The following is a 144,179-nucleotide window of genomic DNA, read 5'->3' as shown; positions in this document are numbered from 1 at the left end:
AACAAGGGATTTTTGGTTTTGTTTTCTTGGTGCACCAAGTAACGGTTGGAAACCTTTCTTTATGTAAATTATATCATTTGAATGTGACGTTATATGCATGCTTGTCCTTAACCCGTCACTTTCACAGTTGGATCAAAAATCCAGAGTTCCCGTTGTAACAAAGTGAAGCGGATCGGTGTATATTTTATTCTCTATTGAGTGTCAATCTTACTGAAATATAATTGTTTTACTGTAAAATTGGTGTGAAAAACTGCCTTTTACAGCATAAAAACTGTTAAATAAATACTTCTTGCCTAATAATAAATACTCCTTACCTATTGCCTGTATCTAATGCTTACCATCCGGACGAGTTCATCACTATCCAAGGCGATCCAGAAATAGTGTTACTAGGTAAGGGAACAACCCAACACAAACACTTAGAAAAGTACACCCTTAGTGGGGTGTCACACTGGCTGCCGGCCTCTGATGCGGTGGGTAATGTCAGCTTTTGCTGGCGTTACCCTATAGAAGCCTATGGGCTTCTACCGCATCGCGCTGCTATGAGGGATCCCTCCCGTAGCCGCCGCATCACTCTGCACATGCGCAGATGGACTCCTGGGTCATAAACCCAGAAGTCCAGGGTGCAGCGCAGATCGCAAAGGACAGCTCTTATCGTAAGAGCTGTCCTTTGCTGTACTGATCGCATATGTTAGTTGACTGCCGGTAAGTTTTGCAATGTGTTAGTGCATCCTGCTCCTGGACTGAGTTCTGAGCTCCAATCTACCAGTACTATATTGTTCTGAGTCCTGGAGGTTACCTTTGTCCCTGGAGTGTATCCCTGGTCTTGCTGGCCTTCACAGGTCACTAGGTGGGTGGTCACCCAGTGGGCCTGGTCTGTTCGCTCCGTCTCTACATCAGTATCCATGCATGTCACCAGCCTGTGGTTCCTACATTGTCACTAGTGTACCTACATTCCTGTTTATACACATTGGCCAAAGTATCATAAAGCCACCTCGTTTTCTATGTCCATCCATCATGCCTAAGGGTCACGGGTCAGATCTACAGAATAACAAAACCGTGTCAATTACTTATTTTTCAAGGTGGGGTTATTTTTTATCCATTTGCATACTATCTGGGGCTTAGCTGTACAACAAATGTGTTCTTATCAATATGAGCTATGTGCAAAGTAGCAAGTTAGAGAATGAGCTTGAGAGTTAGTCCTGTAACATTTCACATTACTGTTACATTATCATTACAATAGGATGTGATTAATGGGCAAGACCACCAAATATGTACACTATGTAGAGCTCTTGTGAACCAACGTTTCTAAAACCTTTTTGTGAGGGTGCATACAAAGTTATACTTACCAAACTGTGGACCTGATTCAGACCCGCTCGCGAGCGCTATGCGCCCGCAAACGGGTCGATGGTGGCCCAGTGCGCATGCGCACGATGGAGCCGGCTCCGTTGTGCGCATGTGCGAGACCCGGATAGTGACGGGCAAACCGTCGCTCCGGGTCTCGTACCAAAGGGGGCGTGCTGTTGATGTTGAGTGACAGCACGCCCCCTTTGGTGGGCGGGCCGGGGCATGGCTGCCCAGACGGAGGCGTTCCCATGGGAGAGCCGAAAGCACTCTAGGGCTTGCGGCAACGAGACCCTACCACAAGGGTCTCGACGCAAGCCCGATGGTCGCAATGGTCTTGACCATCGCGACCATCTTCCTGGCCGCTCGCTATAGCTGTGGGTGGTCACCCACAGCAATGCGAGCGGCCAGGAGGCCGCTCTGAAAAACAAGAGGGACGGCCCTGATTCAGAGCAAGCGCTCTGTCAGAGCGTCCGGCTCTGAATCAGGCCCTAAATCCCAACACTTCGCCGTGGGATCCAGCATGTCGTGATTGTTTTATGAAGCATCCACACCACAAGTGAGCTGTAAACAAAGATTGTGATTGGGATCCTGCAACGAAGCGGCACCATGGACAGTCTGGTGTGCTAATTTAGCTTGGTAAGTATTGTTTGTCCTCATAACACTGCAGGCTACTTCCTAATTTCATGCTCTATATATATATTTGTAATATATACAAACATTTATAATGTAAATACACATATATACTCATACATATGCACATATATAAATATATATTATTTATATGTTTCTTATATAGCGCTTTACAATTGGAAACAACATTATTAGAACAAAACTGGGTAGTAACTGCCAGACATAAAGGTAAGAGGGCCCTGCTCACAAGCTTACAATCTATAGGGAAATAGGCATTGATATACAAGGATAGGTGCTACATATTGCATATTGGTCCAGCCAGATTGCAGAGGTTCTGGGTGAGCTGTATGATCCAGTCACACAGGAATGTTGGCCTAGGGTTAGGAGGATGTGAAAGTGAAGAAAGAGAAAATATGTGAGGTTACTGTATGTGTGGACTGTGAGAGGGGATGTAATTAGATATGGAAGCTATGAAGGTTATGTGGGTGGTTCTGGAAACTGATAAGCTTGTCTGAAGAGGTGAGTTTTCAGGGAATGCTAGAATGTTTGGAATCTAGAAGTGTCATTGTGCATGAGAGGGCGTTCCACAGAATGGGTGCAGTCTGAAAAAAGTCCTGTAACCCTGCATAGGAACAAGTAATGTGTGTGGATGAGAGATGCAGAGATGTCAGGTTGGGAAATATTTGAGATACGTGAAAAGATGTAGGTTGGTGTGGTTTGGTTAATAGCTTTATGTTTAAGTAAAAGTATTTTATATTAAATACGGTAGAAAATCGGTACCCAATGGAGGGACTGACAGAGCGGATCAGCATATGATGTACGTGCGTCCAGGAAGATCAGCCTCGCAGCTGCATTCAACATGGATTGTACTGGCAAGAGTCTGTTTTGGGGAAGACCAGTAAGGATACTATTGCAATAGTCAATGAAGGAAATAATGAGTGAATGAATTAGAGTTTTTGCAGTGTCTTGTGTAAGATATGGTTGTATTCTGGATTTGTTTTAGATGTATGTAACATGATTTTGAGACAAATTGAATGTGAGGAACAAAGGACAGTTCAGAGTCAAGGATGACACCTATGCACGGGCTTATGGGGTGGGTTTGATTGTTGAGTTACCAACAGTGATAGAGATATCAGGTTGGGAACGACTATTGGCCAGTGGAAATATAATTAATTCTGTTTTGGATATTAAGTTTTGAAGTGGTGAGATGACATCCAAGATGAAATGACAGGAAGACATTCAGTGACACGGACCAGCACAGATGGTGACAAATCTGGGGCGGATAGGTAGAGTTGAGTATCGTCTTTGTGCAGATGATACTGAAAACTGAAAGAGCTGATTAATTTGCCAAGAGAAGTGGTATAGTTTGAGAAAAGCAGAGGACCTAAGACTGAGCCTTGCGGTACTCCAACTGATAGAGGTACTGAAGAGGAGGCATAATCGGAGAAACGAACAGTGAAAAAGCAATTGGATAGGTAGGATGAGAACCAAAAAAGGTATGTGTCCTGAAGACCTAAGGATTGTAGTGTGTGTATGAGAAGAGAGTGGTCGATGGTGTCAAAAGCAGCAGATAAATCTAGAAGAATAAGAAGTGAGTAATGGCCTTTAGACTTAGCAGTGACCAGATCATTCACTTCTTTAGTCAGTGCTGTCTCTGTGGAGTGTTGGGAACGGAAGCCTGACTGAAGTGGATCTAATAAGTTAATAAGTTGTGCGAGTTAAGAAAGTGTGAGTGTAGGCAAGTCTCTCAACTAGCTTGGAGGAGCATAGGCTCTGGGACGGTAATTTGAGAAAGGTGTGTGTATGTGTATATATATATATATATATATATATATATATATATATATATATATATATATAATGAGGGTTGTTCAAAAAGTAATGCCTAAATGCTCACAACTAAAATGTTTTATTATAGGTACAGATTTGAAAATTTGCAGTAAAATACTTTGAAGTCTTAGTAACAGAATGACTCTACTCAAAAAATTCACCATCTGCCCTCAAACATTTTCTCCACCTCTCAACCCAAGCTGTGAATCCACTTTAGAAAAATTCCAGTGGTTGGTGTTTGACCCAGGAACGTATGGCATTTTTAACAACCTTTATGTCTTCAAAATGTTGACCCCGGAGACAGTATTTGAGAGGGCCAAACAGATGAAAGTCAGAAGGGGCCAAATCAGGACTGTATGGTGGATGTGGCATTATTGCCCACCCCATTTTGGCAATGGCCGCAGATGTTGCCATCCAAGTGTGAGATCTGGCATTGTCGTAGTGTAAGATGACATTTGACAGTCGAATTGTTGAGCTTTTTTTGCGGATGGCATCTTTCAGCTTCTTAAGTGTAATAATGTATTGATCACTGTTGTTTGATTGGTTTTGTTCCAAGTAATCGATGAGAATAACACCTCGGCAATCCCAGAAGAATGTGGCCATGACTTTGTTTACGGATCGCTGTGATTTAAACTTTTTTGGCTTAGGCGAACTTGTGTGTTTCCATTGCTTTGATTGGGCCTTTGTTTACTGCTACGCAGAGCTCTGTCCTTAGGATGATAACAATTGTTATCATCCTGAGGACAGGGCTCTGCATTGCCCAGAAACGTCGATTGCTACCATGACATAAATATTCTTGTAAAAATCCTGGAGTGCCAAGTGGGTTTTGTACTTGTGGGTACTGCCTAAATGAACTGTGTGTGTATATGTATATAGATACATATATACATTATATATATATATATATATATATATATATATATAAAAAATATGATTACACTGCACAACAATGAAAATGTTTCCGATGTGAAAATAGTTACTTCTAATTGATTTCAGCATGCAAAGACTGACTGTGACATTTAAAACTCTCAGTTAGCTCTGAGTTCCGAGATATAGCCCATTTATGACGATGTAGGGATATTCCTAGTGAAGTGGGCAGAATGGAGAGAATCTTACCAGCAATCTGCGTTCTGCGCAGAGGGGGCGGGGCCTAATGACCCAATTAAATGAATCAGTTATTTGTCCCCTCCCCTATTCAAATATATGTGATTCACGGGATTACCCACACAAGATAACTGTGGTGCACTGAGTGACAAGCATAGTGAGCGATTCCACCAAGACATTTCAGCAATGGAACAAAGATATCAGGGTAGGTGATCACTACTGTTGGACAGTGACAAGAGATGCCCCAAAGAGGAGTACATGCGACAAGCAAAGAGAAAGCACCCCCATGAATAGGCCACTATATTAGTACTTTTGTATGCTGTATGTTTGTTTCGTTTTGTGTTCTTATTTGTGATTGGTTGAATTAAAACTGTTATTTATTTTCTATCAAGAAAATATCATATTATTTGAAAATAGGTTTTCACTATGACTATATTACTAATGTACATACAGTATAGTGCAAGCAGTGTAGCTCAAAAAATAGAGCTAGTAAAAACATTCTGAAATCATTTTAGTTTTTCTTGACCTCAAATTAGTAATGTAGTAATGTATGACTAATTTTAGAAAGGAAACAAATTAAAAGTATTAATTTGTTGTACAGTGTTATTAAAATCATATCAGTCCTTCAGCTTACCCTGCATATCCATTATTATTATCACTCAGCAGCAGCAGCAGCAGCCAGGCATCCAGGCAGCCAACCAGCAGGACTGAAACCTCAGTCAGGAGGATCAGACAACCTGCCGGGCTGCCTTCACAGAGCTGGCTGTGACTGGTCTGTTTGGAATGGCTGCTTTAGAGCGCTGTGGATTTTGGAGCGAGTCACTGTTTAACCACTTGCCTGGCACGGTCGTATCAGATACGACTGCACCAGGCTGGGCTTTCAGAAAATGGCCACTAGGCGGCTGTGGGAAGCTAATCTTCCCGCAGCCGCCTACATCAGAGGGACCTTCTGGTCCCTCTGCAAGAATGGCTGCCTCTCCAGCGTGTCCGATCACTGCTGGCCACAGTGATCGGGCACCGTAGGCAGCCCCCCTCCCATAGAAGCAGCAGTGCTGCCTTTTGTGACCCGATCACTGTGGCCAGCAGTGATTGGGCAGCCATCCACCCCCTTCAGCAACCAGCAGTAGCGGCGGCTCTGGTAGCCGCCGCTACTGCTATCTATCCGGGCTGCCAGCGGGACACCCTCCCGCTGCGGCTCCGGAACTACTTTGTTGTGCTTTGTTGCTGGCGAGGGCATTAGGCCCTGCCAGGTTCTGGTAGTGAGGGAACTACCTGTGAAGTTAGTGCCCCGACAGGGCTAGGATTTACGTTTATGTTTTCTTTGTGTTATTTCTGACATTGTACAATAAAGACTGGCGCCGATCAGAGCCTCTGATTAGGGATGGCAACTGGCCATCGATGGTTTGCAAACCATCGATGGTCTGACTGAAGACAAGTGGTTTGCCATTGCTTGTGGCCATCAATGTTGCACCATCGATGGCAACCCTCAATCGATGTTTAGGAAACATCGGCAGTTGTGGTGTACACAGATCTCCTCGACCAATCGCAAAACAATTGATGGCTTCTAACGATGGTTGAACCATCGATGGTACAGCCGTCAATGGCCATCACTACAGTATAATATAAAAATTGCTATTTTTATGGTATACTGTGTTTTTAAAAAAATATTTTTTTCAAATAAAATAGAGATGGATAAGTTTAAAATTATGTTCGTGACCTAATTCAATCATAAAAGAAACCGACAATTTTGGAGCGGGTTTTGGAAAAAGAATTTGTCAGTTAAGTGGTTAATCAGGCAGGGTGGGCTAGTGAAGTCTTCCACTGCGCCGCCATAACATGTAGCCACTACATGCAAGGGGTGGCTTTTGAACCACAATGACCAAGGAAGGGGGGTTCATGGCCTGCAGCCAGGGGGGGGGGGGGGGGGGGGGATCTTGCATGGCCACTGACAGGCTGCTGTAGCAGTAAAAGAAAATGTTTTCTGTTTAAAGCAGCACAGCAGATGCTCTGGGCCTATTTTGATGGGTGGGCCTAGAACTGCAGCTCCATCCGTCCCATTGTTATTCCGGCCCTGCCTCAACAGCAGTTCAGGTTATGCATTGAGATTAATAGGGAACAGCAGTTCAAACCTTTGCAGTAAGATGATCAAGTAACGGCAGATCAGGACTTACAGTAAGATGAACCAGGGAGCAGATATCCTTCCTCCACTCTAGCCATATGCATGCTGAAACTCGGGCTTTAAATATCCAGAAGCCACAACCAAAAAGGGGAGTCACCACCTGATTATATGTCCTTCCTCACATGTGGCAGTCATTCACTCTGCCACATACCTCCCCTATTAAAGGTTGGCTCTTCAGCACCCGAGGAGGAAGCTCGGCACTCCAGCCAAGTCCTGGAGAAAAAGTCTGCATTTATATGTAAGCTTCCTTGGCTGTGCTATAATTCACAAGAAAAAAGTGTGAAAACCCTAATTGGTTAAGACCTTCCTCACATGTTGCAGTCTATCACTATGCCACAGTCCCACAGGGTATAGTCTAGTGTGGATAAGCAGAGATTCCTTTGAAGCAGTCCTAAGCGCGTGCTTAATGGTCGTTCCTTTGCGGAGATAGTCTGAGCAGACTTTATAAGTCAGGGGATGAATTCTATCACATTCTAGTTTACCAAGTCATTTTATATGATGTTGGGTACGCCATTACAAGACGTGTTGCATTTTGGGATCTTTGAAATAGGTAGCCCCAATTTTCCATGGCACTTGCCCTGGCAATGATTGCTTTGTTAAATGTGGGTTTTTGTTATTCCATGTAAACAGTTTGGAGATTATTGATAATGTGGTTTATGGCTCTAACTGTGAAAGCCTTGGAAGGTCTCTAAACTATAGGGAGAACAATTCATTGTTACCATGTTGATTCTTTTAATCCAGGGTATGAAATACTTTTGTCCAAATGTAAAGGAGTTTCTAATACCTGCAGAATCTGAAGCACCTTCCCTTGAGAACTCTTTTCAGACAGCTTCCACAAGCGAGGGACCGGTAAGGCAACGCAGACCCTATGGACACCAAGGCGTATCCTAGACATAACGGAGCTCATTCCCGTCCCTCTCTGCTCCGGCCAGGCACCTGTGCTTTATCGTAAAACTACCTTTCCAGAGGTAGAGTGGGAGATTATCCATGGCACTCTTAGCCTCAGATCTTGAGTGTCACCTACAGTATATATGTGTTTGCACACTAGATGAAACTACAGTCTTACACTGAAGTGTAGAAACCACTGGCGCCCAGGAGGAAAAGTGATAGGAAGAAAACGCACAACATGGAGTACACTCACCGTCTCGACTCTTGCCACTAGGAATGGTGTCAGCGATAGCAGCCTAAAGAAAAAGAACACACCTCCTGTGCAGCTGTCTTCGTATTGCTGGCCCTAACGGAGTGCCCACCCAATGGCTATCTATATCTACATACACACACAGCCTCTAACTCTACCAGGCCTAGTGAGGGGACAATAAAGTAAACTAACTTTAGGTGTGGTGGACTAACTGGCCTTTCTCTAATACCCACACTAACCTTACTAACAATCAATGGAACACTACAGGACTAAAATCGCAGTGTGCAGCATTTACAGATCTTTCTTACAACAGACAATACACAGAGATGACAATACTGGTTAGGCTAGCTAGCAGGGTGTACTTTTGTTGAAGTTTCTTCCTATCTAAGCTGGCCGGTCTCCAAATCCAAAGGTCTCAGGGTAGAACACATGGGGGCCAGATAGACCTACACGCAAGGGAAAGGGGCCATGATTAGGGAAAGTGTAGGAGTTTGACAACTCCTCCACACTCTGCAAAAGTTGAGACTTGTGACATTTGTATGCCTACACCCAGACTGCTGGGGCCAAAAAGGTCATGGACCTAGTGCCTGGACTAATTCAGGATATCTACTGGAGGTAACTACATAGGGGATAGTCTGAGCCAGGAGCCCCGGATTACTAGGGTGAGGCACAGAGCAGAGTGACCTGGGACTCAAGCATTGGGATCACTTATTTACGTGGAGCACCAAGAAGTGTAAGTGGATGAAAGGGAGGGATGTAAATTTCCTAACCCTAATGCCCCAGGCTCACTAGAGGGGGAGTGTTCAGTTGAGAGGGCCTAATGCTTAGGTCAACACTTGTGGGCCTAATGACTTGGACCTTATGCTTAAGCCCACAGGAGTGCTATTAAACCAACTTAGCCTTATTGTACAGGCTCACTAATGGGAGGGGCACAGATATAGTGACCTGAGCCTAATGCCCATTGTCACTACAGGTATTTTAAAAACCTGGGCGAGGAGCCCATGTTATTACCGGGTGCATGGACCTGGTGCTGCCTAACTTGCACTAAAGTATCCTGGACCTAATGCCTAGAGTCATTTTTATACAGCACAAGTCTTCTGCCCGCCTACTCATGGCACAGGCCTAAAGCCTGGCTGGGTCCCAGGCCTAGTGCCCGACAACCTGGGGTCTAGGGAGGGGAGAGCTGTTATTAGCCTGGGCCTAAAGCCCAGGCTTACTTATAGTGAGCATGGGCCTACATCCCGCCTATCATGTGGCCCAAGTCTAAGGCCTGACTGTGTCTATGAGCCTAATGCCCAACAACCCTGGGATCTTGGAGGATTATAAATACAGTATGTAAAGGTGACCCACAGCTGCCTACCAATCCCATTGAAAGACGCTGCAGTGGGGAGCTTTGTATAGCTCTTTTGATTTACACCACTGCAGTCCTCTCAGCTACTCCACCCAGACTTCGCACTCCACCATCCTAAAGGCACTACCGATGAGTCTCTCTCTTCTGGCATCTTCACGTGCCAATGGAGCTCTCCTACATCATACTGACTGCTGCCACTCTGTGGCATCTAATATAAGGTGCTGCGAGGAGGCAGAGATATGATGTTGCAAGCTTCATTTGGCTCGCTGTGGCCACTCCTAATTGGCTGCTGGTCCATGAGCCCTGATTAGCTCACAGTCAGCACCAATTTTAAACTGCTGCAGCCCCATTGGATGAGCCTGAATCTGTGCAGATCTGTACCAGTGCTATCTTGTTACCTCAGCGCTTCTCAGAGGAAGACCTTCTGATGACAGAAACAGGTGAGGGACACCTATCTCCATCCACACTACTGAACACCCCCTTACACACTGTCCTAGACAATTGTTTTGAGTAATGTTAGACCACAGGTTCTAAAACTCAGTCCTCGGGACCCCAAACAGTGCATGGTTTCCAGGTCTCCTCACAGAATAACAAATGAAATAATTAGTTCTACCTGTGATTCTTTTAAAATGTGTCAGTGAGTAATGAATATATCTGTGCACCTGCTAGGAGGCGTGGAAAACGTGAACTGTGTGGGGTCCTAAGGACTGAGTTTGAGTAAAACCTGAATTATTAGGGATATAGCATATACAGAGTAAACAAGCCAGTCCCTCTGTCGTTTGATCTCATATGTGTATCAACATAAAATCCTACTTGAAATTAATCAATTATATATTTTTTATATTATCGATAATTAGTGCATGCAGCACCATTTGCTTATCGATATTCAATACGAGACCTATGAGATTGTATGGGATGTTTGATACACTGACAGAGATTGAAATACATATGGTACTATGATACTGAAATATTAATCCCAAATAAAATATAATAACCTTAAGCTGGGCATACACGTCCATATAAAATGCCTGTCAGACCGACAGACATTTAGTCTGGCAGCCTGCCGGCCGCAGATGTCTGCGGCATACACTGTGAGATTTCTCACAGTGTATTAACCCCGACATATGTGCTCTGCCTCCGGGGGAGGAGACATTTCCCTGTTCCTTCCATGGGAAGGAACACAGGAAATGTCGGTCTGTCGGCCGCGGCTGGGCATACACTGCCCGATGGGTCCGACAGTTTACCCCCTAAATATCGCATCGGACGGGCATGCTGGATGATCCGGCATGCCCGACCGAGCAATATTTAACACTCAGTCGTCCGCACACACGCTACAATTATCGGGGCGATCCGCGGATATCGGGCGAATCGCCCCAATAATTCTGTCAGTTATCTGTCCAATCTGGCTGGTTGGAATGAAAACCTGGTAATGTATGGGAGCAAATGACAATCGGCCATATGGTTTTAAACACAGAAAAAAGGACAAAAAAATTTGTTCAAGTTGGTTACATTTGTGTTTTAACCAATTTGAACAACCAGTTTTGCCTATTTTCCAGTGTTTGTGAGCAAATGGACGATTGTCATTTGCTCCCATACAGTACACCGTTTTCATTCCAATCAGCCAGATTGGACAGATATCTAATGGAGCATACACACGGATAGATGTGTCAGATGAACGATTGAACGATTTTGCAAACGATTTGAACTATGAACGATTTTTGACTGCATTAAAATGACTGAAATCGTCCAAAACTGACTGCAAACACATCACATGTCAAATATCGTTATCTGACCATCGGGAATGCGCATCGTTCATCGTTGTCAGATATGTCAGATTTTCCTTCAGATATGAACAATTGAATGATTTTTTAAATCGTTATCGTTCACATCTGAAGAAAAATCTGACCGTGTGTAACTATGCACCATAACAGAAAATTGTATAGTGGATGGCCAGCTTAACATTGGTAGTGCATGACCCAATATATACCACTCGGGAGCACTAACTGTGGTGATTTATACAGTCTAATTTATGTACAGTGTATTTCAGAATTCATAAATACATTAGACACCATGGGCTCTATTTACTACAATCCGCATTTGTAATGCAGATTGTAGTGTGATATTACCGACTGAATTCGCATTGCGAATTCAGGCAATATCACAGGGATTTACTACAAATCCCTTGCAGGGACAGAGCTTGTCACTGCGAATCCCCTCCGGAGCCTTATCACTGTATTTTCGCAAAAAATACCATGACAAGTGCCCCGCACATGCGCCGACCAGCCGCCGCTACCCCTCTTGTCGCCAAGCCCCGTCCCCGTCGCTAAGCCCCAGTGAATCAGTGTGTGGTCTGTTTAGACCACACAGCTGATCACTGGGGCTGGCTCTGGGCTCTGCTCTGCCCGTTATAGCGGAGCAGGAGTCCGGTAACTGGGGGAGTCCCTGGATAACGCCACCTCCAGGTGGCGTTATTATCACAGGGCTTTCCCCGGTATTTTTTCACATTTTATTTTTAGTAACTTTGGCCAGATCACATTTCCCATTACAATGTGATGGGAAATGTGATCTGCTTACTAAAAATAAGTGATAATCAGGGGTTGGAGTAGAATTTTACGAATTCTACTCCAATTGCCCTTTAGTAACTATAGGTGATACTAAAATAATGTGAAAAGGGTGTGAAAACACCCTTTTTCACATTATTTTAGTAAAAATAATGTTAATAATTAGAGCCCCATAAAACCAGATAGTTTTTTCATTTATTTTTATTTATTATTTTTTGTTTTAGCACCAACACACATTTTTTTCACATAATAAGAAATTCCCTTTTTAGCTATATATTTCACTTATCTCCAACCTGGTCCTAGTGATATGGTTCTGGTTTATTAATGGAATAAATTAATAAAAGTTATATTTTAGTTGTTTATTAGTGCACCTGTCAGATACAACTGCTTTTCCTCTCTTTCTTTGCATTTCTAGTAGGGGTGTGCACCGGCCACTTTACGTGTTTTGTGTTTTGGTTTTGGATCTGGATCTTTCTTCGTGTTTTGGATCTGGATTGGTTTTGCCAAAACCACCCTTCCGTGTTTTGGGTTCTGGGTTTTGTGTTTTGGATCTGTATTTTTTTTTAAAAAAGCATAAAAACAGCTAAAATCACAGAATGTGTTGGTTTTTCTGCTCCTATGCTATTATTAACCTCAATAACCTTAATTTCCACTAATTTCCAGTCTATTCTGAACACTTCACACCTCACAATAGTGTTTTTATGTCCAAAAGGTTGCACCGAGGTAGCTGGATGACTATGCTAAGCGACACGAGTGGGCGGCACAAACACGTGACCCATCTAGGAGTGATACTGCAGTGGCAGACAGGATGGCAGTTTGAAAAACTAGGCCCCAAACTGTACATAATGCAAAGAAAAAAAAGAGGTGCAAGATGGAATTGTCCTTGGGCCCTCCCACCCACCCTTATGTTGTATAAACAGGACATGCACACTTTAACAAAGCAATCATTTCAGCGCCAGGGTCTGCCACACAACTGTGGCTGAAATGATTGGTTCGTTTGGGCCCCCACAAAACAAGCTGGCAATTAATCTGTCCCTGCACAAACTGGCTCTACGGAGGCAAGATGTCGTCCTCATCCTCCTCATCCACCGATTCCTCACCCTCTTCAGTGTTGTGTACATCCTCATCCTCACAGAGTATTAACTCGTCCCCACTGGAATCCACCACCACAGGTCCCTCTGTACGTTCTGGAGGCTGGTCTCCCTGGAAGAGTTGATAATTAATTTTTATGAACATCATCTTCTCCACATTTTGTGGAAGCAACCTCCTACGCCTTTCGCTGACAAGGTTCCCGGCTGCACTAAACACTCTTTCGGAGTACACACTGGAGGGGGGGCAACTCAGATAAAATAGAGCCAGTTTGTACAGGGGCCTCCAAATTGCCTCTTTTTCCTGCCAGTACAGGTATGGACTGTCTGACATGCCTACTTGGATGCTGTCACCGATGTAATCTTCCACCATTCTGTCAATGGTGACAGTATCATTTGTAGTGACAGTAGACATGTCAGAAATTGTTGCCAGGTCCTTCAGTCCGGACCAGATGTCCAAACTTGGTCCTGCCTGCCCTGCATCACCGCCAGCGGGTTGCTTAGGATACCTAAGTTTTTTCCTGGCAGCCCCAGTTGCGGGAGAAAATGAAGAAGGAGCTGTTGATGTGTCACGTTCCGCTTCAGCTGACAGTGTGTTCACCAGCAGGTCTTTGCACCTCTGCAGGCTTGTGTCGGCCGGAAAGAGAGACACCACATAGGCTTTAAACCTGGGATCGAGCACGGTGGCCAAAATGTAGTGGTCTGATTTCAACAGATTGACCACCCTGGAATCCTGGCAAAGCGAATGAAGGGCTTCATCCACAAGTCCCACATGCCGAGCGGAATCGCTCCGTCTTAGCTCCTCCTTCACTTTCTCCAGCTGCTTCTGCAAAAGCCTGATGAGGGGAATGACCTGACTGAAGCTGGCAGTGTCTGAACTGACTTCACGTGTGGCAAGTTTGAAGGGCTGGAGAACCTTGCACAACACGGAAATCATTCTCCACTGTGCTTGAGTCAGGTGCATACCCCCTCCTTTGCCTATGTCATAGGTGGATGTATAGGCTTGAATGGCCTTTTGCTGCTCCTCCATCCTCTGAAGCATATAGAGGGTTGAGTTCCACCGCGTCACAACCTCTTGCTTCAGGTGATGGCGGGGCAGGTTCAAGAGTGTTTGCTGGCGCTCCAGTCTTCGGCACGCAGTCACTGAATGGCGAAAGTGGCCAGAAATTTTTTGGGCCACCCAAAGCGTCTCCTGCACGCCCCTGTCGCTTTTCAGAAAATTCTGCACCACCAAGTTTATTGTGTGAGCAAAACATGGGACGTGCTGGAATTTGCCCAGATGTAATACCCGCACAATATTGGTGGCGTTGTCAGATATCACAAATCCCCAGGAGAGTCTAAGTGGGGTAAGCCACTGGGCAATGATTTCCCTCAGTTTCTCTAAGAGGTTGTCGGCGGTGTGCCTCTTACTGAAACCGGTGATACACAGCGTAGCCTGCCTTGGAACGAGCTGGCGTTTCTGAGCTGCTGCTACTGGTGACGCTGCTGCTGTTGCTGAGTAAGGTGATACATCTACCCTGTGGGCTGTCACAGTCATATAGTCCTTAGTCTGCCCTGTTCCACTTGTCCACATGTCCGTGGTTAAGTGGACATTGGGTACAACGGCATTTTTCAGGATACTGAGGACACTTTTTCTGACATTTCTGTACAGTCTCGGTATCGCCTGCCTAGTGAAGTGGAACCTAGATTGGATTTGGAACTGGGGACACACTACCTCCATCAATTGTTTAAATCCCACTGCACTAATGGCGGATACCGGACGCACGTCTAACACCAAAATAGCAGTCAAGGCCTCAGTTATACGTTTTGCTTCAGGATGACTGCTGTCGTACTTCATCCTCCTCGCTAAGGACTGTTGGAGGGTCAATTGTTTAGTAAAAGTAGTGGTGTTCCTACTTCCTCTCTGGGATGATGAACGACTCCCAGCAGCAGTAACAGCAGCAGCGGCAGCAGGAGGTGTAGCAATGCAGGATCCTCCGGAGGAATCCCGGATAGGAGAGTCAGTCATGCCAGTGACATGGCCTGCAGGACTACTTCCGATCCTGACTAAGGAGGAAATTGACGAGGAGGGAGTTGATGGTGTGGTTTGCAGGCGCTTGGATGCAACAGGACATATGGATTTAGGTGTCCCTGGACTGCTTACGGTCTTAGCCAAAGTTTCTGAACTTGACAGTAACTTTCTATGAACACGCTGCAGGTGCCATATAAGGGAGGATGTTCCTAGGTTGTTAACATCCCTTCCCCTACTTATTTCACCTTTACATATGATACATATGGCAAGACAGTTGGATAGAAATATTGCCAGACCAAAGAGGTGGAATGTTTGGTCTTCTGCCCAGGCATGACCGTGATGGGCTTTTTCATCCCACAGACAACAACTGTCTCCCCCGGAGCCTGATTTAAACAAACCACATCACCATCAGAATCCTCCTCGCCAACTTCCTCCTCAGCGCCAGCTACACTAGTATCCTCAACCTGTTGTACTTCAACAGTGACATCTTCAATTTGCATATCAGCAAGTGGACTGTGGGTGCTCCTTTCAGCACTTGCAGGGGGCGTGAAAATGGTGGAAAGAGCCACCTCTTCCCGTCCAGTGCTGGGAAGGTCAGGCATTGCAACCGCCACCACACTTGGACTCTCCTTGGGGATTTGTGATATCTTCTTAGAACACACAGTTCTTTGCTGTGCTTTTGCCAGCTTAACTCGTTTGATTTATTTGGCGGGAGGAGGGCTTCCATCGTCATGTGAAGCTGAACCACTAGTCATGAACATACTAGTCATACTAGTATGACACACACTAGTCATAGGGAAAGACCTTAGCCGTTCCTTGCCACTCCGTGTCATAAATGGCATATTGGCAAGTTTACGTTTCTCTTTGGATGATTTAAATGTTTTTTTTAAGGTCATTTTCCTGAACTTTGTCATTTGGGATTGTATGTGGCCTCTACTATGACATTGGGCATCGGCCTTGGCAGACGACGTTGATGGCATGTTATCGTCTATGTCATGACTAGTGGCAGCAGCTTCAGCACTAGGAGGAAGTGGTTCTTGATCTTTCCCTATTTTATTTTTATCGGAGAAAGTTTGGTCCTCCATTTATGTTATATCGATTTGATATATACGTGCGGCTTAGGCGCACACAAACACAGAAAATATTTTTTTATTTTTGCTGGAGAGTAGTGCACTTTGTGGGTTACACCACCCTTTAAGAAATGAGCCAGCCGGCTCTTTACTTAAGGGACACAGGCGCACGCTTGGCGCTGCTCCTTTGTTGATACACGTGCAGCCACAGTGCACACAATTCACAAACACAGAAAATATTTTTTTATTTGGTTTGGAGTGTACTTTGGGGGTTACAGCACCCTTTAATGGTCAAGCCAGCTGGCCCTTTACTTATGACACAGGCGCACGCTTGGCACTACTTTATTGATGCACGTGCGGCTACTGCGCACACAATTCACAAACACAGAAAATATTTTTTTATTTGGTTTGGAGTGTACTTTGGGGGTTACAGCACCCTTTAACGGTCAAGCCAGCCGGCCCTTTACTTATGATGACACAGGCGCACGCTTGGCACTACTTTGTTGATGCACGTGCGGCTACTGCGCACACAATTCACAAACACAGAAAATATTTTTTTATTTGGTTTGGAGTGTACTTTGGGGGTTACAGCACCCTTTAACGGTCAAGCCAGCCGGCCCTTTACTTATGACACAGGCGCACGTTTGGCACTACTTTGTTGATGCACGTGCGGCTACTGCGCACACAATTCACAAACACAGAAAATATTTTTTAATTTGTTTGGAGTGTACTTTGGGGGTTACAGCACCCTTTAACGGTCAAGCCAGCCGGCCCTTTACTTATGACACAGGCGCACGCTTGGCACTACTTTGTTGATGCACGCGCGGCTACTGCGCACACAGTTCACAAACACAGAAAATATTTTTTTATTTGGTTTGGAGTGTACTTTGGGGGTTACAGCACCCTTTAATGGTCAAGCCAGCCGGCCCTTTACTTATGACACAGGCGCACGCTTGGCACTACTTTGTTGATGCACGTGCGGCTACCGCGCACACAATTCACAAACACAGAAAATATTTTTTTATTTGGTTTGGAGTGTACTTTGGGGGTTACAGCACCCTTTAACGGTCAAGCCAGCCGGCCCTTTACTTATGACACAGGCGCACGTTTGGCACTACTTTGTTGATGCACGTGCGGCTACTGCGCACACAATTCACAAACACAGAAAATATTTTTTTATTTGGTTTGGAGTGTACTTTGGGGGTTACAGCACCCTTTAACGGTCAAGCCAGCCGGCCCTTTACTTATGACACAGGCGCACGCTTGGCACTACTTTGTTGATGCATGCGCGGCTACTGCGCACACAGTTCACAAACACAGAAAATATTTTTTTATTTGGTTTGGAGTGTACTTTGGGGGTTACAGCACCCTTTAATGGTCAAGCCAGCCGGCCCTTTACTTATGACACAGGCACACGCTTGGCACTACTTTGTTGATGCACGTGCAGCCACAGTGCACACAATTCACAAACACAGAAAAAATATTTTTTTTTAGCACTTGGGGGGAGCACCCCTGACGGACAGAGCACCCCCTGGACAACACTACAGCACCCCTTTAGGACTGGGACACTGCACAGGACTTTGGAGTGGACACAGCCCCTATGGACAACTGACTGCACAACACAGTCCAGCCAGCCCCTATGGACTTTGAAGTAGTGGACACAGCCCCTATGGACAACAGCAGCACAGCACAGCACAACACTACACTACAACACTACACTACACAGCCCAGCCAGCCCTAACTCCCACCCTCCCTCTTCACTGTCCACAGCCGAGTGAGAAAATGGCGCCGACGCGGGTACCTTATATAGGATCCAAAACCCGCGAGACCCGGAAGGCGGGATGATGACGTTTTGCCTCGATTTCAGATCCGAGTCAGGCGGGAAAAGTCGAGCCTGACTCGGATCGGCCTCGGATCGGGGGGGCTCGGGGTGGTTCGGATTTCAGAAATCCGAACCCACTCTCCCCTAATTTCTAGTAATAATGGTTGTCTAGGCAGCACCCCCTACTACAATATTTATAACAGAATTAAGGTATTTTTCATGAGGCATTTGACCACAACAGAAATTTACTGTGTGCAGATATACTCCTTTTTGTCTTTATATTATATATCAACCCTGCAAAATTCTTATATGTGCTATCATGTGTATAGATAACCAGCAGTTGGAATAATTCAGTCTATATTCCTTATAGCAGGGGTTCCCAACCACGGTTCTCAAGGCACACTAATACCCCTTTTCCACCTAAATTCCGGGTCTGACCCAGAGTTGGAACAAAGGGCCTGATTCAGAGCCGGACGCTATTTGCGGACGCTCGTTCAGAAAAAGGGGCTGGCTATTTAAATTGAGCGCTCGCTCTTTGCGGTCTGTTAACGCCTCTATGTCTGAGCGAGTGAACGAAACATGCGCTCGCTATTTTGTGAAGACACCCCTTGGCCGTTCGCATCATACGTCATCTCCGCTATTTATTAGATTAATCGAGTACATCGAAAGGCGTATGAACTGCTCGCAGTGCTTGTGGTAGCATTTTCCTACCGCAATCATGCGAGCAGTTCAGGCTAAAAGACAACCAAGTGACGTGGTCGAAGACGCTGCTTTGTTAATTATGCACTCCCATTAAACGCCCGTTTTGACCGTTTGGCACGCCTGCGTGCGGATCTCCACTACCCGTTTTCAAGCACCTTCCCCTGTTACCACCCACAAACGCCTCATTCTGTCACTCAAATTAGCAGGCACTCGCTATTTTGCGAGCACACAATTTCCGACCGCACTGACTGATTGGCGCATGCACATTACAACCCATACGCATGCGCAGATGTGCGAACATCGCTCAGAGCGAACGAGCGGCCGCTTACGAGCGGCTCTGAATCAGGCCCAAAGTTCCTATTCGGATCAGACCGGGAATTTTGCCGGCGCCGACTTGGTATATTCCCGAGTCGGAGCCGCTCACACCGGGGTCGGGTCTGCATAGACCCGGCTTTTCCGGAGTGAAAGTGGTCGCTTGGAGATGACGTCATCTCCAAGCGCCATTGAAGCCGGACCAATCGGACGGCTAGCAGCGCACTCCAGGTCATCGTCACCCGGAGTGCGCTGTTCTCACAGCAGGGTTTCATGGGCTACGCCCGTGTTAAACCCTGCTAGTTACCTGGGTTGGATTGCCGAGTCACTCGACCCGGCGATCCAACCCACTCCCCTTTTACACCAGGGAGCTGCCCAGGTTAACCCTTCAATAACCCAGGTTTTAGCTGTAAAAGGGTTATAAACTGGCCACACATCTAAAGATTATCTGTCCAACCAGCCAACTAGTTGATTGGTTGGAATGAAAATCTAGTAAGGGATGAAAGCAAATGACAATCTGCAATTTGCTCCCAAACGCTGGAAAATGGTCAAAAACTGTTGTTTGAACAAGTTGTTTAGATCGAACATTTAACAAACTTGTCTGACGACCATTTTCATCTGTTTTCTGGCATTTAGGAGAAAATTGCTGATCATCAGTTACTCCCATACGTTACCAGTTTTTCATTCCAACCAATCAACTAGCTGGCTGGTTGGACAGATAATCTTTAGATGTGTGGCCAGCTTTAGTGTGCCTTGAGGACCGAGGTTGGGAAACACTGCCTTATAGGGTGCAAATGCTGTGCAATTTGTTCAGCTATAAATCAATATTATTTCTTGATAAGACACAATAATGATGTCTCTAATAAAGTGCAAAAGACAAATGTTGTTATATGAATATTATGTAGTGGTCAGTCTGGATAATTCCAAGTTAATTAGTGAGCCAAGCTGTTGTTAATCACTTCAGCTGCAGTCAGCCTTCTGTTAAGTTCACCTGTGCATTCATGGAGTGATGGAAACAACAACTAAAGCCTGAATAGATGCCTACACTGTCTCATATAGACAATGATATAAACAAATCGCAATACTTATCTAAATGTGTCCAAAGTGAGTAAAGTTATCATCTGTGCAACAATGTTGTTCACAAAAAATATTGCCCTTTATCCAATCACAACTGATATACTTTGTAATGTCCAGTGGAGAACATTTTACTGGTATATTCTAATCATACAAAGCCATATATTTTATTAACATAGTAACGGGTTGGTAATCATAATAACAGACCCTCCAACATGACCCGTTCCATTAGGTACAAAATGCTCTACTCCTAGACTTCCCTCTTAATTGATAATTGCAGCCACCTGTGGTGAAACACCTGTCTCATCAATTAAGGTGGCCATACATCTGCGACTGATCGTTGCGATGCAGGGATGTGATCGGAAATTTCCGATTGCCCATCGGAAACTTCCTATTACCCACCATCAATGTTCTGCGATCCATCGCCGGATCGCAGACATTGCCGATTTGACGATCGCGATCATTTTTTGATCGCGATCATCAAATCGGCAAAATCCAACATGTTGGATTCTGCGATCCCGCGATGCCGGGTTGCAGCATCGCAGGATCGCGGCAATCCATTGCAGATGGATGGGGGCCCATTACCTAGCTCAACACAGGTGACTGCAATCATACATCAGGTTGAAGTCCAGGAGCAGAGCATTTTGTACCTGATGGGGGGGTCACGTTGGAGGGTAGTAATAATCATCATTCAAGTGGCTATGGCTCATGCCGATTAAGCTGAATCCTATAATGTATGAAAAACTGGCTCACATAAACATCATTTCTAAACATCACCACATTTAAACCTTGGTGTTGTGGTGACCCATACTGCGTAGTCACAGGGCACCCTGGTGATCGGGTCCGACGAACATTTTGCGTCGTTGGCTTTCTCACGGAGGAATAGCTATGTACGGGTCATCCCAACACCAATGTTGTAGAGGACATGTTATTCGTCCCCACACAGAACTCTGTTTGCTGTGGCCAGTGTCTACTGTTGTAGTGCACCTTGGTGTCCCAAAGGCAAAATAGGGAAACTTTGTAAAATTGACTTGGAGACCCATTAGGAATCCCACCATTTTGAAGACAGCTGATCCCCGGTGAGCTTACAATTCCCACAGACTCTCGGCACTATGAAGCAGCATTTGGAGGTACAGTCAGTGTTATTGGGCTCCCCTTTGGCAGACTTGGACTGCTCTGCAGCCCGCTCGTCGCAACCGCACTGAAAAATCTCTGACCAGGTCACAAAAGCATAGTTTGTGGGTAGTAATTGGCATTTTCCATACTCTTGGGGCATATGCAATTAGGAAATAACACTTCACTAGTTCTCAGTGTGAGCAGGTGGGCTGAGGAGTCTATGCTTGAGTCAGAGGTGGAGGATGATGATGATGGCTCTGCAGTCACTGGCAAGACCAAGAGTGGCTGAAATGTCTGTTTCTCATTTGACGTAAATGTGGACCTTGTTCATGCTGTAATGAGGCATTATGACCATTATGACCACTTGTTCCTCTGTTACGCCTGAAGGACAAGTGGTTGCAAGAAAAGTCTAATGTGATCCAAAATTTTGGAGGATGCAAATTGTTCAGGCATGTTGAAGCGCACTGTTGATGTGTGCAAAGAACTCTTAGTGATATAAAGCAGAGAGTGAAGCAAAAGATGGCACAGGGGCACAATATCAAAATCAGACTGGTACTGGCTTGGCATTCCAGGTGGACCCCATCTGGCATGCCTCTGGCCCAATAATGCAACATTTACTATGTACTGTATGAATTGTAATTTTGATGTGTGGTGCTTAACATGTTCTTAAACGTTGCCAGGTGGGCTCAGTAGGGACCACTACCTTGTTCCACAACAAAGCAATGTTTGTCAAAGTTTGTTAGGGAAGCCAGGTTGCTGGATGTAATGTGGTAATGAGGTAAGTTGTGTCGACTGCTAGCCAAAGACTCTGCAACATTTCTTCCATTAGCAATCAGCTAGTTTGTTGTCCTGGTCACCTGGAGAACCATTTAACTGGATTATCTGTTATAGCTGGATAAATGGCTGTCCTTTCCACCCTACCCAAATTATTTAGCCTCCTTGGAGCTGAATTCCCCACTGGGATCAGAGGATTTGGGGAGGCATAATTGCCACCCTCTGATATAATGGTCCTCAATTCAGTGAGGAATCACTAAGCTCAGACCACAATGACAAATGAGCTAGACCTAAAAGAAGGATCCCAGCCACCTGCAGAGGTGCTCTACCTTTCACTATGTACATACTCACTAGTGGTTACGGCTCTTGTCAGTCTGGTCTAAAACCCTGCATCAGGATTGCATCTGTTAAGTCTCCAAGGGTCTTGCTACTTTATGGACCTTCCAGAAACAGAAGGACATTGGTCTTTATTCCTAGTTAATGACAACTTATTCATCAATGTGGCTAGGTCAGCGTTTTAGAGGAGCTGAGATTATTGCTCCTTTGTGTATTAGGAGTTCTGTGCTATGAACCTCCTGGCCTTTACTATGGTGCTCTTGTACCTGTGTGATTTTTGTACACTGTATATTTATGCTTATGAGAAAGATGCTTATGCGTCATATCAACTGTTTTGCCCAAGTGATTGCAAACTTACTGGTACTGGGAACCCTTTGCTAGCGCTTACAATAATTCTTTGTCAGGTTGGCCAAAAAGATTGAGCAGGTAAAAGAGCTTAACATTAAGAGCCTGATTCAGATTAGGGAATAGAGTAAGGGATAAATTCACTAAGAATTGTGTTTATCCCGAGTGTGCTTGAGAACAAACACTCTGAGCTTCTCCAGGACGGGGGAGATTTGTAAAAAATTGCAAATTTACTAAGATTCGAGTTTTGCCTGAGACAATGGTAAATGAGATTGAGTTTCTCCTCACGTTCCCTGTGTCCGACCGCAGCCAAACACGCCTAAACATGCAGCCTGCACATATCATATGTGCAGATATCATGCATGCGCACGACGGAGCCGCCTCCCTCATGCGCATGCGCACTTGGCCAACATCGACCCGCTTGCGAGCGCTCTGATTGGCTGGTGGCCCGGCAAATGTTGGAAACCACCCGGTCACTGTCATTTACTAGTGAAGATATGTATGTGGAAATGGGTTGGGTATGGGATCCCAGCAGTAAGAATCTTGACGCCGGTATCCCAACTAGGTTACCAGCCTGACGGCTGTAGGTAAGTATTGTAACCTAACCCCTAACCCTCCCTCCCCGATGCCTAAACCTAACCTCTACCCCTAGTGCCTAAACCTAACTTCCCCCTCCCTGCACTCTCACTCTAAACCTAACCCTCCCCCCTTAGTGCCTAACCTTAACCCTCCCCCTAGTGCCTAACCCCCCCACAACCCCGCTACTTACCTTCGGGTGTCCAGCAGTTGGAATGCCAGCACCGGTATTCCGATTAAGTGTCGGCGGCGACATTCTGACTACCGGAATCCATGCTGTTGGGACATATCCCTGTGGAAACACATACATCTCTTCAGTGTCTGAGTGAAATGGTTATGAAATAACAGCTACAGGAGCCCAACAGGACAAGATGCCGACTAGGGCTGGTAAATACCCTAACCTTTCCCTATCCCCCCTTAACCTTCACCCTCCTCTAGTGGCGCCTATCCCTAAGACTCCTAGGGTGGTGCCTAACTCTAAACCCCCCAGGGGTGCCTAAACCTAACCCTCCTTTCCAGCACCATAAACCTAACCCTCCCAGGGGTGTGCCTAACCCAACCTCCCCCCCAGTGGCCCCTAAACCCCCCACCCCCCGGAGGTGCCTAAACCTAACCCTCCCTTCCTGCACCCTAACCCTCCCCAGGGAGTGCCTAACCCTAAACCCCCCGGGAGTCCCCAAACCTAACCCCCCCGCCTCCGTGGCTAAGTGCTAAGACGCCCGAACATACCTCGATCGATTGGGCGTCCTTATGTATTCCGGCGTCGTGATTAAGATAGGCATTGGTATCGCCGGTCTATTAACTACATCCCGTCCTACTGGTCGGGGCCCAGTTGGGTTGTTATTTTGCCAAGACCGGGACTCTACTGGAGAAGAGGACCAACCTGCGCCAGGAGTTAGGTGAGTATTTAATTTTTTAATAGGGAAATCCTTGGACTAGTACTGGAGAAGGGGACCAATCACCAGGGAGAAGGTAAGTATGTGTGAGTGTATTTAGTGTCTAATAACATTTTACTATCTACGGTGTGTGTACTGTGGTATTTTTTACAATTTTTTTTATACAGTGGGGGTATGGGTGTTGGCCGCCTGTTGGCACTTGTAGTTACACAAGTGCCAAAGGGCAGGCACGCTGGCACCTGTAGTCCCAAAATGAAAAATAATAGTAGACATCCATTATTCCCCCTATTACCCCTGCACCCAATAGCCAGTGGTGCCGGGAAGAGCCCTGGGCTTCAGCATAGGCCTGGGGTGCAAAGGAGAGGGGGGAACCCTTTATTGGGGGGGTCCCCATCTCCCCTGAGATCCCTGGGCCTGGGCCGACTAGCTTGTGGTGTTAATGCTTTGGTATTACATACACACTGATCTTGGTACTACAGGTGGTGCAGATTTCAAATGTGCAGAGAGAATTAGTTTTGGGAGGGACGTGTCCAAACTGAAAACTAAATTACAGTGTATAAATAAAGTTGTCCAGCATTTGTGGGCTACATGCAACAGCTGCCAATATTTACCCTGCATGCAAAATAAATTGTGTGTATTTGCACCCCCTGCATTGCAACATAGTTTGTCCAGGTGCTCTATCTTACTCTATACCCAAGTCAGGCCCTAAACCAGCATCCTCACACGCTCTCTTCACTTAGTGCTCTCTGTATACTTGTACATAGGGAACACAAAGCCAATTTGTTACCACTTCCTCTAAAAGACTTGCACAAAAAGACAGTAGATAAAATCATATAAATAAGACCTCAGATGCAGAGACATCAGGACCTCATCAGTTATAGGGAATAATTCATAGATCAGTTTAATTATCTGTACTGAAGAAGTAGGAGAACAGTGCAATACTAATCACAGTGGAAACCGCACGTGGAGACGATCATTTGGGATTGTTTGGTGGATTCATCCAGAGAATGTGAGAAAGTCTGCGAGCAGGCACAGTATACAGGGATTCAAGAAGAATTGGGTAGGGAGCACTCAGTAATTATAACAGTGCAAGGAGGTGTAATGCAGCATTAGCAGTGCAATTAGAACCAAATCTGTTGAATAACATAAACAGAATTGGTTATACAGTTTGCTTAGTATTCAGTAGAGCGGAGTGTACAGCATTGGTGATACAGTTAGTAGTATACAGTGAGCAGAGTGTACGGCATTGGGTACAGTTAGAGCAGAATACAGTGAGCAGAGTGTACAGCATTGGGTACAGTTAGAGTAGAATACAGTGAGCAGAGTGTACAGCATTGGGTACAGTTAGAGTAGAATACAGTGAGCAGAGTGTACAAGGGGCTTAGTCCCGGAAATTAAAAACTTTCATGGAGATAACGTCTAGTTATTTAGGTATAGGTAAACCAAGGTAACCTGAATTACAGAGTCTCAACAAAAAGGAACAAACAAATCGGAAAATGGATCAGATGTTTGCCATGCAATCCCTGCTGCTGCTGCTGATCGGTATGTGTGTCTCCTTTATAAATGTACTGTATGTGTGTCTTCTTTATAAATGTACTGTATATGTGTTTCTCCTTTATACATGTACCATATATATGTGTCTCCTTTATAAATGTACTGTATGTGTATCTCCTTTATAAATTTACTGTATGTGTGTCTCCTTTATAAATGTACTGTATGTGTGTCTCTTTTATAAATGTACCATATTTGTGTCTACTTTATAAATAGACTGTATGTGTGTCTCCTTTATAAATGTACTGTATGTGTGTCTCCTTTATAAATAGACTGTATGTGTGTCTCCTTTATAAATGTACTGTATGTGTGTCTCCTTTATAAATGTACCATATTTGTGTCTACTTTATAAATTGACTGTATGTGTTTCTCCTTTATAAATGTACCATATATATGTGTGTCTCCTTAATAAATGCGCTGTATGTGTCTCCTTTATAAATTGACTGTATGTGTGTCTCCTTTATAAATGGACTGTATATGTGTGTCTCCTTTATAAATGGACTGTATGTGTGTCTCCTTTATAAATTTACTGTATGCCTGTCTCCTTTATAAATGGACTGAATGTGTGTCTCCTTTATTACATTTACTGTATGCGTGTCTCCTTTATAAATGGACTGTATGTGTGTCTCCTTTATAAATGGACTATATATGTGTGTCTCCTTTATAAATGGACTATATATGTGTGTCTCCTTTATAAATGTACCATATATGTGTGTCTCCTTTATAAATTTACTGTATATGTGTCTCCTTTATAAATGGACTGTATGTGTGTCTCCTTTATAAATGGACTGTATGTGTGTCTTTTTTATAGATGGACTGTATGTGTGTCTTTTTTATAAATGGACTGTATGTGTGTCTCCTTAATAAATGTACCATATGTATGTGTGTCTCCTTTATAAATGGACTGTATGTGTGTCTCCTTTATAAATTGACTGTATGTGTCTCCTTTATAAATGGACTGTATGTGTGTCTCCTTTATAAATTTACTGTATGTGTGTCTCCTTTATAAATGTACCATATTTGTGCCTACTTTATAATTAGACTATATGTGTGTCTCCTTTATAAATGTACTGTATGTGTGTCTCCTTTATAAATGGAATGTATGTGTGTCTCCTTTATAAATGTACCATATATATGTGTCTCCTTTATAAATGGACTGTATGTGTGTCTCCTTTATAAATGTACCATATATATGTGTCTCCTTTATAAATGGACTGTATGTTTGTCTCCTTTATAAATGTACCATATATATGTATGTCCTTTATAAATGGACTGTATGTGTGTCTCCTTTATAAATTTACTGTAAGTGTGTCTCCTTTATAAATTGACTGTATGTGTGTCTCCTTTATAAATGTACCATATATATGTGTCTCCTTTATAAATGGACTGTATGTGTCTTCTTTATAAATTGACTGTATGTGTGTCTCCTTTATAAATTGACTGTATGTGTGTCTCCTTTATAAACGGACTGTATATGTGTGTCTCCTTTATAAATGGACTGTATATGTGTCTCCTTTATAAATTTACTGTATGCCTGTCTCCTTTATAAATGGACTGTATGTGTGTCTCCTTTATAAATGGACTATATATGTGTGTCTCCTTTATAAATGTACCATATATGTGTGTCTCCTTTATAAATGTACCATATATGTGTGTCTCCTTTATAAATGTACTGTATATGTGTCTCCTTTATAAATGGACTGTATGTGTGTCTCCTTTATAAATGGACTGTATGTGTGTCTCCTTTATAAATGTACCATATATATGTGTCTCCTTTATAAATGGACTGTATGTGTGTGTCCTTTATAAATGTACCATATATATGTGTCTCCTTTATAAATTGACTGTATGTGTCTCCTTTATAAATGGACTGTATGTGTGTCTCCTTTATACATTTACTGTATGCCTGTCTCCTTTATAAATGGACTGCATATGTGTTTCTCCTTTATAAATGTACCATATATGTGTGTCTCCTTTATAAATGGACTGTATGTGTGTCTCCTTTATAAATGGACTGTATATGTGTTTCTCCTTTATAAATGTACCATATATGTGTGTCTCCTTTATAAATAGACTGTATGTGTGTCTCCTTTATAAATGTACTGTATATGTGTGTCTCCTTTATAAATGTACTATATATGTGTGTCTCCTTTATAAATGTGCCATATATGTGTGTTTCCTTTATAAATGGACTGTATGTGTGTCTCCTTTATAAATGGACTGTATATGTGTTTCTCCTTTATAAATGTACCATATATGTGTGTCTCCTTTATAAATGGACTGTATGTGTGTCTCCTTTATAAATGTACTGTATATGTGTGTCTCCTTTATAAATGTACCATATATGTGTGTCTCCTTTATAAATGTACCATATATGTGTGTCTCCTTTATAAATGGACTGTATATGTGTTTCTCCTTTATAAATGTACCATATATGTGTGTCTCCTTTATAAATGGACTGTATGTGTGTCTCCTTTATAAATGTACTGTATATGTGTGTCTCCTTTATAAATGTACTATATATGTGTGTCTCCTTTATAAATGTGCCATATATGTGTGTTTCCTTTATAAATGGACTGTATGTGTGTCTCCTTTATAAATGGACTGTATATGTGTTTCTCCTTTATAAATGTACCATATATGTGTGTCTCCTTTATAAATGGACTGTATGTGTGTCTCCTTTATAAATGTACTGTATATGTGTGTCTCCTTTATAAATGTACCGTATATGTGTGTCTCCTTTATAAATGTACCATATATGTGTGTCTCCTTTATAAATGTACTGTATATGTGTCTCCTTTATAAATGGACTGTATGTGTGTCTCCTTTATAAATGGACTGTATGTGTGTCTCCTTTATAAATGGACTGTATGTGTGTCTCCTTTATAAATGTACTATATATATGTGTCTCCTTTATAAATGGACTGTATGTGTGTCTCCTTTATAAATGTACCATATATATGTGTCTCCTTTATAAATTGACTGTATGTGTCTCCTTTATAAATGGACTGTATGCGTGTCTCCTTTATACATTTACTGTATGCCTGTCTCCTTTATAAATGGACTGTATATGTGTTTCTCCTTTATAAATGTACCATATATGTGTGTCTCCTTTATAAATGGACTGTATGTGTGTCTCCTTTATAAATGGACTGTATATGTGTTTCTCCTTTATAAATGTACCATATATGTGTGTCTCCTTTATAAATAGCCTTCCAGCTATCATTCTAACTCCTTGCTACATGCTCCTTCGTCCCCATCTGTGTCAACCCAGTTTGTCTTCCCCCACCTTTTTAGAATGTAAGCTCTCACGAGCAGGGCCATCTGCCCTCTTGTGCTTCTCCTTACTATAGTGTCATTTACTTCTTACTCACCACTAGGGCACCTAACACTTGGTTGCTTATGCTCTGTTGCTTATCTGGGTGATATGGTCGCTAATGTAGCAATATATATTATCCATGTCCTGTATTGTATTGTTCTGTAAGTCACTTGTATACAATTTGTTTTTGTACTTTGTAAGGCGCTGCGGAACACTTGTGGCGCCATATAAATAAATGATAATAATAATAATAATAATAATAATAATAATAATAATAAATGGACTGTATGTGTGTCTCCTTTATGAATGTACTGTATATGTGTTTCTCCTTTATAAATGTACCATATATGTGTGTCTCCTTTATAAATGTACTGTATATGTGTGTCTCCTTTATAAATGTACTATATATGTGTGTCTCCTTTATAAATGTACTGTATATGTGTTTCTCCTTTATAAATGTACCATATATATGTGTTTCCTTTATAAATGGACTGTATGTGTGTCTCCTTTATACTGTAAATGTAACTCTATGGGGTCAATCCAATTAGGTGTGAGTTTGTGAGAATTGACTTGTGCGAGCTGTTTTCATTGCAAACTTGCACTGTGGAGTACAGCTGCAATCCAATTCCAACTCACATTTTTTTTGCAGTGGAAACACACGTTTTTTGTGCGCACCCCTGTGGCTGTGAGATGGTCGGGAAAAATGTATTTTAAGGTAAAATGTCAGGACGCAGTGCAGAACCCCTTAGACATGCAGTGGATCTTGAGTACATAGATGCCAGTACATCTTTCACAGTGCTGTGCCTGCATAAGCTGTATTGTTTGCGGGATGACCCCACCCACACAGTGGATGCTCATGCCCCTTCAGCATGCCCCTGCCACTGCATTTCCCTTTCAAGTCCCAGTCCGATACTGTCTGCGAGCACAAAAGTCAGGTGGATCTCTGCTTGTAGCTAAGTGGATGTAACTGTGCGACTATGGGGTATTTGCACTTAGCATAAATTTGTTGGGATCCAGGGGTGTCAGAATGATTTTATGTGCTGGGGGGGCAACATAAAATTGTCCCGATGCCCCTTCCTCCATGGAATGAGGCCCCTCCAACTTACCTGCTGCAAGACGCGCAGGGACTGGAGCAGCAGCCGCAGAACGTCAGGGGCTGTGCTTTATAGCAATAGGCTGCACAGTACCTGCACTGAGGAGGAGGTAGAACATGTGGTATTTTAACTTAAGGACCGCACATTACACCTCCTCCGTGCAGTGCAGGGACTGTGCAGCCTATTGCTATAAATCACAGCCCCTGACCTTCCACAGCTGCCACTCCTTTCCGATGTTTGGGGGGTCAAGTCACCCCCTTGCCTCTCCCCCATTCCGACACCCATGGTGGGGCCCATACTTGCAGGCTTTAATTATCTCCACTGGATCGGGCGACATATTGCCTAGTGTATACACAGTTTTACACAGGAGGCTGATGGCTGCGTGATCTGCATTCGATGGTTTCCAGTTTTGTGCGTGAGCGTCGGATGTGAGATGCTTTCAGTGGGCGTCTCTAAGCACTTGACAGCAAGTGAGTAATTATTACTATGTCTATGGGCCTGATTATTACTATGTTTATGGGCCTATTTAAGAGTTGTACGCTATTGCTCCCGCAATTGCGATTTTCGTAGCTGTGGGTGTGCGAAATTATGTTACTGCAAAAGCAGGCGGCACTTGTACTGAGAAGCCCACCTGAGACATCGCATCTGTCCAAAACTGGATACACATATGTAGCATTGGACACAAATCATGCAAACATCTACTTACTGAGTGAGTCTATAGGCACTCAAAATGGCCGCCATAACTGAGGTGCCAGAGCCATGTTAACTGCCTACGGGATCGCAGACACAGGATGTGACATGCTCCCGAAACGGTTGAGGCATGCCTATGTTTTTGGCCAACACTCCTCACTGCCACCCCCAAATACTCTCTGACTGTCAATCACACTGTGATTAAAGGCTCGCAATGTACGACTATAATACAGTACCTTGGTACAGTGTGACTCAGACGCACAGGGAGTAGCAAAATAATTGTTCCATTTTGTTAAATAATTCTAGGCACATGAATGTTACAATTATACATGGTACCTTTGTGATAGTTGTCAGTAAATATTAATATACTCACATGTTTTGGTGACTTTAGAGCTGCAGCTCTCATATTGTTTATTGTTCTGCAATATTATTTTTCCTTTCTCAGACTAGCTGATGAGCCTTCAGCTCAGGGAGCCAGATAATAATATTTTTGCATTTTTATATAAATTTCCCAAGGAGAGTTGCGTCTATGGTGCAGTAGTGTATTGTTTACGCTCTCATAGGGGTATATTTACTAACGTGAGGGTTTATAGAATTGGAGATGTTGTCCATAACAACTAATTAGATTCTAGCTATTATCTTCTTCTAGAAGGTGCTAGATAAATTATAAGTAGAATGTGATTGGTTGCTATGGGCAACATCTCCACTTCTATAAACCCGCAATTTAGTAAAGATACTCCATAGTGTCTCTGGAGACAGTCACATTTGGTGGAGATCCCCAGACTCCCGGGAAAGTAGTCCACTCTCCGGGATCCTGCACAGGTCCCCAGTGGAGAAGTTGGGATGGGAGCATGATGATGAGAATTGCTGTGCATCATTGCATCATTACAGCCCTGACTACTAGCTAGCTGGAGTAGATGACAGCTATCAAATCCCGGATGTGCGGCAGCCAGCACGAATTGGTCTGGCAGGGGGAGAGCCATTAAGGGGAGCATGGAACCGGCCCAGAGGGAACTGTCCTGTCAGTGTCCCAATCTGCCCCTGGATCCGTGAGACAGCATATCTCTGACACCCTGGCTGGAGGCAGGCACCTGGAGCATGACCTCCACTAACTTCGCCCTCGCTATGCCCCTATATTTACCAATAGCACATATCAACAGTTAGAAGCTGATTGTTTGCAATGGGCACTTTCTCCTTGATAAATGTAAATTCTGCTGCTGCTGGGTTGCCAGTTAACAAGCTTATGCTGATGGTTATCAATGTATTCCCCTGAAGTCTTCGGTTAACTCCAAAATACAGAAATCTATTTGTTCTGCATTACTGGGTATTCCCCTTTTGCAAAACCATAATTATACAGCAAACAAACTTGGGAAATATGTTTGGTTTAAATTTGGGGGCCATTCATGTGTCATGCATAATAATATTTCACACGAAAAAATGAGAGTTTATACTTTCACCCCTCATACCATTACAGTAACTTTTTATTCTTCCGTGCAAAAAAAATAATTCTAGCACCCATATGACTTCCTTATACAAAGTAAGATGGGTGAGAGTTCTGTTCAATTCATAACTCACGTGCAATGAATTATCGCCTAAACCTGGTCGCAATATGTGTGTGAGGCAAAAAGATTGTGAGACAGTTGGATTCAAGTTAGGGGTGAGCGGGTTCGGATTTCTGAAATCCGAACCCCCCCGAGCCCCCCCGATCCGAGTCCGATCCGAATCAGGCTCGACTTTTCCCGCCTGACTCGGATCTGAAATTGAGGCAAAACGTCATCATCCCGCCTTCCGAGTCTCGCGGGTTTTGGATCCTATATAAGGTACCCACGTCGGCGCCATTTTCTCACTCGGCTGTGGACAGTGAAGAGGGAGGGTGGGAGTTAGGGCTGTGTAGTGTAGTGTAGTGTAGTGCTGCTGTTGTCCACTACTTCAAAGTCCATAGGGGCTGGCTGTGTTGTGCTGTGCTGCTGTTGTTAATAGGGGCTGTGTCCACTACTTCAAAGTCCATAGGGGCTGGCTGGACTGTGTTGTGCAGTCAGTTCTCCATAGGGGCTGTGTCCACTCCAAAGTCCTGTGCAGTGTCCCAGTCCTAAAGAGGTGCTGTAGTGTTGTCCAGGGGGTGCTCTGTCCATCAGGGGTGCTCCCCCCAAGTGCTAAAAAAATAATATATTTTCTGTGTTTGTGAATTGTGTGTGCAGTAGCCGCACGGGCATCAACAAAGTAGTGCCAAGCGTGCGCCTGTGTCATAAGTAAAGGGCCGGCTGGCTTGACCGTTAAAGGGTGCTGTAACCCCCGAAAGTACACTCCAGTCCAAACCAAAAAAAAATTATTTTCTGTGTTTGTGAATTGTGTGCGCAGTAGCCGCACGTGCATCAACAAAGTAGTGCCAAGCGTGCGCCTGTGTCATAAGTAAAGGGCCGGCTGGCTTGACCGTTAAGGGTGCTGTAACCCCCGAAAGTACACTCCAGTCCAAACCAAAAAAAAAATTATTTTCTGTGTTTGTGAATTGTGTGCGCAGTAGCCGCACGTGCATCAACAAAGTAGTGCCAAGTGTGCGCCTGTGTCATAAGTAAAAGGGCCGGCTGGCTTGACCGTTAAAGGGTGCTGTAACCCCCAAAGTACACTCCAGTCCAAACCAAAAAAAAATTATTTTCTGTGTTTGTGAATTGTGTGCGCAGTAGCCGTACGTGCATCAACAAAGTAGTGCCAAGCGTGCGCCTGTGTCATAAGTAAAGGGCCGGCTGGCTTGACCGTTAAGGGTGCTGTAACCCCCGAAAGTACACTCCAGTCCAAACCAAAAAAAAAATTATTTTCTGTGTTTGTGAATTGTGTGCGCAGTAGCCGCACGTGCATCAACAAAGTAGTGCCAAGCGTGCGCCTGTGTCATAAGTAAAGGGCCGGCTGGCTTGACCGTTAAAGGGTGCTGTAACCCCCAAAGTACACTCCAGTCCAAACCAAAAAAAAATTTATTTTCTGTGTTTGTGAATTGTGTGCGCAGTAGCCGCACGTGCATCAACAAAGTAGTGCCAAGCGTGCGCCTGTGTCATAAGTAAAGGGCCGGCTGGCTTGACCGTTAAAGGGTGCTGTAACCCCCAAAGTACACTCCAGTCCAAACCAAAAAAAAATTTATTTTCTGTGTTTGTGAATTGTGCGCGCAGTAGCCGCACGTGCATCAACAAAGTAGTGCCAAGCGTGCGCCTGTGTCATAAGTAAAGGGCCGGCTGGCTTGACCGTTAAAGGGTGCTGTAACCCCCAAAAGTACACTCCAGTCCAAACCAAAAAAAATATTATTTTCTGTGTTTGTGAATTGTGTGCGCAGTAGCCGCACGTGCATCAACAAAGTAGTGCCAAGCGTGCGCCTGTGTCATAAGTAAAGGGCCGGCTGGCTTGACCGTTAAAGGGTGCTGTAACCCCCAAAGTACACTCCTGTCCAAACCGAAAAAAAATTATTTTCTGTGTTTGTGAATTGTGTGCGCAGTAGCCGCACGTGCATCAACAAAGTAGTGCCAAGCGTGCGCCTGTGTCATAAGTAAAGGGCCGGCTGGCTTGACCGTTAAAGGGTGCTGTAACCCCCAAAGTACACTCCTGTCCAAACCGAAAAAAAAATATTTTCTGTGTTTGTGAATTGTGTGCGCAGTAGCCGCACGTGCATCAACAAAGTAGTGCCAAGTGTGCGCCTGTGTCATAAGTAAAGGGCCGGCTGGCTTGACCGTTAAAGGGTGCTGTAACCCCCGAAAGTACACTCCAGTCCAAACCAAAAAAAAAATTATTTTCTGTGTTTGTGAATTGTGTGCGCAGTAGCCGCACGTGCATCAACAAAGTAGTGCCAAGCGTGCGCCTGTGTCATAAGTAAAGGGCCGGCTGGCTTGACCGTTAAAGGGTTCTGTAACCCCCAAAGTACACTCCAAACCAAAAAAATATATATTTTCTGTGTTTGTGACTTGTGTGCACTGTGGCTGCACGTGCATCAACAAAGGAGCAGCGCCAAGCGTGCGCCTGTGTCCCATAAGTAAAGAGCCGGCTGGCTCATTTCTTAAAGGGTGGTGTAACCCACAAAGTGCACTACTCTCCAGCAAAAATAAAAAAATATTTTCTGTGTTTGTGTGCGCTTTAGCCGCACGTATATATATCAATATAACATAAATGTTGGACCAAACTTTCTCTGATAAAAATAAAATAGGGAAAGATCAAGAACCACTTCCTACTAGTGCTGTTGCTGCTGCTGGGAGTTGTTCATCATCCCAGAGAGGAAGTAGGAACATCACTACTTTTACTAAACAATTGACCCTCCAACAGTCCCTAGCGATGAGGATGAAGTACGACAGCAGTCATCCTGAAGCAAAACGTATAACTGAGGCCTTGACTGCTATGTTGGTGTTAGACGTGCGTTCGGTATCCAACATTAGTGCAGTGGGATTTAGACAATTGATGGAGGTAGTGTGTCCTCGGTTCCAAATCCCGTCTAGATTCCACCTGCATCCTCAAAGCAGCAGCTACAAGCGTGCGTCTGTCTGTTAAAGGGTGGTGACACCCTCAAAGTGTGCTACACAAACAATTAAAATATTGTTCTTTTTTTTTCTGTCTTTGTGAAATGTGTGGGCTGTAGCCGCACCTGCATCCTTAAAGCAGCAGCGACAAGCGTGCGTCTGTCTGTTAAAGGGTGGTGACACTCTCAAAGTGTGCTACACAAACAATTAAAATATTGTTCTTTTTTTTCTGTCTTTGTGAATTGTGTGGGCTGTAGCCGCACTTGCATCCTCAAAGCAGCAGCGACAAGCGTGCGTCTGTCTGTTAAAGGGTGTTGTAACTCTCAAAGTGCTCCAAAAAATCAAAAAATTTTTTTTAATGTGTTTGTGACTTGTGTGCGATGTAGCCACACTTGCATCCTCAAAGCAGCAGCGACAAGCGTGCGTCTGTCTGTTAAAGGGTGGTGACACCCTCAAAGTGTGCTACACAAACAATAAAAATATTCTTCTTCTTTTTTCTGTCTTTGTGAATTGTGTGGGCTGTAGCCGCACCTGCATCCTTAAAGCAGCAGCGACAAGCGTGCGTCTGTCTGTTAAAGGGTGGTGTAACTCACGAAGTGCTCCAAAAAATAAAAAACTATTTTTTTAATGTGTTTGTGACATGTGTGCGATGTAGCCGCACTTGCATCCTCAAAGCAGCAGTGACAAGCGTGCGTCTGTCTGTTAAAGGGTGGTGACACCCTCAAAGTGTGCTACACAAACAATAAAAATATTCTTCTTTTTTCTGTCTTTGTGAATTGTGTGGGCTGTAGCCGCACCTGCATCCTTAAAGCAGCAGCGACAAGCGTGCGTCTGTCTGTTAAAGGGTGGTGACACCCTCAAAGTGTTCTACACAAACAATTAAAATATTGTTCTTTTTTTTCGGTCTTTGTGAAATGTGTGGGCTGTAGCCGCACCTGCATCCTTAAAGCAGCAGCGACAAGCGTGCGTCTGTCTGTTAAAGGGTGGTGTAACTCTCAAAGTGCTCCAAAAAATAAAAAACTATTTTTTTTATGTGTTTGTGACTTGTGTGCGATGTAGCCGCACTTGCATCCTCAAAGCAGCAGCGACAAGCGTGCGTCTGTCTGTTAAAGGGTGGTGACACCCTCAAAGTGTGCTACACAAACAATAAAAATATTCTTCTTTTTTCTGTCTTTGTGAATTGTGTGGGCTGTAGCCGCACCTGCATCCTTAAAGCAGCAGCGACAAGCGTCCGTCTGTCTGTTAAAGGGTGGTGACACCCTCAAAGTGTGCTACACAAACAATTAAAATATTGTTCTTTTTTTTTCGGTCTTTGTGAAATGTGTGGGCTGTAGCCGCACCTGCATCCTTAAAGCAGCAGCGACAAGCGTGCGTCTGTCTGTTAAAGGGTGGTGACACCCTCAAAGTGTGCTACACAAAGAATAAAAATATTCTTCTTCTTTTTTCTGTCTTTGTGAATTGTGTGGGCTGTAGCCGCACTTGCATCCTCAAAGCAGCAGCGACAAGCATGCGTCTGTCTGTTAGAGGGTGGTGTAACCCTCAAAGTGTGCTCCACAAACAATAAAAATATTCTTTTTTTTTTTCTGTCTTTGTGAATTGTGTGGGCTGTAGCCGCACTTGAATCCTCAAAGCAGCAGCGACAAGCGTGCGTCTGTCTGTTAAAGGATTACATCGGTGACAGCATCCAAGTAGGCATGTCAGACAGTCCGTACCTGTACTGGCAGGAAAAAGAAGCAATTTGGAGGTCCCTGTACAAACTGGCTCTATTTTACCTGAGTTGCCCCCCCTCCAGTGTGTACTCCGAAAGAGTGTTTAGTGCAGCCGGGAACCTTGTTAGCGAAAGGCGTAGGAGGTTGCTTCCACAAAATGTGGAGAAGATGATGTTCATAAAATGAATGATCAACTCTTCCAGGGAGACCAGCCTCCAGAACGTACAGAGGGACCTGTGGTTCCAGCAGGGACGAATTAATACTCTGTGAGGATGAGGATGTACATAACACTGAAGAGGGTGAGGAATCTGTGGATGAGGAGGATGAGGACGACTTCTTGCCTCCGTAGAGCCAGTTTGTGCAGGGACAGATTAATTGCCAGCTTGTTTTGTGGGGGCCCAAACGAACCAATCATTTCAGCCACAGTTGTGTGGCAGACCCTGGCGCTGAAATGATTGGTTTGTTAAAGTGTGCATGTCCTGTTTATACAACATAAGGGTGGGTGGGAGGGCCCAAGGACAATTCCATCTTGCACCTCTTTTTTTTCTTTGCATTATGTACAGTTTGGGGCCTAGTTTTTCAATGCCATCCTGTCTGCCACTGCAGTTTCACGCCTAGATGGGTCACGTGTTTGTGCCGCCCACTCGTGTCGCTTAGCATAGTCATCCAGCTACCTCGGTGCAACCTTTTGGACATAAAAACACTATTGTGAGGTGTGAGGTATTCAGAATAGACTGGAAATGAGTGGAAATTAAGGTTATTGAGGTTAATAATAGCATAGGAGCAGAAAAACCTACAAATTCTGTGATTTTAGCTGTTTTTATGCTTTTTTTCAAAAAAATACAGATCCAAAACACAAAACCCAGAACCCAAAACACGGAAGGGTGGTTTTGGCAAAACCAATCCAGATCCAAAACACGAAGAAAGATCCAGATCCAAAACCAAAACACAAAACACGAAAAGTGGCCGGTGCACACCCCTAATTCAAGTGCACACGTGCTTGATTTAAACTCTAATCAATAATGTATGTATATTTTATTTAAAAAAACAAAACTGATTGTTTAGAAAAATATATATTTGAAATAGATTGAAAACAGCTTTACTTCTTCCATGGACACGTTCTTAAAATAAAAAATCAAATCAAATGCTCAGCCATCCCCAACCACTAACAGCTGATGCTTTGGAAACCACTGTTTAAGTCTATATTCACGTTACTTTTTGGTACACATACTGAGATGGCGATATTAACCGAGTATTGTAGAAGAACAAGGACTACAGTGATTTTTGTTAATAAACTTCCCTGTGTAAACATTATGAATTTTCCTCACTATAAATACTACATTTGCTTCTGCTCTTGCTGCAATTTCACAGATATATTTTAAGTAATTGACCTTCAATAGCAATAACTGTAACTACTGAATTGTTGCTTTGACCAGGCTGATCATATGACTGCATTTATGATGTCTCTCAGCACTGGTATAAAAGTCACTGCTTGGCATAGAACAGTCAAATGCTGTATACTGTGTATATTAACTGATAGCTATGCACTGTCAAATCTAGCCGCAGTAAAGGTAATAATTTACGCTACTTGGATGGGATTCTGAAACAAATTGTTGCATTGACGAGTGATATAACGCGAGTGCATCGGTGGGTGTGTACTCCCGATATGTCTGTGAATGTCGTCATTCACAGACCTATCAGGTCGGCCCTGCAGCACAGTTATCTGATTGCATGTACAGGTCATCTGCTGACCGCCCGTACACTTTCTGCAAGGACCACCGACGCTGACATCTCAACTGGGTGGGGAATTTAAAATGCCCACCCAGTTGTGATGTCAGCCCAGAAACATCCAGCAACCGATTGGTAAGCGTGTATAGCTTACAGCAGATCCATTGTATCAGTGTGTACCCAGCATAAGGGTTGCTGCTGCAATCTTATGAAGAGGTTTCATAAATAATGTTACTTTGTTTCACAATCTCTCAGCAAGTACAACATCTGTACTAAGCATTGTTCTGTACAGAAGTGACTGCTAGGAGCGTGTAATGTCTCACAGCAGTTATACAGCCAAGTGACAGTTATAGTTACTCTCAGCGAATTAGAGCCAGGCTGTGGCTTCACTAATTGTGCTGTTCATTAGAGTGGTTTTCTCCTCTATGTCATACTCCGGACTAATAAAACCACTTTCTTAGCTCTCCGGTGCCTATCCAGTTTAGCACAGAGGTCTGTTCACACTGAACATCGCTCCCGGCTAGTGCCGAGATCTGTCTGTGCTGCTCCTGCCCTTTCCGCTCAGTGTCCAATTACTAAGCATGAAGTGTCACGGCCAGGGTATTTCAGCATGGCGCTAGGCGGGTGTTACCTGTGAGGTCGTTGTGGCGCGGGCTGTCTGGTGGCGGAGCTGGTGTCTGGTGGGGGGCTTTGGCTGCGCACATTGTTGTGCGGGCCTGTTGTCACTCTGCGCTGGTGAGGCCTGGCGGCGTCTCCGTTCCGTTTGGCATGGGCGCCGCCATCTTGCCTTCTGGCCATGTGATGCGGCTGGCCAATCCTGGTGAGTCACATGTTCCCTCCAGCCAGTAACAGCACGGCATGGGGTATTTAGGAAGGGTCAGTGCCTTCCTTCTTTGCCAGTGCAACGTGTATCTCAACGTAGCTGAGAGGGAGTTGTCTGTGCTTATCCTGTTCCTGTGAATTTGCTGTCTGCCAGTCTGCCTAGTTTTTTATTCAAACCCGCTTCTGTGATCGCTCCTGCTACCACCCCGGGTCCACAAACAACCCAGAACATAACATGAAGATGGCTTTCCGCAGCCTCTTGCTCACAGTGTGTTTTCCCAGCATGATGACACACAGGCTGCACACCAGAGTTCCCTCCTAAACAACAGTATGGGCGCAGCCATGTTGGAATCTGTCACCTGACCCTCTTTCTCCACTCAGAGCACTGTTCGCAGGCAAGCTGATCGCAGCATCCAATCCCTGGTGATCCTCCCCTATAAATTCCATTTCCTGACTGGCCTCTGTTGCCAGTACAACGTCTCTTCTTGTTGAAGTTACAGCTCAGTGCTGAGCTCCAAGGTGTTCTGTATCTGAATGATCCCAGGGCCTGATTCAGCATGGAATGCACGGATGCAGACGCACGCACCCAACCGATGCAAGAATATGCTAATGAATGCATACGCACGGCAATCGCAGCAGAATAAGCAGACTCCCAGCACTACATAATACTGCCTACTTACCTTTACTTGCATCCTCTATACCTGGCAAGACAGCGGAAACATCGGTAACATAGAAAACCATCGGACCCATACGCACAATAGTGGTTGACCTGACCCTCCCGCAGACATAGCGAGACTTCCTGTGTGCAACTAGACCATCATTATGCACGCACCATCATGGCTATGGATGCGTAAAAGCATTTGGTTTGAATGCAGTTACAAATAAAAGTACAAGTTACAGGGAAAAGTGCAAAATATGTTGGTCTGACTTTACATGAGCTCCTAAATGAGAACTGCTGGCCAGAGTTTGTACCATCTACAGTATATATATGTAATAGGCTAACGCTGCTCCTCACCTCTACTTCCGCTCCGTTGGGCGCCCACTAGATGGTGCCCGACAGAGCAATTCAATTGCTGCTCCATTTGGGCGAGCACTGGCAGCAGAAATGACCAAAGAGTGACTCGTTTGAGCACTCGAACTGCACTTTTCACAGGTGTGACAATGTCCTGTCATTTTGATGGGCTGCTAACTAGTGTTCTAATAAATTCCCAGATCCATGAGACTATAGGCCAGCAGAATGCTGTTACAGGTCAGAGGCAAAATTCTGGTGATACAATCTTCCCCTTTCGCAGTTCTGCAGAAACCCTACAGCCCTCCGTCTTCTAATTCTGCATCGTGGGAAATGTATAGTCTATATTTAGAGCTAATTGTAGAGTTTACAGTATATGAAAAGATATGGGACTACTATGTGGTGTCACTGAAGCAACAAATATAGGGGAATTCCTGGCCAAGCAATGCAATACTAATAAGCAAAAAGGGAGTATAGCACAGGGCACTTATGGTCTAATTCTGCAGGGGAAATATGCAAAATTCTGCTCCGGGAGGTGTAGTAATATGAATATTCTATGGGAAATTCTGCTCATCTCTTCATACAGAATGAAATGCAGAGTTGGACAGGAATCGTCCGTAGCTGTCCTCAGTCACATTGAGTGTATGGAAATAAATGTAAATAATTGCCCATATGCAGAGTAGTGTGTCACTTGTAGTACACCCCCCCCATCAGTACACTCAGGCCCTGATTCAGAGCCAGACGCTCTGACCAGAGCGCTCGCTCTGAATCAGGGCCCACCTCCATAATTATGGAGCGTCCTCCTGGACGCTCGTATAGCTGTGGGTCACCACCCACAGCCTATACGAGCGTGCAGGTTGATGGTCGCGATGGTCTTGACCATCGCGACCATCGCCACTGCGAGCCGGAGCCTGCGGTTGAGTTTCTCAACCGCAAGGCCCGGATTGATTTTGGCTCTATCAGAGCCAAAATCACTCCCACTGACATCACTAGTGATGTCAGTGGGGCCGGCTTCTGACGGTAGGCGTTCCCTTGGGATCGCCCCCGTCTGGGAGGCACGCTCCCGGCACGCTCACCAAAGGGGGCGTGCTGTCAATCAACATCGACAGCACGCCCCCTTTGATCAGACACAACGAGCGAAGGAAAGTCCTTCGCTCGTCGCGTCTCGCGCATGCGCACGACGGAGCTCCCTCCGTCGTGCGCATGCGCAGTGCACACCATCGACCCACTTGCGAGCGGACGGCCGCTCGCGAGTGGGTCTGAATCAGGCCCTCAGTTTGCTACTAGTCATCCTCATCAGTACGCGCTTGAACAAGCCTATACTAGGTGCAAAAGATACATCTGAAACAGTCACTTATGTTCCACATTATAGCCCGCTGTCCAGTATCTTCATTATATGGGAGGGAATATGAATTTCTTATCCTTAGCACTCCTGCTCACACACTACCTTCTACCACCATATTAATATGGCAAATGGAATTGCCTTGAAAATTCTGTATTATAGATGTGGCAGTCAGAGCTCCTGAGCTGCAGCTAGTTGTAAAAATATGGTACTAAACCTTTACAGTAGGTAGTAGTGTGAGCTGGGTCCGTCAAGGGAGCAGGAAAGCACTGGGCCCAGCTGAGGCATCCTGCACCCAGCATCCTGGTTAAGGACAGTCACCGTTTGAACTTTGAAAGGAACTGTTATGTCAGGGGCAGTATCAGATCCGTGATAGCAAGCGGCAAAAATGTAGCCACCTCCCCCCCCAGAATAAAACCTGTACTGCAGCCACTAATCTTGTATATGCACCTTGGCTAGATTTTGAGCTCGATTCAGATGAGCACAATGCTGATATTTATGCAGATTGAGTCATTGTTTACCATTGCGCAGGGATGTACTGTAAGATGCACTGCGCACCAGCAGCGATTCCACTGTGAATAGACCGACATAAGATGTAGTCTGGAAGCCGATGGTGTAAATGTCGACCCCCGGCTTCCAGACTTTCTAATCCCAGCATGGTACTAATGACAGGCGTCGATAACAGGGAAGGGGGAGGTTAGGGTTAGGCACCCCCCTGGGGAACTTAGGTTTAGGCTGCGGGGAAGGGAGGGTTAGGTTTAATCACTTAGAGGGTGGGAGGTTAGGGTTAGGCACCCCTAAGGGAGGGTTAGGGGGGGGAATTAGGTTAACGATACTTACCTTAGGGAAGATCGGGATCTTCACCCTTGTCGGGCTGCCGCTGTCGGGATTTGTACCATGCAGCCGGCGGTAATACCTACTACACCCGCTCACATAGAGGAATCACTCACAAAGTGAGTGACAGTAAGTCAGCGTTTGGGGTGGGGGGATGGTTAGAAAAACGCAGGCTAGTCAGACCGTTGAAACACTTTTTTATGGGCGTCCATAAATTAGCCACTGCATTCTTACACGCAGCAGGAGAGCCCTCTGCCTGTCTGGAGACCCGCTATCTCTGTGACAGCTTAGGCTCACTCAGAAGGCTGATGGCCGCCTGATCTGCATTCAATGTTTCTGGTTCTGTGTGGTGAGCGGTGGATGTGAGATGCTGTCACTGGGAGTGAGTCATTAGCATATTTTTCGCAATTGTCTCCACATCTGAATTAGACCCATTGTGTCAATGTACTGTATGTTACGATGGGATGTAGTTATGAGACCGGCGGCCGCAATGCCGCCAGTCTCAATACCGACAAGGAAATCCCGACAAGGGACTTAAGACAGGTGTCGGGATACTAACTCCTATCTTAATCGTGATGCCGGAATGCCGAAGGGCGCCTGCCCGAACGAGGTAAGTCCGGGGCACACCTAACATTAGCCGCAGGGGGGAGGGATAGGTTTAGTCAGTGTAGCGGGGTTAGTGTTAGTTTTTTTTTGGGGGGGGGAGGTTAGGGCTAGGCGCACCCCTAGGGGGGAAGGTTACGGTTAAGTACCCCTAGGGGGGAAGGTTAGGGTTAGGCACCCCTATGGGGGAAGGTTAGGGTTAGACACCCCTAGGGGGGAAGGTTAGGGTTAGGCACCCCTAAAGGGGAAGGTTAGGCACTAAGGGGGGAGGGTTAGGTTTAGGCAACAAGAAGGGAGGGTTAGGGGGTGAAGGGGGGAGGGTGAGTATACGTACCCGAACCCTGTCGGGATACCAACCATTGGGATGCCGCTGTCGCTATTCTGACAGGAGGCATCCCGACAGCCGGCATTACATACCCACTCCGTGACAAATGCATAACATAAACCCATCACATACAGTAGGCTGAAAGCATTTTGCTATGCAGTAGGGGTGTGCACCGGCCACTTTTCGTGTTTTGTGTTTTGGTTTTGGATCTGGATCTTTCTTCGTGTTTTGGATCTGGATTGGTTTTGCCAAAACCACCCTTCCGTGTTTTGGGTTCTGGGTTTTGTATTTGTATTTTTTTGAAAAAAAGCATAAAAACAGCTAAAATCACAGAATTTGTGGGTTTTTCTGCTCCTATGCTATTATTAACCTCAATAACCTTAATTTCCACTCATTTCCAGTCTATTCTGAACACCTCACACCTCACAATAGTGTTTTTATGTCCAAAAGGTTGCATGCTAAGAGATACGAGTGGGTGGCACAAACACGTGGTCCATCTAGGAGTGGCACTGCAGTGGCAGACAGGATGGCAGTTTGAAAAACTAGGCCCCAAACTATACATAATGCAAAGAAAAAAAAGAGGTGCAAGATGGAATTGTCCTTGGGCCCTCCCACCCACCCTTATGTTGTATAAACAGGACATGCACACTTTAACAAACCAAACATTTCAGCGCCAGGGTCTGCCACACGACTGTGGCTGAAATGATTGGTTCGTTTGGGCCCCCACAAAACAAGCTGGCAATTAATCTGTCCCTGCACAAACTGGCTCTACGGAGGCAAGATGTCGTCCTCATTATCCTCATCCACCGATTCCTCACCCTCTTCAGTGTTGTGTACATCCTCATCCTCACAGAGTATTAATTCGTCCCCGCTGGAATCCACAACCACAGGTCCCTCTGTACGTTCTGGAGGCTGGTCTCCCTGGAAGAGTTGATAATTCATTTTATGAACATCATCTCCACATTTTGTGGAAGCAACCTCCTACGCCTTTCGCTGACAAGGTTCCCGGCTGCACTAAACACTCTTTCGGAGTACACACTGGAGGGGGGGGCAAATCAGGTAAAATAGAGCCAGTTTGTACAGGGACCTCCAAATTGCTTCTTTTTCCTGCCAGTACAGGTACGGACTGTCTGACATGCCTACTTGGATGCTGTCACCGATGTAATCCTTTAACAGACAGATGCACGCTTGTCGCTGCTGCTTTGAGGATGCAAGTGTGGCTACAGCCCACACAATTCACAAAGACAGAAAAAAGAAGAAGAATATTTTTATTGTTTGTGTAGCACACTTTGAGGGTGTCACCACCCATTAACAGACAGACGCACGCTTGTCGCTGCTGCTTTGAGGATGCAAGTGCAGCTACAGCCCACACAATTCACAAAGACAGAAAAAAAATAATATTTTTATTGTTTGTGTAGCACACTTTGAGGGTGTCACCACCCTTTAACAGACAGACGCACGCTTGTCGCTGCTGCTTTGAGGATGCAAGTGCGGCTACATCGCACGCAAGTCACAAACAAATTAAAAAAATTGTTTTTTATTTTTTGGAGCACTTTGAGAGTTACACCACCCTTTAACAGACAGACGCATGCTTGTCGCTGCTGTTTTGAGGATGCAAGTGCGGCTACAGCCCACACAATTCACAAAGACAGAAAAAAAAAGAACAATATTTTTATTGTTTGTGTAGCACACTTTGAGGGTGTCACCACCCTTTAACAGACAGACGCACGCTTGTCGCTGCTGCTTTGAGGATGCAAGTGTGGCTACAGCCCACACAATTCACAAAGACAGAAAAAAAAAGAACAATATTTTTATTGTTTGTGTAGCACACTTTGAGGGTGTCACCACCCTTTAAACAGACAGACGCACGCTTGTCGCTGCTGCTTTGAGGATGCAAGTGCGGCTACATCGCACACAAGTCACAAACACATTAAAAAAATAGTTTTTTATTTTTTGGAGCACTTGGAGAGTTACACCACCCTTTAACAGACAGACGCACGCTTGTCGCTGCTGCTTTGAGGATGCAAGTGCGGCTACAGCCCACACAATTCACAAATACAGAAAAGAAAAGAACAATATTTTTATTGTTTGTGTAGCACACTTTGAGGGTGTCACCACCCTTTAACAGACAGACGCACGCTTGTCGCTGCTGCTTTGAGGATGCAAGTGCGGCTACAGCCCACACAATTCACAAAGACAGAAAAAAATCGAACAATATTTTTATTGTTTGTGTAGCACACTTTGAGGGTGTCACCACCCTTTAACAGACAGACGCACGCTTGTCGCTGCTGCTTTGAGGATGCAAGTGCGGCTACAGCCCACACAATTCACAAAGACAGAAAAAAAAGAACAATATTTTTATTGTTTGTGTAGCACACTTTGAGGGTGTCACCACCCTTTAACAGACAGACGCACGCTTGTCACTGCTGCTTTGAGGATGCAGGTGGAATCTAGACGGGATTTGGAACCGGGGACACACTACCTCCATCAATTGTCTAAATCCCACTGCACTAATGGCGGATACCGGACGCACGTCTAACACCAACATAGCAGTCAAGGCCTCAGTTATACGTTTTGTTTCAGGATGACTGCTGTCGTACTTCATCCTCATCGCTAGGGACTGTTGGAGGGTCAATTGTTTAGTAAAAGTAGTGATGTTCCTACTTCCTCTCTGGGATGATGAACAACTCCCAGCAGCAGCAACAGCACTAGGAGGAAGTGGTTCTTGATCTTTCCCTATTTTATTTTTATCGGAGAAAGTTTGGTCCTCCATTTATGTTATATTGATATATACGTGCGGCTAAAGCGCACACAAACACAGAAAATATTTTTTTATTTTTGCTGGAGAGTAGTGCACTTTGTGGGTTACACGACCCTTTAAGAAATGAGCCAGCCGGCCCTTTACTTATGGGACACAGGCGCACGCTTGGCGCTGCTCCTTTGTTGATGCACGTGCAGTCACAGTGCACACAATTCACAAACACAGAAAATATTTTTTTTTTGGTTTGGACTGGAGTGTACTTTGGGGGTTACAGCACCCTTTAACGGTCAAGCCAGCCGGCCCTTTACTTATGACACAGGCGCACGCTTGGCACTACTTTGTTGATGCACGTGCGGCTACTGCGCACACAATTCACAAACACAGAAAATAATTTTTTTTTTGGTTTGGACTGGAGTGTACTTTGGGGGTTACAGCACCCTTTAACGGTCAAGCCAGCCGGCCCTTTACTTATGACACAGGCGCACGCTTGGCACTACTTTGTTGATGCACGTGCGGCTACTGCGCACACAATTCACAAACACAGAAAATATTTTTTTTTTTGGTTTGGACTGGAGTGTACTTTGGGGGTTACAGCACCCTTTAACGGTCAAGCCAGCCGGCCCTTTACTTATGACACAGGCGCACGCTTGGCACTACTTTGTTGATGCACGTGCGGCTACTGCGCACACAATTCACAAACACAGAAAATAATTTTTTTTTTGGTTTGGACTGGAGTGTACTTTGGGGGTTACAGCACCCTTTAACGGTCAAGCCAGCCGGCCCTTTACTTATGACACAGGCGCACGCTTGGCACTACTTTGTTGATGCACGTGCGGCTACTGCGCACACAATTCACAAACACAGAAAATAATTTTTTTTTTGGTTTGGACTGGAGTGTACTTTGGGGGTTACAGCACCCTTTAACGGTCAAGACAGCCGGCCCTTTACTTATGACACAGGCGCACGCTTGGCACTACTTTGTTGATGCACGTGCGGCTACTGCGCACACAATTCACAAACACAGAAAATAATTTTTTTTGGGGTTTGGACTGGAGTGTACTTTGGGGGTTACAGCACCCTTTAACGGTCAAGCCAGCCGGCCCTTTACTTATGACACAGGCGCACGCTTGGCACTACTTTGTTGATGCACGTGCGGCTACTGCGCACACAATTCACAAACACAGAAAATAATTTTTTTTTTGGTTTGGACTGGAGTGTACTTTGGGGGTTACAGCACCCTTTAACGGTCAAGCCAGCCGGCCCTTTACTTATGACACAGGAGCACGCTTGCCACTACTTTGTTGATGCACGTGCGGCTACTGCGCACACAATTCACAAACACACAAAAAATATAATTTTTTTAGCACTTGGGGGGAGCACCCCTGATGGACAGAGCACCCCCTGGACAACACTACAGCACCCCTTTAGGACTGGGACACTGCACAGGACTTTGGAGTGGACACAGTCCCTATGGAGAACTGACTGCACAACACAGTCCAGCCAGCCCCTATGGACTTTGAAGTAGTGGACACAGCCCCTATTAACAACAGCAGCACAGCACAACACAGCCAGCCCCTATGGACTTTGAAGTACTTGACAACAGCAGCACAGCGCAGCACAGCACAGCACAACACTACTCTGCACTACACTACACTACACTACACAGCCCAGCCAGCCCTAACTCCCACCCTCCCTCTTCACTGTCCACAGCCGAGTGAGAAAATGGCGCCGACGCAGGTACCTTATATAGGATCCAAAACCCGCGAGACTCGGAAGGCGGGATGATGACGTTTTGCCTCGATTTCAGATCCGAGTCAGGCGGGAAAAGTCGAGCCTGACTCGGATCTGCCTCGGATCGGGGGGGCTCGGGGGGGTTCGGATTTCAGAAATCCGAACCCGCTCACCTCTACTATGCAGTAGTTGGATCTTTGCATATTGTGGCTTTTTCTAGTGAAAGCATTTTATGCCTGTGATTTTGGGTGTAATTGTCTATGTGTAAAGACAGGTTACAGAGGGATTATTGGTGTCTGGATGCCTTTTTAGTTAAGAAATACTTTGTGGGAGAAAAATAAACATCTGCTACTGCATCACTTCCTGCGCCCTTCTCTGATTATTATAAGATGTACTATATATTTATATGTGGCAATAATGGCATGCTGCTGCTGACTTATAGGATACCATGTGCGTGTGGTGATGATGTAGAGGCTGGCGTATATATAGAGAGGCACACAACTCTGCTTATGTGTGAAAAATACACTATTTTTCTGTAAACATTTCCTTAGAATAATGTACGTCCATTTTACGTGCTCATAAATCTACTACAGGGGTGTGTTACCCAATTGGGGGGGTAGTATGGCTAGCAGGTCAGTCTCCTCTTAGTCTCCTCCGCTGATTTGGAGTTAGCTGCTCTGCAGTTCAACTATTAAGATTCTTGGCTATTGACAATGTAATCTTTTATGGCCTTCTTAAGTTTTTAAATGTACTACAGGGGTGTGTTACCCAATCAGGGGGGTATTATGGCCAGCAGGTCAGTCTCCTCTTATTTGTTTTTAATATACATTAGGCTGATTTGGCGTTAGCAGCAACTATTACATATATTGACCTCTCTTTCAACCCTTGTAAGGAGTCCTTGGCTACTGGCAATGTAATCTTTTATGGCCTTAAATGTAATTTTCTTAATCAATCAATTATTAATTAATCAATGAATCAATCAATTAATGAATGCACCACTTCCATCCATTTTGGGTGCTTGTTTTTAATAGCATTTTCCACTTCTCTGCTTTGTTTTTTTATAGCAGTAATAAAATAATGATCAATCAATCAATGACTCAATTAATCAATCCCTCTTCCACTACATACTCTGCTCCATTTCCCTGTACTGCCCTCGGGCTCTGATCTAGTTTGGGATTTTAGTTTATGAAAACATTCTATAGCATCGTATAGTTTATATTAAACTGCCATTCTGTCTGCCACTGCAGTGCCATTCTGTTTCCTAGATGTGCCATGTTGAAAGTTGAACTGCCACGTGTTTGTGCCACCCACTGCTGTTGCTTAGCTTAGTCAGCCAGCTAGCTCGGTGCAACCTTTTGGCCTAAACTGGATGAAAATTAATATTGTGAGCTGTGAGGTGGTCAAAGTTGACTGTATATGACAGGAAATTAATGTTATTGAGGTTAATAATACTGTAGGAACAAAAACAGGCCCAAATTATGTGATTTTAGCAGTTTTTATCATCTTTTGAGAAAAAAAAAAAAATAGATCCAAAACCGAAAACTGTGAGGACGGTTTTGCCAAATCCAAAACAATGTTGTTAATACAGATCCAAAACCAAAACACGGGTCAGCACACATCTCTACTAAAAAGATGACCCTGGCAATGATATGTGGAAGATTTATGGTTTTATTTATGAAGCAGTGGGAGGCTGTAATAATACTACACTCCTGGGCCCTTCCAAAGGCTCAGGCTTGGGTACTGATTCAAATTTGTACACAAACCTGATGGTTTAGGTACAAATCCGATGGCTTAGTGTCTGCGCAGGTGCAGGACCTATTATGCCCATGTACAGAATTAATCCTGCATAATCGCTGGCATCCCCCCCTTACCCGCAGCATGATTGACATGTCGCCCCCAATTTGTAGTCGTTCCGAGCCCAGGGTCTGCGTCAGCGGAGGGGTTCCGACTGCCAGGAGTAAGCTACATCTTCTTCTGACTGGCCGAGAGCGGCGATGGTCGTGATGGTGATTCAGAGTAGCCTCTACAGGCTCTGCGCTCGGACCGCAGATGCCTACAGGACGCGTCTATTTTCTACAGAGACCTCCTGCTGCATTTGCATCTTACTAGTACGGTATTGTACAGCCGCTTCCCTGCCGCTGTACAATACTGTACAAATCGGAATCAGGCCATCTGTACCCACTTCCCCTACTCTTGGTTCCCCTGTATACACTGTATGTGTATGTTACCTACACCATAAATGCCTACTTTTTGGACCTCTTCTCCGGGAGACCCCAGCGGGAAGGCCCAAGAGGCAAGTGCAGGGGGCATGACATTGTGGTACTTGTCATCATCATGTCCCTCCCCCACTGTGTAATGCAGCAACTCCGACGAAAATGGTTGGAATAACCCCAGGCTTGCCTACCCTCCCGATTGGTCGGGAGCCTCCCCAATATCGGGTACCCTGCTTCACAATGCCAATATTTTCGGCATTGTGAAGAGGGGGCGAAACCACAATGATGCATTCGCATGGCCCCGCCCCCGTTTCTGCCCCAAAACTGCATCATTACCTGACCACGCCCCCCGCTGTGTGCAGACATTCAACTCCCTCCCGGAAGGAGGGAGCTGAATGTCGGCAAGTATGGATCACCCAGGAGTCCAGGAGAACTCCACAAAACATGTCTTCTGGTCATCCCAGGAGAGTAGAGCAGTATGCAGGGCTGGTTCTATGGTTACGCATGGTACGCGGCCGCGTAAGGCGCCACGTAGTGAAGGGCGCCGCGGCCGCGACCATGCAGAATTACCGCGGTGCAGACTGTGTCTCTGTGACACAGCTGCACCGCGCGTGTAGCGCTGACCGGACCGGCTCCCGCAGTGGGTAATGGGAGAGACGTCGTCATGACGACGTCTCTCCCATAATGCAAAGCGGCCCTGGAGAATGGTCGGGAGTAGTGGATATCTGCGGCGGGAGCAGGAGCGGGGGGTTCAGGTAAATGTTTTTTTTTTTGTTTTGTTTTTTATAACGTGTGTCTCTACTGGGGGGTGCTACAAGGGGGGATTACTACTGGGGGCACTTGAAGGGAGGATTACTACTGGGGGCACTTGAAGGGGGGGACTACTACTGGGGGCACTTGAAGGGGGGATTACTACTGGGGCACTTGAAGGGGGGATTGCTACTGGGGGTACTTGAAGGTACTTTACTACTACTGGGAGTACTACTGGGGGTACTTGAAGGGGGGATTACTACTGGGGGAACTTGAAGGGGGTGTAAAGGGGGCACTAGAAGGGAGGATTACTACTGGGGCACTTGAAGGGGGATTACTACTGGGGGCACTTGAAGGGGGGGATTACTACTGGGGGCACAGGAAGGGGGGATTACTACTGGGGGCACTTGAAGGGGGGGATTACTACTGGGGGCACAGGAAGGGGGGATTACTACTGGGGGTACTTGAAGGGGGGATTACTACTGGGGGTACTTGAAGGGGGGATTACTACTGGGGGAACTTGAAGGGGGGATTACAGGGGGCACTAGAAGGGGGCACTTGAAGGGGGGGACTACTACTGGGGGCACTTGAAGGGGGATTACTACTGGGGCACTTGAAGGGGGGATTACTACTGGGGGTACTTGAAGGGGGGATTACTACTGGGGGAACTTGAAGGGGGATTACAGGGGGCACTAGAAGGGAGGATTACTACTGGGGCACTTGAAGGGGGATTACTACTGGGGGCACTTGAAGAGGGGGATTACTACTGGGGGCACAGGAAGGGGGGATTACTACTGGGGGCACTTGAAGGGGGGGATTACTACTGGGGGCACAGGAAGGGGGGATTACTACTGGGGGTACTTGAAGGGGGGATTACTACTGGGGGAACTTGAAGGGGGGATTACAGGGGGCACTAGAAGGGAGGATTACTACTGGGGCACTTGAAGGGGGGATTACTACTGGGGGCACTTGAAGGGGGGGATTACTACTGGGGGCACTTGAAGGGGGGATTACTACTGGGGCACTTGAAGGGGGGATTACTACTGGGGGTACTTGAAGGGGGGATTACTACTGGGGGAACTTGAAGGGGGATTACAGGGGGCACTAGAAGGGAGGATTACTACTGGGGCACTTGAAGGGGGATTACTACTGGGGGCACTTGAAGGGGGGGATTACTACTGGGGGCACAGGAAGGGGGGATTACTACTGGGGCACTTGAAGGGGGGGATTACTACTGGGGGCACAGGAGGGGGAATTACTACTGGGGCACTTGAAGGGGGATTACTACTGGGGGTACTTGAAGGGGGGATTACTACTGGGGGAATTTGAAGGGGGATTACAGGGGGCACTAGAAGGGAGGATTACTACTGGGGCACTTGAAGGGGGGATTACTACTGGGGGCACTTGAAGGGGGGGATTACTACTGGGGGCACTTGAAGGGGGGATTACTACTGGGGCACTTGAAGGGGGGATTACTACTGGGGGTACTTGAAGGGGGGATTACTACTGGGGGAACTTGAAGGGGGATTACAGGGGGCACTAGAAGGGAGGATTACTACTGGGGCACTTGAAGGGGGATTACTACTGGGGGCACTTGAAGGGGGGGATTACTACTGGGGGCACAGGAAGGGGGGATTACTACTGGGGCACTTGAAGGGGGGGATTACTACTGGGGGCACAGGAAGGGGGAATTACTACTGGGGCACTTGAAGGGGGATTACTACTGGGGGTGCTTGAAGGGGGGATTACTACTGGGGGAATTTGAAGGGGGATTACAGGGGGCACTAGAAGGGAGGATTACTACTGGGGCACTTGAAGGGGGGATTACTACTGGGGGCACTAGAAGGGGGGACTACTGGGAGCACTTGAAGGGGGGATTACTATTGGGGGCACTACTACTGGGGGCACTTGAAGGGGGGCTACTACTGGGGGCACTTGAAGGGAGGATTACTACTGGGGGGGGACTACTACTGGGGGCACTACATGGGGGGGAAACCTCCACTGGGGGCACAACAATGGGGGGACTACTACAAGGGGGGACTACTAGGGGCACTACAAGAGGGGGGACTACTACTGGGGGCACTGTATAAGCTTACTAATGGGGGCACAAGGGGCACTGCACAGGGGGGACCACTACCGCGGGCACTGCATAGGGGGGGCGCCAAAAAACCTACTCGCTTACCAAAAAATTTGGGCTAGGGCCGGCCCTGGCAGTATGACATATCCAACAGCAGGAACCTCTCACCGCTCCAGCACTGCCCCAAATATAAATGTATAACAAGTAAATGTATTGGTAATGTAGACATGGGAGCCACAATGCACAACTTGTACTTTAGCTGTAATTATTTAGCCACTGGCAGCCGGTGTGTTGATAATTTCTGCTCTTATTTATAGGTTTCACCATCTCTGTGATCTCTCAACAAAACATGAACCAATGTCCAGGAGAGACAGAGCCGCTTATAAGTCAGTATATTTTCATCACCTATGGAATAGCATTGTACAAGATCTCACAGCCTTGTTTTATTGCATGTAGTGTTATATAAGAAGGGTAAAAGCACACATCCACTAGATGATTAAATTGAGCGATTGAACGATAACGATATCGTTATCGTTCGATAATTGTTTGAAAATCGTTTGCAGATTGTTTAAAAAGTGTTTAAAACGACCAGCGATGCGCGCTCCCGCTGGTTGCTTAGACATCTATCATTGTACAAATATGTTGTACAAGCTGATGATTTTATCAGGTTCAACATGTTTACAGATGATTGATTATGCCTTCATTGAACGACTGCCCGCTCAGTGTATGCACATCACAGACTGACAGACGACTGCAGGATTACAATGTCGTAATCATGCAGTCTATTGCCTGTCATCTAGTGGATGTGTGCCTTTAGATACAGTATATGGATTTACAGTTGGACTCTCCTTTAGGCTTTAGGGCCTGATTCAGCATGGATCGCTAGTCTGCTTATACACACGCAATGCAGTTGCTAATATCAGCAGTGATATGTAAATGCTTGCATTTGCATTGTGAACGCAGCCTAACATAAGGACGTCCACTTCCACTTACTTACATCCGTATACTTGGTCAACATAGCGAAATAATCTGAAACATCGAGTAAGATTGGACCCATACGCACAGTCAGACCTCTCTCAGGAATTGCTTACTTTAGCGACCGCAATGAGGCCTCAGGCTGCGTTTGGTATCAATCACTCTGCCATGGGTCTGCATACCCTCGAATGTCCCGATTGCAGCGTCTGGTCCGCGCACTGCAATGCATACACATGCGCAGTGTGAAGTAATCGGCCGATTGCATGCGTACAGTATAAGCAACTGCGATTTTTGCTGAATCAGGCCCTTAGTCCATAAAGCAACTTACTGTACATTTTGCTGCAGCTCTCTCTGAAACAGCTGAGAATTGGACTTGTCCTATAGTTTTCTTATTGCAACATATGTTATACCTTCATGTACTTTGGCAGAGAAATGCATTTCTAGGTGTACTTTACTCAGGGCCTGATTCAGAAAGGAACGCATGGATGCGGACGCACGCACCCGGCCACTGCGAGAACATGCTAATGAGTGCATACGCACGGCAATCGCAGCAGAATAAGCAGACGCCCAGCACTACATAATACCACCCACTTCCCTTTACTTCATACTTACCTACATTCCTGGGCAGCTTTCCGGGAGCAGCAGGAGGGGACCTGCTGCTCTCCTCTTTGGGGGGCGGGGCCAGACGATAGACAGCATTAGGCCCCGCCTATTTACAGAAAACTCCCGCGATTCGCAGGTCCGTGAGGAGGGGGTGGGGCTAAATGACACAATTTGCAGCATTTAGCCCCGCCTCTTCCCGATGGACCCGATAATTTCAGGTAAAATCTCCCCATCCTGCCAACTTCAATAGGAAGTGGGCGGGATGTGGGAGATATGCCTACTCTTCCGGGATCATGGGGGTTACCCGAAAAATTGGGAGCCTCCGCGATTCCCGGGAGAGTAGGCATGTATGCTTTACTTGCGTCCTCTATACCTGGCAAGACAGCGGAAGCATCGGTAACATCGAAAGCCATCGGACCCATCCGCACAATAGTGGTTGACCTGACCCTCACGCAGACTTTGCTACATCTCTTGCACGCAGTGAGAGCTCAGGCTGCGTGGGGTCTCGCAATGGTTAATTTATGCACGCCTCTTCAATGGTGCTGAAACGCACTGACATGCCTGTGTTCACATGACCACATCCCTTCACCACCCACAAACGGTACTTCCTGTCAATCACTGGGTGGGAGATCTGCGTGCTGATTGCACTCGCATTCTCTTTCGCAGCGCTTGAGTCTTATACGCATGTGCAGAGTGCTAACATCGTCCGAGTGCATGCGAACACACCATTGCGTTCCTTGCTGAATCAGGCCCTCAATCTCTAACAAATCTCCAACGCAGTAGATACAACTTGATGTGATGTTAGAAGGGCTACATAGCATTGGTGCAAACCCCAGGAGTTTCCTATACACACCTAGGGGCCTGATTCAGACTCGCTCGCAAGCACACAGCGCTCGCAAGTGGGTCAATGGTCCTCCACTGCCCCACCTCCGGTGTGCGCATGAGCAAGACCCATCCAGCGACAGCAGCTCTGTCGCTACGGGTCTCGCTACAAGACGGGCCAGCTGTCGATGGTGAGTGGCAGCTCACCCCGTTTTGTAGGCGGGGAGGGGGGGTGACTGCACAAAAGCAGGCATTCCCTTAGAAATGCCTGGCGCTTGTGGGCGGCCCTCTATTAGAGCTGGAAGTCCACTCTGGCTTACGGGAGCCGAGACCCTACCACAGGGTCTCGTCGCAAGTCTGATGGTCGCGATTATCGCGACGGACTCCAGGCTGCTCGCACAAGCTGTGGGTGGTCACCCACAACTTTGCGAGCTGGCTGGAGAAAAAAAAAACATGCCCATCAGGCCTGCAAGCTACCTCCGGCAGTGAGCGGGTCTGAATCAGGCCCCTAATCCACTCACTATCACAGCCTATAGTCACCGCCATCTCCATGATGTAAGACATGAACTTTCCACAATACAGGGGCATCATATCACAAAACTGTGCTTTTCCCGAAAATGTGCAAATCATCTCATTATAAAGCAAATATAGAGCAGCTCAGCTTTAGACACATTTAAACTGTACTATAATACACACTATAACAGTTTTTTTAATACACTTTTTTTCAGTGTTTTCAGTAGCCTATAGGTGTTACATCAGCCGTAGGCCATGACAGTCTTTGTGGGGCATAAACCACAGTCATTACTTTTGGTCATACACTGCCAGAATGTCCAGGAGAGCTCCTATAAATGAATATCTGAGAGAGTAGGTCTGCCTCCCAGATCCGCACACCAGAGAAGTGGGCAGTCCGGGACCTTGATGATGCAACTTGCGGTGAATAGTGATATCGTGTCCCCACCACTATTAGATGCCATGAACAATAACACTGAGCATCAGTGGCAAGGGACAAAATTATGGCATTTGCACTTCCCACCTGTGCCCGCCCTCTGGGATCTTTTAAAAGGCATTATTATTATTATTATTATTATTATTATTATTATTATTATTATTATGTAGGCAAGTACTGTCTGCTTTCAGGGATCAATTCTGTCATACTCATGTGTCCTAAGTCCAAACCACATTTTAGTCAGGGTCCAAATAACGCAGCCACTGGGAACATTATAACATTCTTCTGGTGAAGCATCTGCCTAATCTGAACAGAAAAATAGAAGATAAGTCACAGAATTGATTCAGTCATGTAAGATGTAAGTAAATAAGTAAGATGCCAATATGTCTCACAACAGACGTGAAACGGTGCGAGAATGGATGGATCTGCCCACTAAACTGCAGCTGTGAAATAAAAAGAAAATGTCGCTGTGAGAAGGGCTATTACAAGTGCGCAAAGAAAGGGGTCATATATTGTAGAGGTGAGTTTCTGTGACGAGACCTGTGCCTAATCGTAGGGGCACCTCCTTTATCTAAAATGATTAGGTCACTGAGCAAAGTGAAAGTTCTACCATGATCCTTTATTTTAACTGATAAACTGCCTTTGAATCTTGTTTTACTAATGTACTGGGAGCGCTCACTGCTCTATACCCTAACTCCCTTTCCCCATCTCCAACCATGTCATACGCGTGACGTCACTAGTTCTAACAATCTCATCCATTTGAATCTGACATCCACAATGTATATGCAGGACTCATAAGATTTATTCATTCTGGCTACATGCCCATGATATGGGATGCAGTCGGGATGCCGATGGTCTAAATACTGACCGTCGGCATCCCGACGGTTTAATCCCGGCAAGTGTTTAACGACCGGCATCGAAATCCTGACGCCGGTCATTAGACCTACACCGGGAGCCTGACGCCCAGCTTGCCGATCGAAGGTAAGCCAGGTGCCGGCAGCGGACAGCCGCGGGGGGGGCTTAGGGGTCCCAGGGGGGACTTAGGGTTAGGCACCCCCCCGGGAGGTTAGGGATAGGCTAGGGGAAGGGAGGGTTAGGGTTAGGCACCCCCGGGGCGAGGTTAGGGTTTGGTACCTCCCCTGGGAGACTTAGGTCTAGGCGGTGGGGAAGGGGGGGTTAGGTTTAGGCACTTAGAGGGGGGATTAGGGTTAGGCATTTGGGGGGGGAGGTTAGGGTTAGGCACCCCTAAGGGAGGGTTAGGGGGGAATTAGATTAGTTTTACCTACCTGAAGGATGATCAGGATTTCCTCTTGTGCCGGGATGCCGCTGTTGGGATTAGAACCGCGGCTGGCGGTAAATCGTATGTATTCCCATCATACACCCGGAAACTCCCACAAAACAATTCTCTTGTGTACCTATTGTTGCCACCCAGATATTACCATTTAGTGACCACAGAGGAATAGCAGAGATCCGTGTGACTTGTGCACATGCTGCCGCATTCAAAGGAGGCTGCATTTAAAAAGACAGATGTTTTAAATCTGCGAATGCGTCAGAGATGCACAATGCATCCGTCCCGATGGTTATCGCCGGGGAACGCTGATCGGAATCGCATTCAGATCCATGCAATTCCGGTAGGTCTTCCTGGGCTGTGACTGGAGGGTTGGCTTTCGTTGGTGGGCGTGCCGGTGTCAGGGACTGTGTCCACTGGCACCGGCAGCCATGTAGCGTTGCAACCAAGGGGTTGCTCTAATGTCCGATGGTGCGGCTGATGTCAGTTTGATGGTCAGGCACAGGGTACTGGAGTATTGCGAAGTGGAGTAACTTGGAATCCTGGAGAGATGTACATAGATGCAGTGCTGGAATTCTGGAGCAGAAACACAAGTATGTGATTAGTGGGTCTATTCATCATCACTTAATTTATACAAAAGCAGGTGAAAAATAACATGTTCACCTACTTTTGTATAATTTCATTGTTAGCCCCATTCATCAATCATGTAATGCAGGAGGTCACAGATATCTACTTGTTACAAATGTGCCTCGGTAATTTCCATAGAAATTATGAAATTCTTCAAGTTCCAAAAATGCTATCTCACATCCATAATACTTTTCAAACCTTCACAAACATCGATAAAATCGAGTACTATCAGTCCCTCACGCAGAATTACAGCAGCTCTGACCTTACTTAGAAATTGCTAACTTTGTCGCACACAGTGAGCACACAAGCTGCGTATGCAATCGCAATGGCTATTTTATGCACGCTGATGCAACGGCGTTCAAATGGTCAGGCACTGCGTTTCTTCGACCACCCCCCCTTCACCACCCCCAAACGCTCAGCAAATCAAGTGCAACAGTCTGGAAGCTCAATACTCTGGACTTACTGAGTATAAGGGGTAAATTTACTAAGATTCGAGGTTGATCAAGTTAGCATTCTCTGGAGAATTTGGGGATTTTTTTTGCACACTCAAATTTACTAATGAAAAACTCGGGGAGAGAAATCTCCTTTGCTACGGGAACATACTGGAGAGTTAGCAAACTGTCTTCACTTCACCATCGGCCAACTCGAGTAAGTTTTCATTAGTGAAGATAGGATTCATGAATTTACCAAGATGAGAGTTTCTAAACTCTCATGAGAACGGACAAAAAAAAAAATGTGTAGGGGTCCCCCTATATTTAAATCCAGCACCGGACCCAAACCGACCAGGGTGTAATGCCACAGCCAAGGGTCTCCCCAGCCAAAGCATTCACACCCCAAGCCAGTCAGCCCATGCTGGGGATCTCAGGGGAGGTGGGGACCCCCACAAGAAGGGGTCCCTCCACTACTGACACCCCAAGTCTTAGTCTGAAAAGGTTTTATACTATAAATTAGAGATGAGCGGGTCTGGTTCTCAGGCCCACCCGAACATCACGATCCGGGTCAGGTTCCGAGTCCGGCTCGGGTTTTCCCTCATGACTCGGATCCCAAAACGAGGCAAAACGTCATCATACCGCTGTCAGATTCTCACGGGTCTTGGATTGTATATAAGTCCCTCCCAGTCCTTCCCAGTGGTGATTGGCGACATTTTCTTGCTGAGTCCTGGGCTGTCAGGCTGTGCTTCTCTGTGCTCCATCCAAGGGGGGCTGTGTTGCCCAATACAGGGGTGTGCAGGGGTGTACTGTGCTGGGCTGTGTTGTCCAATCCATGCAGGGTGTGCTGTGCTCTGTCCAGGGGTCTGTGTTATTTATCATTCATTGCTAATCCAGGGGTGTGCTGTGCTGTCCATCAAGGGGTGTGCTGTCCATCCAGGGTGCTGTCTGTCCACGGGCTGTAAAAAAAAAAGTAACTAAAAGTAAATAAAAATTTAAAAAAATAAGTTAAAAAAAAGTAAAAAATATTTTTTTTGTGCTGTACCCTACACTGTGACGCTGTATGCCGTACCCCCCACCCCCAGTGTATCCAAAGCACTGTGATGCTGCTGGCCATATTGTGAGTGACGTTGTAGGTTCATCATTCTGCAGTGTATAATTCTGAAAGTAATGCGAGTTATGCTGTCGGTTAGTAATACCGCAGTGTATTATTATTCATAAAAGTATTGTGACACTGTACGTGGTAGCGCAGTGTAATATTAATAAAACATATTGTGACACTATGGGGTAAATTTACTAAGAGTCGAGTTTGGGTGAGTTTGTGAGAGTTTGAAAACTAAAGTGAATTTAGGCATGTTTTTCATCTTGCAAATTTACTAAAGACAAACTCAAGTGAGTTTGGAAGTGAGTTCTGTCTTTTCACTGGTAAAACTCATGTGAGATTGGAAACTCCAAAAAACTCACCATCGGCCAAATTAGGAAGTACTTTACATGAAAAAGATGCAACGTGCAAATTTACTAAGAATCGAGTTTCCAATCTTGTGTGAGATTGCAGCAAACTCACTGTGAAATAGAAGTTTTAAACACTCACCTCCTGAGCTGCGAGTTTGGCAGAAACATACACAGATCAGTGTTATTTGTGTATGTTACTGCCTGTATACCTAATATACAGTAAAGTGTTTTTTGTTTTAAGAAAATTACATAGGGTCCCCCCTCCCCCCAAAAAACTAACCAGCCCCGGACTTGCCAGCCAATCCTGGTTCCTAAAATTATGGGGAACAAAATGAGTAGGGTTGCACCATAATTTAGAAACCAGCACCTGGCCGCAGGGCCAGTCCTGGTTTTTGGTTTTAATCATATGGGGAAACAAATTGCTTAGGGGTCCCCATATAATTAAAACCAGCACCGGACCCAAAATGGCCGGACTGTAATGCCAAAGCCCGGAGACCTTATTGCCGGGGCTCTGTGGCCAAAGCATTTTCATGCCAAACCGCTCAGGCCAAGCCGGGGATCTCAGGGGTAGTGGGGACCCCCCAAGAAAGGGGTCCCCCCTCTCCCGAACCCAAGGCTTGGTCTGAAGCCCGTGGCTCTTCCCCGCACACCTGGGCTCAGGGTACGGGAGTAATAAATTGAATTATAGATGTAAACTATTGGATTTTACAGTGGGACTACAGGTGCCAGCATGCCTGCCCTTTGGCACTTGTGGAACTACAAGTGCAAGCAGGCGGCTGGCACCTGTAGCCCCACTGTAAAATAAATAGTTAAAAAAAGACATAAATTATATTGCGACACTGTAAGTGGTAGCTCAGAGTATTATTCATAAAAAATATTGTGACACTATAAGTGGTAGCGCAGTTTATTCATAAAAAATATTGTGACGCTGTAATTGGTAGAGCAGTGTATTATTCATAAAAAATATTGTGACACTGTAGGTCATTGATACCGCAGTGTCAATTTTTAAATTGATACAAATTGATGTGTGTGCTGTACCCCAGTTCATTCATGTGTTGATATGGAGAATGATCAGTTGAGAGGAGAGCAGGAACCACATACTAGTGCTGGAGCTGCTGCCAGTGCCACCAGTCATGACGATACTAGTCCGTCTATGTCATCTACTAGAGCCTTTGCCCAAGGTCATACATCAAAGGGAAAGTTAGCTGCAGAAAAGACATAAAATTGGCAATATGCCTTTCACAACACGAAGTGGCAAGGAAAATCTAAGTCCTTGGCCTTTATTTATGACTGGTGTGTGATGTTCTGGGTTGTTTGTGGACCCGGGGTGGTAGCAGGAGTGATCACAGAAGCAGATTTGAAAATAAAACTAGAATTTTTAATAAGTGCTTGAGTAGACATATAATGGCAGTAAATAAAAGTCCAGGAATATATAAATGTGCACAAGAGTTCTGTGGTGGGAGTAAAAGGGTTAATGTCCAAGTAGAAACAATTACAGCTGTCCAGGTGTGCAGGTAGTGAAACTGAAAATAATCAAACCAGGTATGCAGGTAGTGAACTGAAAATAAACAAGCCAGGTATACAGGTAGTGAACTGAAGCGCAGGATGTCAGCAGGCTCAGGCACTCAGGTATGGACAAGGGTGATGGAGGAAGCGGGGTAGTCCAGTGGGAGCTAGGAGCTGACAGGCAGACTGGCAGACAGCGAATTCACAGGAACAGGAAAGCACAGAGAACTCCCTCTCAGCTAGGCTGAGATACACGTTGCACTGGCAAAGAAGGAAGGCACTGACCCTTCCTAAATACCCCATGCCGTGCTGTTACTGGCCGGAGGGAACATGTGACTCACCAGGATTGGCCAGCCGCATCACATGGCCAGAAGGCAAGATGGCGGCGCCCATGCCAAACGGAACGGAGACGCCGCCAGGCCTCACCAGCGCAGAGTGACAACAGGGCCGCACAACAACGCGCGTAGCCGAAGCCCCCCGCCAGACACCAGCTCCGCCACCAGACAGCCCGCGCCACAACGACCTCACAGGTAACACTCGCCTAGCGCCATGCTGAAATACCCTGGCCGTGACATGGTGGTTCTGCCTCTTATGATGATGTAAGCCCTTCTTCCTGTAGAAGTTTAAAAAAAATTAAAATCATTAAGTCACAGCAACCAAATGTGCGCTCAGAAATGTCACAAATCCCTGAAGAGAGTCGAAGTGTGTCAGCGGGTGCCATGTGTAAGCCTGACTTTTCCAAAACTGTACTCGAAGAGGAGCCTCCTTCTTCAATTTGTGCATCCTCTGCAAATGTGGGGATGAGCAGCACAAGTCAACATGCTGACATAGAAATCGAGGATGCTTCTGTGGAAGTGCACCAGGATGAGGAGGATATTTGTGTAGCTGATGCTAATAAGGATGTTGATGATGAGGATGTTGTTTGTGTAAACTAGGCCGCAGTGGAAACAGTTGTTGCCCATGATAAGGAAAAGCCCATTGTCATACCTGGTCATAAAACAAAAAAAAATCCACTTTTCATGTGTGGAATCATTTCTACCCAAATCCAGACAACAATTGTCAAGCCAACTGTATCCATTGTCATGCCAGAGTAAGTAGTGGTAGGGACCTTAACCATCCAGGAACCTCCTCCATGTTACATCAACTAGAGCACATCCATCCAAAGTGTTTGCAAAATTCAGAAACTTTGGCTAAAAAAGTAACAACAAGCAGTCCAGCGTCAACTAGCTCCCTTCTCTCTGCTAGATCCAAGCACCTGGCATCTTCACCACCAACACCTTCATCAACAATATTCTCAATCATGATTGGAACTAGTCCTGCATCCAATTTGATAAGGCTACTCAGTCCTCGCCTAACCTGGATTCCTCAGAAGAATCCTTGAGCGCCTGCTGCTGGGAGTGGATCTTCATCCCAGAAGGGGACCATGAAGACTACTAGTAGTAGTTCAAAAAAACAATTGACAGTTAAATAATCCTTTGCAAGGGAGGACAAGTATGACAGCAGTCACCCAGTTGCATAGTGGATCACTGACGCCATAACATCTATGCTGGTATTAGATGTGCATCCGATATCTGCCATTAGTGCAGTGGGTTTTAGACAGTTAATTGAGGTTCTGTATGTCTGCTACCAAATCCCATCTAGATTCCACTTCACTAGTAATGCAATTCCCAACCTGTACAGGGACTTTAAAAAAAACCTAAATAGTGTCCTCTAAAATGCTGTTGCACCCACTGTCCACTTAACTAGAGAAATGTGGACAAGTGGAACAGAACAAACGCAAGATTACATGATTGTAACAGCCCACTGGGTGGGTGCATTGCCTTCAGCTTCACCAACAGCAGCAGCACCATCTAAGAAACAGCAACTTATTCAAAGACAGGCTACTCTGTTTATCACCGGTTTCACTAAGAGGCATACCACTGACAACCTCTTAGAAAAACTCATGGAAGTAATTGCAAAATAGCTTACCGTGCTTGGACTCTCCTCAGGATTTGTGATTTCTGACAATGCCACCAATATTGTGAGAGCATTACAGCAGGGTGAATTCCAACATGTCCCATGTTTTGCCCACACAATCAACTCGGTGGTGCAACATTTTTTAATAAATTACAGGGCCATACTGGAGATGCTCTCTGTGGCCCGCAAAATTTCTGGAAATTTTCACCATTCAGCAGGTGCATGTTGAAGATTGCAGCACCTGCAAGAAATGTTGAATTTGCCCAGTCACCAGCTGAAGCAAGAGGTAGTTACATGGTGGAACTCACAATGACATAGGAAGAGGAGCAGGAATGTACCTTATGCAAGCTTAGTGGAAAATACTTTCTGTGTTGTGCAAAGTGCTGAAACCCTGTGAAGTGAGTTCAGACACTGCCAGCTTGAATCAGATAATTTCAATAATTAGACTGTTGGAAAAGCAGCTTGAGAAACTGAAGGACTAGCTGAAACTAAGCTATTCCGCTAAGTATGGGACTTTTAGATCAAGTCCTTTATTTGCTTTGCCAGGATCCAAGGGTTGTCAGGATCTTACAATCGGATCAATACATTTTGGGACCATGCTGGATTCTAGGTTTAAGTTATACATTGTGTCTTTCTTCCCAGCAGACACAGATCTGAAAAGATACAAAGAGCTGTTGGTAAGGAAATTGTCAGCTCAAGCATGACGTGATGCAGCGATGGCTCCTCCTTCAGTTTCTCCAGCAAGTGCCGCTGCCAGGAAAAAACAAAACTTTCCCAATAAAAGACCCACTGGCAGATGAGTCAACACAACCAAGTTTTGACATTGTTCGGGTCTAAAAGAATTGCCTACAATTAATGAGACCTCTACCGTGACTCCATCTTTTACAGTCACCATTCAAAGAATGATTGAGGGCTATTTTAATGATAGCCTCCAAATGGGCATGTCAGACAGTCCGTTTCACTACTGACAGGAAAAAAAGGCAATTTGTAGGCCCTTGCACAAACTGGTTTTGCTTTACTTGAGCTGCCCACTCTCCAGTGTGTACTCAGAAAGAATTTTCAGCACATTTCCACTACCAAATCCACGCTCACTTAGTGCAGCCTTAAACCTGACTCTTTTCCGCATCCCACAACTCTCTCCTACTTCTGTCTCCATCCTTTCTTGCTACAAAAAGGATATTTCCCTCTATAACTCTACCCTCAGTTCTGCCCTGTACTTTACTGCTTCAATGGTTACTCTCAATCTCCAACTGTCCTCGCCCCCCAACTCCAGACTTACCGGTTACCTTCAAACAGGGGAGCTGAGAGGGGGGCAAGCGGGTACTCTTTACTAGGGCCCAGGCCTGTTGGAGGGGCCCTGCAGCCCCAACCCCAAACCCGATGCTGTACTTTGAGTAGGGAGAGAGAGTACTGCTGCTGCTGCAGCAGCCTCTCTCCCCACACTGCTGTGTGCTGGGCTAAAGAGAGAGGCAGCAGTCAGTCCGCTCTCTCCCTATGTTATGTGTGGGGGTAAAGATGGTTGCACCCCCTCAAACACTGGCACCCCCCTGTGCAAAGAGCACGTGCGCAAATATATTGTTTATTTTTATTTTTTGCAAGGAGGGGGTCTGGCTGGGTCAAGCCCCTACCAGTACCAGGGCACAGAAGAGCTGTCAGCAGCCCCACCTCCAAAGATGTTTCTGCAATGTGGAACAGCATTACAGAAAATCATCTTCTCTCTCAGATTACATTCAGTTCAATTCCCCTCTGCTATTTCTCTTTACAAATATATTTCAAATCTCTCATTTAATCCTCCAACCCAGGCCATCTATTTTCCACCTTTACTTCCTCCTCTATACTTCCTCTCCTCCCCACCCCTTTCTCATGACCTTTGACTTTCATATAATCTTTTACTCCGAAATCTCGGCTATCCAGCTGTATATATCCTCAGTGAATATTTCTCTTGCTTCTTCCTCTCCATCTAAGGCATGTCAACCTACCACCTTCTTCTTCTGCCTCACCATAGGTGAAGAAGTCTGCTCCCTCCATTCATCATCTCCACCCTTCACTACCACCCTATCTATTGATACACGCTCCCACCTCGTTCACCCTTTTTAACTACTATCTTTCCACTGGCACTGTCCCCACCTCTTGATTCTCTCTGTATAACTACCTCTCCAGCTCTCTCCTGTTTTGGCCTCTGATCTCTTGGAGCATCTCATCTTCCAATACCATCCACTTTTCTTTACTCTCACTGTCTTCTAGACCCTCTTCAATCTGGCTTTTGCTTCTTTCACTCCAAGTTAACTCTCCTTACCAAGGTCACTAATGACATTCTTACAGCTAAATCTAAAGGTCACTTTTCCATTTTAATCCTCCTTGGCCTCTAAACTGCATTCAACACAATTCACCTCCCTCTTCTTCTTCAAACCCTCCTTTCTATTGGACTCCATGACAATACTCTTTATTGGCTCTCCTAACTAACCACTCTCTACTCTGTCTCTATTTCCAGCTCTACTTACAACTCTTTCACTGTCTCTGTTGATGTTCCCCAAGGCTCAATGCAGGCACCCTTCTTTTCTCTCTTTACAACTCCTCCTAGGGAGAAATCATCAAGTCCTACAGTCTAAAATACCACCTTTAAGTTGATAATACTCATATCTACCTCTCATCTGCAACATTCCCCTTCCATCTCTTCCTGGATGTCCCAGCACTTTCTTAAACTCAACATGTCTAAGGATTTTCTTTCCCCTCTCCAGCATCCCCATTCCTTCCCTCCTCTATCTTGCTGTTTGTAGCACTGTTCTCTCTTTCTGATCACACAAGTCTGCTGTCTAGGGGCCATCATTCACTTCTCTCTCTCCTTCACCCCTAATATTCATGCTATCTCCCAATCCTGTTGCTTTCACCTCCGCAACATATCTAGAACTCAACCCTTTCTCAACTGTGAGACTGCTAAATCTCTTATTCATGCTCGTTTGGACTATTGTAACCTAATTCTCTATTGCCTTCATTTCTCCAAATTCTCCCCTCTAACATATATTCTTAATGCTGCAGCTCATCTAATGTATCTTGTTGCTTTGAATCAATCTCTTCTCTCCTTCATCTCCATTACTGGCTCCCCTTCCTTTATAAAACCCAGTTTAAACTTTGCACTCTAACCTTGGAAGCACTTCACCATTTCTTCCTATATCTCTGACCTCATCTCAGATCACATTGCCTCTTGTTCTTTCCATTCTTCTATTGACTACTGTCACTGTCTTGCCTCTGTGCTGATTATATCCTCCCACTCCTGCATCCAAGATTTCTCCTGTGGTGCTCCCCTCCTCTGGAATTCACTCTCCTGCCCCATCAGACTGTCTAATAGCCTGTACTTCTTCAAAATTTCCCTGAAAAAGCACCTGTACCTCAAAGCCTATCAGTGATCCTCACCTGGTTTGCTTTCATCTCTCATTATACTCTGTATCCCTTAATCTATGAGCAGGGCTGACCTCCCTCATTCTTCTCTTTGCATTATAAGCTCCTGATTCAGAGATGGACAATACAGCAGCAATGACTGCATCTTTTTATGCTTTTTATGCTGCGCGTCTGCATCTATATGTTAATGCCGCAGCCAATGGACTTCCTACTGAAATGCCCACCAGCCATGTCACTAATCCACCGCTGTTGCACATTATCAGTCACCCCATTGAACATTGCAGCATCAATCTCAGAATCTCCCCTTGATCCCCTTGAACATGGCCGGCGGTGGCAAAAGACACAGTTGCTGACTGTGACACGCCTGCACCTGGCTAGCCACACACATGTCACCATCCAGAAACGCCCACTGAAAATGTCTCTCTCTGCATTCAAATTCGTTCTGCATCTCCCGGTGGCAACCATCAGGATGCATGCACAGAGCAAATTAGGCTGTTTGCGTGTGGCATCATCATTACGTGAACGTCATAGTCAGGTCCTAAATGTCCTCAGTGTGCTCCCAATAATAATTGTTCAATGATCCTTCAGTCTCCCACCCCAGGGCACTGGGTCATTGTCACTCATAAAGTTGTCTTACTTCTCCATTTAGTCTTTCCTCCTTATATGTTTTTTACGTCTTACATCTAAATGTTTGGGTTTTCATTGTAACTGTTTCTCTCAACGGCGCTTGGGACACTTGGTGGCACCATATATATATAAAGGATAATGATAACAGAACAGTTATGTAACCTGAGGCTCTCCTCCTGTTCTAGAACTAGAAATCACTTGCAGTCCCATTACAACTGGACAGCCATACATTTACTAATACAATATAGCACTGTAGCTAGAGGAGTGAGCGTTGCCTCTCAGTGACTGGGACAGTGCTCCAAGTGACTTGATGATTATAGCTCAGTTGGGTAGAGTTGGCTCCTAGGCACTTTGTGTTGTAGTATATTATAAATATATATTGCGGCAAGATCAGAATAAGGTGCAGTCTCCTGGGGTAAATAGTTGCACTTGTCATGCAGCAGCCAAGTAGTAGTACAGCAGTCCAGGGATTTGGCACAAGTAACTGCAGCCAGTTTTACTAGTGGCACAAAATAAACAAAACATAAAAGTAAATCCTGTCCTGTTTGGCTTGAACGAAAACAAATTATTCCCTCGCAGAGTGGAGGGACCTAACGTTCCTCTCACAAAACAAAAGTCTTTAGCACAGCACTTACATTCATTGTCCCTCAACGGCCTCTGACATGTTCCCCAGGCAGTGAGAGACTGACTACAGGGACTGACACACTGTTTATCAGTCTCTCAGGTGGTCTGGCAATCAAGGCTGCAAATCAGCCTCTATCAGACAGAAGCTAAACTACAGGGCATATACTGTATATCTATCCTTGATAACCTTTCCAGTGTTTTAGTCACAATATGTCACAATAGAGTCTCTGATGGTTCCTTCCAGCTGATTCCTAAGCGACTCTGTAGCCTGTAGAGGTACCAGGTACAGTCAGCCATCACATTAGGCTTCCTTTGGGTTGATCATCTAGCACTGAGTGGGAAAATAGCTACACTTAAACCTGGTTTCTTCGCAGTGGGAAATAAAGGAAATGAATAAAAGCATGCACACCCCAGGCAAACTTTTGTCTGTATAATATAGTGCCCATTGTAGCATACATACAAGACAAAATGGGATTTGATATATGGCCTCATTTTTAATATATAAAGGCTGGTGATCATACAAAGGTTAGAATACAGATGAGATCAGCACTATCTGTGATAAGCATTAACTTCTGAAATACTTTTGGATATTGCAAATATATTATCAGATATACGCTTCCATATGATGTCTTTCAGATCAATCGATTAATTTGATATTTCAGCTTGAACTGACAAATTTGTATATAATCTGAGATTATGCTTCTCAATATCGGTTTACAGATTCAAATGAATGTAAGAAGAACCACGGCTGTGGTGATCGGGCAACATGTAAGAATACAAAGGGAAGTTACTACTGTGAGTGCAACCGAAAATATCGCACACAAAACCTAATTCAGTTCTGTCCTAAAAGAGAACCACAAAACTACTGCCAAGGTGAGTGCGAGGGGCAATAACATGAGAGGCTACAGACAGTAACTGGAAAATACTTTATTAATCATTCAGCATTTTGAGGTCATAATACAGTTTTTTTAGTAATGTACAGTAGGGGAAAATAGCAAGTAACGACATGGAAATGTTTGCAATACATTACAGCATAGTTGCCGACTTTTGGCTGCCTTCTCTGGGACGAGGCAGCCAGGTCGACACAGTAGTGGGGGGCGGGCTAGGGGAGGTGGGTGGGTCTGGACTCTGGAGGCACGATAAAGCAATTGTGCCATTGTAGTAGCCCCACCCCCCGCTATACAAGACCCAGATTACCAGCATTGTGGTGCAGGGGCGGAGGCACGATGACGCAATTGAAAGCGAATTGCTCTATCGGCCGTCTGTGCCTCCAACTTCAAATAGGCAGCCGGGTGACCCCAGCCCCCGGGAGACTTGTCCACCTTTCGGAGTGGCTGGGAGTGCCACTCGAATTTTGGGAGCCTCCCGGCCATTCTAGCAGGGTAGGCAAGTATGCATTACAGTAAAGGGGAGTTGAAATTACCAATCGCTTTGCAATAAATGTCATGATTGTCTGGGGGACTCAGTAGCAGTGTAGACAAAGGGGACATCCCAGCCAGGTATGGTTGTAAGCATCATGTGACCTGTCCACATCCTACCTTGGGATGGAGGAATATATTTAGAGATCAGCTTTGTAACATGAGGAGTAACAGAGACCTGGGGAACTTTTGGTAAAGAGTGCAAGTGCAGGGACTGGCAAAAAGATATATAATAAATGTTTGAAGCCAAGAGCAGTACATAAAAGCTTATTGTAGCACAATAAGGATATTACAAAGGGTTAAATTCAGCTTCTCACAAGTACTGTATCATAGATTTTTTTTTGTCATCCTGTTGTGGCATTACCACCCTGGCTGGTTCAGCCTGGTGCTGGTTATTGGAAAATAGAGGGAACCCCACACAGGGATACGTTCAGTATCCCAGCGTGTGGGATGCCGGCGCTTACAATACCGGCGCCGGAATCCTGACACCTGTCAGAATCCGGGCGTCGACATTCCGTCCGCCGGGATACCGAAGGTATATAGCGGGGTTGGGGGGAGGGTTAGGGTTAGGCACTATGGGGAGGGTTAGGGTAAGGCACTGGGGGGGGGAGGGTTAGGTTTAGGGTGCGGGGCGGAAGAGGCTAGGTTTAGGCACTAGACGGGAGGTTAGGTTCAGGCACCAAGAAGGGTGGGTTAGGATAGGGAGAGTTAGGATACCTACCGACAGGTGTTGGTTTCCTAACCCTGTTGGGATACCGGCATCAGAATTTTGACCGACGGGATCTCGAGCACCGCCCATCCCCCTACACTGGTTGTTCCACCTAATTTCCATCACCAGACCAGGCTAAAAGGTCCAGGACTGGTCATGGGTTTAGGGGATACCCCACATTTTTTTTTTTTAACTATTAAGCCTTTTAACCCTAAGAAGCCTGCACAGATCACAGTGATCTGTAAAATTCTCTTTTATATATTTTTAGGTTCCAATTGCATTTGGTTTTAAAAAGAAAGTTCATAACCGAATATATTTACACCAGCCAATATCACATTCAATTTTGAAATCGATTTGAAAATCAAATGTTAGTAAATGAGAGATTTTGGCAGTGCATTACACAGTCGATTCTGAGGCCATTTCAGTCTATTTAAATCGGCATAAAGATCAGCACAAAAATCGAACCGTAGTAAATATCCCCCCTAAAGTGCAATGTAATCGTTCAAGTGCTCACTCAAGCTCCACCTCTCCACTATGGCCTTTTTTTCTGACTTCAATGATTTATTTTTCGTATGCTGCAGAGTTTCTTGGCATAGTTTCACTAGACAGATATGATAATGAGTAGAAAACATGCATAAACTAGATATAGATCCATTCTACAGGCAAACATTTACACATACAATTGTCAGGGTCAGTACAGTTAGGATACAGCGCATCAGCCACTGCGAGTAGACACATGTCACACCAGCCACTGCGAGTAGTCACATCAGCCACTGCGAGTAGTCACATGTCATATCAGTCACTGCGAGTAGTCACATGTCACACCAGCCACTGCGAGTAGTCACATGTCATATCAGTCACTGCGAGTAGTCACATGTCACATCAGCCACTGCGAGTAGTCACATGTCATATCAGTCACTGCGAGTAGTCACATGTCACATCAGCCACTGCGAGTAGTCACATGTTATATCAGCCACTGCGAGTAGTCACATGTCATATCAGTCACTGCGAGTAGTCACATGTCACACAAGCCACTGCGAGTAGTCACATGTCATATCAGTCACTGCGAGTAGTCACATGTCACACCAGCCACTGCGAGTAGTCACATCAGCCACTGCGAGTAGTCACATGTCATATCAGTCACTGCGAGTAGTCACATGTCATATCAGCCACTGCGAGTAGTCACATGTCATATCAGTCACTGCGAGTAGTCACATGTCATATCAGCCACTGCGAGTAGTCACATGTCCTATCAGTCACTGAGAGTAGTCACATGTCACACCAGCCACTGCGAGTAGTCACATCAGCCACTGCGAGTAGTCACATGTCATATCAGTCACTGCGAGTAGTCACATGTCACACCAGCCACTGCGAGTAGTCACATCAGCCACTGCGAGTAGTCACATGTCATATCAGTCACTGCGCGTAGTCACATGTCACACCAGCCACTGCGAGTAGTCACATGTCATATCAGCCACTGCGAGTAGTCACTTGTCACAGGCTCTTCTCCATCTGTCTCTAGCGCCTAAAGTGATGCAGAAATGTGGATCCAATTTTTCAAAGTCGGAGAATCTGGGTAAATGTGCCAGCCTGAGTACACCGGTAAGTAATGTGTGTTTGTCAGAATGTGTGGGGACAGTGCAGGGTCAGACTTGCCTACAGGGGTACAGGGGAAATCCCCGGTGGGCCCCACTGCCTATTGGCCCCAACCCCTCTTTTAATGTCAGGTTCCAGACTCTGCATGCTAATTATACATTGTTATACTATTAGGTGGTCAGTTACCTGGTAGAGCCGGAAGATTGGCTGAAGATAGGTGCTTGGTTTGTTTCTACAGAAACTACACCAAGATTTGCCCTCCTGCCACTCAAAATTAGCAGTTGGGTTAACAGATAGATCTAGGGCATACTTACCAACTTTTGAAAACTTTTCTCTGGAAACAGCCAGAGAGGAGATGCTGCTGGCAGGTTCGGGGGGCGGGGCCGGACTGTAGATAAAGTGATAAAGTGGAGAGTGATAAACTACCAACCATTCAGCTCCTAACTGTCATTTTTCAAACACAGCCTGTAACATGACAGCAGCATCTCCTCTCTGAGAACTGATTGGTTGGTAGGCTTATCACTTTCCAGAGCTTAGTACATCTCAGTGCTAATGCTCCTGCTTAGCATTATAAACAGCTTAATTACAGTTTAACTGATACAGATGATTGGTGTTTGTTCCTTCTGCAAGTGTGTGTAACAATAATGCATTTGTTATCTTAAAATGTTACAACATGTCATTGTTTGGTAAGCTTTATCACAGACAACAGATTGGTGTCAAGATTAGGCACATATAAGGCATTCTTTATAAGTATCTTTCTATAAGTATCTGCAGTGCTGGATTAAACCCTGTTGAGGCCCTTAGGCAATCGAAATCCCCAGCCCCCCTGCAAATTATCTCCTAATACGTTTTTCATTTTACCAATCAGCAATTCTAATAAACCATACGTAGGTTGCTTGCTCTGAATTCTTTTTCCAAACTGACAGCTGACAGAAGATGAGCTTTTAAGAGACAAACTGTAATGTGCATCTGATCTCTATGGTTGATGTACATTAGGTTGTTAATGGGTACATTACATGGGTATTAATACAGTATTTTCTCTATAGAGTATTTTCTCTATAGAGTCTTTAATGTAAAGTTTTTGTTTCTCTGAGTTGATTCATTTTTTCTATCTTTTGGAAACAATTTAAGAAAAATTGATTATAATATTTTTTCAAGATCAAATCAGTATTATTTTGATCCGTTAATAGGTCCGGGGTCCATAGGCTGGTGCCTACTCTGCCTATTTGGTAATCTGGCACTGAGTATCTAGACCAGTGGTCGAAGTGGTGCGGTATACGGCGGTATGACATACCTCCACTTCCCGACCCCACTTCATTTTAGCCGCAGAAAAGAATGCACCAGCGCTGGGATGCAGTATGGCAAATGTGTAGAGATGTGTCCCGCAGGGGACACATCTCGATCGGCGGCAGCGGACACGCTGGCATGTAGCCGGGACAAAGCATCCGGTCCCGGCTACAGTCAGCACACACTGGCCGCCAGCCAATCGCAAGGCTCGCGGCCGCAAGCCAATCATGGGGCTCGCAGCCGCCAGTCAATCACAGGACTCGCGGCAGCCAGCCAATCACAGGGCTCGCGGCCACCAACCAATGAGAAGCTGCCAAGTGGCAGCTTCTCATTGGCTCGCACAACTGCACCAGCAACGTGGGACCCGGTGCTCCTGAGTCCTGGCAGCTACGTTCCAGCAGCGCACTGAGCGCAGGACAGAGGTAAGTAGTGAGAGGGAATAGAGAGTGGGGAGGATGTGAGAGGGAATAGAGAGAGGGGCAGATAGAGGGAGGCAGGCAGTTAGTATTGTAGGGGGTGACAGAGAGGGAATTAGTGAGAAGGGCAGGGTGTGAGAGAGGGGAGCAGGCAGGGAGAGTGGGGTGGGGGGGGTGAGACGTACAATGGGGTGATATGGAAGCAGGGGCCCAAGGGGAAGGGGGGGGAAGAGATTAATTCGCCATACCCCCACCTCTAAATTCCCACTTCGAGCACTGATCTAGACAGTAAATAACCTTCTTGTATTCCTTCTGAGACCATACAATGACCATTAGCTGTAGCTACTCATTCTGCATTACTTTGGTCTAACTGAGTAAAGAAAGTTTTATCATTTGGAGGATTACTGAAGATATGATCGGATAGGCCAGGGCCGTCTCTTCCATTGGGTTTGTTGGTCAGGTGCCCAAGGGCCTGAAGCTTCTAGGGGCCCGCCAACCCACCCCCCTGCAGCCGCCGGCACACTGTAGTCCTCCGCTCCGCACCTCCTTCCCCCCTCTACCATGACGAGTATTCACCTCCGTCTATGAGCGCTGAATTTGGCTCCGCCCCCACCAGATAGTCTGTCTCACTTTCTCCAGGCTCCGGCTGGCTTGCGCTTGGCTCTGCCCCCTGCTTCCCTGTCACTCACTCTGCAAGCTCCGATTGGCCAATGTTTGGCCCCGCCGGTATTTGGCACCAAACCCTGCCTCTAACAGTCTGTCTGCCCTCTGCGCACTGATCCACGCATAGGAGGTGAGGTGAGTATGGAATTTTGTTTTTACAGGTACTCGTGGATTATCTACTTGGAGAAAGTGACGTGATTGGCTTCAGGGATACATAGGTGAGTATGTGAGACAGTGAGTGTGCATGTATGTTTTAATAAACTTTTACTGTCATGGTGTGTGTGTGTCTTGTCATTTTTGTTATATTTTTTTGCAGGTGAACTACAGGTACCAGCAGGCCCATAATGCCCTGCAATATGGTACTTGTGGTTCTCCAAGTACCAGTATGCAGGGGGAGGCTTGCTGGGACCTGTAGTTCTACTGCAAAAAACAATATTTTTATTCTTTCAAATGCACCGCATTTTTACACAATCAACCTGGCGCCCTGGGCTATCAGCCTAGGCCTGGGGTGCCCTGGGGAGGGGAACTCCTTTATTGGGGGGTCCCCAACTCCCAAGGGATTCCCAGCCTGTGCTAACTAGCGGTCAGGGGTAATGCTTTGACCAGGGGACCCAGTGAAAGGGTTCCCATGGCTGTGGCATTATCCCCTGCTAGAAAGGGTCTGGTGCTGGTTATGGATAATACAGGGGACCCCTATGCTTTTTGTCCCCTGTATTTTTAGAACCAGGACCGGCTCGGCTGGGCCTAGTGCTGGTTGTGCTAAATACAGGGGACCACTACATCTTTTGTCCCCTGTATTTTGACAACCAGGACTGGCTTGGAAAAGTCTGCTGCTGGTTGTGCGAAATACAGGGGACCCCTACGTCATTTTTCCCTTGTATTTAGCACAACCAGGACCGGTTGTGAAAAGCCCGGGGCTATTTGTGCTTTGGGGAGGGGGGGGAGTAAGCCGTTTTTTTTTTTTTTCACTTTGTTTAAATTTTTTTTAACACAGATGCATGGATGGATCTCTCTAATCTGTCCCTCATCTGTGTCTTTTATCACAGGTGCTTGCCGCACGGATATCACTGGTCCGTGCGGACAACTGTGTCTTGATGCATCTATCATAGATATCCCTGATCCGGGGATGCAGCATCATGCAGATCGGAACGACATATAATTCAGGCAAACACACTTAACGATATGCCGCCAGATCGTGGACGATACCGACAGACCTTTCCTGCAGCAGGAAAGATCTGACGAGATGATGAATGACCCGCAGCTGCCCAGCTTATGCCGCATAGTTTCCTGGACCCAGAGGACCCATCACAGTCTGTGCCTCCTCAGAGGAGACTCCTCTGCCACTGCCTCTGTCCTGACTCAGACTCCCAACCCAGCCACAGGCGCACGCACCCACCCGCACCGCAAAGGTAAGGGGTGCGCTGTGGCTGAGCAATAAGCCCTGGGGCAGTGTGAGAGACACAACTGCTCATACACAGCAGCCTATCTCCAGTGCTGCTGTGGGATATTTATTTACTTGTGGGGACAAAAATGTTGCAGGTACTTGATTTGACTGCCATGGACGGCTTCTCAGTTCCAACTCCACCCCTCTGGTTACCAGGAGCAACCACCAGCTCTCCAGCATCAATGTTTTATATAAAAGTAATTTTGGAAAGATTGCACAACTTTTCTTGTTTGGGTAGCTGCAGCCTATCAATTATCCAGACACAGTATACATAGTGAGCGCCAGGGTCAGCCAAACCTTTCTATTTTTTTATCAAATGTCTGACTGATTTTGTTGAAAGTACTACATCCTGTAGTTGCCTACCAAAGGCTTCTCCTCCCTGGAAGAAGCATTGGTAGGAGAAGCAGGTGGGCTGTGACGGAGGTGGGCCCTGATGGTTTGCGTCATTAAACTGTACCCCCTTCATGCCAAATTGCAGCAATTGGCTTAAATTTAAATAGGGGGCAGGGCTAAATAAACAATTCACTGAGAATCGCATCATTAAGCCCCGCCCCCTACACGGGGACCCGCGAGGGCCACGGACATTCTCCCCATCCTGCCAAGTGGGCAGAATGCGGGAGAAGTGACTACCCTTCTGGGGGTGCGGGGGGTTAACTGGAAAATCGTAAGCCAAGTGGGCAGAATGCTGGAGAAGTGCCTACCCTTCTGGGGGTGCGGGGGGGGGGGGGGTTAACCAGAAAATCATAAGCCTCTCGCGAAAACCGGGAGGGCAGGTATGTATGAAGTACTACTAAATCTAAGGGTCTCATTTAATAATGAGTTTTATCACCAAAACGAGTGATAAATGTCACTGTGTATGATAAATGGTGCTCCAGCCAATCAGCTCCCAACTGTCTACTGTTAGAATAGTGACAGTTGGGAGCTGATTGGCTGGAGCACCATTTAATCTTAAGGTGCCCACACACATACTGACTTGCTCCCAATCAGCCAATGTACACGATTTCCCCTGAACTCTCCCTGAACTCTCCCCAGGCAGTTGTGGTCACGATTTGGAGTTAAAAATGTCCAATCTGACTAAAGATCTATCTTGCAGCCAATGCATTGTATCCCAGATTGGCTAATCTGCCCTACAGCACGGCAGTTCTGAAGATGCGATGTACGACGAGCGGGGACGCGCATCGGCATCGTGATAAAGTGTAGAAACTCACAATTTGGCCATTTTTTACATGACCTGTCGTCACGATTCGTCGAAATCGGCCAAATTGGATGAAAAGTCGGTATGTGTGTGGGCACCTTAACATAGTGACATTTATCACTCGTTTTGGTGATAAAACTTGTTAATAAATGGGGGCCTCAATGTTTAATTTTATTGACCATTTACATTTTTTTGTACCGTGAATGGGTAGGAGGGGCCCCAGTGCATTGCTTTGCCCAGGGCCTACACTGCTGTTAAGACAGCCCTGTGATAGGCGCTGCCAGAAGAGTTGTATAGCAGCTATACAAAGGAGGGGGTCAGCCTCCAAAAGGATGTGAACCAGTAATGAAAAAGAGAGGGGTTGTACAGCTCCAAGGAAGTCTAATCAACATTAAAATAATGTGCATACAGTGTAAGTGCATTAAAATCTATAATGTTTAATATGGAAATATCAAAATTCCAAGCATTATACATATAGATCATATAAAACACAGATCAGTGGTTTTCAGGTAAAATCTGGCAAGAGGTTGTAGTGGGCCACTGGTATATCCAAATAAGTGGGTACCAATAATAATAGATAGCGGATCAGCTGCAAATGGTAACTTGAAAAGCTAACAGGCGTAAGAAAGAATTTAGGTAATCCGGTACATTTCCAGTGAGCAGTTATATTACCAGCTTGTTATGAAAGTAGCCCATCCAGCCCTTAGCAAGGAAGCTAGCAGCTGGTGGTAGCTGGCGTTTGTAAATGCAGGATGCCCCAAAGTTCTGGGTAAGTGGCCCAAAAGTGTCCAGTGATAAAGGGTCTGATTCAGAGAGGGACGCTAATGCGATTTTCATGCAGATGGAGCGATTGTTTGCCATTGCGCATACATATAAGCTGCACTGCCCGTGCGCAGCGATTGCATAGCGACTATGGATGCACATAGGAATCCATCGCAGAGTGAGTGATAAGTTGTTAGTGTTTGGCTGAGGTAATGGGGAGTGGTCAGAAAAACACAATGCCTGTCTGAATGCTGTGATATGGGCATGCATAGATTAGCCACTGCGATTGCATACGCAGCTCTGCATGTCAGTAGAGATCCCAAGGCTGCGGGAGGTCAGACCTGCCACAAGGACAAGATGGCCACTGATGTTCGTCGATGTTACCGATATTTATGCAAGTAGGCATCGTCGAAAGCAGGTAAGAAGGCAGCAGTGGGCGTCCCTATGTTCGGGTGATCTTTGCTGACATTAGCATATTCTTGCAGCTGCATTGCGGAAAAAAAATCACAGCTGCGATCGCATTTGCGTCCATCTCGGAATCAGGCACAAAGGGCCTGATTCAGACCCACTCGCGAGCGGCTGTCCGCTCGCAAGTGGGTCGATGGTGTGCACTGCGCATGCGCACGACGGAGGGAGCTCCGTCGTGCGCATGCGCGAGACGCGACGAGCGAAGGACTTTCCTTCACTCGTTGTGTCTGATCAAAGGGGGCGTGCTGTCGATGTTGATTGACAGCACGCCCCCTTTGGTGGGCGTGCCTCCCAGACGGGGGCGTTCCCAAGGGAATGCCTACCGTCAGAAGCCGGCCCCACTGACATCACTAGTGATGTCAGTGGGAGTGATTTTGGCTCTGATAGAGCCAAAATCACTCCGGGCCTTGCGGTTGAGAAACTCAACCGCAGGCTTCGGCTCGCAGTGGCAATGGTCGCGATGGTCAAGACCATCGCGACCATTATCCTGCATGCTCGTATATGCTGTGGGTGGTGACCCACAGCTATATGAGCGTCCAGGAGGACGCTCCATAATTATGGAGGTGGGCCCTGATTCAGAGCGAGCGCTCTGGTCAGAGCGTCCGGCTCTGAATCAGGGCCAAAGTGCTTAACATGTTTCCTTGTGGAATTAGACCCGAAACTTCTTCAGAATAAAGGAAGAATAAATCTTTAAAAACTGTACTTACTCCCAGTTATCTGAGGTCATTGTAATTGACAAATAAATATAGAGAATGATACTTATTTGATAAAGAATTTGCGATTCTAAATACATTATCTACTTAATTACCTGTGGATTGATTAGAGCTACTGTATGTACATTGCACAACTAGGTCCCTAAAAATCTATTTTATGTGTTTAGGTAACACAGCTGTAATATTATGTATAGAGTGTCCAACCACAGCCTCTCAAACCCTTTTTCTAAGTATCATAATGGGGATCCGATCAGATAGGAGCCCCCGAATATTGTATTATTTTAATAAGTAAAAACACCACCACACAGCCCTTATTGACCCATTTATTACTTACAAAATGTAGGGGTCCATGTAGCATCGCCGAGTCTTGTAAAGACAAAAAAAAAACGCTACTGCTCCCCCGAGAGCCCCATCATGAATGACAGGACACTTTCCATAGGAATGAATGGGTACGCACTGATTAGTCAGTTTGCAACAGTTCCCAGGCTCTGACCAATCAAGGTGTTACCATTCATTCCTCTGGAGAGTGTCCGTGAATGACCTCATTCACGATGGTATTCCCAGAGGAGCAGTAGTGACATTGGTGCTGCATGGACCACACTGAACGTAAACCCCTACATTTTGAACCCTTTTATCAATTTTTAATATTTTATCATAGTGATCTGTGCAGTGCTTCACAATCCACCACAGATTTATGGCAGAATCACTTTGGATTTGCGTGGGAACAGGGGCTTCCACACTGATAGGCATCGCCGGAAGCTTTCAAATGACAGTCAAAGCCAATGCTTAGTAAATGCTGTATTTTTCAGGACCTCGCCAGTGTTGGTTTGGCCTTGTGCTTGGGATCAGTGTCTTTTTGAAAAGTGATATTTCTCCCAATATTTAATTATCTAGGAGACTGAAGCAGGTTGTCTTGCAGTATTTTAGTTTTAATGGGATGCTGGTGCTCAGAATGCCAGTGCTGGAATCCCTACACCAGTCAGAATCCCAGTGCCATCATCCCGACAGTAAATATTGGGATTAGTGGGAAGGTTAGGGTTAGGGGTTAGGCACAAGGGGGAGGGTTAGGGTTAAGCTGTGTTTTAGAGTTAGGCTGCATGAGGGGAAGGTTAGGTTTAGGCTGTGGGGGGAAGGTTACGTTTTAGGGGTAGGGTACTTACCAGCAGGTGTCGGTATTCTGTTCCTGTCGGGATGCTGGTATCAGGATTCTGACCGCCGGGATCCTGAGCACCAGTATCCCATACCCAACCCATTTTAACAAGATGCCTTGACCTCGCTAAGAAGAATCTTCCTCACAACATGATACTGGCCCCCAGTACTATACTGCCGGAATGGTGTTTGCTTAGAAATAGGCAGTGTTAGGATTGCATCACACATAGCATTTTAAATTGGGACCAAAAAGCTACATTTCAGCCAAATATGACCACACAACCTTATCCAACATTGTAGCTGGGTCACTCTGATGTTTTCTGGCAAACTCCATGTGGGCTTTGGTGTGGTTTTTCTTCAGTAATGGCTTCTTACTAGCCACCCTCCATTACAGGTCAGTTGTGCAGAGTTCTTGATATGGTTGACCGATGTTCCTTCACCTGAGTCTCAGCCACTGAGACTGCTCTGACGCTTAATTTTGACTGAGCCTCGGCTGGGCAGTACCTGGGTGGTTTGATGCCCTCAGATATTATTTTGCAGCCTATTCCTATCTTGCATGTCTATAATTTTATCTTTACTTTCTGAGAATGCTCTTCGGTCATTTTCACAACTTTCCTTCATATTCACAGTATGGCCAATGTTATTTGAAATAATTGTATCCATAAAAGCTGGCTTTTTAATGATTCACAGGTAGAGGCTAATTAAAGGCAATTGTTAGGACGATCTCTTTTATCTGTGTGAACTTGGAGCTTCCACAGCACGTGCTGCTTGCATAATTATTCAACCAATTTTTCAGTTTTTTATTTTTTCAAAACAGTTTGCAGACCAATAATTAATAACATATCTGTAGACAAATAATGAATTATGAGTTTAAAAATGTACTCTAATAGCCTACTGGTTTACAATAAAAAAATTACTGTCTGGAACAGTCTGTATACCGTAAGAATCATTTGTAATGCAAATAAATCTGTTGGCGTTTAGGGGGTTGAATACATTTGCAAACCACTGCATATTGCTAATAGAGCACAGATCTTCCCTGAAATTAATTTCTCTTTGGAAATTCATTGCCCATCCAGAAAGCTTCTGGAGTACAAATATCAACACACAGGGTTTTACTATAAAGAATTTAACTGAGATGGAAAATGAATCCTCAGCACAATAAAGTGATAAATGGTCAGTGTTGCCTAAATTCTGTCCCCAGTTGCCCCATCTTTCTATTACCCATATTAAAGTAGGCAGTCATAGTGGGGAACCCAAAGAGCTGAGCTCCCATGTCTTTGCCAACCCATTCAAGATATGTGGGACCAATGATCAACCATTCCCGGGCTTACTCCCCAATGTATCCAGAGTCTAGTGGGATAACCTTGGGGAGGTGTAGCGACTGATGCCCTGGATACAGAGGGAATTACAGTGACCGCAGGAGTGCTAGATGACATACAAGAAGCAATAATTCACAGCTTCCATCAATTCTTGTAGGATAGCCTCAAGGTTTTTGCACCTGTATTTGCCTACTGAAAACAAAGATGATGCCTGGGCTAACTGCTGCCACACCAGCAGTAAGAGAAAGTCACACAATCGCAAATCATTCCATACAAATGTATTGCGCTTACCCTTTTCTGATATGTTTTTCCCCTGTTTGTGTCACTGTATACAGTTTGGTTGCTTCTCTCTCCCATTATTAGCATCATATAAACTTTGGGGATAACTGATTTCAAATAAATTACTGTAGTCACTGAGATACACTGTAACGGTCTGCCCAGGCATTGTAACATTGTGATATTTTGATTTAAAAATCAACTAACATGGCTTCATTATAAATGGCTACTTGTCTCTCCACCAAAGATGATGGTAGAGACCATAAAACCTGTATATTCCAGCAACTTAGGTTATTGCTTAAGAGCAAATGTCCCATAGTAACTCTGCCTACAAAAATTCAAACGTACAGCTTTATCTCCAGATGTTTCTCCATCAAGTTTTAGGTGAGATAATTTGGCTGTAGTTACATAAGAGAGGAACACTATAGGAAAAGCACTGAATGGTGATATGTTTTTTTTGGAGGGGAGGGGGATTCTGCTGATAGCTGCATAATTGTCACTTTCTCTAACATTCAGAATGAAGTCTGCTCTGTGCTTCAGATGACATTCGAAATTCTGAATTCTTCCTGCACAGCAAATAATAGGATCATCACTAATGAGGTGAGAAATTCACAGGAGATTGTATCATAATATAATAATATGTGTTGACTAGTGGTAGTTTATGACAATGCCATGTCTACTAGCTACAGTACATGCAAAGTCCTGGTCTAAAAGCCTATCACTATTGTAATCCTACGCCTAGGGAAAGAACTGCCCTTTACCGGTGCATCTCATTATCTCAGTCTTTGAAATAAAGTGGATGTTAGTAACTATATAGTTTGACATAAACAATGGGGCTCATTTAGAGGTGAACACATAAACTCTCAGCATGTATGCAGAAAAAGATGGATATAACGCAAGCAAAATTACCAGCAAATTCTGAGCTTGTCTCATCTCATGATGTATCCAGCTCAAAAACGGCAGCATTTATGCCAGACGTACCTCTGTATCTGCTAAAGTTACATTTGCATTAAATGGAATGAAATACAAACATCCATTTTCCCCCTTAAAAATCCATTGGGAACCATCTTTCCTCAAGGTCAATGAAGTTATGCAAACAGGCAGCCATGACTTCATATGGTATAGCACTTTTACTATAAGCTGAGGAGATCAAGGGTCAAATGTAATAGGTGAGAGTTTAAAAAATGTCAGAGTTTTCTCACACTTTTTAAACTCGACCAGTGTAACAAAGTCCGAGAGCATGAAACTTGCATGTTTTTAGTCTAAAAAACTCTCACGATTTAAACTCTCATTCAGATGTTTTTCCATTTTGAAGATAAAACTCAACCAATGTGAAAGGTTACTGCTAAACTCTCACATTTCCCAAACTCTCACCCTATTACATTTGGCCCCAAATCTTCGTTCCAGATTTATCAACAAGTGATAATCTTATTATTACTCTTTACTAATCGTAAAAGGTGCTCCAACCAATCAGCTCCTAATTGTCATTTTCAAACCCATGACAGGAGCTGATTGGTTGGAGCAGCATTTAAAATTAGTAATGAGTGATAACAAGAATATCACTTGTTGATAAATCTGGGCCTTAAGGGCCTATGTATCAAACCTGGGAGAGAGATAAAATTGTAACAAATAAATTAACAACCAATCAGCTCCTAACTATCATTTTTGAAACACAGCCTGCCAAAATGTAAATTGGAAACTTATTGGTTAGTATTTTATCTCTCTCCCAGCTTTATTACATAGGCCCCTAAATTAGTCAAATAAAAAAGTGTCCCCACACCTGACCCTGCTTACCCCCTTTCCAGGCATAATAACAACAATAAGCAATAAACTTATGGAGGAGTTTTATCAAGTCTTGGAGAGAGATAACGTGGAGAAGTTGCCAATGGTATCCAATCAGCTTCTAAAGTTGGCCACACATCTAAAGAGTATCTGTCCAACCAGCCAACTACTTGATTGGTTGGAATGAAAATCTGGTAACGTATGGGAGTAAATGACAATCTGTAATTTGGTGCCAAACACCGGAAAATGGACAAAAACTGTTGTTCTGGCATTTATGAGCAAATTGCTGATCATTATTTACTTCCATACATTACCAGATTTTCATTCCAACCAATCAACTAGTTGGATGGTTGGATGAAAGTTGGTCTAGTGTGTGGCCAGCTTAACTGTCAGTTTACACGCTGTGATAATTAAATGACCATTGGAAGCTAATTGGTTGGAATGGGCAACTTCTCCACTTTATTTCTCTCCTAGATTTGATAAATCTCTCCCTATGTAAGGATGTATGCACACATGTTGTTAGTATGAATGTACAGTTCGGAAATTGGTACCTTGCCCCCACAAAAAAGATGTACTGCCAGCGCTAAATGACCCCCTTTGTACTGTACTTTAGAGGATAGGTAAAAATAACTAATCTCATTGTTCAAAAATATGGGCACTACTGTAGTTTGCATAGTCTTGGCAACAACCACACTAGAAATATAAAACAATATGATGGACCATACCAAAAATCACACTGAATTTAGTTTCACCCATTATCTCCTGTTCATCTTCCATTCTAGAAAAACCTTACAGAAATCAGTTGCTTACTGCAGGGCATAATGTGTGGAGGCATTGCTGCTGATGGTAATGGATAGGGGGAACATTTAGCAACTTGTACATCTCGTCTGGCCATCACATACAAACCATTGTCATTTTACAAATAAGCAGTATATCTGTATAATGTTCTTTCAAGATACATGCTCTGTCACTGAATCACTATATACCAGAAGGTCTGGGAAGAGTACCGAATTTGGGTGAGCTCTCCCTGTCTCCAGGAAGGGTTGGCCAGTCTCCTGTTGTTCTCCCCTTCATTTGGGAAGTTGGCGGACAAGAGGTTGGATCACACGATTTGCATTGAATAATTTCACCGTAGCCCCACTGTGTAATGCTGCAAAGTGCAGTTCTAAACAGTGGGGGTGCAGGGGCGAATCTATAATGGATGCAGGGTCCAGGGGGGGCCCGCACCGCACATCCTGCACCTATGTTATCTAAAACTTACCTATCCAAGGTCCCGCGTCAGGTGTCCCAGCGCAGCTCAAAATTACGTTTTGAGCATACACAGTGAGGAAATCGCTGGTAAAATGGCGGCCGCGCCATTTCCCCAGTGATCTGTGCATGGGTACTAGAGTGTGCCCAGAGTCTACTGTGCATGCACCAGTAGACTCTGGGCACACTCTAGTACCCAGAGTCTACTGATGCTGCGGTGGCCAGCCAGCCATGTCAGTCGGCCGCTGCGGAGAGAGGAGGGAGGCCTGGACGGTTACTGCTCACGTGCCCCCTCCTCTCTTAAGACGCCCCTGTGGGGGTGGGTGCATGGTGATGAGAATGCAGAGACCACCTCTTGGACTCACCTGGAAGAATTTAAAGAAATTAGGCAAGTATGCACTATATTCTCTTTCCTGACACCGCTCCTCTTTGATGATGAAACTATTGCCCTCTCCACTATCTCCATTTGCCAGTTATCCATCCATAACACTCACCCTTATCGTTTTTTCAATCTCTCTCTTCACACAGGATGCAGATAAAGAGCTCACCAATGCAGCAGAAACACTCACTCACCTTCTCACTCAATCTGATTCTTCATCCAACGTTACCGATTCTCAGAGAGGCGCATTTGTCACAACATTCCTGGACAATATGGAGACAATTACACTGTTATTGTTTACTGCTGCACCAAGGAACCAGCACATCAGCACCCCTAAGTTAGGTGAGAATGTGTTCAACCTAAGCAGGGAACATATGCTGTAAATGATGATATGTGGTGTAGTTAGGTGTATATTGTACCTTACAGCTGAGGTGGCAGCTCAAGTGGATCTTTCTTCTTCTCTGGCAATGACTCCACAAGCTTATCCTTCTCAAGCTGTAGCAGAGAGGCTAGCCCCATACATACGGTAAAATGACATAATGTGATCAATTTAACAAACTTGATAAACAATAATCTAGTAGGAGTCCAAGGGATGTCACGATGGAGAAAATAATGATCACCATACAAATGACAGTCAATTCAATACAAATTAAATATGACAAATATAAAAACAGTATTTAGCAATATGGTAATAAATAGGCAATAGGCTTCTTTATTAAATAGCCTTCTTTATCCTAACTGCTTCAGCACTTCATAGCTATAACTATGAAAAATAAGGTTTCTCAATTACTTCAATAAACTATTCTCCAAGCACACAATAACTTTCTACATACATATATATGAAAACATAGCAACATAGATTATTACTCAGCAAACTAACAAAACCGCAGGCTGATCAGTCATTTACACAACACAAGGTTCTTTCGTTTGAGTACTTTTTTGTTAGGAGGTTACTGTCCTATAACATGCATGTACTTGCAATCCACAATAGGCAAATGTAACAGAATTAGCATCAAACACTGGTCTATCTTGATTCCAGATAACAATAGCCTCCACTTTCCAATTATACAGTTCCACTTTAGTAGCACAGTTATCTTCAGCACACAATAGTATCAGTATCTCAGACCCAAGTACACTCTTAATCAGCCAGCTCTTATAACAATCTTTTTCACAAAATGGTTTCTTCTCTCTTTACTTTAATAGACTTGGTTCACAGGCTCAACAGTAGCTCAAACAGTACATTTATGATGCTGTCAATCTATCTATCAATCGATCTATCGATCTCAGTCTCTTGCATGTATTACTCGATATTGAAAACACTTTCAGTAGGGACGTCTCCTTTATCAGTTTAATGCACACAACCTCCATGGATCTCTGCTGTGGCTCCAAGCACTGGCATGCTACCTCTCTTGAACTCTCAGACACACTGCTGGTGCTTCTGCTGTGGTCCTCAGCACTCTATCAGCATGTATTCTGTGGCCCTGGCACTTGGCACCACCTCGGCATTGTCGCTTGCCCAGTCTTGGCTCAAAGATCTGTGGCACCTCACCCTGCTCTCCGTTCAAATTCTCCTCATTGTACTGTTTTACTTTTGCCAGCTTGATCTTTTCTGAAACTCTTTGGCTCCACCTAGTAGACAGTGTCCATTGGCTCTTATTAGAGTCAGGGGTATCACAGATATATACTGTGCAATTTTGGGCTGATTTTGAGTTGGGAGCGAGCAAAAAAACAAGTAACTTTGCACCTTGGCAAAACTATGTTGCACTGCAGGTGGGGCAGTTGTAAAATGTGCAGAGATAATTAGATGTGAGATGGACATGTCCAAACTCTAGATTGTAGTGTATGAATAAATCTGTCCAACATTTCTGGGTTGTGCATACCTCCCACATTTCATGCCTTTTTTTGGGATAGTCCCGTTTGTTCGGGGGCTGTCCCACCCATGGGGGATGGGAGAGATGGGGGAAGCAGGAGCACTCAGTTTCACCACTGCTCCTGTTCAGCACACCCACTGAGTGATGAAAACGGGGACATGCTGCAAAGCTATGCCCTTGACACGTAAAGCCACGTCCTCTTCTTGGCTTGGTCAGAGTTCCAATTGGATGGTTAGAATTGTTGGTAGTTATGGGTTACGTATAAAAGTATAAAAGCAGGTATGTACCGAACATGCGAAAAGTGTAAATGTACCTGCATGCCCTGCAATGCAATATGGTATCTCACGGATTGGATGAGTATATATATATATATATATATATATATATATATATATATATTGTGACACAGTCAGGATAGGGGTCCCCCTCCTGGGGTAGACGGACTCTCTCTTTACACACACCGCAGCCGGAGAAACAGGACACAATTCTGGGGTTCTCATGCAAGCTGGTCGGAGCCAGTCTTTATTGTACCAGGTACATAAATAAAACAAAATAAACAAAATCCTAGCCCATCTGGGCTCTAACTAGACAGTAGGTTCCCTCACTATCAGAACACTATAAACACGTTCACGTCCACAGTACTTACAGGTCTGTATCAAATCAATGTCTCAGAGCAAGCTAGCCAGCGGGCCTGCTCTCCCAGGTGTGAGACACTCAGCCACAACAAAACCCAGCTTAAGTGAGTCAGTTTCAGGTGCAAGCCCTAATGAGCCTGCTACCAGGCTGAAGGTCCCAACACTTGGAGTGGCCTGTGGATGGAGCCCTTCCTCTCCTCACATCCACACCCCCAGGACCCATTCTGGCTTTTCACTAAAGCTGACATTTCAACCTGTTCAGCAGAACAGACTTTTCCTGGGGGTTTAGAAGACATATGTGAGAAATCTGGGACACACATATGCCATCCACAACTTTTCCAGTGCTTCTATCACAATATATTATATATATATATATATATGAATTATTCACAGACTGCGCTAATACGCCTTATTAGTGCTTAGATCGCTGGATTCACATGCATCAAAAAACGTCATGTCTCCAAACATATAAATGGGACTTCCCCATTCTATGGTGTCATTTGCATATGGATGCTCCATATTGGATGTACCATCTCCGCCCTTCAACAGCCGTTTCCTGTTCTGCTGAGCAGTATTCCAGGCAATACAAGGAGGTGACTTTAAATTGGCTTTAACCTGGCAAGTATAGCAGGCTGCACAGCCGCCAAGGGAGACAGTAGCAATTGCTGAGGCAACGCCAACCCTCATCTGGCACCCGCCGACAGTCTCTGGAAAAGCCGTCCTCCTCCAAACACCACAGCGCTGTACAGCCTAATAGGCTATGGACAGGTATCATTGATTTACAGCGACATCTGATCAGACCAATTGCACTTGACACATTATTTCCATATTGCTCATCAATTACTCTAATTCAGATTGCACAAGATACTCAAATGCACTATTTATTCAAGTAGTATTTTTCATTTAGTTTTACATGCTCAACAGAGTTTTACTGTTGCAATTTAAGAGACAGTGTATTTGACAATTGAATGTTTGTTTTTTATTAATTGAAACATTTATTTTTATAATAAAAGGCTGTATTTTTATATGTTTGGAGCCATGACTGTTTTTTGATGCATGTGAATCCTGCGACCTAAGCACTAGTAAGGCGTATTAGCGTAGTCTGTGAATAATTCATGTTTTGTCTTTTTTTGTGTATTCACAAATCCCAGTTTAAGACTTGCTGCTTCAATTTAATTAATTACAGACATCTGTGTATTTAATTGAATTTATATATTATTTTCCTGATAAGCGCCAGTATCATTAGTTTGTTGGATATATATATATATATATATATATATACCAACAAACTATACATATATATATATGTACCAAGAATAGCGGCACTCTGGAGACTTTGCAAAGTTAGTGAAACAACATTGTGTTTATCCTCAACGTCGGGGTGCGACGACCCCTTCCCAGGATTGTAGATTGTGTATCCTGAGGAAGGGGTTGCCACACCCCGAAACATGGAGAATAAACACAATGTTGTTTCACTAACTTTGCTGCAAAGTCTCCGGAGTATTCTTGGTACCTATACATTAGGGGCGCAGGAGCAAGGTAAAGGTCCTTAGGGACCAGCATAGTGCCGGACTGTTTTGTGTGGACATATTGCATAAAGGTGGGTTTCGTTCTGATAGAAATGAAATAGTACACACACATGACCATTTGAGTGAGTACAAATGAACACACTTTATTTACAAGTAACAAACAAACAATTAACATACAAAGTATACAGTATACTCAACTTTTGTCTAGGTATTCAGATGACACCGGTAGTTCATCATCTTCAACATAAGATGTACTTCATCTTCATCTGGGGAGCACTCATTTCACAACACCCAGGTCATTCAAGTTACATTGCATGCACCCTACTGCAGTCTCAGGTACATGCACGAGACAAAAAAGCCTTTGTCTATGTCTTGATTTATATGCCATACTGGGTATCAAGCACTGATTGGTACAACATAGCATGGACCATTATTATGTCTTGCACATGCTCTGTAAGCACTAACATATACTTAGACAAAGAAATACAGTAATGACGTGTCCTAATGTCTGGAGATAAACTCTCAAAGCCCCTTTATTCGAATAGCCAATAATGCTGTGCATCTCTACACATCTTACAATGGAATGTGGCTAACTGTCTACTGATAACACCATATAAGCTATGGATGGCTCATTATACATCTCTAATAATGACAGGTACAAGTTAGGGCCCCTCAATTTATGTCTTGTTTGACCCCAAAAGGTGAATCTGACAAGTCTATGGATAGATTATAACTACAATCTCTTTTCAAACCTCAGTGGGGCCCAGCAAGGGTATAGGTGTTACAACTTATATGTCTATGTAGAAATTTATTATTTAACCCACTGGTTACATTCCACCCTGATTTCTACATCAAATATAAGAAACATGATCGCCATTGCAAAATCTAAACCTCCATTGTACTTTCACTACTTGTCCTTACACAGAATGTAACAACATATAATATAACAAGGTTAGTATCATGATGACATATAACAAATAACATAAAATACCACTAAAGAAACATTTCCATTCAGGACTTGACCACTCTGGCTGTATTGCAGAATCTGTCAATAAGCCTCACTGAACTCTTGTGTCATTTCTAAATCTCTACATACAGTATATATATATATTCCTTTATATCATGTGAATACACTAATAAAACAGTGAATAATACATGATTATATCAAATATATCAGTTACTTATAAGATAATTAATATCAGTAAAGTTCAGTTCAATTAAATATTGAAAAAGTCTTGAGAATATTGGTGAGTGTGGATCCAACCAATATAAGGCACAAGTTCAGTTTTGCAGAATACACATAGATGTATGTAATGGTTGTGCCATCAGATCTTCTAACTCTGTTGTCCTCCTGGACTCTTTGGCCACCGTCATCTCAGGCACACCTCCAGCGACGTTCTCTCATCTCCTGTTCCAACCAGCAACCTGTTGGCTTAAACAAATAATCAGTGTGAGATAAACCATAATAACAAAACAAAATAAGCATTTACTTATCCTGCTGCAATTATCTCTTCTACCTGTCTCTATTCTCTTCCTACTAAACATTCTTCACAACAACCTTATCATAAATGTTTGTGTCTGTGCACCAGATATCTTACTTTAAAAGTTCCACCTTTTAACCACCCTCCGGTTAACCAAATATATATACTGTATACAGCCTACTCTACAAACCCCAATATTGTATATATATGAACCTTCCTGTTTCCTAAACAACACATCCATTCATTCAATCATACTGATGTAAGTTTTGTGAATGGTATGAAGCATAGAAAAGCCAATATACTCAATGATGTTTCTGTAAAATAGATGTCTTTGTCTGCTTGAATCCTCTCGGACATCCCATAATAGCAAAAAGTCATTAAGTCTGTGTCACATGTTCAGGATAGTCTCTTATCTTGTATAACTTTGCTTGAGGCAACTTCACTCCTGAATGACAGTTTTCTGTAGCTGTTCAGTACAACACTCATCCTCCATCTTCTTGGTGGCAAACAATGAATTCAAATTGCCAGACTTGTACAGTCATTTCACAGTATATGAGGCCTTCAGTAGCAAGCAAGGTAGGCCACATTTCCAGCTGTTGGCAAACGTAACAGGTTTTTGCAATGTCTCTGACCATGGTTTGGATGTAAGGAATCCCTTTGATTTGCGCTTGCTCTAATGCAGCTTCAGCTCTGTCATAGCTTAACAGTTCTCCTAGCACCATCAGTGCTGTCTTTGCTGTGAATTGCAAACCATGTTCTGTACTGAGTTCACTTGTGCACACACCATTGAAGCTGTAGGTGTGTGTATCAGCATCTCCCACATCAATCTTCCAGCTTTGGACAGCAGTCCATATAGACTTTGTGTAAAATGTCCATTTCTCAGTGTGAAGACTTACAGAGTCTTTAGTCTTGTCAGTGACTTGGAAAATAGTCATAGATGCAACATGTTTGCCAACCCCTTCTTCTTCTGTCTGTCGGCTGTCAGCTTGTAAAGATAGCTGCTTTGCTCCAGCAAAGCTCCACAAAAGTCCTGTATAGGTGTAGGCAACACCATGGTCCATGAACCAATAATGCTGTCTGTCTTGGAAATCTTCCCACCACTGTGGAGTTGTGATCATTAAGAAATCCAATATGGACAGTTCAAATATTGGTTTAAATTTCACACGGCCAGCAAGTAGCAGTTTAATCTCCTCAATCAGCATCAGAGTTTCTGCCATTGTCGTTAGCAACTGTGTGTCTTTCAGCTGCTTCAAAACCTTTGGCTGGTAAGGCTTTGTAAGGAAATACACTGGGATGCAAATTTCGTTACCGTGCACAAAATCTGCAACTTTGTCACAAAATATTCCCACAATCAGTGTGTCTGTAATGCATGTAAGCCCCTTGTGGTTAGTCAGTGTGTACCCCACACCAACCTTTCCACAATTAGCAAGTAAACCATGAACATCATTTGCAATGAATGTTTCATCAGAAAACACATCTTTTTCACTTTTTGCATTTTTAAACTCAACAATGACATGCTGAGGTTCATGCCATGTAAAAGTAATGTTGTCACGGGGGGAGTCTTCAGTCTCAGGGGCATGGTCTTTTACTGAAATCCTACCTATGTCCCACCCTTTGGCTTTTGTCTCATTGGGCAAGGCAAAAGGCATCATCACCACCCATTCACTTAGCGACACCCCTTTTAATGGGTACTCAGACACTTCCTGGTTTTCATTCATTGCACAATGTATGGCAAATGGGCCAGTGACTGGTAATTCAGGCATACCATCATTCACCTCAGGAGTACCACAAACCAATGGCATATTATCAGAAACCTAATTTGCATTCAATTTTGACTCTGATTTCTGGACATATTCCCTGAGTTCATAGGTTTCAACATTTTGTTCACATTTTGTCAAATCTTCAGACATTTTCATCACACAATCACTTCTCTGATCAAACACATTTTCTGTAGTGTGAGTACATTGCTTAATTTTAGCCTGAAATTCTATCTGTATAACTTCACACACTTCTCTGTGTATCTCAAACTCACTCATTTCTGAACTAGCTGCTGTGTGTAATTCACCACTTGACATCTCAACTCTTGCTTCTAAAAGCTCAGTACCCCTCCCTACAGAATTTCTGAAAGGGACACTGTCAACAATTTCAGAAACACATAATGGCAAAATTTCATCTTCTGATTCAAAATCAGTAGCTTTCAAAAACCTCAAATCACTACAACTTTGTATAGGCATCCCCAAACTCATTGGATTAAACTGAGATTTTTTTTTAACACATTTCTGAAATTTCATCAATTTATTCTGTAATCTACCTTTTGCAATTTTCACGTTTTAACAATTTGCAAAGCATTTTTTCTCAATTTTCTTTCTTTTTAAAAGAAAAAGACAAAACAACATACAATGTGATTTCAGCTAAATCACAATCCTTTCTCATAAGAATGAGACAGAGGACACATACACAATACAATAGACAGGGCAGCAAGAGAAAAAGCAAAACATCATATTGCCTTTTTTTACAGAATCAGTCAATTGGTCATACACTATTTAACCCTTTCGATCCCACTTCTCGACACCAAGTGCATAACGGTGGGCTTTGTTCTGATCGAAATGAAATAGTACACATGTGACCATTTGAGTGAGTACAAATGAACACACTTTATTTACAAGTAACAAACAAACAATTAACATACAAAGTATACAGTATTCTCAACTTTTGTCTAGGTATTCAGATGACACTGGTAATTCATCATCTTCAATATAAGATGTACTTCCTCTTCATCTGGGGAGCACTCATTTCACAACACCCAGGTCATTCAAGTTACATTGCATGCACCCTACTGCAGTCTCAGGTACATGCACGAGCCAAAAAGCCTTTGTCTATGTCTTGATTTATATGCCATACTGGGTATCAAGCACTGATTGGTACAACATAGCATGGACCATTATTATACCTTGCACATGCTCTGTAAGCACTAACATATACTTAGACAAAGAAATACAGTAATGACGTGTCCTAATGTCTGGAGATAAACTCTTAAAGCCCCTTTATTCGAATAGCCAATAATGCTGAGCATCTCTACACATCTTACAATGGAATGTGGATAACTGTCTACTGATAACACCATATAAGCTATGGATGGCTCATTATACATCTCTAATAATGACAGGTACAAGTTAGGGCCCCTCAATTTATGTCTTGCTTGACCCCAAAAAGTGAATCTGACAAGTCTATGGATAGATTATAACTACAATCTCTTTTCAAACCTCAGTGGGGCCCAGCAAGGGTATAGGTGTTACAACTTATATGTCTATGTAGAAATTAATTATTTAACCCACTGGTTACATTCCACCCTGATTTCTACATCAAATATAAGAAACATGATCGCCATTGCAAAATCTAAACCTCCATTGTACTTTCACTACTTGTCCTTACACAGAATGTAACAACATATAATATAACAAGGTTAGTATCATGATGACATATAACAAATAACATAAAATACCACTAAAGAAACATTTCCATTCAGGACTTGACCACTCTGGCTGTATTGCAGAATCTGTCAATAAGCATCACTGAACTCTTGTGTCATTTCTAAATCTCTACATATATATATATATTCCTTTATATCATGTGAATACACTAATAAAACAGTGAATAATACATGATTATATCAAATATATCAGTTACTTATAAGGTAATTAATATCAGTAAAGTTCAGTTCAATTAAATATTGAAAAAGTCTTGAGAATATTGGTGAGTGTGGATCCAACCAATATAAGGCACAAGTTCAGTTTTGCAGAATACACATAGATGTATGTAATGGTTGTGCCATCAGATCTTCTAACTCTGTTATCCTCCTGGACTCTTTGGCCACCGTCATCTCAGGCACACCTCCAGCGATGTTCTCTCATCTCCTGTTCCAACCAGCAACCTGTTGGCTTAAACAAATAATCAGTGTGAGATAAACCATAACAACAAAACAAAATAAGCATTTACTTATCCTGCTGCAATTATCTCTTCTACCTGTCTCTATTCTCTTTCTACTAAACATTCTTCACAACAACCTTATCATAAATGTTTGTGTCTGTGCACCAGATATCTTACTTTAAAAGTTCCACCTTTTAACCACCCTCCGGTTAACTAAATATATATACTGTATACAGCCTACTGTACAAACCTCAATATTGTATATATATGAACCTTCCTGTTTCCTAAACAACACATCCATTCATTCAATCATGGGGAGCCCTCATTTCACAACACCCAGGTCATTCAAGTTACATTGCATGCACCCTACTGCAGTCTCAGGTCCATGCACGAGCCAAAAAGCCTTTGTCTATGTCTTGATTTATATACCATACTGGGTATCAAGCACTGATTGGTACAACATAGCATGGACCATTCTTATGTCTTGCACATGCTCTAAAAGCACTAACATATACTTAGACAAAGAAATACAGTAATGACGTGTCCTAATGTCTGGAGATAAACTCTCAAAACCCCTTTGTTTGAATAGCCCATAATGCTTAGCATCTCTACACATCTTACAATGGAATGTGGCAATAACACCATATAAGCTATGGATGGCTCATTATACATCTCTAATAATGACAGGTACAAGTTAGGGCCCCTCAATTTATGTCTTGTTTGACCCCAAAAGGTGAATCTGACAAGTCTATGGATAGACTACAACTACAATCTCTTTTCAAACATCAGTGGGGCCTAGCAAGGGTTGTGTGTTACAACTTATATGCCTATGTAGAAATTAATTACTTAACCCTCTGGTTATATATATATATATATATATGTGTATATATATATATATATATATATATATATATATAAATAAAATGTATTATATATATGGTAAATTAACAATATACATATACTTTATATAAATTTTATTACTGTAGGTACTTTCCGGATATGAGATTTCATGACAGGGCAGCTAATAAATCAGTTGTGTCCAGTGCTTATAGGGCGGTATTCCATTAGTGGCAGTCACAACATGGTGCTGCCATATCAGTGCAGATTTTTCTTTGCACCCCATAGAGATGAGCAGGAAAATCTGTGGTGTTGGTGGTAATTATTGGTTGTTATTGATGATAATTGTATAACACCTCTTATAGATTTGTGGAGTATTATCTTGTTGAAACAGCCCATTTACAAATGTGTACACAGCAGCCATGGAGTGCTGTTCATGATTGACAGCAATATTCAGATATCCTCTGACATTCAAACTGTCATAATTGGTGTCTGAGTTACCTGTCTCAGGTGATGAGCTGGATTCAGCAGGGACCGCCTTGGCTGGAATCATGGATTATGTTAATAGCACTACTGCATAAGAATTGTGTAGCAGTGAGAACTGCCTTTGATGACAGGAACTAGAAACTTGAAACGTAGGAGTGGGACCAGTAGGAAACTTGGAGGAACTGGACCAGGACCGGCTGGGAGGTTTACTGAGCTGGACGGGATGCCAGTAGATGGGCTTGCAGACGGATGGTAGGAAACTGATGACAGCACAGGACTGTGCTGATATAGCAGTGATGGTGCTGATGTTACTGATGAAGTGATGGCAACTCAGGAGCTGCTAAGTGCGGCTAGGAAGCCAGAAAGAAGATGATGGTAGCATGGAACTACTTGGTGCGGCTGGGAAACCGTAAGGTGAACGATGGTAGCATGGGAGCTACTTGGAGCAGCTAGGGAGCACTGAGGTGAACGATGGTAGCACGGAAGCTACTTGAAGTGGCTAGGGAGCCATGAGGTGAACAACAGTAGCATGGAAGCTACTTGAAGTGGCTAGGACGCCGTGAGGTGATTGTTGGTAGCATGGAAGCTACTTGGTGCGGCTAGGGAGCCATGAGGTGAGTGATGGTAGCATGGGAGGTACTTGGAGCGGCTAGGGAGCCGTGAGGTGAATGATGGTGGTAGCGCGGAGGCTACTTGAAGTGGCTAGGTAGCTGTGAGGTGAATGATGGTAGCACAGGCTACTTGGTGCGGCTAGATAGCCGTGAGATGATGGGTGGTAGCGTGGAAGCTACTAGGTGCGGCTAAGGAAGCCGTATGTAGAATCAGTAGATAACTGGACTCCAGGTATAATGGAGGTCAGCTGTAACTCCGGATAGGACCGAAGGGTAACTGGACTCCATGTGTAATGGAGGACGCCTGTAACTCCGGATAGGACCAGAGGGTAACTGGATTCCAAGTGTAATGGAGGATGGCTGTAACTCCGGTTAGGACCGGAGGGTGACTGGTAGCAGTATTGCTGAATGTACTCGTCTGGGAATGCAGCAGGATTTCTGGATACGCCAGGTATAGCTGTTAGCAGGATTTCTGGATATGCCAGATATTACTGTAAGCAGGATTTCTGGATATGCCAGGTATTGCTGTAAGCAGGATTTCTGGATATGCCAGGTATTGCTGTTAGCAGGATGACTGGTCTGAGAACCAGCAGGTATTCCAGATGCACCAGAGGTTGCTGCCAGCAGGAGCCTGGGATATACTTGTACACAGAGAGACAGCTATAGCACAAGCTGTACACCACAGGAAGTAACGAGATGTTCAGGCCCAGAATACTATCAGAGGAGGATATATATACCCTGGGTCTGGCAACAATTGGTGGATACGGACAGGTGGTCTGGTAGTAGCACTCTGAGTGGTGGAGGGCACAACATGCAGAGGGAGTGATCATTTCTTCAGTATGAGACTCAGAACCACACCTGCAACTCCAATCAAGGCTAGCAGTGTTCACAGACAGAGGAGGCCCAAGTGAATAATCACTGTGGAAAGGAGAGCACAGTCCAACACAGAAGTGTTACAGCCAGTATGATTCAGAGCAGATCTCCCAGGCAAATTGCACACAGATCCACAGAACAGCCGGCAGAGGTAAGTCTCAAGACAAACGGTAAAAACTAGCCAGGGTTGTGACACAAACATTGCTGTACTTGTAGCAGGACCCCATGCCTGGCACAAATCCCTGACAGAATTGGAATTTTCAACATATTGCTATCCTTACATCAGCAAGACACAACAGGGCCTAATATAAAACACAGACATGCACTTAGCAAGTTTTCCATAGCCCTGACGAACCCATTCGTAATTGAGTCACATGATCCACTAGACCACATGGAAAATATATATATATATTTTAATTTGAATGTTGTTAATTCAAATGCATGTATGTAATCCCCAGCATACGTGGGGTCCATCACTATAACACATGCAAAGTAATCTGTCTTTGTTTTATGTATTCTCCAACTGTACTGCACTTACATGTTTCAGATACCTTCCTATTGGCTACACATCCTATAGGGTGCCGTCACTGACTGGGCAGTGGAAATGGCAGATGCATCAAATAATATGATCTCTGAGAGGGGTATGCAATATGGGTGTTTTTTGCGTTAATATCGCACTTTTTATCGTTTTTGCGTTAATATCACTGGTTTTAGTTTTACACCGTATTCAATATCAAAGATTTATCGCAGTTTTGAAAAGTCTTTGATAAAAAACGGTGATAACTTTTCACCATTGAATAGGTGTCGAAAAAAAGTGCAGAATTGGGGTTTAGGGGTGCAGGCTTAAAAAAAATAGCCTGCACCTCTGAGATTGACATTTAAAAAAGAACTGTGTCAAAAAAAGTTTAAAAAAAAAATAGGGACACCCCAAAAAATTTATTTAAAAATTGGGGTGCAAAAAAAAAAAAAGGGAGAAAATTGTTAAACAATAGGGAAATAGGTTCAGGGCTATTCTGCAAGTATGCGGCAGGTGTTTTCTAGAATAGATTTATAGCGGCAGGTGCACAAATGCAGAATTTAAAAAAACTTACTTTAGGGACACCAATATATGCTAGTACCCATTTTCATGTACCCCAAATTTGATGGGACCACTTAAAAAAATGAAAAAAATAACCTAAGTGCTCTTCTGCATCACTTCTTCAATGTCGGGAAAAAAACACCTGCTGCGGCTATTTAAAGCCCCGACTTTCAATTAAAGGCTAAAACGGGGGTACCCATAGTGTTCCCCCATGTTTTTACAACTTTAGGGGGGGTCTTACAATTATTTTAAGGAAAAATTCGTAACTTTACACAAATCCAACTTCGGAGTTTCCAGTTTTCGTTAATTTGATATTGAATACGGGGATAAGCTGGAGCGCGCACCATACCTTTACGCAGAAAAAAAATCCGATATGAAACGTTAACTTCGCCAGGGAAGTTAACCTTTCATATTGAATACCCCTCTTAGTGTAAAGCCTGAAGTAAACAATACAGTTTAGTTAAAGCCAACAGAGAAAGATTGCAAATAGAAGGTGATAGAGAATTCCAGTCAGTCCTACAGTATGTCCTTACAGCGGCACAAATCTGGGGAAGTATATAAGACCACTTCAGATATATGCATACATCAAACATCTGCTTAATTCTTTGATAAACATTGGCACTTACTAGTAGACAATATTTAGCTAGAACTAAAAAAGAAAGAAAAAATCCTTTTTTGGGGGCACTCTTTTCTTAGATATGTATCATGTAAGTGAATATATTTACTAAAGTGCGAGTTTTGAGAAGTGGAGATGTTGCCCATAGTAACCAAACAGATTCTAGCCATTAACTTCTAGAAGGTGCTAGATAAATGATAAGTAATATCTGATTGGTTGCTATGGGTATTCAGGGGCGCCGAGAGGGGGGGCGGGTACAATTTACCCGGGCCCGGGCTTCCAGAGGGGCCCAGCGGGGGGCCCGGGTCCGGCGCCACCCCCCCTCCCTCCTCTTTTCCCATGCAGCAGCCCAGCTGTGTGCTGGGATGCAGTGGGAGATTGCTCGCGGCTGCCCAGCCGCAGCAATCTCCTATGCCTGAGGGGAGGAGTGATCACACTGATCGCGCCCCACCCCCCCTGGCTTTGCGCTGGGCTGAGGTGCTCACAGCGCCCCCTCCCCAGCGAGCGGCACTGCAAAAGTGTGTTTTTGTTTTTTTCTTCAAGGGGGCATGGCCACGTCTCTCGCGATTAGGCCACACCCCCTCTTTACCTGGGCACGGCGGCGCTCTCTACGGCCCTGTGGGTAACATCTCCACTCCTAAAGAGTCTGTAAATCCTCCCATCACATAATTATAATAATTACATACAAAGTCTCACTTGTCATGTGAAGCTTATAAACATATAATAATAACATTGAATGGTCCATGGCGAAGATTTTGGTAACAAATTTGTATAACCATGTAGCCACAGCTATAATTTTCTTTAATTACATGATACATACTGTATATAAGAAAAGAGTGCCCCAAAAAAGGAATTTTTCTTTCTTTTTTAGCTCTAGCTAAATATTGTCTACTAGTTAGTATCTTTTACTTATTCCTGGGAGCACCGCCAATCTTAACACAGGACTGACACTTGTAGTCCATTATTGCACTTATAAGTTGGTACTGTATAAGACATATTACCCATATGATTTGCAACATCCTGTGCGGGACCAATTCACATTTCTCTAAACGTTAGCACTTACCAGAAGAAAAACTGTAGTGATTAAGGGACCAAGTATACTTGCGGCATATCCTCTAAAAACACATATTTCCATATCTGCCTTGGTCCCATTTTTTACAGCAACAGCAGCCCCCATAGATTTCTATGGGGACGGCTGTGCGGCCAGATTTACCAAACTCCGGGCTACCTTTCTCAGATTTTTTCCGGATTGCGCATGCCCCGATGTCTGTCGGCTTATGCATAGTAGCGCAGCTGAGAGGGGCAAAGAAAGTAGTAACGTGATTGCAATGTGATTGCATTACTTGTCACTGATTGCCAGGATGGGCTTCTATTGGAACCTCTGTCCCGGCGACTCAGAAATGATACATCCTGGTGAATAAAGATTTCTTATTTTCAATCTTTTGTTGGGGGGGCTGGATGCAAATAATAATAAACATTCCCCTAAGGCATAAACAGGAGTTAATAAAATAAAATAACTAAATACAGGTATGGGCATGGTTACTCCCAATGAGAAGAGTACATGCAAAACAACTGTAAGTAAACCATGGGTTAATAAATGCTGAATATTACAGTCCTAAACCCTGCTACTTATGGGAATATTACTATCTATTGTTATTGACAAGCCCAGATGTTGTGCCTACAGAAAACATTGGTTGAGGATCTTTTCAAGATACAGCAAAACCAAGTTTTGAAAGTGCATGTTTTGGAAAATCTCTACACCAGCTTTTAATCAGTGAAATTAATTATATGATATATGTCAACCCTAAATACCACTCTGATAGGCAACACAAAGAACTGATAGAGCTTCCTAAGGAGTGTATATTGCATAATAATGTTTCTTATGCCTATACAGATAAAGTCACATACTGATTAATGCAATTATTATTAAAACTCTGTTATGCTAAGTGAGAGGTTTCCTGAATATAGAATTTACTTGAAAATTGTATGTGAAAAACCACTGTAAAAATCCACATACAGTACCAGCACACCTCTTTCAGCGAGGTCACAAGGCAGAGATTGAAGTGGAAAAAAGTGGTTGGGGGCTCTAGGGGATCTAGTAGTCTTTTCTACTGATGAATTGTTTAAATGTCTAGCCTTCTGCAGGCAACAGAGTATGTTGGTGTGATATTATTGTTTCTGTGTTCATTCTTGCTCTTTTAAAAAACACTTTGAAATAATTTTTCTGTGCGTAATTTTGTTATTCTTTTAATTCATTAAGCTTTGTGACTTTTTTAGTCATGTTTAATAATGTTCTGTCTTTGTACTTTTGAGTCACATGTCAGTAAGGCTAGGTTGTTAACACTATGGGCCAGATTCAGAGTTGGGAATAGAGCAAAGTTGGCCACACATCTAAAGATTATCTGTCCAACCAGCCAACTAGTTGATTGGTTGAAATTAAAATCTGGTAAGGTATGAAAGCAAATGACAATCTGCAATTTGCTCCCAAACACTGGAAATAGTCAAAAACTGTTGTTTGAACAAATTGTTTAGATCAAACATTTAACAAACTTGTCAGAACGACCATTTTCATCTGTTTACTGGCATTTAGGAGCAAATTGCTGATTATCAGTTACTCCCATACATTACAGATTTTCATTCCAACCAATCAACTAGTTGGCTGGTTGGACAGATACTTTAGATGTGTGGCCAGCTTAAGATAGAACAAGTAACTCAGCATTTTGGTATAACCAATGCTGCACTGCAGATGGGGCAGATTTAAATGTACAGAGAGATTTAGATTTGTTAGAGGTGTGTCTAAACTAAAATTTAAAATCGCAGTGTAAAAATAAAGCTGTCCAGCATTTGTGGGCTATTGGCAGAAGCAGCCAGTATTTACCCCACATGCAAATAAAAACTATGTATTTGCACCCCTTGCATTGCAAGTCTGAATCAGGCCCTGTATTTCAAACATATAATTGATTGGTTTATAGCATTTCTGTATAATTTTTGTTTTTCCCTGTCAGGTAGTAACTGAATTTTTGCTAAAGAGTGTCAGAACTTAGCAGTGGCAGATCTGGGTGATTAAGATTTTGGAGAATATTAATAATTTTAGATAGATCTCACTGAGGTGTCTGATTAACACTGTCACACCCATACATCATGATCATCTGAAGCTTGTTGTGTCAGCATCAGTAAGCCCGTCTCTGATGTTTAGTAAACTACAGAAGTCAGTGGCCACAATAAAATATGATGTGCCACTATCCAAAAAATTCCAAAAAATTGGGCTTCATAGGATGCTCCCAATAAAGAATATTTGACTGCAAAAAAAACATATCCCAACCTGCAAGGAAGTCCTGCATCTAGAATTTACTAAGTTAGTGAGTCTGTAAATGCCTGGTCCCCAACAGCACAGTTAATTGTTAGCTAATTGTAAAACCCTACTGTCAAAGTGATAACAATGCTAGACCTTTATGAGAGCATAGTAGTAGTCACTAGTAATGAAGGTTATTCCCAACTGGGCCCCATTTTATCAGGTACAGTATAATTCCAGTGTCACTTCTCATATATTGTAGCCATATAGGCATAGAATGGTCTAATTGTAGAATGTATTTTGAAATCTAATATAATGTTATACAGTATAAGTCCTTGAATTTAAGCACTTTCATTAGCACACATCAGTGCCAGGACCACCGACCGTCTATACCGGTCATTAGAGGTTCGGGAACTATAGACCACAATGGCCGATGCTCGGGACCTCCAAGCTTTACACAGCACCAAAAAAGGAGAACCCCAATCGGCCTACTGCATTGTTTATGCTCATTTGTGTGATAGGATCACTGGTAAAGTGGTCTGTGGCAGGTACATTGGTCCCAGATTCCTGTCTTATGTGTTCTAAACCCCCAGGAGAAAGTCTGCACTGTAGCAGGCTTGAGTTTCGGCTTTTTGAAAAGCCGGTTTGGGACCTGGGGGTTGTGGGTGAGAGGAGAGGGAGGGCTCCACCCACGGCCACTCCAGGTTTTGGTTCTCGCAGCTTGGTAACAGGCTTGATTGGGTTCCCACCTGAGAGTGGCCAATATAATCCTAGTGTGTTGAGGGCTGATTGTCTCACCTGGGAGAGCAGACAGGGAGTTTGCTCAGAGACACTTGGAAAACCTATCTGTGAGTACTGTGTTGTGCTTTGTTGCTGGCGAGGGCATTAGGCCCTGCCAGGTTCTGGTAGTGAGGGAACTACCTGTGAAGTTAGTGCTCCGACAGGGCTAGGATTTACGTTTATGTTTTCTTTGTGTTATTTCTGACATTGTACAATAAAGACTGGCGCTGACCAGCTTGTACTTGCATCCAGATTGGTGTGCTGCTTCCCTGCTGCTGTGTGTGTGTGTATAAGGAAGGAGTCCTCTACCCAGGAGAGGGACCCCCCTAACCTAACTGTGTCACAATATGGTGGAGAATGCGGGCACCCACACACACTGAAGTTGCAGCGAGAGGAAAACTTTCCATTTAAAAATTAAAGGGACAGACACCCAATTTGTGAGTGTGGAAATAACACTGTGTCCTTGGAGTCCCATAGAGGAGGCGTCAGCCAATGCTCAGAGAGGCAAGGTTCAGCTTCCAACCTACACTCCAGGACAAAATGGAGGACATTGTTAAGGCCTTGCTCCAAGCTACAGCAGCTCAGCAAGAGACAAACAAACTTCAGCAGGAATCTAACAGAGCTCAGCAGGAGACGAACAAACTTCAGCAGGAAGCTACCAGGGCTCAGCAGGAATCCACCAGGGTGCAACTGTTGGCCTTGGAGACCGCCCAGGGGCAACAACAGGTTGCCATCGAGGAAACCCACCGGGCCTTAGCGGAAAACAGCCAGGCCATAAAAGAGGTGGTACAGCACCTGATCGCCCGGCCCAGAGATGTTGGTACTGGTCCTCCCACCACCACTCACTCCGTACGAGCCAGTCACTTCCTCCAGAAGATGACTTCGGGCGATGATGTGGTGGCCTATCTCACCGCATTTGAAAGAACGGCCGAAAGGGAGAGTTGGCCCAAGGAGCAGTGAGCAAGTCTGGTGGCACCTTTTTTGTCTGGGGAGCCACAAAAGGCCTATTTTGACTTATGCATGGCTGATGCCAAGGACTATAAAAAACTAAAACAGGAGATCCTAACTCACTTGGGAGTCACCACCTTTCTTCGTGCCCAACGGGTCCACCGCTGGGAGTTCCATAAGGACAAGCCTCCACGTTCACAGATGCATGACCTCGTCCATCTGTCCTCAAAATGGCTACAGCCCGAGACGCTGACGGGACCACAGATCGTGGAAAGGGTCGTGATGGACCGGTACCTGCGATCATTACCTGTGACTCTGCGCAAGTGAGTGAGCCATGCAGACCCTAAGTCCACGGACCAGTTGGTCGAGCTGGTGGAGAGGTACGTGGTGGCTGAGGAGCTGATGAGTATGCCCCACCGAGCCCCGATGGCGCACCGGCGAACTCCCACAGACACTGGTAAGACTGTTCCAGGGGAGAAGGGTGCTGGGCGGTGGAATGTACCTAAGACTGAGGGTGTAGAACCTGGAGACAGGCCTGCCAGGCCGGGAAGGTTCTTGCCCCGTAAACGACTAGACCTTAATATGACTCAGTGTTTCCGATGTGGTGGCTTCGGCCATATTGCCGCTAATTGTGCACTTACAACTGAACCTATGCAATGTGATACTGCTCATGTCTACCGCAGGGGGTCTTTCTTTGCACAGATAGCCTGTACGGCTGACCGGCAGGCTGAGACTGATAAGCACATGTGTGTACTCACAGTAGATGGCAACCGAGTAGAGGCACTGTTAGACTCTGGTAGCTTGGTGACACTTATAAAAGCTGAGCTGGTGAACCCCTTGAGGCATACAGGGAAAACTGTTGGTGTGACCTGCATACATGGGGATACTCGATATTATGTTACGGCCGAGGTGAACATCGAGACACCATGTGGCTCTGCTATAGTTTCTGTGGGTTTGGTGCATGGTCTGGTGTACGATGCAATATTGGGGAGAGACTTTGCTCACTTCTGGAAGTTGTGGGAAAGCCGTTTTGTTCCAGAGGTGAACAACCCCGATCCATTTGAGAAGGTTGTCGATGTAGTGGAGGAGGGAGTTTCTTCTGAGTCAGAGTTATTCCCTTTTTCTACTATGGTTGGCGAACTAGAGAATGCGGAACGTGACGGTGGCCCGCCAACTGATGTGCCTCCCATTGAGGTGGGAAGTGTTGTTGGGCCAGGTGATCGTCTGCCTGATTTAGAGGTCAGAAGAGAGGTCTTTGCCGTGGAGCAGTTGAATGACCCTACTTTGGTAAAAGCCAGGGAGAATGTAAAAGTAGTTGATGGTAAACCCGTAGACCCTGATAGTCCTTTGTCCTATCCCCACATGGCAATGTGTCAGGATTTGTTATATCAGGTGACTAAGAAGGGGGAAGATGTTGTGGAACAACTAATAGTTCCCAAAGCCTACAGAAGAACAGTGTTGGATCTGGCCCATGGTCATATAACGGCAGGCCATCTAGGGGTAGAGAAAACCACTGAGAGAATAATGCAGATGTTTTTCTGGCCCGGGCTTCATAAAGAGGTATCTGACTTTTGCGCATCCTGCCCTGAGTGTCAGTATCATGCTCCCAGGCCACATTTTAAGGGTCCACTAGTTCCATTGCCTATCATAGAGGTGCCGTTTGAAAGAATAGCGATGGATTTGGTTGGACCCTTAATGAAGTCTGCCAGGGGACACCAGTATATTCTGGTCATAATGGATTACGCTACCAGGTACCCGGAAGCGATCCCGTTGCGCAATACGTCAACCAAGACCATTGCCAGAGAGCTAGTTCATGTCTTTAGCAGGCTGGGTATACCTAAGGAGATACTAACTGACCAGGGTACACCGTTTATGTCCAAAGTCATGAAAGAGTTATGCCGCCTGTTCAAAATCGAACAGTTAAGAACTTCGGTTTATCACCCCCAAACCGATGGGCTGGTCGAGAGGTTTAACAAGACGTTAAAACACATGCTTAGGAAAGTGGTCGACAAGGATGATAGGGATTGGGACTACTTATTGCCGTATTTATTGTTGGCCATAAGAGAAGTTCCCCAGTCCTCCACCGGGTTTTCCCCCTTCGACTTGTTGTATGGGAGACACCCAAGGGGGTTACTAGACATTGCCAAAGAGACATGGGAGGGGCAGTCTAGTCCTTACAAAATGGTGATTGAGTATGTTTCTCAAATGCAGGAGAGAATTGCTGCGGGAGTGCCGATAGTGAGAGAGCACCTGGAACAGGCTCAACGGGCACAGCAGAGGGTATACAACCGCAATGCTCAGTTACGCAGCTTTGCTCCTGGGGACAGAGTGTTAGTATTGGTTCCCACTGTGGAAAATAAACTTTTGGCTAAATGGCAAGGGCCCTTTGAAATCTTAGAAAGAGTGGGGCAGGTCAATTACAAAGTTTACCAGCCGGGGAAAAGAAAGTCGGAACAGGTATACCATATAAATCTGTTAAAGCCCTGGAAAGATAGAACGGTACTGTCGGCCGTCCGAGACCCTCCAGTAAGTCCAGGGCCCTTAGTTCCCGAAGTGACAGTGGCAAAAACCCTGTCCGCAATTCAACAACAAGAGGTCAAGGAGTTTCTGATTAGAAATAGGGTGCTGTTCTCTGACGTACCTGGGAAAACCTCGGTCATTAAACATGACATCATCACTGACCCAGGGGTTAAAGTTAATCTAAAGCCCTATAGGTTACCAGAAGCACAAAGAGAATCGGTGTCGAAAGAAATTAAAAATATGCTAGAGTTAGGGGTTATTGAAGAATCACATAGTGAATGGTCAAGTCCCATTGTGTTGATTCCAAAGCCCGACGGGAGTGTGCGTTTCTGCAATGACTTCCGAAAGTTGAACAGTGTTTCAAAATTCGATGCCTACCCGATGCCAAGAGTGGATGAACTGATTGAGAGACTAGGGACGGCAAGGTATTTAACCACTCTTGACCTAACCAAAGGGTATTGGCAAGTACCGTTAACCGAGAACGCCAAACAAAAGACAGCTTTTTCAGCACCAGAGGGCTTGTTTCAGTACAAGATGTTGCCCTTCGGGCTACATGGGGCACCTGCTACCTTCCAAAGAATGATGGACAGGATTGTAAGGCCCCATAGAGGGTATGCGGCTGCTTATCTGGATGACGTGGTCGTTCATAGTCCTGATTGGCAGTCTCACTTACCCAGGGTACAAGCAGTGTTGGACTCCATCTATAAGGCAGGTTTGACAGCCAACCCAAAAAAGTGTTGTCTAGGCATGGAGGAAGTAAAATATCTGGGATACACCATTGGCAGAGGCCTGATAAAGCCTCAGCTCAATAAAGTTGATGCCATACAAAACTGGCCAGGGCCTCTGAATAAGAAGCAGGTGAGAGCCTTCTTGGGAATTACGGGGTACTACAGGAGGTTTATACCCAACTTTGCCACCATGGCAGTCCGACTGACTGACCTGACCAAAGGCAAACAAAAAGTCATGGTAGAATGGAGTCCTGAGGCAGAGAAAGCTTTTCAGGAGTTGAAAGTAGCGTTGTGTTCCCAACCAGTCCTGATGACTCCTAATTTTGAAAGGGAATTCATAGTACAAACCGATGCATCAGAAGTAGGTATAGGAGCGGTCCTGTCCCAGAACAAGGAGGGTGAGGAACACCCTATTTTCTATCTTAGCAGAAAGTTTAATGTACATGAGAGAAACTATGCCACAGTGGAGAAGGAGGCGTTGGCCATAAAGTGGGCGTTAGAGGCTCTCAGGTACTACTTGGTCGGAAGAAAGTTCAAATTGATCACTGACCATGCCCCTCTGAAGTGGATGTCTGAAAATAAGGACAGTAATGCGAGAATTACGAGATGGTTCTTGGCGTTACAAACTTTTAAATTTTCAGAGGAACACAGGCCAGGAAGCCAGCTGGCCAATGCAGACGCGTTGTCACGCGTTCATTGTTTGGGGGCTTCAGTTGTTCCAGCCCACAGGTCGAAACAAAGGGGGGGGATATGTGATAGGATCACTGGTAAAGTGGTCTGTGGCAGGTACATTGGTCCCAGATTCCTGTCTTATGTGTTCTAAACCCCCAGGAGAAAGTCTGCACTGTAGCAGGCTTGAGTTTCGGCTTTTTGAAAAGCCGGTTTGGGACCTGGGGGTTGTGGGTGAGAGGAGAGGGAGGGCTCCACCCACGGCCACTCCAGGTTTTGGTTCTCGCAGCTTGGTAACAGGCTTGATTGGGTTCCCACCTGAGAGTGGCCAATATAAGCCTAGTGTGTTGAGGGCTGATTGTCTCACCTGGGAGAGCAGACAGGGAGTTTGCTCAGAGACACTTGGAAAACCTATCTGTGAGTACTGTGCTGTGCTTTGTTGCTGGCGAGGGCATTAGGCCCTGCCAGGTTCTGGTAGTGAGGAAACTACCTGTGAAGTTAGTGTCCCGACAGGGCTAGGATTTACATTTATGTTTTCTTTGTGTTATTTCTGACATTGTACAATAAAGACTGGCGCTGACCAGCTTGTACTTGCATCCAGACTGGTGTGCTGCTTCCCTGCTGCTGTGTGTGTGTATAAGGAAGGAGTCCTCTACCCAGGAGAGGGACCCCCCTAACCTAACTGTGTCACAATTGTTATATATGAATCCAGTCCATTGTATGTGCCTCTTATCCCTAGAGTTCATGTAGCTGCCATCTGTATGAAGTCATGGAGAAAGTGGCAGAAACCACCCCAGTAGATAAGGGCCAGCAATCGGGGCAGAAAAGGAGACTAGCTCTCCACAACACCCAGAACCCTCTGCAGTGGGAATCAAAGCAGGGATAACAGAATGGTGATCCTAGGGTAATAGGACCCTTGTCAGACATTTATGTTACTGTCCATGATCAGCAAGCATAAAGCAAAATTTTGAAGTTTGAATCGATCTTCATATGTTTGAGGATCTTTGCACTGGGGTGTGCCTACAGAAAGTGGGTAGATGTCTGTGCTGGACAATTGCCTTGCCGGCGGTAGAAGACAGCTAGAACACTCAGATTCTGGACTGTGCCTGATAAAGATACCTCTTGGCTTGTATTGTATGTTTTTTTGTTCAGTGCTGTATTTTTCTTGTCTGTTTTAATACATTATTACAGTGTAATAGTTTTCCTAAAATAAATACATTAAAAATTCTTTATTCAAGATATTTACCTAGGTGTGAGAAACTATTACCCATGTCAACAGTAATGGGGTGAGAGAATAGCTGAACTATAAGCCTGATGTTACTATGCTGCTATAAGGATCATTCCTGGTTAGTTCAGGGCACACTCTCTACAGACAGCAATATTCTCTAAGCAGTAAGTACCCCATTGTTATTGTAATTGGGACCATTCTTCACACTGCCTCAATCACATCTAACATATTCCATGGAATGATCCTATCTGGCCAGTGGCTGCAGATAAGAGTGCTGTGTGGGTGGTACTGCAGTTAGTATACCGCCAGGACTAGTATTCTCACTAGTGCTCTTAAAGTGGTTTCCATAACCAAAACATCTCAAGTGAATTATGCTGCTCAGATGACAGAAGAAAATACTAGCATTGTAAGGTAAAAGGTAGTTACAATATCATTAGCAAATGCCTACACATGGACCAAAGGACTTTCCCTGGTAGACGTTATTTATACAAAAGGAATAAGTAAGGCAATGTAATACAATTGTATAATATTAATATGATTTACACAAGCAGCACCTGCACAGCAACCCATTACTTCTAACTTTCTATTACTAGACATCTCCATGAAGGTCCCCTATAAGGACTGCAAAACTGGTGCTCAGTACTTCACCCTGGTCACAAGTACCAACATTATGAAGATTCCATGTAGTCTGGTGCCAGGAGAACAAGGTAATGTAATATTCATTTCTTACTATTTATGGTGACACACAAGGCCGGCTCGAGGCACATTCCAAGCAGTGCAGCCGAACAGGGGCGCCACCTCATAGAGGGCGTACCCCTTCCAACCATCTAGATTTCTAGCGGGACAGTCACGTTTTTTGGGCACTGCCCCGCTGTTCCACCTGCAGGATGAAGTGTCCCGTGGGTGGTCGGGAGGTTGGGCACCCAGGAGAAATGGCGGAATGGATGTTGTGCGCATGCGCGCTGCATCCATTTAGTGCAGGACGAAGGCTGGAGGCAGCCCAGCTACTAAAGTAGTGCTGGGCTCATCCCCAGCCTGACGTTAAACTGGAGGCGTGGAGTTCAAACAAACAGGACAAACACCTGTATATCCTAGGCCATATCCAGGGCTATCTTTCTAGGGAAAATAGGTTCAGAAACTGTGGGTAGAGCTTCTGGAAGTGGAGCTAAAGAAAATATATACTATATATATATATATTAATTACAAAAGAAGGCATTCAAAACGGACTTTGAGATAAAATTTATCTCATGGAAAATCCATTTTGACCCAGGACATTATGTCATAGTTAATGAGAGGTTCAGGAACTGTGGGCCTCATTCAGACCCGGTCGCAAGCGCTGAGCGCTCGCAAGTGGGTCCATGGTGGCCCAGAGCGCATGCGCACGACGGAGTCGGCTCCGTCGTGTGCATGCGCGAGACCCGGACAGCGACGGGCAATCCGTCGCTCCGGGTCTCGTACCAAAGGGGGCGTGCTGTCGATGTTGAGTGACAGCACGCCCCCTTTGGTGGGCAGACCGGGGGAGTGGCTGCCCAAGCGGAGGCGTTCCCATGTGAATGCCTCCGTTTGGGGGCGGCCCCACTGACATCACGAGTGATATCAGTGGGAGAGATTTCGGCTCTGTTAGACCCGAAATCTCTCTGGGGCTTGCGGCCACGAGACCCTACCACAAGGGTCTTGTCGCAAGCCCGATGGTCGCGATGGTCATCACCATCACGACCATCTTCCTGGCCGCTCGCTATAGCTGTGGGTGGTCACCCACTCCTATGCGAGCGACCAGGAGGCCGTTCTAAAAAAATTATAAAAAATAGCCCGGCCCTGATTCAGAGCGAACTTTCTGTCAGAGCGTCCGGCTCTGAATCAGGGTCTCAGTTCCTGCTTGTTCCTGCTGAAAAATAGCCCTGGCCATAACACAATGTAAAGCAACTGCATAAAATATGTTCATGTTGTTTTCATACATTGTTAGTGTTCAATATCCACCTATATGAGCCAAATTCTGATAAATAGTAAAAAAGATAGAACATGTAACAATTACCCAGGTAGCACAGCCAAGTCACTACTACCACTCACCGCTACTTCTCATGTTTCAATTTTCTGGTAGTGAAAACAAGCAGAGTCCAAGCTGCCTCCTGGTGATACAATAGAGCTCTGTAAAAGCCCTATGGCTGAGATCCGCCTTCCAGCTTTATAGTGATTATTGGACTAAATAATAAAATGTAACATTGTTTCTGCTTTATTTGCCTCTGAATCAGACCCAATTATACAGAACCATTGGATCCCATTGTACATTTTTGAAATAGGACATTTATGTTGCAATATTTAAATATTTATAACTTACTTGTAAATGTCAGCAAATTATGAAATGACTACGGCCTGATTCAGATGTGGACGCAATGCCGATATTTACGCAGTTGCGTGATTATCGGTCATTAGCACATGTACCATGGTCGCACTGCGCATGCACCAAGGTACATTAGCGAAGGCGCTGGTAGTGAGGATTTATTTGCAATCTGATTCACAGTCAGGGACCATTCGGGGGTGGAAACGGGGAGTGGTGGCAAAAAACGCGGGCATATCCCGGCCATTTTCAGGGCATGTTGTAACCTGCGTCTGCGATCCCGCACAGAGATAAAGTGGTTCCGATGGCTCCGATCAGGTGGCCATTCTGCATAGACTTACTCAGAGGGTCAATTACTGCGAAGACGGCTGAGCATTTGTGCGCAGTTACTTGGATTTGCAATGGCCCCAGTGGGGTCTCAAAACATATCCTGGCAGCTAAGGCATTTGTATATTTTCGCGAAGCAAACTGCGTGCGGGATCCCAGCTGCGATTGCCTTAGTGTCCACATCTGAATCAGTCCTTACACTCTCTGACCCTTAGGGGTAAATTTACTAAAGTGAGAGTTTTTAGAAGTGAGTTTTAGAAGTGATGTTGCCCATAGCAACCAAACAGATTCTACTTAACATTTAACTAGCACCTCCTACAAGATAATAGCTAGAATCTGATTGGTTGCTATGGGCAATATCACTTTTAAAACTCACTTCTAAAATCTCTCACTTTAGTAAATTTACCCCTAGGTGTTTTCAGGCTAGATGTACTAAGCAGGTCCATTTGCAAGCGGTTAATTCTCTGCTGTTTGATTCAGAAATTGAAAACATCCATAATATTAAATGCAAAACATACCTGGCTTTGCATTTAATTTTATTGCCGTTTTGAATTTAGAGGTCAAAACCACAGAGAATTAGCCATTTAAAAAGATGACGCTTAGTAAATCTACATTGTCTACTCCCCCAGAGATGTTTATATTCTGGGTGTGTAGCCCTGCATGATTTTTTTTTAGGAAGTCTGATAATGGTAGCTGAACTGTATGAACTGCATTGAGGATTCATTACAATAAAAAAGAAAAATAATCCATGCAAGGTGAACATTAGGATTTGTCTCCTTCATTTCTTGATTGCACAAATGCAATTGAACAGTTTTGTCTCACACATTATTGGCCAAATTGAGCGAGATGCAGTCATTTAGCACTTATGGACTCCTGGGAGCCTTCAATCAGAAAATGACCCAAACATAGGCAGGTGCAGAAAATAGGAGGGAAGCTGATGCACACTCTAAGTACTAAGAATAATAAATATCAAAAATATATATAATAAACTATCAATTAACATGGTTTTCTATAGAGGTTCTTAGTACATATTTGGCCAAAGATGTTTGCCAACTTACCACGTCACGGTGACCTCATCAGATGGGTCCCTAACATCCCTAATACTGACAGTGTATAAATGTATTTAGGACTTACCTGTAATAGGGCCCATTACGTGTGTACTGCAATGCACAGGACCAATACTAATACAAATCACCTAGGGCAGGTAGGAGGAGTGCTAGCCCAAGAGAAGGGGTCTCACACTTTCAAGTGTACCTTAAATACACACATACATAGGAAAAAAGGGGAGGATATCCTAATTACAAAATAATAAGAGGTGCTACCATGCTGAGACCTGTAGTTCTAATGCAAACATAGGCAGGTAATGTTGTGCCCAAATACCTGACAATAATCCTCTATAAATTGACAGATCATTTTGGGGTGTATTTACTGAAGGTCGATTTTGGATTTTTGGTGATTTTCTGTGTGATTTGCAAATCGGGAATTTACTAAAGACAAAATCGACTATAACATCAACTATAAAACTGAATCCTGACCAAAATCATCCATCAACCAAACATTAATACTTTCACATAGACCACTACATAATTCTGTTATTTACCTACAGTTGGATTGAAAATTGACTACAAAATAGGCAAAAAAATCCACAAATAAATAGACTATTACTAAACAGGTGATTTTAGTTTAAAAACACCATTCTATTGGTAGGAACTATGATGCCTATATAAGGAGACAACAGCATGTGGTGCACTGTGGAATGCACATTAACTCCTGACACCAGTTCCTGCAGCTTAATTCCCTTGACCCATTCCTCATACTCATGATAATTCATATCCACAGATGGCCCTCCTCCAGTGCTGTGTGTAGAGCGCCTTTCTAGGACCATCTTGGATTTGACATGGCGTTGGATGTCTGAAAAACGCTTCATACACTGGCGCTTGTCGCATTTTAAATGCCCGATAGAATTCACTGCATCAACTGCTGCCTACCATAGGGATGCAATCGGGAAGCCGGCTGACGTATCCCGGCGAGGGTTAAATAACAGGCATCTAAATCTAGACGCCTGTCAATTTTCCGACGCCAGGAGACCGGCGCCCGGCATCCCAATCGAAGGGATGCCCGGCGCCGCTAGCAGACAGCCACGGGGGGGGGGGGGGGGGGAGGGTTAGGTTTAGGGCTCCCCAGGGGGACTTAGGGTTAGCCACCCCCTGGGAGTGTTAGGCTTAGGCTAGCGGGAGGGTGGGTTAGGGTTAGGCACCCCCGGGGGGAGGTTAGGGTTAGGCACCCCCCTGGGGGACTTAGGGTTAGGCAGCGGGGAAGGGGGGGTTAGGGTTAGGCACTTAGAGGGGGTTTTAGGGTTAGGCACAGGGGGGGAGGTTAGGGTTAGACACCCCTAAGAAGGGTTAGGGGGGTTAGGTTAGTAAGTACTTACCTAGGGACGATCAGGATTTCCAGCGCTGTCGGCTGCCGTTGCCGGGATCTCTCCAGCTGTCTGCCTCACGCTGCCGGGAATCGAACTGCCGGCCATGCGGCCGGCAGTATTTCATACCACTTCCCTGCCCACATGGCTGCTTTCTTCTTGCAGATGTGCATTGTAACCCCTCAAAGTTAGACAACAAGGAGTTTACCAACACACAATTCCTGCTAAACACTACTCCCTCCTCTCTCTCCACAAAACACTTTCAATTTGCTTAGGTGTGTGCCAGCTTTTTTATAATGAGTTTCTCTGGCTTACAGTGTATGTGCTATGTTTTCCCCAATAGGAGTACATAAGGAATTGTTTGTCAATTTTGTAGGTGGTTTTTCAGGTGATTTTGTAGGTGGTTTTGCAGGTGATTTTGTAGTGCACATTTCAAATCGACCATTTTTACACTCCTGAAAATTGACCCACATCGCATTTGATTTTGTAATCGATTTCAAAATTGAATGTTAGCAAATGAGAGATTTGGGCAGTGATTTATACAGTAGATGTCAGTGAGTAAAATCGGATTTGAAATCACCTCAAGAATCAACCGTTAGTAAATATACCCCTTAATCTTTGTGTATTGTGCACCTTGGTAAACAAGGTAGAAAGATGACCGATTTCTGTTTGTGTGTGTGGTCATCTACTGACTGTGCTGACAGGCCCCGGTAATGCCAGGAGTGATCCAACTGATAGCCACGTGGCTGCGTGTGTCTACCTTGACCAACATGCCTGATAATGAACCTATTGTTAGTTTTCTACTTGCTAGATCCAGAGTAATAAGTATCAAATAAACACAGGAGATAAGAGTCATCATTTTTTTTATCTTGACACCAGATGGAGCTATTTTTATTACCTACAACGGTCTTGAATCAACATTAAATGGGCATATATTAATTAACCCTGGAATTAAAAGTTCTGCTGTTGCCCTCTCACAAGTGGTGAGTGCAGCCACCACAAATCCTGATAGGGAAAATCTGAGCTCGGCAGTGACCTTCAGGCTTTCCAACCTAAAGGTTAGTGTGTTGAAAATGAAATTGTGGTTAGTGACTGTGAAATGGGGAGACTAATGTATGTTCAAGTGATACAATGTTGTAAAATGATGTGTATATATATATATATATAACGCATTCTTACCTACATTTGCATTCTCCTCTCTGGCAGAAGCCCAGAATGGAGATGACATATGATAGGGGCGGCCGGGTACTTTCCATCATCTTGGCCCTACCACTTGTGCAGGGCCAGCGTCTCTCGACATGATCCTCCTCACCCCGAACACTTCGCTAGTAAGTGGGCGGGATGCAGGAGTACCACCTGCTGAAAATTTGGGAGTCTCCTGGACGTTGCTGGAGAGTAATTAGTGTGATATAAAGGGGTAAATTTAGAAGTGGAGATGTTGCCCATAGCAACCAATCAGATTCTAGCTATTATCTTCTAGAGGGTGCTAGATACTGTATATGTTAAGTACAATCTGATTGGTTGCTATGGGCAACATTTTCACTTCTAAAAACCCGCACTTTAGTAAATATACCCCAAAGTATTAAAAGCCAATTATGTTCTCCAAGTGGCAAATTATCATTTTCTGCTGGTATTAGAGAGACCTATACTACAATATAGAAGACCAATTATTCCTTCATATAGCCTACATGAGATATGCGTACATTACAATGGCCTCTTCACTGAACTGTCTCATTTTTTCTTCCCCAGGACCTTGTGCCTTTTCATAAGCCATTCTGTGTCTTTTGGGACTCCAATAGGAATGGCTGGAATGATGAAGGGTGTATTACCGAATCCTATAATAACACACACACCACCTGCACCTGCAAACATTTCTCCAGCTTTGCGGTGATCATGGCACCATATGGAATTAAGGTGATTTAGGGTCATGAGACCATATTAATCTATATCAGCATTTTAGCCCAAATAATTATAATTTCTTATCACCACATATCGTGTCAATAAGAAATTAATTATTGGGAGAATGTCCGCAAAGTGCAACATGTAAAGTGATCGCTAATGTAATCACTTTACTTCCGGGATCATGTTTGGCATTCTTACTGCAACGGACTGGTGATTGGGCGGCACATAAGTAAGTGGGCATTAACTGCGAGGGATCCTCTGTATCCCTCTGACTTATTAAATACAGATGCTGGTCATGTGGAATGGCTGCTAGAAAAGCAAATTAAATTTGATGTACAGCCACACATCATTCACTTAGTAACTGACTTCAGCTGGCTCTAATCATAGCAATATTGCCAGTGATATTGGGCAATTAGCCTGATATTACGGTACATGGAGTATGATTATTTTCATAGGTACATAAAAGATCCTATTGCTTTAGAAAATGACGACGGTAAGAGAAAATAAAACATAGTGGAAAACATGGAGTGAATAATATGTAGCCATGAGGATAGAACGCAGGAGAGAGGCAGGAGAATATATTAGGGACAGGTGGGAGAAAGGGTAACAAAAGGTACTTGCCGCGATCCTGCAACCCGGCATCGCAGGATCGCAGAAATCCAACATGTTGGATTTCACCGATATGACAATCACGATCAAAAAATTATCGTGATTGTCAAATCGGAGAAATTTAACATATGAAATTTCAGCGATCCTGCGTCGGATTGCTGAACATCGATGGTCCCCGGTCGGCATTTCTGACCAGCGGATCAGTGTTTCCGCTTCCATCGCTACATCGCGATGATCCGTCGCAGATGTATGGGTACCTAAAGAGAATAGAGAAATCCTCCAAGTATAAGACCCAAGACACTACTACATAGATGGCATGACGACAGAATTCTATTACACTTTATACAGACATAATGCACTGTACCACCCTACATCTATCCAACATGACTTGACCATGTAACAGGATTGTGAAAATAGTGGGGTTCTAGGCCATACACAATAAAGGTCCAGCCCACCAGACACCGTCTCATCTGTAAGATGGGTATACAATGGGGAAACCGGCTGCCTTAATACCGACAGCCGGCTTCCCGACTGTCATATCCCGGCGAGGGTGAAATGCTGAGCATCTATATCTAGACGCCTGTCATTTCCCTGACGCCGGGAGACAGGCGACCGGCATCCCAATCGAAAGGATGCCGGGCGCCGTGAGCGGACAGCCGCGCGGGGGGAGGGTTAGGTTTAGGGCACCCGGGGGGGACTTAGGGTTAGGCACCCCCCCGGGAGGGTTAGGTTTGGCTAGGGGGAGGGAGGCTTAGGATTAGGCACCCCCTGGGGGGACTTAGGGTTAGGCACCCCCCCGGGGGACTTAGGTTTAGGCAGCGGGGAGGTGGGGGGTTAGGGTTAGGCACTTAGAGGGGGGATTAGGGTTAGGCACTTGGGGGGGAGGTTAGGGTTAGGCACCCCTTAGGAGGGTTAGGGGGTTAGGTTAGTTTATACTTACCTTAGCGATGATCAGGATTTCCAGGGCTTCCGCTGCCAGGAACTCTGCTATTGTCGGCCAGGCGCTGCCAGGAATCGAACCGTGCGGCCGGCGGTATTTCATACCGATTCCGTAAGATGCTGGTGGCATAATGTAAATATTGGCCTATGGTTTCAAACTGTCATAAGAGAGTTAAATCCACCTTTGGATAAAACCTCAAGTTAAAATTCAATTTAATGGACCTTTTCTGGGAGCCCTGTCCCTTTCCTCCAGAGTCTTGGGACTACTGGCTGCAGAAAGTGGTCTGCTCCACTGGAAGGTAAGTCTTTTTGGAGCAGCGGAAAAATAAAGAAAAAACTGTAAAGGGTTAAAGTGATGAAAGGACACAATTAGGAGGGTGTTTAGGGATGAAGTGGGCAAGGAGCTGGTTACCTTATCCAACCCAATCAAGATAAATCAATACTGACACAAATCAAGACTGACAAAGAGGCTAGTTTACCCCAGTACCCAGACACACCAGCATAGGGACCAGAGTGAGTATGTTAATTGGGGCACAAAGACCACATTACAGTTCTCGCTAAACTTTTGAAGCATCCTGATTGGCTTTTAGCTGTGCTATATGTAAGTATTTAAAGTATTTAGAGTGACATAGCTGTGTGTGGTGTTTTGTTATATCAATAAAATGCTACATTCTTTAAGATATTTGACTAGATGTGAAATACTCACTCACTTAACTCGGGAATAAGGCTGAAGCATAGTTTAGTAGTGAGGAGTTGTTCTCGTTAAGGTGTGTGCACACGGTACGACTTTGCAGGACGATATGAACGATAGCGATATCGATCATATCGTTATCGTTCATATCGTCCATTTTTTGTCCCCTTTCAACCCCCAAATGACGCACGATTCCCAGGCACAGATGGTCGATAACGATAACGATCATCGCCCGTGCATGCAGTCCAACCTGGTCGATATCGCGGGTCGTTATAGTCGTTTGGGGGTTGGTGGTGTGCTGGATGATTGATATCGATCATCCAGCATATGCAGGACAATCAGACAACGATATCGTTATCATTGTCTGATCTGACCGTGTGTATGCACCATTAGTCTCCAGCCGGGGACACTCCCTGACAGCCTGGATGGGTAGATAGCCAAGGCTCATTCCAGTATTGTGACAATGGGTGAAATATAGTTCTTTTAAACTATAAACTCCCAAGTGTCCCATTTTTCACAGGGCTGTCCAGATTTGCATGTCGCAAAAGAGATCAGAGTCTGACAAAAAGTGGGCATTTCTAGGCCGATCGGAGTAGGTGTTGGGTGGATTTGGGGCAGTCGTATTTGTAAATGTTGTCAGGGAATAACATTTCCTGGAATAAAGCACTAAAACATTTTAAGTTTGCAATTAGGCACCTATTCTTTTGATGTCTTTTGATTTTTATTCCCGCTTGCTTTGGGGCAAGATTAGTAGTTAAAATATCTTAATAGCTCATGACAGTTATTTGAATCCATCTAGAAAATTATCTCTCTTATGTAATGGTGGTTCTCTTGGTGATGACAAATGTAGACCTCAGGGTAGAGGTAGCGTCTAAAAATGAAAAGTGGAGATGTTGCCCATAGCAACCAATCAGATTATGTCTAGCATTTTCTGGATGCAATAGAGAAAGGATAGATAGAATCATTTTTAGAAGCCTTAGTAAATCTTCTCCCTACTTTAAATATAAAAATTTATCTAGAATGATAACACAATGTTAGTAAGGTCCGTTGTTGTTCCTAGCATGCAATCTGATGTCTCTTTTTGTTACAGGAAGATTATGGTCTTACTATTCTCTCATATGTTGGCCTGAGTGTGTCCCTCATCTGCCTGTGTCTGTCTCTTCTCACATTTATCCTCTGTCGGTCTGTAAGGAGCATGCACTACTCAGTCTTGGCCACTCTGTGCGGATGTCTCTTCCTGGGGCAATTTCTCCTCCTTGTAGGCCTTCTTCAAACTTATAATAAGGTAAATGTCTTGTGCACAGCATCTGTTACGTATGTTCATCTCTTTCTGTAGACTACTTTATATTTATATTGCTCCTCCTATTAGAACAACGTACGCAGTTTTCTTGTCATTGAAGTTATTAAAATTAAGAAACTATATAAATTACTAATTATGGTAACTCAAACTCACCCACTATTATGGACATGTCTTATGTGGTCGTCCTTAAGTTGTCCATCAGGATTTTGAAGTTTCTTAGAATGTTTTCAATGACTAGGTTAGTCTCATGGCATTACTCGAGGGAATAAGATCCCGTACCATAAAGAATGATCTGCAGAAAGTTTACTTCTGTCATACAGAGTTATCTGCTTCTTATCTGCCCCCTTCAATAATCTCCAGGTGCTCTGCTCAGTCATTGCTGGTGGGCTCCATTTCCTGTTCCTCTGTGCGTTCTGCTGGATGTTTATTGAGAGTATCCTGCTCTTCATGACTGTCCGTAACCTGCGAGCGCTGAATTATCTGACTTCTCGACGCTCAAACTTTCCATTGATGTGCCTACTTGGGTTTGGGGTTCCTGCTGTGATTGTGGGGATCTCTGCAGCGGTACGCCCAGATGAATATGGAACAGAGGAATAGTAAGCTTGTTTTGTTATTCTATTCTCTATTAGCCTTTTTTTATGCTTTACTATTATTGTACAGTAACATTTTATGTTCTATCATGGACCATATCTAATGGCCACTGTACCTTACAATGCTTCATATCAAATTATATTCACCACACTATGTTTTACATTTTTACTTTTATAAAAATAAATGTGCAAACATTTAGCTTGATTAAAGACAATAACCTAGTAAAATATATCTTAGCTCTTTACAGCGCACCCATATAAATGGAAGTACAGCCTGCTTAGTAGATTATAGATACTTTCTAGCGTTCTTATGGGGATACTGTGTGGAATTCTTAAGCTAAGTACACACTAGACGATGTGTGTACTCAGCGATGGCAGATGCGATGGCACAATATATCAGACTGTCCATACATTCTGCATGTCCTGGTTCTTGACTGCCCGATATATCATTCCCCACCGCATCCAGAAGCTTGGTGTCGGCCGTCGGTCTTCTGATCTGGTGTGCATGCACAGCAGATCAAAAGATACGACGAACGACACACGAGAGTGCGCAATCACTTGTACACACTGAGCAGTGTGGCCGACATATTGGTCCGATCCACGTTGGAGCGATATGTCATCTGATATATCGCTTAGTGTGTACGCAGCTTCATAATATGCTTCTCCCAAATTAAAAAGCCTCTTCTACCTGCTGTATAGGCAGTGGTGGTGCTTCAGCAGCCATGAAGACAGGAAAATAACCATGCTGGAACTTTCTAACCATCTGGCCAAAGGAGTACATAACCCCATTAGTGAGTGCTAAAGGGGTTATATCTCATTGTGAAATGGGGCCCATGGGCTCCACATGAAAAAAACACACACACATACTGTATAGGCACCCACATGAAATATTAGTCACCAGTTGCGCAATCTTATTCACATTACACTGCACATAGTGCCCCTGATTCACATTACACAACATAGTAGTGTCCCTTATTCATGTTATGACACACAGTAGTGCCCCTTTTACACCTTGCCCACAGTAGTAGTGCCCCTAATACACATAATGTCCACAGTAGTAGTGCCTCTTAAACAATGCCCACAGCAGTAGTGCCTCTTATGCAATGCCCTCACTAGTGGTAGTGCCCCTTATACAGTTCCCCCAGTAGTGGTGCCCCTTATGCAGTGACCCCAGTAGTGGCAGTGCCCACAGTGGTAGTAGGCCAATGAAGAGGAATTATTCTCAGTTCTTTTGTAATGTTCTTCATTTTTCTTTCGAGTATGGGAAGGGGACAGCATGGTCATGCTGAAAATTCCATTACCGCTTTAGAGGTTTTCTCGGTACCCGGCATAAATCTACACGATAGAATATGAATGTAGTTTTGCTGAATTGTATCTGCTCAAGGCCACATTCATGTGTCTACACCATCTCCATACCTTAGGTCAGTCCCATTTTTCCGGGACTGTCCCACCCGCGGGCCGCAGTGTCCCGCGGTGGGGGGGAAATTGGGGAGAGCACAAACCACTGCTCTGCATGGCAGAGCAGCGGGTGTGCAGGAGGAGAACAGATGCCGTGCGCATGTGCACGGCATCTGTTCTCTTGGGTACGGACTGCCTGGGGGCTGCCCAGCATATCGAAGAGTGCTGGGCATGCCCCCAAAGTGCAGCAAACGGGGGAAGCCGCGAGGCTCCGCCCCGTTTTCCGTAGACGCCGACCCTTTCTTGCAAGCCACACCCCCTTTTTGGGCACGGGCCCTGTCCCTACTTGCTGTGTCACAATGTTGGGAGGTATGCATCTCCAATAAACACATGCACCATTCTCTAAAAGTTCAGTTACACAGTGCCTCTGAGCTTAGAGAGGAGTAGCCAAGGGGCATCTTTGTTGTACATCTTACCCTAAATTTTTTACCCTGACTGCATACAGTACATTATGGGATGAAGTTTGCTAAAGTAAGATTAGGACAGAATCCAAACAACCATAGGCAGAGTATTTGTGATACCTGTGATACATTGTTACATTTTATGTACAGCACTGAATACATTGTTTGTGTCTTAGAAGAATACATATTATACTGTAAGAGATGTTAGTGTGTGGCAGGTCATTGAAGGTCACACTGGCAGTAACTGGTGACTGTGTATCCCTGCTCTCTTCTATAGTTGCTGGCTCAGACCCGGTCTCACCTGGAGTTTTCTTGGTCCAGTCTGTGTGTTCATCATTGTAAGTACATAATGTCAGAGCCCGTATATCTCATCTGTACTTTGCTTACATATTAGATGTCATCAGGGCTATTGTTCTGCAAAAATAGGTTCAGGAACTGTGGGTGGAGCTACTGGGGGTAGAGCTACTGGGGGTAGAGCTACTGGGGGTGGAGCTATTGAAAAATAAGTATATGTATTATATATATTTATGAAATGTATTTTGGGGTAATTAGAGGCCTTTTTCTTTCACACCAATAATGACATGTAATTATTGGACTAACTAAGCTAATTGGCAAACTTCCTATTGCCTAATTGGTCATTCAAATAAAACATTTTCCTGACTTTGCACCTTATCTGGAGCTGTGAGAAAAAAAACTGCAGTAATTCCAATAGAAATTCCCACGGCTGAATTTCTCCCCGGCAATTGAATAGGAAAAACCTTGCGACTATGGGAAAAACCCCACGCCACAGGGTTTTTGAGAATTGTTCTTACAATTAAATATGACCCATACTGTACTATGGCCCTCATTCAGAGCCGCTCGTTAGCGGCAGTACGCTAGTTCCGAGCGATGTTTGCACATCTGCGCATGCGTACGGTTTTTAGTACGCATGCGCGAACCAGTCAGTGCGGCCAAAAATCGTTTGTACGCTATATAGCGAGTGCCTGCTATTTTGAGTGACAGAATGAGGCGTATGTGGGTGGTAACAGGGGAAGGTGCTTGAAAATGGGGAGTGGAGATCCGAACGCAGGCGTGCTTAAAGGTCAAAACGGGCGTATTATGGGTGTGCATAATTAATACAGCAGCGTCATTGACCACGTCACTGGGTTATTTTATAGCCAGAACTGCTCGCAAATTTGTGGTAGCAAACACCAACCACAAGAATAGCGAGCAGTTCATACGCTGGTCGATGTACTCGATTAATCTAATAAATAGCGGACATGACGTATGGTGCGAGCGGCCAGGGGGCGTTTTTAACAAATAAACGAGCGTATGTTTTGCTCGCTCGTTCAGACTTAGAGGTGTGAACAGACTGCAATTTGCGAACGGATCATTTGAATAGCCACCCCTTGTTTTTGAACGAACGACCGCAAATAGCGAACGGCTCTGAATGAGGGCCTATGTCTTTTCCTTGTGTCTAATTTGTCACTTCACTCTCAGGTAAACACTATTCTCTTAGTTGTCACTGTATTTCTCCTGCGAATGAGGCTTGCATCTCTCAACACAAATGTGTCCAGTCTGAAGAACACTCGGTAAGTGTGAGAGACAATGGGGTCATTTACACAGCATAACCAAGGTGGAGTATTTATATTGGCACACTTGCACACATCTATATTGGTTGTGTATATCCAATGCGTGCACGCAGTGTTTTTGTGAAGGTTCAATCACAATTTTTACACTTAACTTTTTTTTAGTTTTTACGTTTCAAACAACTCCTGAAAGTAAGGGGGCATCTGTAAGTAAGTACATGAAAGGGCATGAGCAGGGTACTTGGATGATCTGTTCAAATAATGGTTCATCCCGCTTGGTATCCCCTCCTGACATCCACTGTTGTCTAGTTTTTTTTAGGCATGCATTAAGCTACTGTATGTTCAAATGATGTTACAAATGCACTGCACTTATATGTTACCAGGTGGGTTTCATACTTTGGTATTGGTATTATTGACAGAACCTGTACACAGGAAATGCCATGATAATGAACCTTCTGTACACTAAGCAGCGGGATGGTGTTATCTTGACCATTACATCGATGACTTAAATGTACTCCAAGAAATACCTGTGTATCTTTATTAAAGATAGTGTGGAAATTATTCTAATATACAGTTTACTGTATATTTGTTATATTTTGTTTATTACTCCAACATCAAATACGCGCTGTCAGGTTATTTCATTGGTTACTTTGCTTAGTAATGTAACACATGGATATAGAGTTAGGCTAATATCACTGGAAATAACTCAGAGATTCATGCAGAGTTGGACCTATGGTTGTTTTATTAGTGTAAAATATGCATTTCCCTACAGAGTATGTGCACACAAATAGCATATGCATACGTCCATATACAGACAGTCACATCTTACAATTGCATTTCTTATGACTGCAGAGACCAATGGGGGAGGAAAGGGACAAGCAAACATAGGCTGAGTACAGTTACAGTGCATCCATATAATGGAACTGAGGCAGGGGCGTTTTAAGAGAGGAGGGGGCCCGTATGCAGCCTCTGTTTAGGCCCCCTCCTCTCTGTCAGCGCAGTAGATTCTGGCTTCATGCCAGAATCTACTGTGCATGCACGGGTCTCCTGTAAAATGGCACTTGTGCCTTTTTCCCCGAGACATCTCTTCTGCACATGCCTGAGTCACAAGGAAAATGGCCGCCGCCATTTTCCCTGCGAATTGTTGCTGCTCTGCAGCGCAGGAAACAGGAATCTGTGAAAAGGTAAGTATAATTAACTATGGGTGCAGGGTGTGTGGTGTGGGCCTCCCTGGACCCAGAGGCCCGTGTGCATTGCACAACTTGCACCCATTATAAAGACGCCCCTGGACTGAAGTAGATCTGGTCACAGCATCACCTGTCAGGAGCAGAATGTGCTGTGCGTATTAAGAGAGGAGGGGGCCTGTGTGCAGTCTCCGTGCGCACTGAGTGCAGCAGACTCCGGACACTAGAGTAGACTCTAGTCTATGCCAGAGTCTACTGCACAGAGAGTCTACTCCTGGTGATTTCCCTACTGCGTCTGCACAAAACATTGGGAAAATGGCTGCTGTGGTCATTTTTCAGGCAATTTGTAGAGCGATAGTACCACCGGCACAGGACAATGGAGAGGTAAGTATTTAATAAATGGGTGCGGTGTGGGCCCCCCATGACCCATGACCCGTGTGCACCGCACACCCTGCACCCATTATAGATACACCCCTGATGTTGTGGGTTCTGGTGCAATGAGACTCAATGATGACAAACAGAAACACTAAGGGCCTGATTCACAGGTGCACGCTATTTGCGTGCGTGCGCTCGCTCTGAATCAGAGCACATGAATTAGGCCCTCAGTGCTGTAGCTGCATGTGATTAGATGTTTAAAGATCTCTGCTACATTATATGAAGTCATGGCCATCTATTCACATTACTTAATTTATATTTTAATTTGGACAGCGGCAGCAAAGGATGAAAATGACAGTTGTTTGTACTTCATTTCACTTAATATAATTATCTTTCACATGTATTAATAATAACACTGTCCTGATACTGTTTTCTGTTGTATATATGACTTCATTACATTATTAAATTGTGTATAAATAGAATAATGCAACATGCACCTGTACTACAAACACTATCAGCACCATCTCTATGCTCCAGTTCATGCTCCTGACTAAAGGGCCCCATACATCTACCGACAAATTCTCAGATTCTCCGATCCGATCGGAAATGGCCAGGGCCGGCTCCAGGTGGTGTAGCACCCTGTTGAAATATTGTCCAGTGCTCCCTGCCTCTAATCGTGCGGTGTAGCCATGCGTGGCTAAAATGGGGCATGGCCTAATTTCCATAGTCCACACCCCTAAATGACGCCATTTAGGGTGTGTGCCCGTATGGCATGCCTCCCATTTTACGTCATGCTGGGGGGGGGTGAGCCAAGCAATCCTTCAGCAGCTGGGCTGCCTCCAGGCGCCTCCTTCCACTGAATGGACGCAGCGCGCATGCAGGTGCAAAGTGCCGGCTCCCTCACTGTGACATGAGCCCAGTGCTGCATTTAATGCTACAGTGCAGTTCTCGGCTCCTGTCACTGAGGTGGAGCCTGCACCTTGGTGTGACCCCTCGGCGGGTCACACCCGGGTGTGGCCCGCACCCCACTCGTGATGCCACTGCCCTCCTCTCACCCCGGCGAATTCCTTACAGCGCATGCACAACCACACCGGAAAAATGGCTGGTGTGGCCATTTTCCTGCATTTTGATCAGCGCTGAGAGACCTGACGTGATGCTGGCCCGCCCTGGACCCGGGGGCCCGTATGCACCGCACACCATGCACCCATTATAGATACGCCCCTGCCTGTATGACCAGGACTCTGTCCAGTGAACAACCTCCTTTACTCACTTTACGTGAGCTAATTTTATTATTTATATTTATATTAAATTACACAGTATATAAGATATAAATATGTCTTGGAACTCGGCCTGATTCAGCAGAGGACAGAATTGCATTGTCGCACACAAGCACCTTTGCTGTTCCGTCCTTGCTAAAAGACAAATGCAACAGGAGGTGTCTGATATCTCCTACTGCACCTGCAATCCAGGTGCTGCAACTGTTGTTGCAGCCTGAGAACACCTGGATGGCGCCTGGCAGCTGAGTAAGCCTAATGGACTCAGACCCTGGCCTTGACACTACTGGAAAACTGGGGCATCCATTTCTGGGAACGCAGGCCATCAACGGAATGCAAAGGCATAGCACGGGCTGTGAACGATCTCAGAGGACCCGCTCTGCCAATGGCGGAACTAGTGGCAGTGCAGCCGGTGCCTTGCACCAGGGTCCGCTTTGGTGCAAGGGCCCAAAGCCGCCAATGCATCCACCGCTAGTGTTCCCCGGGCCCCACAAGTGTAGTGCAGACCGCAGTGGAGGCTGTGTGTTTGTTATAGCAGCCAATGAGAGCCAGACATACTCTCATTGGCTGCTACGTCCACAGAGGGAGCCGGCTGGAGTTCAGTCATGAGCTCAGCCTTCCAGCTCCCCCCGCAGTGAGCGATAGGAGAGACATCATGACATCTCTCCCATAGTGCAGAAGAGTGGGCCGGGAGTAGCGGACAGCGGCGGTCGCGGCAGGAGTGGGGATTCTGGTAAGTTGTGTTTTTTGGAAGTTTTTTATGTGTGTGTGTGAAAGGGGTCATGGGAACTGACACTGGCACAGCATACGGGGGGGTGCTACTGAGTGGACTGTTTAGGGGGGGTGGCCACTACTAGAGGCACTGTATAGGGGGGTGGTGGCCGCTACTGGGAGCACTGTATAGGAGGGACTACTACTGGGGGCAATGCATAGGGGGGACTATTACTGGGGCACTGTATAAGGGGGACTACTACTGGGGCCAATGCATAGGGGGGATTGCTACTGGGGGCAATGCATAGGGGGGACTACTACTGGGGCACTGCATAAGGGGGACTACTACTGGGGCCAATGCATAGGGGGGATTGCTACTGGGGGCAATGCATAGGGGGGACTACTACTGGGGCACTGCATAAGGGGGACTACTACTGGGGCCAATGCATAGGGGGGATTGCTACTGGGGGTAATGCATAGGGGGACCACTGCTGAGAGCAATGCATAGGGGGGATTACTGCTGGGGGCAATGCATAAGGGGGGCTACTACAGGGGGCAATGCATAGGGGGTATTACTACTGGAGGCAATGCATAGGGGGGACTACTACTGGGGCCAATGCATAGGGGGTACTACTACTGGGGGCACTTCGTAGAGGGGAATACTACTGGGTGCAATGCATAGAGGGGACTATTACTGGGGGCACTGCGTAGGGGGGACTACTACTGGGGGCAATGCATAGTTGGGACTTCTACTGGGGGCATTGCATAGGCGGGACTACTACTGGGGGCAATACATAGAGCGGACTACTATTGGGAGCAATGCATGCATAGGGGGGACTAATACTGGGGGCACTGCGTAAGGGGGACCACTTCTGGGGGAACTGTATAGGGGCACTACTGGGGGCACTGCATAGGGGGACCACTACTGGGGGCACTGCATAGGGGAACCACTACTGGGGACACTGCATAGGGAGGCCCAAAGCATATTCTTGCACCTGGGCCCGCCACTCTCTAGTTCTACCACTGCGCTCTGCACATGTGCAGAATGGGTCCTGCGCAGGTGCAGATTCCCAATAATTGTGAATCTGCATCCAACAACAGTTTAGTGTCCTCTGCTGAATCAGGCCCTCACTTTCTATAACAGACAAATTACTAAGTTAATAAAACAAAATATAATAAATGTAACTAGGCTGTAAACACTAAAAAGTCACATAATACAAACACTTAAAAATACTGATCAACTGAAAGAAAAATGAAAACATAAAATAATAAAAACAGAATAAGTCTGGAATGGCTCCCTGCAGTCAGTATCGCTGACACTCCGCACACACGCACTGTAGCAGTCTCTGCTCTCTCCACCACTAAGGTGCCGCACACCTGCACGCTGCTGCACTGCCATATAGCGGCCAACAGTAGTGGGCAGGAACTAGAGTTCGTCCTAATCGTCCTTCCTCCTTGGATCTGCCACTGGGCAGTAGCCAGGGACTGGGTATCCTTGTTTTAGTCTCAGTCTCTTGCTGTCTGCTATTGGGATCCTACATCAGAGTACAGGTAATAACACCTTAGTCCTGTAACATAACCTATATATAGCATAATTCCACAAAAATATAACAAAATGCACATAAAACTACCCAGGGCCGTAACTAGGGTGGTGCGACCTGTGCCATGGAACAGGGCACCGCAGGGCATGGAGCACTGTTTGGGCCTGTCAATGTTCATGTTTATTATCATTCTTACTTGTAGCATCCTCTTCTTTTATCCCCAGCATCTCCTGGCTGCCCCTATCTCTTCCCTGGCCCTTCCCCATGAGGACATGGCCCTTTTTCAGGTGCACTATCTAATGTCCCTTTTTAAAAAATGGAGGGGTGGGGGGGGCGTGCCAATGCTCTCTCTAGCACAGGGCACCAAAAAGTCCAGTTACAACTCTGAAACTACCGAGGTATGTGAAATAAAGATGAGCTGAGAAAGAGAGAAAGAAAGAGAGGTAGAGAGAAAGAAGGAAGTAATTCTACATTAGCCTTGTAACCCTTTGTGTAATCCAAGTGGTGGGAGTGAAGAGTGTGTCCTTGCATCTTGTGTATGAACCCTATAGGACACAGGTTCTCAAACTCGGTCCTCAGGACCCCAAACAGTGCATATTTTCCAGGTCTCCTCACAGAATTACAAGTGAAATAATTAGCTCCATCTGTGGATCTTTTAAAATGTGCCAGTGAGTAATGACTACACCTGTGCTCCTGCAAAATTACACCTGGAAAATGTGACCTGTGTGGGGTCCCGAGGACTGAGTTTGAGAACCTCTGCTATAGAAGAAATTGTAAGAACTGTAGGAGCAGACCTCTGTTTGCTGTTGCTCATGTGGAAACCTCTGTCTGTGTGAATAGGAGAGCAATATGTATTCATGTGTAAATGGACTTGCTTTGACAGTTATCTCAGAAAGTAAATAATTTAATTATTTGAGAACTGACTGTGTGTCTAAGATAAATCATAAGGTAAAGTGGTGAATTCTGTTACATGTATATAAGCAAACCATAGGACAACATTGGGGCTTAGACAATTTGTGTTATTATATTTTAGCAAACTGGTATAAATCATTAAGAGCCACTGATATAGCATCTAAAGTGAGAAGACCTAATGTACATATGTCATTCACCTAATTCCTTATTGTCCACCCTCTCTCCCAGGCTACTGACATTCAAAGCTCTGGCTCAAGTATTCATTCTTGGCTGCACCTGGAGTGTTGGCTTCTTCCAGTTTGGGTCTGCTTCCCTGGTTATATCTTATATTTTCACAGTATGCAACAGTCTTCAGGGTCCCTTCATCTTCCTTGTGCATTGTCTACTCAATCACCAGGTAAAAATTCATGTGGAAACAATGAGGCTAAATGCAGTCGGCTATGTGTTGTGAAAGAGGTAGCTCCAGTAGCTCCCTCCATAAATTATTCTCCATACAGCTGGGGAATGGTCTCTGGCTGTCTATTACTGTGGGGAAAAAAATAACATTTTTCTCCCTGACTTGTGCTCAGAGCTCTGCCCACAATATGCATCTGAATATTAGTACATACTATTTTATTGTTTATGCAATATCCTGAAATTCATATTGGAAACTCATTTAAATATGTCTGCATAAAGCAGACTTACCCTTCTTTAAGATTGAATAAGTGGAATTCCAGCAGATAGAAGAGAGGGCTACATGAAAACAATCCAATTCCAGTTAGGCAGGGAGACTTGGGGGCTCATCCAGGACGTCTTGTCACTTTTTGAATAAGTGAAAATTGTGTTTTCCTTTAGCAGAATGGGTTTTTTTTCTAAGGGGTCTATTTACTAAACAGTGATAGGAGACAGAGTGAAAAGTGATAAGAAAGTGATAAGGTGCCAGCCAATCAGCTCGCAACTGTCATTTTTCAAACACAGCCTGTGAGATGATTGGCTGGTACCTTATCACTTTTCACTCTGTCTCCTAACACTGCTTAGTAAATAGACTCCCAAGACTTTTGGAATCATTAGATTTCTACATGTCTGACTACATTATTCTAGAATGTAATTAGTTCTCTTCATTATGGATCTTAGAAATATATATTCTTTCCTCAAAATCCATCAATAAATCAGTCCAGGGTTTTCTTTTGTATTTCTTATTTATTGCACATACATACAGTACTACACACAGTAAATGGTGTATTAAGTATGAAAAGATCAATAACATGTGAAAGTAGTTTTATCTTGTAAATAATTAAATTAACCTTTTATGTTTTATATCATGTGATCTACATGTTCTTTCAACTAACTTGCTGGATCACTGTTGTTACCGATGTCTATAAGGAGATCCAAGCCTTGTACTTGTACTTAGTATTACAACTCAAGGAGCCCTTCTGCCTACATTTTAAGACACATCACACTGAGACACCATGGGCCTGACAGAGAAGGAAGTAATGTGGGATTTATGTTGTGTAGATAGATTCAAAACTGCGCCCATGAAGAAAATGTATTAGTCACCATATGCAGCAGAGTAGTATGAATTTTGTAATGAGTATGGCCACTATCTATATATACAGTACTTAGCAAAGGGCAAGTGCAAATGCACAAACTAAGTTTAAGAGGCGTATTAACTCTTCCGTCCATCTCTGCATAGGTCGCAGTTTTGTCACCGCCATCATTGAACTTTAGCACTGTAACAACGCCCCTTCTTAGCCCAGCTTCACCTTCTGTCATAAGTGTAAATGCGATTGAAATGCGTAATACTCTGCAATGCCTGTACTTGTGTACGCTCAGTTCTGGTGCATGTGCAGTGTGGAACCATGCAAAATACTCTGCAAACAGGCGTACATGTGCCACTCAGTACCAGCCACCTTCCATGTGATGTAAATGTTATTTGTGCAGCCTGTTTATCATGCCATTACCTGTTTGTACTTTGCAGGTGAGGCAAGAGTACCGCAAACTGTTCCGCAGACTTCACACACGCAGGAAACCAGCACCAGATGTATCTACCAGTGGCACCCTGCAAGCAGCCTCTAACTCAGTGAGTGTTAGCTCTCCTCATTATAGTTTTCCACATCTAGAGGAAGTTCCAAGCATTAATTTACAGGTTCTCAAACTCAGGGCCTGATTCAGACTCGGACGCTAAGCCCCGAACGCACGCTATAGCCTATAATCATGCGTATGCGTCAATATGCGTATGCACGAGTCACTCATTGTGCTTGGGAAATGTGCGCTCGTAGTATACAGACTGGATGCTAATTTGAATGACAGTGCCGTTTGTGGGTGGTAACAAGGGAAGGTGCTTGTGAACGGGGGAGTGGATGTGCACAGGCACAGGCGTGTCTGGGCATCTAAACAGTGTTTTATGGGTGTGCATAATTAGCAGGGTGGCGTCATTGTACACGTCACTTGGTTGTATTTCAGCCTGCAGTGATCGCAGTGCTTGCGGTGGGGTAGGGTCTACCTGAAGCGCTGCGCGCAGCTTCTATGGCTCTCAATGTAACCGATTATATGTCTTTATACTGGCGTGTGTACGCTCTGCCGTCGCTCTCTAAGGCATAGAGGGTGTCCTTCCACCAGACAATCGCGGCATTTGCATACCCGGCCCCTTTTGGCTGCGTGAGAGCGCAGCTTAGCGTCCGGGTCTGAATCAACCCCTCAGTCCTCAAGACCCCAAACAGTGCATGTTTTCCAGGTCTCCTCACAGAATCACAAGTGAAATAGTTAGCTCCACCTGTGGATCTTTTAAAATGTGTCAGTGAGTAATGAGTACACCTGTGCACCTGCTGGATGACCTAGAAAATGTGACCTGTGTGGGGTCCTGAACACCGAGTTTGAGAACCACTGTATTAATTCTATTCTGTTTTTTCCCTAGACTAACTTGCATTCCATTACTAAGCCTTCAATGAGCAAAGAGAGACCTTCAACTGAGAAACAAGCCATTTGGATGTAGCTTACATGGTGGAATCATGATCATTGTTGCTGTTAATTAAAGACAGTATTAGATTCCTAATTAGCTATTTCATACCAAGTGTAATAATCACAAGTTCTTTCGCATGCTAATAAGCAATGTTTGTTATCTAAAAATATATGTATGTCTCATTATATTTCATTTAATTACACACAATTGATACGTATTTGCTGTCATTAAATATTATTTGTTAGTTATAGTTATCATCACCGACCTTCTTAATCTCCATGGTAACCATAGTCGCATTTCTTCACAGAACTCCATGAAGCTCACAGACTGTATAAACTTAAAGGACTAACCCAAAAAGTATTCTAATAAGCCAAGTTTGGGTATCGGCAAAAACGTATTCATTGTCCAAATTGTCAGATACATTTAATGTACCTCTTATGATAATAGCCAAAACAATTCTATCTGTGGTAACACGTCACCATCCTGCATCTACGCAACATGTGTTCCCCCTTTCTCATGCGTGTATTTATATATGTATGTATGTATTGTGACAAGAATCACATAGACCGGGTAAAATCCACAGAAGCTTTATTTCCTCACAACAAGCAGTTATACAAGACAGTGCAGTTTTCACGGGCAAGATGTTACAGATTGGTACACAAAATCTACCAAACAGCAATACAGTTCTTTTAGTGGACTCACAGGTACAGGATCCTTAACACCAGTCACCCCCTGGCCTATAACCTGGGCAACTACTTCACCATCAGGATCATCATTCCTGTGCACAAAACACCATCTTTAAAGCTAGCTAACAGGCAGTGGCGTAACTAGGGTCTTCGGAGCCCAGGGCCATATATATCTTGCGCGCCTAAGGTGCGCGGCAAAAATATGGGCGTGGTCACCTACCAGAAGGGGCGAGGCTACTGAAAATGGGGCATGCCAACATGACACGCCACCCATTTTTTGTCACATTCCTTTACATTAGAGATGAGCGGTTCGGATTCTGTGGAATCCGAACTGCTCCGAACATTGGGGATCAGAGTCCACCCGAACCCGACTCGGATCCCCGTTCAGGGCCGAACGGCGGCCGCCTGATCTCGGATTCTCGCTAGAGAATCCAACATCAGGGCTCCCATTGTGTAGGGCAGACCGCTGTGATAGCGGTCTGCCCTACACAGAACAAACACACAGCCGCCAGTGGCAGCTGTGTGTTAGTTACAGCAGCCAATGAGAGTCACACAGACTCTCATTGGCTGCTGCACGGAGGGAGCCGGCTGGAGCTCACACAGGAGCTCCGTCTTCCGGCTCCCTCCTCAGCGTGTGGATGCAGAGCGGACGGCGCGGGAGCGGGGATACAGGTAAGTTTTTTTTTTTTAACTTGTGTAAGGGCCGGGGGCGCTACTGGGGGGGTCTACTACTGGGGGGGCCACACTACTGGGGGGGCCACACTACTGGGGGGGGTCCTGCTACTGGGGGGGGCATACTACTGTGGGGGGCCATACTACTGGGGGGCCTACTACTGGGGAGGGGGCTGCTACTGGGGCAGCCTACTACTGGGGGGGCCATACTACTGGGGGGGCCTACTACTGGGGCGGCTGCTAATGGGGGGCATACTACTGGGAGGGCATACTACTTGGGGGCCTGCTAATGGGAGGCATACTACTGGGGGGGCCTGCTAATGGGGGCACTGCATAGGGGACCCTACTACTAAGGGGACTGCATAGGGGGCACCTCTGCTGGGGGCATTGTGTAAGGGACACCACTACTGTGGGTATTGTGTAAAAGGGGCACTACTGTGGGCATTGTGTAAAAGGGGCACTACTGTGGGCATTGTGTAAAAGGGGCACTACTGTGGGCATTGTGTAAAAGGGGCACTACTGTGTGTCATAACATAAATAAGAGACACTACTTTATGGTGTAATGTGAATCAGGCCCTATGTGCGGTGTAATTTGAATAAGATTGTGCACTGTGACTCCTTGGGCCGTAGCCCACTATGTAAACAAGTACTGTGAATCTGCTGGCCATACCCCACTGGGTGGGTGCACTACTTTTCATTTCTGCCACTGCTGTGTGGCAATGTGTCATAGATGTGCTTTATACTGTGGTGTCTGTGTCGTTGTGCCGCTGCTTTGTCGCTTAGTAACCGGTCAGCTCACTGCAACCTTTGGCCAATAATGTTGAAAACAATATTATAAGCTGTGAGGTGGTCTAAATTGACTGGAAATTAATGTTATTGAGGTTAATAATACTCTGGGAAAAAAAAAAGACCAATTTATGTGATTTTAGCTTTTTTTGTCAATTTTTGTAAAAAAATCCAAATCCAAAGCCAGTCACCGCAGTTTGGCAAATCCAAATCCAAATCCAAAGCCGGACAACGAATTAGATTTAGAACCAAATCCAAATCCGTCAAAAATGGTCCGGCGCACATCCCTACTTTACATTCCATATGCTAGATAGATTTGAGTGCGCTGATCACCTAGATTGTATATCCTGACTATGACAGGCTGCTCCTACAGCAGGATCTGCACCTGCTAATATGATAAACAAGAAAAAAGGAGTGTATGGAGCGCTAGTCAAGATCAGGTGACCACGATGTGTAAATTGTATTTATTAAAACTCATAAAAAATTAGAACGCGCACACAGGATACAATAAATGATAAGTATCAAATCACAATAAAAAAACGTGGGTAAAGAGCATCTGAGAACACCTGGAAATGTAATACGGAACTGCTATGAAAGTCCCTCTCCTAAGACGGAGTCTCTGCTACCTTGTATTTATCCGTATTACATCTCTAGGTGTTCTCAGATGCTCTTTGCCCACGTTTTTTCTGTTATTGTGATTTGATACTTATCATGTATTGTATCCTGTGTGCACGTTGTCATTTTTTATAAGAGTCTTAATAAATACAATTTACACACCGTGGTCACCTGATCTTCACTAGCGCTCCATACACACCTTTTTTCACATTCCATATGCACCTTACCTTTGCGGTAGTTTCTCACAATGTGGAACCTCTGAAGAAATGTATCCTCCCTGGAACGATGGCGTCTTCAGTCGGTATTCACTATTCATGTAGGTCACGTCTTCCGGAAGATGCCTGTTTGTGTGTTAAAAAAGTAATCATAAAACAGCGGTTCAACCAGACTCGTTCCCCCTGTGTAACTTCCTTCCCCTGCGCCTCTCAGCCACACCATCATCTCCCTCCCTGTGTCATCTCTTAGCTACACCATCCCCTCCTCCTGAGTTGTCTCTCAGCACACCATCACCGCCCCCCCCTGCATCAATTCTCAGCACACCAACAACTCCCCACCTAGTCGTCTCTCAGCACACCATCACTGACCCCCCTGCATTGTCTATCAGTCAGGCGATCAGCTCCCCCCTGCATCATCTCTGTCACACCATCATCTTCCCCTGCATTGTCTCTCGACACAGATACACACACACTGACATATATATATATATATATATATATACATACACACACACATACAGACATATACACATACACACACTGACATATATATACACATACACACACTGACATATACAGTACACACACTGACATATATATATACACACACACACACACACACACTGACACATACACAAAGACGCACTGACATATACAGTACACTGACACATATAGACATGCACACTGACATATACAGTACACTGACACATATATACATACACACACTGACATATATAGACATGCACACTGACATATACAGTACACTGACACATATATACATACACACACTGACACATATAGACATGCACGCTGACACATATATACATACACACACTGACATATACAGTACACTGACACATATATATATATATATATATATATATATATATATATATATATATTAGGGATGTGCAGGCTCGGATAGGTTCGAGTTTGCACGTGGAGTTCGGATTTTTCCCTCCAAAAAAACGGAACTCAGAACGAGGCAAAACGTCATCTTACATGGACGAACATCATCATTCCTGGTCTTTTGTCCAGGAATGATGATGTTCGTCCATGTAAGATGACGTTTTGCCTCGTTCTGAGTTCCGTTTTTTTGGAGGGAAAAATCCGAACTCCACGTGCAAACTCGAACCTATCCGAGCCTGCACATCCCTAATATATATATATATATATATACACACACACTGACATATACAGTACACTGACACATATATACAAGCACACACTGACAGCCTACACAGACACACATATCTCTTTCACACAAATATACACATACACACACTGACATATATATATATATATATATATATACACACATATACACACTGACACATACACACTCTGACACATATACAGTACACTGACACATATATACATACACACACTGACATATACAGTACACTGACACATATATACATACACACACTGACATATACAGTACACTGACACATATACAGTGACACAAATACAGTACACTGACACATACAGTGACACATATACAGTACACTGACATATATACTGACACATATACATGCACACACTGACACACATACACATGCACACACTGACATATACAGTACACTGACACATATACAGTGACACAAATACAGTACACTGACACATATATACATACACACAATGGCATATACAGTTCACTGACACATATACAGTACACTGACATATATACATACACACACTGACATATACAGTACACTGACACATATATACATGCACACACTGACAGCCTACACAGACACACATATCTCTTTCACACAAATATACACATACACACACTGACATATACAATACACACTGACATATATGTATTTATATACACACACACATACACACACTGACACATACACACACTGACATATACACACTCTGACACATACACACTGACACAAACACACACTGACACATATACAGTACACTGACACACTGACACATATACAGTACACTGACACATATATACATACACACACTGACATATACAGTACACTGACACATATACATGCACACACTGACACATATACACATGCACACACTGACATATACAGTACATTCACACATATATACATGCACACACTGATATATACAGTACATTGACATATATACATGCACACACTGACACATATACAGTACACTGACACATATATACATACACACACTGACATATACAGTACACTGACACATATAGACATGCACACTGACACATATAGACATACACACACTGACATACACAGTACACTGACACATATATACATACACACACTGACATATACAGTACACTGACATATACAGTACACTGACACATATACAGTGACACAAATACAGTACACTGACACATACAGTGACACATATACAGTACACTGACACATATATACATACACACACTGACATATACAGTACACTGACACATATATATACACGCACACACTGACAGCCTACACAGACACACATATCTCTTTCACACAAATATACACATACACACACTGACATATACAGTACACGCTGACATTTATATATATATATATATATATATATATACACACACACACACTGACACATACACACACTGACACATATACTGTACACTGACACATATATACATGCACACACTGACATATACAGTACACTGACACATATACACTGACACATATACAGTACACTGACACATATATACATGCAGACACTGATATATACAGTACACTGACACATATATACATGCACACACTGACACATATTAGGGATGTGCAGGCTCGGATAGGTTCGAGTTTGCACGTGGAGTTCGGATTTTTCCCTCCAAAAAAACGGAACTCAGAACGAGGCAAAACGTCATCTTACATGGACGAACATCATCATTCCTGGACAAAAGACCAGTCAGACGGCAGCTCGTTTCAGGTAGGTCAGGGAACAGGAAGAGCTCTCACTCTCTCATCAACAAGACTGCCTGTGAGGGGCTGCGCGCTTCCACTGCAGCTCCCCCTAGAGGCAGCCCAATTAGCAGCAGGCTAGCAGGCACAGCACACTGACCTGCTCGTTATTAGTCGGGATACAATGATGGCGGGAGGGGGAAGGGCGGGTGTGTGTGTGTGGGTATGATGCCCTGTCGGCGCCCCCTCTGCTGGGCTTGCCAGGGTGCCCAGGGCACGTGCCCCGCTCGACCCCCCCTAGTTACGCCACTGCTAACAGGTGCTACTAATCAGCCTAGCTGCAGTTCAACGCTGACCTTAAAGAAAACCTGGACTGGATCGAGGTTCAACTGCTGTTTCACATTTAAACCAGTGAAGTCCTCCTGTCCCTGTCACAGTATGTACAGTGCATCCGGAAAGTATTCACAGCGCGTCACTTTTTCCATATTTTGTTATGTTACAGCCTTATTCCAAAATAGAATAAATTCATTTTTCTCCTCAAAATTCTACACCAAATACCCCATAATGACAATGTGTAAAAAGTTTTTTTTGAAACTAAAAAAATCACATGTACATAAGTATTCACAGCCTTTGCTCAATACTTTGTTGAAGCACTTTTGGCAGCAATTACAGCCTCAAGTCTTTTGATTATGATGCCACAAGCTTGGCACACCTATCTTTGGAGAGTTTTGCCCATTCCTCTTTGCAGCACCTCTGAAGCTCCATCAGGTTGGATGGGAAGCGTCGATGCACAGCCATTTTCAGATCTCTCCAGAGATGTTCAATCGGATTCAAGTCTGGGCTCTGGCTGGGCCACTCAAGGACATTCACAGAAGCTACTCCTTTCATATCTGTGTGCTTAGGGTCGTTGTCCTGCTAAAAGATTAACCGTCGCCCCAGTCTGAGGTCAAGAGTGCTATGGAGCAGGTTTTCATCCAGGATGCCACCACCATGCTTCACTGTAGGAATGGTATTGGCCTGGTGATGAGCGGTGCCTGGCATTCACGCCAAAGAGTTCAATCTTTGTCTCTCATGGTCTGAGAGTCCTTCAGGTGCATTTTGGCAAATTCCAGGCATGCTGCCATGTGCTTTTTATTAAGGAGTGGCTTCCATCTGGCCACTCTACCATACAGGCCTGATTGATGGATTGGTGCAGAGATGGTCGTCCTTCTGGAAGGTTCTCGTCTCTCCACAGAGGAATGCTGTAGCTTTGACAGAGTGACCATCGGGTTCTTGGTCACCTCCCTGACTAGGGCCCTTCTCCCCCGATCGCTCAGTTTAGACGGACAGCCAACTCTAGGAAGAGTCCTGGTGGTTCCGAACTTCTTCCATTTATGGATGATGGATGCCACTGTGCTCATTGGGACCTTCAAGCAGCAGATATTTTTCTGTACCCTTCACCAGATTTGTGCCTCGAGACAATCCTGTCTCGGAGGTCTACAGACAATACCTTGGACTTCATGCTTGGTTTGTGCTCTGACATGCACTGTCAAGTGTGGGACCTTATATAGACAGGTGTATGCCTTTCGAAATTATGTCCAATCAACTGAATTTACCACAGGTGGACTCCAATTAAGCTGTGGGAACATCTCAAGGATGATCAATGGAAAGAGGATGCACCTGAGCTCTTTTTTGAGCTTCATGACAAAGGCTGTGAATACTTATGTACATGGCATATCTTAGAGGTTTTTTTTAAATTGAATTTGCAAAAATCTCAAAAAAACTTTTTACACGTTGTCATTATGGGGTATTGTGTGTACAATTTTGAGGACAAAAATGAATTTATTCCATTTTGAAGTAAGGCTGTAACATAACAAAATGTGCAAAAAGTGATGTGCTGTGAATACTTTCCGGATGCACTGTATGTATGTACACACAGATAAACAAAGTAGAAATTTACACTTGAAGCATTACTGTATATCCAACCTCAAATGAAACCATAAAGGAATGTATTTAGTGTATTTAGCATTAATTTTTGTTAAAGATTTTTATTTGAATTTTTAGCCAATAAGTATAATTTTATTGTTGAAGCAAACATTTTAAGATTATTATTATTTTGCTTAGATTTTTTTATTTTATTGCACTAGAAAATCACATGATGTAAAGTAAACAGAGTATTTATTATTATTATTATTATTATTATTATTATTATTATTATTATTATCCTTTATTTATATTGCGTCACAAAGGTTCCGCAGTGCCTTACACAGTACATAAATGAGCACACAAGAAAAACAGTTAATAGTAATACTAAACAATGTAGGACAAGGACACGGTTTATAAACATAGCTGCATAACACAAGGAGCAGGACATGAGCAACCAGGTGTTAGGTGTCATTGTGTGGAGTTAGGAGTAAATTATACTATAAGTAGGGGGTGTTAGTGGTGTTAGTGTTCATCTATTGAACGTTAATTATTTTCTATCTACAATATGATATATTTTGTCTTCAATTTATATGTTGAATAGAATAATATATACAGTAAACATCAGTAAACCTTTTCAAACATCAGTAAACCTTTTCAAATAACAATACATAAAGTGTAATACAGTAAAGTGAACACAAGATGTCACTGTGTATTTGCAATTGAATGTCATAAAATATACAGTACTATATGAGCCTAATAGCAGGATGAAAACATGAATATTATCTAAAATGATTCTTAACACAGTAGTTCTAGCAATTTAAAGTGTAGGTAGATCAAATATATTTGATGAAAACAATCTTTGAAGCACCAGAGGTGCATGCTGCAAATACACCTGGTTTTATTATAATGTACAACACAGGTTGAAGCACTTCTAAGGAATAAGCGCCAATGGGTTTATTGCACTGAAACCTAACATACAATTCTGTCTGAAAGGAGCAATAGTCATGTTCATCACTCCTGTACCACCAAGCACTATGACGCTGATTCTGTGTCGCATGCTGTTGGTGATGTTTTAAGTCTTTGCATCCATCCCAGTCACACAGCGCCTGTGTCCCGATTGTTAGGGCTTAGAGATGCAGAACTTATACTGGTCTGAAGGGTGGCCACCCTTCATACCGGTAACTCATATACCATTATTTAAGGAGGTGTTTTTTCCGTATGTCAAACATTCTTTGAGCCCTATACAAAATAATACTAATGGACTGTGCTGAGTGAGCAGCGTTATATGTGGTGTATGAACATTAGGCTGACACTTACTATATGCCTTTATCTATCCAGATCACCTCTGGAGGGTTTTTTATTTAGTTAATGCAGTTTTCTCCAATTTTATATTTAATTGGTTTCTATATTTTATATGTTGGTGTTTCTCATTGTCAGTAAGGGGTCCAGACCACATATGTATATACAGATAGATCTCACTCTCGAATTTAATTAATCTTTGCAACATCCAGCTGTATCAATTGTTACATTATGAGTCACATTTTAGATACAAAGTTTCCAGTGTACATTTACTTGTGATTTGTCTGTTATAGTATGAGATTTGGATTGAGGTCATTGGGACATACAGATGGGCCCACCTAGTTTGTTACTCCGGACGCCATGCATCTTGCACCACACAGTACGCCTTGAGTCACGTCATTCAGTATTAATCGTAACGGACTGTACCGTGGCGCAGGAAAAAGTAATAACGTGTAATACAACTTTTTGTCCACCAGGTGTCACTTTTCCTAAACTGCACAGCGCATGTGTCCGATATCCAATGCATTTTCTGTATCAACGCCTGATGATTGGCTAACAGAAACTGTGATTCAATACACTATAGTACAGAGTTTTCCTCATGGAATCAGGGCTGTAGAAGAAAGTGTAATAAAGTTCTTAATCTTTACATTAAGTGTGTGTGTCCTGTACTTTTTATAAAAATATTTCACATGCACGCACAGCTTTTAATGAGATGGGATAAATATTCACTAATGTTCCCCAACCATCATTCACTTCTATTCATTTTTGCCGAACTCAATACATTGTCCACAACTTCTGACCACCTGGCATTTCTATGCTACTCTATGCCACTGTACTGCTGATGCACTGTGTGCTCGCTCCATACAGTATGCCATGTAGCGCCCTGTTAGTCATGCTATGCTGTGGCATATAGAGACTCATAATACTGCGCATACCCAGTGGAGCTGGTCGCGAGTGACACACAGTGCATCAGCTGTACATGACAGGTGCGGCTTTCAATGTAGCTGGCGAGTGCGAACTAGAGGTTTGGGTGAGCGCCTTGCAGAGTGGGTGTTCTGGGTTTGAGACCTGGTAAGGGATTTTTTTTTTTTAAATCTTCACTACAGGACTATGTGGTGTGTGAGTTCTGTCCTTTATACAGGTATCTGTGTTGACCAAAAAGACACACTCCCAGCATTGCATAAAGACCGAGCAATTGAAGTTCAGTATTCTTATCCAAGCCTACTGAACTCAATACATTGTCCACAACTTCATACCACCTGGCATTTCTATGCTACTTTATGCCACTGTACTGTTGATGCACTGTGTGCTCAAGAAAGTGGTGTGCGTTGCTCCATACTGTACGCCACATAGCGCCCTGCTAGTCACGCTATGCTGTGGTGTATGGAGTCTCAGTACTGTGCATGCCCAGTGGAGCCACTCAGGAGTGACACAGTGCATCAGCACTAGGCTGATGCACCTGGTGCTGTACACGACAGGTGCGGCTTTCGACACAGCTGGCGTGTGTGGGTTAGAGGTTTGGATGAGTGCCTTGCAGAGTGGGCGTCCCATGTTTGAGGGACATTTAAAAAAAAAAATCTTCACCACAAAGAAATCACTTGGTGGTGTGTGAGTTCTGCCATTTATACAAATACATACAGGTATCCATGTATATATATATATATATATATATATATACATACATATATATACACACAGTCAGGTGCATAAATATTGGGACATTGATAGAATTTTCATATTTTGGCCTCTATTCACCACCACAATGGCTTTGAAATGAAACAAACAAGATGTGCTTTAACTGCAGACTTTCAGATTTAATTTTAGGGTAATTACATCCAAATCAGGTGAACGGTGTAGGAATTACAACGGTTTCTATATGTGCCTCCCACTTTTTAAGGGGCCAAAAGTAATGGGCCAAACTAAACAATCCTAAATCTAACTTTCACTTTTTAATACTTTGTTGCAAATCCTTTGCAGGTAATTACAGCCTGAAGTCTGCAGTCTATATGTGCCTCCCACTTTGGGGCCAAAAGTAATGGGACTATCAACTCAAAAGCTATTTCATGGACAGGTGTGGACTATTCTCCCGTTATTTCATTATCAATTAAGCAGGTAAAAGGTCTGGAGTTGATTCAAGGTGTGACATTTGCATTTGGAATCA

The 144,179-nt window shown here is 44.5% G+C and overlaps 1 protein-coding gene across 1 annotated transcript; it reads left to right on the top strand.

Annotated features, from left to right (window-relative positions):
* The first annotated feature begins 53,653 nt into the window (after positions 1–53,653).
* Positions 53,654–133,170, top strand: LOC148515090 (adhesion G protein-coupled receptor E3-like). Its single transcript, XM_088480438.1, has 16 exons — positions 53,654–53,690; positions 57,048–57,170; positions 69,275–69,427; positions 72,204–72,283; positions 82,486–82,569; positions 85,528–85,720; positions 110,081–110,194; positions 115,448–115,626; positions 116,318–116,482; positions 119,800–119,994; positions 120,370–120,605; positions 122,736–122,796; positions 123,938–124,029; positions 130,252–130,420; positions 131,981–132,070; positions 132,917–133,170. Exons 1-16 carry the CDS (start codon positions 53,654–53,656, stop codon positions 132,992–132,994), a joined length of 2,049 nt encoding a protein of 682 aa, XP_088336564.1. The 3' UTR covers positions 132,995–133,170.
* Positions 133,171–144,179: the final 11,009 nt, after the last annotated feature.

Source organism: Taudactylus pleione, unplaced genomic scaffold, assembly GCF_031769625.1.
Source record: "Taudactylus pleione unplaced genomic scaffold, aTauple2 ptg000253l, whole genome shotgun sequence".
Lineage (NCBI taxonomy): Eukaryota > Metazoa > Chordata > Amphibia > Anura > Myobatrachidae > Taudactylus > Taudactylus pleione.
Note: the sequence above shows the minus strand (reverse complement) of the source record. Positions and strands in the feature narration are given on the sequence as shown.

What these genes read in the sequence shown, in the direction of transcription:
- LOC148515090 (XM_088480438.1), top strand. Translation starts at nt 53,654, where the DNA reads ATGAACCAATGTCCAGGAGAGACAGAGCCGCTTATAA. An exon ending in CATCAGCACCCCTAAGTTAG is followed by an intron (nt 85,721 to 110,080) that starts GTGAGAATGTGT and finishes TTCTATTACTAG; the next exon opens with ACATCTCCATGAAGGTCCCC. An exon ending in TTCTTCAAACTTATAATAAG is followed by an intron (nt 119,995 to 120,369) that starts GTAAATGTCTTG and finishes AATAATCTCCAG; the next exon opens with GTGCTCTGCTCAGTCATTGC.